The sequence below is a fragment of the Epargyreus clarus genome, unplaced genomic scaffold, assembly GCF_041222505.1.
Source record: "Epargyreus clarus isolate Ecla_fem2 unplaced genomic scaffold, WU_Ecla_fem_2.2 ptg000004l, whole genome shotgun sequence".
Lineage (NCBI taxonomy): Eukaryota > Metazoa > Arthropoda > Insecta > Lepidoptera > Hesperiidae > Epargyreus > Epargyreus clarus.
In genome coordinates this window covers 10,111,621-10,233,516 of record NW_027332212.1, presented here as the reverse complement: position 1 = coordinate 10,233,516, position 121,896 = coordinate 10,111,621, and the positions used below count along the sequence as shown (strand labels likewise).

General features: G+C 34.2%; 7 protein-coding genes and 2 long non-coding RNA genes across 18 annotated transcripts in view; 6 read left to right on the top strand and 3 right to left on the bottom strand.

Moving 5' to 3' along the window:
- Positions 1–556: 556 nt before the first annotated feature.
- Positions 557–7,633, top strand: Ppat-Dpck (Bifunctional Phosphopantetheine adenylyltransferase - Dephospho-CoA kinase). 2 transcript variants are annotated; one of them, XM_073093244.1, is made up of 10 exons: positions 557–743; positions 1,164–1,333; positions 1,799–1,979; positions 2,373–2,552; positions 2,900–3,048; positions 3,764–3,964; positions 4,337–4,425; positions 4,580–4,745; positions 5,122–5,304; positions 5,931–7,633. In XM_073093244.1, exons 2-10 carry the CDS (start codon positions 1,169–1,171, stop codon positions 6,126–6,128), a joined length of 1,512 nt encoding a protein of 503 aa, XP_072949345.1. In that variant the 5' UTR covers positions 557–743; positions 1,164–1,168; the 3' UTR covers positions 6,129–7,633. The 2 variants fall into 2 exon arrangements, with proteins under 2 accessions (XP_072949345.1, XP_072949343.1); XM_073093242.1 differs by having other exon boundaries at positions 557–1,053.
- A 563-nt stretch (positions 7,634–8,196) lies between these two features.
- Positions 8,197–10,818, top strand: LOC140757498 (uncharacterized). The gene is made up of 2 exons (XM_073093241.1): positions 8,197–8,676; positions 8,755–10,818. Exons 1-2 carry the CDS (start codon positions 8,533–8,535, stop codon positions 10,723–10,725), a joined length of 2,115 nt encoding a protein of 704 aa, XP_072949342.1. The 5' UTR covers positions 8,197–8,532; the 3' UTR covers positions 10,726–10,818.
- Positions 10,819–11,675: 857 nt separating this feature from the next.
- On the top strand, positions 11,676–88,494 carry S6KL (ribosomal protein S6 kinase like). 2 transcript variants are annotated; one of them, XM_073093238.1, is made up of 10 exons: positions 11,676–11,867; positions 12,083–12,195; positions 12,587–12,815; positions 18,155–18,278; positions 32,301–32,408; positions 33,411–33,569; positions 40,778–40,866; positions 83,552–83,649; positions 84,198–84,396; positions 87,886–88,494. In XM_073093238.1, exons 1-10 carry the CDS (start codon positions 11,778–11,780, stop codon positions 87,997–87,999), a joined length of 1,323 nt encoding a protein of 440 aa, XP_072949339.1. In that variant the 5' UTR covers positions 11,676–11,777; the 3' UTR covers positions 88,000–88,494. The 2 variants fall into 2 exon arrangements, with proteins under 2 accessions (XP_072949339.1, XP_072949340.1); XM_073093239.1 differs by lacking the exons at positions 40,778–40,866; positions 83,552–83,649; positions 84,198–84,396; positions 87,886–88,494 and adding an exon at positions 33,787–34,728 and having other exon boundaries at positions 33,411–33,573.
- Positions 34,761–38,548, top strand: LOC140757497 (uncharacterized). Its single transcript, XR_012103990.1, has 2 exons — positions 34,761–36,975; positions 37,039–38,548. It is a non-coding gene; the product is annotated as an uncharacterized LOC140757497 (long non-coding RNA).
- Positions 45,777–62,451, bottom strand: LOC140757495 (uncharacterized). The gene is made up of 2 exons (XM_073093240.1): positions 62,292–62,451; positions 45,777–47,302 (listed from the first exon to the last, which is right to left on the bottom strand). Exon 2 carries the CDS (start codon positions 47,299–47,301, stop codon positions 46,048–46,050), a length of 1,254 nt encoding a protein of 417 aa, XP_072949341.1. The 5' UTR covers position 47,302; positions 62,292–62,451; the 3' UTR covers positions 45,777–46,047.
- On the bottom strand, positions 85,765–87,508 carry LOC140757496 (uncharacterized). Its single transcript, XR_012103989.1, has 4 exons — positions 86,956–87,508; positions 86,458–86,629; positions 86,160–86,302; positions 85,765–85,868 (listed from the first exon to the last, which is right to left on the bottom strand). It is a non-coding gene; the product is annotated as an uncharacterized LOC140757496 (long non-coding RNA).
- A 1,431-nt stretch (positions 88,495–89,925) lies between the features above and the next one.
- Positions 89,926–91,631, top strand: LOC140757493 (cytochrome c oxidase subunit 6A1, mitochondrial). The gene is made up of 3 exons (XM_073093237.1): positions 89,926–90,115; positions 90,200–90,348; positions 91,471–91,631. Exons 1-3 carry the CDS (start codon positions 90,022–90,024, stop codon positions 91,552–91,554), a joined length of 327 nt encoding a protein of 108 aa, XP_072949338.1. The 5' UTR covers positions 89,926–90,021; the 3' UTR covers positions 91,555–91,631.
- Positions 91,632–92,511: 880 nt separating this feature from the next.
- Septin4 (septin 4) lies at positions 92,512–104,979 on the bottom strand. 4 transcript variants are annotated; one of them, XM_073093229.1, is made up of 8 exons: positions 104,254–104,979; positions 101,189–101,392; positions 100,839–101,097; positions 99,110–99,260; positions 97,789–97,954; positions 95,999–96,155; positions 95,478–95,562; positions 92,512–94,657 (listed from the first exon to the last, which is right to left on the bottom strand). In XM_073093229.1, the coding sequence occupies exons 1-8, from the start codon at positions 104,261–104,263 to the stop codon at positions 94,571–94,573; spliced, it is 1,119 nt and encodes a 372-aa protein (XP_072949330.1). In that variant the 5' UTR covers positions 104,264–104,979; the 3' UTR covers positions 92,512–94,570. The 4 variants fall into 4 exon arrangements, with proteins under 4 accessions (XP_072949330.1, XP_072949331.1, XP_072949328.1 ...); XM_073093230.1 differs by having other exon boundaries at positions 101,189–101,380; positions 104,254–104,978; XM_073093227.1 differs by lacking the exon at positions 104,254–104,979 and adding an exon at positions 102,724–103,238.
- An 11,175-nt stretch (positions 104,980–116,154) lies between these two features.
- The window catches only part of LOC140757486 (carboxypeptidase D), an 18,630-nt gene continuing 12,888 nt past the window's right edge, over positions 116,155–121,896 (top strand). For 4 of the 5 annotated variants that reach the window (XM_073093225.1, XM_073093222.1, XM_073093223.1 and 1 more), the window contains exons 1-3: positions 116,155–116,359; positions 119,516–119,609; positions 121,243–121,404. In XM_073093225.1, coding sequence (XP_072949326.1) covers positions 116,351–116,359; positions 119,516–119,609; positions 121,243–121,404 — 265 coding nt within the window. In that variant the 5' untranslated portion in view covers positions 116,155–116,350. The remainder of the gene's footprint in view (positions 116,360–119,515; positions 119,610–121,242; positions 121,405–121,896) is intronic. The other variant, XM_073093224.1, reaches the window with a different exon arrangement.

Genomic DNA, 121,896 nt, shown 5'->3' with positions numbered 1-121,896 from the left:
GTTTGTTTTTGCATTCCATTTAATAGAAGTTAATCATTGTAGGTTTGTTCAATACCTGTATAGTACAACATTATATGCAACCATATTTTAAATAATACCTCCTTATACAGTTTGCCGTTCTATACACTGATCACCCCAAAGATAAATATAATGATTTTATAATACCGAAATAAATGCCTTTTTAATGTGATTTTGTCTCTAAATAAATTAAATAGCTCAAATCGTTGTGTAGAACCCACATAGCTATTGTGAGAATACTATTAACTCCCAAAGTAATTTTGTAAATATACTTAATGCATAATGAACTTATTTCTGAAAACCCAGGTCAAAGCCAACCCCTGCCGAAAGCGGCTTTAATTTTTTTCTCGTCCATTACTTGAACATTGAAATTAACCACAACGTATTTTATTAAACACATTTAAATGACAATTTATAAAATATCACATTTTTTTATTTTTTGACTGTTAAATGTTTATAATCGTAGCTATTATTATTTTCCAATCACTGCCAATAAGTCTTCGACCTGTCTACTTAACTCTACTTGACAGTTGTCATATTATGTCACTTGACGTGTATGTGTATTCTAGTTGGTGAAGTTAGTTTTGTTGAATTGAATGAAAGTAAAGATAAGAAAATGATAAAACAATACCAACAACACGTACTATCTTATTTTGCAGGCAGTCTTTTTTTATAGCCGGACGGCAAATAGCATATAATTTTCTGAGATTGTCGAGTACATTTAGGTAATTCATTTTAAAATGTTAATACATTTTCGCATTTAGGAATCATGAAAGTAGTAGTTAATTATAACTTGTGGCGTACCGGGTATTTCCCGATGTAATATATACATGAATATGTAGATTTAGCTTGTATACATAGAACTGAAAACTTTATGAATGTAATGATTACATTCTGAAGTATTGTACACATAACCTTTGGACTTTAATCTTAAAATGCTTAGAATTGTGTTAGTGTCCTCCGCAGTGGTTGTGTTATCTGTAATTGTCTCATATGTGTTTGTGATGAATCATGATTCTAAGGCAAAAAAATCAGGTAGGTTATGTTTCTACAGGGGCCCTATATTACTAAATATTATTTGAGTATGTATATGTAAAAGAGTGTATATCATTGTAATATTTAGTGTCATTTTTTGTTATTTCCAGGGCAAATGGCAAATAATGGACTACTTTTTGTTTCCAATGCTGCTAAAGCACACATTTTATGTAACAAAGTTTCAAAGATAGTCCGAAGAGTTTTGTATATAAAGTTTAATAATGGACCAGAGAGCTCACTGCCTATTGTTAATAGAGAGATAAATAATATTTATTCAGGGGTAAGGCCAACATCTTTTCCCTAAGTGATTAAATAAGTAATGTACATAGTTATTTCTACTTTGATTAAAAGGCATGGTAAGGCATAAGAAGCTTATAATGTAATATATTTCTGACACCAGATCCAATGGTTAGTATAATCAGTATATAGGGTTGTGTATATAGGGTTCAGAGCTAGTATGTGATGATGGGGAGTTAATTACAAACATCTATATAAATTACATACAAGTATTGCTATGTCTTAATGAGTGATTGTTCATCTTCTTTCTAATCGTCTAACACCTATCTTACAACTATTATAAAGGTGAAAGTTTGTGAGGATAGATGGATATTTGTTACTCTTTCGTGCCAAATTTATGTCCTGGATTTACATATAGGATATTCTTATCCAGATAAATGAGGCCCATGTAGATGAAGTACAAGCCAAAGCTAGGTATTCACTAAGTAGATATTTCTTTGTTTTGCAGGGAATGCCATGTGGAGACTTAGATGTGAGACTCATGCTCAAACCTAGAGAAGCTGTTAAAAAAATCAAGACAAGTTACCCTATAGATATAATTATGTATGATAGTGAACTCTCAGAAGAAACGGACAATCTTAAACAATCTGTAGTAAATGTTCAAGATAAGTTTCATTTGCAAACTGTTGGTAAGCTTCCATCATTAATTATTTCACATTTTTCATTTTCTTTTCACATTGTCTTTTAATATCAGAGGTGCCTGGGATTTAAACCTCGGACCCTGCAATTGTGAGAGGCCAAACTAACTAGGTTATCACTGCTACTACTGCCTCTTTCATAGTCTCAATCATTGTCACAATTTATTGTAAGATCATAGGAATGTAATATACTGGATTCTTAAGACTGCTGGTGTCTAACCTTTTCATCCTGAAAGAAAAATATAAACATTTTTTAAAACTTCCTTTTACATACAGAATACTTATCTAGACATGTTATCATTATACAATTCCTTTTTATTTACTTAATTTAGTGATATTAGTAGTAGGTTAATTTTGTAACAAAACAATACATGATTGTCTTAGAATCTGAAGACATGGGGTATTGTGATGAAACTACGGAGCCAGTGAAAACCTATGAATATGTGGCACTCGGTGGCACATTCGACAAACTTCACAACGGCCACAAGATTCTTCTATCTCAAGCAGCGTTACGAGCCACGAAGCATGTCACGGTGGGGGTCACTGATGTAAATATGATTCAGAGTAAGGACCATCTCAACTCCTGCTTTTTTACTTCTAAATTAAGTCACATGTTAATTGAGACATCTCTACCATAAGGTAGAGATTGAACTATATATTGTATCAACAATATATAGCTAAGTAGACTAGAATAAAAATATTGGATGGAGTTCTTTTAAATAAATTAGATCACATATTAAGAAAGTCACCTCTATTTGATATAATATATAACTAACTACACAAAAAAATACTATTGAATTAAGATTAACTTAATTATACATAATGAGAAACAAAATCACATCATATATGTTATTTTTAATTTGTTAGTTCTATAAAATTGTTATAATTTACGGCACATAATGTTATTGCAGGCAAAATACTTTGGGAGTTAGTGGAACCAGTAGAAGACAGAATGAAGGCTGTGTATGAATTTTTAACAGACATAAATCCAGATTTAGAATACAACATTGTTCCATTACATGATATGTATGGACCCACAAAGGATGACCCTAGATTCCAGGTAGAGACTTCAATAACATTTTATTATATGTACATGTTATGTTTTCTAATAATAACCATGGACACATTTTGTATACAAACCCACATTTTGTATGTGTTGTTGGAAAGTTGTAGAACCCTTTGTGGTTCGAATCGACGGCACCAACGCCACACCTATTTCTGCCTTATAACAGCAGTGGTAGGCGCTGCTGTTTTCCGTTTTGAAGGGTGTGGTAAGGGAGACATACTTTTTCGAGGCGTTCCAGCTTAAGCCTCAGAGGTAGCGGCGCATCTGTGGCCGACCTCAGGTAGGAATATCTAAACCTATCTGGGGCCGATTACAGATGTCCATGGGCGGCAGTAGCCACTTACCATCAGGTGGACTGCATGCTCGTCTGCTACTCCCATATTATAAAAAAAAAACATAGTTGTAAAAACAGATAGGATAACGGATGGCCTGTAGTCACTATAGCCTGTAGACATTTACTTCACCAGAGGAGTTGCCAATGCATCTCTAGTTTTGAAGGAGAACTTGAACAACAGCTTAAAAGTTCACCTTTCTTGAAGAGCACTCATATTATGTACCACTGAACATGTCATACAGAACACTCTAGGCACACCTCAGAAGGAAGTTCATACCATATCTTGCACATTCATGCCAGAAATGGTGTTTAACTATTCTAAATTTTGTAATATAAAAAAATTCAAATTGTGTCTTTTTAATTTTTATTCTCTAGTTAATAATAGTGAGTGAAGAAACAATCCGTGGTGCTGAGAAGGTGAATGAAAAACGCAAAGAAAAAGGCCTCTCCGTATTAGATGTGCATGTTATTGGTCTTGCAACAGATCTACGTAAACAATGTGCGGAGGAAGAATCCAAAGTCAGTTCTAGCAATCAAAGGATGCGGTTGTTAGGCACTTTCTTAAAACCGCCTATGGTAAGAAGCATATTATAATTTCTTTTATAATGTATTGACATCATCATGCTAGAGTATCTCAGTGATGGTATCCAGTATAACTAATAATTAAAGTTGTGTGTAACATTGATTGGTGAAGGAAAACATCATGAGGTAACTTGCGTACCTGAGAGATTTATAAAAAAACAATCTCAAAGGTATGTGAAGTCTACCAACATGCACTTGGCCAGTGCAGTGCACTGTGGCCAAATCCTTCTCATTATGAGAGGAGACCCGTGCCCAGCAGTGGGACAGTAATAGGTTGATGATGATGATAACATTGATCAACTTTGGTGTATGTATAAGGTGTATTTCTTATCACTATACTATATATTGAAATTTCTTTGCTTGCAGCCGAACCCTAATATTCCAGACTGGCCTTATGTAATCGGACTAGCTGGTGGAATAGCAAGTGGCAAGACCAATATTACAGAAAGGTTAAGGTTAGTTATTAGTGAATATATTTCATTTGATTTGAATTTTTTTTTTAAGTCATAATAAGTACTTAAAGAAAAATGACTTAATTAATACATTTATATAAATACCTATATAAAAAACCTTTTTAAGATGTTAATTATATGCTCAAACTTTTTCCAGGTTAAAAGGAGCTGCGGTTGTGAACTGTGATATTATTGCACATGAGTTGTACAAACCAGGCCTTCCTCTGAATCACACCATATCTGAAGAATTTGGCAAACACGTTATTACAGAGACTGGAGAAGTGGACAGACGGAAATTAGGACAAATAGTATTTAGCGATAAGGTATTATAATAATTAATATAAGTGTATTGCATCTTATTAGTATCATTTGTATGACATAGATATATTTAAATAACTACGGAAGTTGGTTGTAAACTTCAACCTATTTCTAATTATTAGTCTTGTATCATTTAAATATTTTTGTGTGTAGTGTACACGAGAATATATAAGGTAACCAAATGGACTCTTAATGGCATAATTAATTTTGGTATAATTTAATAACATTGATTTTATTGTCAAATAAATTCTTTGGAATAAAAATAATTCTACTTGAAAATTTACAACAACATTTTATAGTATTGTAAATTACATGCATTACAAATATAAGCATTTTAGCACATTTATTTGCATTATGGAATATTATTACTATACTTTTTAGGCGCAGCTAGAAAAACTGAACCAAATCATATGGCCAGCTGTAATCGAAGAGGCACAGAAACGTATCCAAGCATTGGGTAAAGAAGGTTATAGGGTAGTAGTGATGGAGGCGGCTGTCATGGTGCGCGCCAAGTGGTACAAATACTGCCACCAACTGTGGTCAGTGATAATACCACCAACTGAAGTAAGTGTGCAGTATTCTCTTATATGTTTTAGATATTGAAAATTTTACATATCGATACCTTAAAACGCAAACCAGCCAACTTTTTATCAAAATGATTTTTTTTTTATTTATTTTGATTTCGTTTAACGCCATTTATTATCAAAATAAATAAAAAGAACATTTTGAAAAAAATTGGAGTTGGCTGGTTTGCGAATTAAGGTATCGATATATTATATATTTAATGATAACAAAGGCGGGCCGTCATTAACGCGAGCACCGTATTGCTTTCGTAGCCATCGCCATACGGCCTCCAAATATGGATTGAAATCGACGCATTTTTTAAATTTCTCATCAATAAAGCTTCTGTTAACCCATTTGCGCACTTTGTAACAAGCGTAAATGGCGACGTAAATAATTTTGTTATATTTTTGGAATCTTTGTATGTGTAACTATTATATAATTTAATATCATGGCGTAATAAAGTACGCGCGATTGTAGTTTTGAAGCCGTGCGACTAATCTAAAAGCGCCCTAAAACAAGAGACATCTTCTTCCAAAACTAAAGATTCTTACAGTCACATTTATTTTACATTACTTCTATTCATAATAAATTGCAACAATTAATTTTGTTATATCAATACAATTCAGGCAATAAAAAGACTGCAAACCCGCAACAATCTGACCGAAGAAGAAGCAAAGCTGCGAGTGGAGGCCCAACCGACAAATCTAGAGCAAATTGCCATGGCCAATGTTGTGTTCAGCCCGTACTGGAGCCACGAGTATACCGCAGGACAGGTAGACAAAGCCTGGGAGCAGCTTCAGGCTTACCTCAGCAATAGAAAATAAATTCTATGTTACAAAGATTCTGAACAGCATTAGACATTATAATCAAGATTACGTCGATTAAGCTACTGAACAAATATAAGCAATGCATTTTTGTAATTTTTTAATATGTTGAAGACATACTTAGCGCTTTATATTAAAGAAAGACAATAATATTTACGTATATTGTATAAAGGTTGATCTGTTTGTCATTATAGTATAATAATTAACATAAAGCTGTGTAATATAATTAAAATTAAGTATATATTGCTTTTTTATCATAACTAAAGCATTACATGAATCATCGAAACTGAATGAATGAGTGATGCTGATGAATGTACTATTCATAGATTAGTAAAGATATCTCACCACCTTGTAATTAAAGGAAGTCACAAATGGCAGACACATACGTAATTGCTGACGGTTTTCCCATTACGTCCCCGACTGTCATGGTGTAATTTACGCGAAACAATGACGACATGTGCAGTTAAGTGGTGCAAAAACAACACGAAATCGAAGAACAATCGCGGAGAACTATCGTTTCATTCGTAAATACTCTAAAAACTACTTTTTTTATATTTTTCAAACACGAAAATAGATGACAGTGACAATATCAATTGTCAAAATTGGTTACATTCTCTTGTTAGGAGTGAGTACTCTTTACTAATCTATGGTATTATCATTAAATGTAATTCAATGCTTTGTTTTAAGGAATACAAATTGACAGTAAGTATTCTGTAAAATGTTTTTGGGATGTAAAGAGCATGATTATGGGCTAAGTGCAGGGTATTTGGGCTTTAGATAAAAAATAATTCATGTTATGTATTAAATTAGGTAACAAACAGAAAAATCATGTATAAATAAAATGTATATTAACTTATTTTTTTGTACTGTGCGTGAAACTGAGTAATACTTACATACTACTTACATACTATTTGCGACTACAATAAAATAATCAAATAATTTATTTATTACGCACGGCCATATCAACTCAAAGATAGCGCTTCTTGCCCAAACCAATAAATAAAAAAGTAATGTATCTATCTGTTACGTCAATAGACATTTATCTGTATATCTAAATTCACTTGATGTGATCAAATTTTCACCTTCAGTAAAGTTTAGGAAAGCAGTTTTTTATGTGGTAAAAAATGAACGCATATGAAACTGATGTGGATGATAGTCATGTGCTTGATTGGAGTTTCAAACGACCGTGGGTAATTAGTTACAAGAGTTTGTGTGATAAAATTATTTTCATGTGTTTTTATAGATGTTAAAGTAAAAAGAACACCAATTATATATATAAGAATAATACTACTTATAAAGAGTTATAGTACTATAATACGAATGTGCTACTTAATATAAGTGTGTATTATTATTTATTTTCTGTTAGTCCTGTTATTATGTTTATAAATTGTTATAATAAGCTTGCTTGAATAGTTGTACCTATGTAACCAATTATTTTTGTTAGATGGTTTTGTTAATACACTTGTATGAATAAGAATGTTATTATAATAAAATATATTTTTAAATGAACTTGTTCAGTAATTTTATATTTTAAGTGTACTAGCTGTTCTATGTTCGTATGGAATGATGTAGTATGGCACCTCCCACAAATTGACAAGAGACAGCTCTGAATCACGCTATGAAAGTTTTCTAAATATCTTGTATGTATATGTATAATCTTCAGACCAAGGCCCCATTTAAATCTGCAGGCATTAAAAGGCGACACAAAATCATATATATATATTTATAATGTAAGAGTAGCAGACGAGCATGCAGTCCACCTGATGGTAAGTGGCTACTGCCGCCCATGGACATCTGTAATCAATCCCAGATAAGATAAGATATTCCTACCTGAGGTCGGCCACAGATGCGCCGCTACCCCTGAGGACTAAGCTGGAACGCCTCGGAAAAGTCTGTCTCCCTTATCACACCCTTCAAACCGGAACACAGCAGCTCCTAACACTGCTGTTATTAGGTGATGCTGTTATTAGAAATAGGTGTGGCGGTGGTGCCGCCGGAGTCGAACCACAAAGGGTTCTACCACCTTCAAATTCATAATCATCATTATTCATTTATTCATCAATCAAATTCATAATTTCTATACATTATTTTGGCAGTGTCTTTGTGCTCATGTGACTCGAATTAACCACTTAATATACCTACATAAGCATAGATACTTAAAATATCAAACATAATCGGAATTATGACCTTTTTACAAAATTAGTATGATTTACGAAATGGGCATGATATTAGACATGACATTAACTCTGATTGTGGTCTGATTTTAACGAAATTATAAAAGTGGTCATAACTACATTATCTAATGAGAAAAATAGTCATTATATGTCTACAGTTATCAATAATTTAGTCTAAATTGGATGAACATATTTACACACAGACATGATAAGTAGTTTCTAGATTTCCCATGAATCACTTCAATGGAGTGCCTGCTTTGAAAATGTATCCACTGAAGTTAATCCTAGTATATTTTTCCGTTTATCACACAGCTTGTGAAGCAATCATTCTGGAAAATGTTATAGATAAAGAGGAAAAGAGGCTAGACATGATTGTAAGTAAATATATAAGTACTTGTTAAACTGAATAAGAAATGAAATTTTATTAATTTCTATATTATTTTTCATTCCAGATTGATATTATTACTTTCAATTGGAAAAGTAATGGATGGACAAATTTATTTGCTGTAGGAAATTTCTCAAATTCGTTCTACAACAAAATAAAAATAAACCCCCATACCATCTCAAATATAGACTTTTTGAATAATCCTCATGAAATTAAACACGTCGTTCCATACCATTCGAACACAATTGTTATAAATTGCTTAGACTTCGACGAATTTGAAGCAGCTTTGACGAAAACTGTTAAGGTGCCATTTTTTCATCCGCTCTCAAATATTATTCTTTACTATCACAGCCCGGTAACGAAAGATATTGTGGCAAAAATGTTTTTCATCTTTTGGTACCACAGAGCCATAAATGTAATAATAGTACAGTATGACGATACTAAAGAAATGCTCTTTATATCTGAGTATAATCCATATACATGCGATTATATAAAGTTTCAAAATCTTTTTGGATGCTGGACAGCTAGAAAATTAAGCTTGCCGATTGATACATATGAAAAATCGTTTATTTGCGAAGATGGATGCGAAAACGTTCCCTTACAATCGAAACGCCGCGTTAATAATCTTGGTACATGTTTAGGATACGATACTTATGAAATTCCATATAATAATATGTCATTATTACACAATCTAAAACTTTTTGAAGATAAAGGCAAAAATTTGCATGGATGTGCACTAAGAGCATTTGCAGTTGAAGTATTACCATTTCTAGAGATGAGGGAAGAGGGTAATGGCACTTTTAGTTTGCATTCCCGAGATGGCATGCTATGGAACACTATGGCTGAGCGTATGAACTTTACAATAGACCTCTCTCTTTGTCAAGATATTATAAAAGGAAAATTTAACTTTGAGATAAATATTCAGCAAGTTTTTGCGTTTATTCAGAGAAAATCTGATCTACTGCTTTATCCATTGTATCAATTTGACATAGTCATTGCAGAAGTTGATAACACGGTCGCAATTAAGGAGAGTGGAGTATGTTTTGTGTCACATCGAGCCGGCTTCGAAACTATAGTGTTTGACGCAAAATTTTTGCAAAACAACGTCGATGTTATAATTCAATTTATTATATGTTTCTTTTGCACTTGGTTTGTTTTCTTCGTTTTTAATACAGAGCAAATTGGATACTTTAGTTTCGATCAAGCAGGAAAAGATTTGATTAACACTTTCAGAACAATACTGTCCATTAGTTTAGATAGTCCCCCAAAGAGAGGATCGTTTCGCATCTTTTTGTCCGTTGCCATTTGGAGTTTCTTTGTTATAAATTTTAGCACCCAAGCCGCTATAATATCTATATTCTCAGCATACAAGAGAGGTAAAGAGGTTGATACGTTTGAAGATGTTCTTGAGAAAGATTACCCCATAGAAGGCGTAGCCTCGCCGGACATAGTTCTTCCAGAAGATGAAGAGAGATTCCGGATGATCAATTCTCGAAGGGTGCCTATTCAAGAACTGTTCGGTTGTGTTAATTCAATGAAAAATGATAGTCGCAGGTTTTGTGTGGTCGACTGTGCTGTTGGTCGATATTTTGAAAGGAATATATTGAATGACAAAGGACAACAATTTCTTCATGTCGCGACTGGCGATAGGATTCATAGTCATTATTTAAACATGATCCTTCACAGACATTCAACTCTGACTGCGTCGTACAATAAGATAGCAAGAGCATTAGTGGAAGCTGGACTTATAAAGAAATGGGAACAGTACAGATTTAACGACATAAAAGAAGAAGCGCCAATAAATCCTTTAAATATGGAAGATGTAATAGGCATATTTAAATGCTACGGCATGCTCGCTGGAACAAGTATATTTATATTTTTTGTCGAAATAGGAATGGGTATGTATTTTTGGGTTAAAACACATGGTGTTGTAAAAATGAGAAAGTTTAAAGCATCGTTTGCTTTGAAAGTCCGAAAATTGAAAAGGAAAAAACTGAATGTAAAGAACGTAAATGATAGTTGGACTCAAACAATCTAAGTTTCTATAGTATGACAATGTAGCACTCTTGCACTTGTATGACTTGTTTTATTTTTAGCCATAGATTAGTATTTTTAGCTATTAAAATTATTTGAATCATATAATAATAAATCTACTATTAACTTGTTAATAAATAAATATACTTGATTTATGTTTTATTTGGTAATTTTGGAACCAAATGTCCACGAATCGTTAAATAATTTTGAACCTCATGCCCAAGTCCTCCCTAAATCTAAGAAGAGACCCGTACTCAGCAGTGGGACCCAGTAATGGATTGACGACAATACAAATTAAATAAAATATTAATATCATGAAGGCTTCGACACTAATCAATTAGCATTATTTCTTTAATCTATTGATTAATAATTAATGACGGATACCTGTGTATTCAATTCTTGCTTTTCTCTTCTATGGATGCTACTGATAGAGATACTGATTATAGATATTTTCTTAAATTCAAAATTGACTAGCAACTTGATGTTAAATTTCGCGCCATTTTTAATAAGATCTGGCAATACAGTATTTATAAGCTGAGGAAGAGCTGACAGATTTCTTGGCATAGACAATTAAAGTAATAATAAGTCCAGCGTAGTTCAAATACGTATTTAAATTATAAGGTACATACCGAATTAACACCTGCAATTAATAGCATTTTTCTTACGTATTAAAATTGATTATACACATATAATAAGCCATAAAATAAGTCATGGCTTCGAATATTGCAAATTATGTTAAATAGGTATAAATTTTACGCATTGTAACTATAATTTAGGTCCCCGGTACATTAATTTAAAGTCAGAAAATCAATTTATAAGTAAAAAATCATGTCTTTTTTAACTGTATGACGTAGGATGATTAGGATATTGTGATTTTTTATTTTTATCTGTGGTTATTTTGTTTGTTATCTGTCCATCTCACAGTTTTTTTTGTCTGTTAATTTCATAATTGTTTATGGGCGGGCTTATGGTTGAAAGGAACGATATTTGTGTTGTTAGTTTTTAAGTATTTGTAAAAAATAATAATTACAAGCAATAATAAAGTAACTTAATTTAATGGGAAATACTCATAATAAGAGCGTACAGCATAAGAATCAGAAACAATCCTCGCATTCCGCCCGAGACGGCCAAGCATATTCGAGTCAGGTAAAGTGCGATGAAATGAAAACTTGCTAATGTCATTCTCAGCTGAATATACGTAACGAAAAAAACGCTTTGTTGCTCTCGTAGGAGAGCTCTTGTCCTTACATTGTTCTTGGCTTTCGGAATATACTAGAAGTAGGTGCGGATGTGTATCATTAGCGTCATTTGTCGATCCTTTGTTACGTTTTCGTGCAAGTGATGTTTATTTTTGTGTGCAGTTCAGTTTGTCTCATTTCGTGGGTAACCTCAGTGGGCGCTCGTACGTTAGCGTAACAAGCAACCAGTCTGTATACAGCGCATCGCGGCCTTGGTCTCGAGTGTCCAGGCGAAGGTTAGTGTACATACATAATCTATTACAAAATTTACAAAACATAAACAAGAACTTAGATGATTCAACGCATAAATTTTGTCTCGTCGTAAATGTCAACATACGTTATTATACAACATTGTTTTTAAATAAATGACTAATTTATAATGAGATTGTTTACTTAAATCACAATTACAACTTTAAATCTACATAATGCATCAGATCTATAAATAGTATACAATTTTTGAATAAAAACATTTTCAAAGTTGAATAATAAGTAGTTATTTAATTAGTGATGCAGATACAAAATGTAAATTATCACTTGCCTATTCCAACACTATGACAGAACACTTGAATAAATGTACTCTTATAGGTTATTTTGGCTCATTGACCTTCAATTTTTTGTTGGTTTCAGGTGGAATGATTCAACACTAAAGAACCCACTTGAAGCAAGTAAAACAGCTTGGCCGGTCGCCCACAAGGAGTCCATATTCCTGCCAGAATTTCCCATTACCACTGACTTACTACATAAAGACTTCCAACTAGTTAAAAAAATCGCAAAAGGTGCTTACGGTGAGGTATACAAGGTGAAGAAACTTAGTGAGGACAAGGAGTATGCTCTGAAAGTGCTTAGGAAGTCACAGGTGAGTTTCTGCTTACTAGTAACACACTTAGTTCCAAATTATTAAACAGGCTACTTATACTAAGCTCATAATATACATGTTAAAATGGTAACTAACTGTATAATTATAAGTCTAACATCAGTTATTATCACGCAATAATCATAAAAAAAACTCTATGTTCAATAATTTTTATAATGACTGCAATTATTAACTTTTGCACTAATTTGATACAAACTAAGTTTGTTAATAGTTTTTGGAGATTAGGGTGAAATAATTGTACTGAACTGAAATGTATGGTATGAAAAATAGTTGATGTGTAAAGAACATTGACTTTTATATATTTATTTCTTCATTAATTATTTTGTTTTGAATCAAAAGGCAAAATTATAAACATTTCAATCCTTTCACATATCTCACAAAGAATAACATATTTTTAATATGGTTATGTGAGTCAAATCATGGAAATATGAAATATCATATCCAAAATCTTATTAGAAGAATTTTATCAACAATGATACAGATTTATCTATTAACCTAATTATAGTCTGGTACAAGTGATGAATATATTGCATCACATATCAATAAGTGACATAATTAATGACTATTTATAAAATTTATTCATTATTGTTTACATGTGCTACAATATTAATGATACCTTTATTATTTTCTGTAATTGCTTGACCTCCACTACTAGGGCATGATGATGTGATAGAATGGGTGTTACACTAGTCTTATTTGCAGTAAAATCTAGGTTCAATCCCCAGACTACAGATAGATTTAGATGATAAACTTAAGATTTTCTTCTGGTCTAGGTGTTTGTTACTGAAGATGTCTTTATGCCTTAATGATACCCACAATAGAATTACACTTTGTGTACTTTATAATCAAGTGTAGAAAATTTCAGAAATTATTCTGTACCTATAAATAATATTTCAAATAGAAATATCAGCAAAATTGTATGCACAATTTAAATGGTTAATATTATGCTAATATCATGGCTTATTAATAATTCTACAAATATGTTATTGTATGATGTATGGTATTTATTTGCAACATATATTTGGTGTTAGTGACGTGTGGCATGGTCATGACTGATGAGGTAACATTAAAGACAAATAATATTAATGTTTTGTAGGTAACTACATAAAGCAGCCAGCAAGCATCTTAGGGTTCCTATTACTAACTCTCTGCTCTCTCTTGAACCATAACAGATATACACTTTTTTCACAGTATATCTGTAATAGGGGCCATTGTACTTGTCCCTGTAGTTCCGGGACTAGAATAGGGCTACGGTAACCCCTGCCTGACGTAAGAGGCGACTAAAAGGGGGCTTCCGGGGTTGCGGGCGGCAAGAGTGGGAGCTCGAACGGTCCAGTAAGCGGTCCCGGGAAGGACGGCGGTATGTGCGGTAGCATACTGTCGTGAACACCAGATGGTGCGGGAGGAGTGTAAACTGCTCCCCTAGGGCAGAGCCCGATCGGAGGACTCTGGTTGTGTTCCAGCGGAGATCCCGGAGTTCTCCACCAAGCGCTGAGGACGGCCACCGGGGTGGTTTAGTGCGGTAAAAATCCCACCTAACCCGGCGTCGCTCCCACGTCGTCGGGTGTCTTTTGAAGGTTTCCCCTCGAAAACAAAAAAAAGCGGGTGGTGACCAACCCATTTTGGATGTTATTAAAAACGCCCGTAAAGCCTCTGACAAGGTTTTAGGTTCACTACCGAATATCTTAAACAGACTGCTAAACATGACCTCATAAGCACGGAAGGGTGCTTGTCACGTAGTCACTAATCACCCTAGGGGTCATTCATCTAACCAATATCATACACAGGGTTATGAGCGCACCTGGCAACTTTTGAATTTAGCTGTCTCTAGCTACTTCTTTCAAATACGACTATAATTTGTATTATGGTACATAATCCTCGCATCCGTATGATGACATTTCTTCCTGCCCAAACCCTAATGGCAAAATGCGCTAATCTGAACGCTGCACTCCTGGCAGTTGCTCCTCATGTTAGCCTAAGTACGAAGCTTCCGGGGTAATGAGCGGTAAGAGTGGGAGCTTGAACCGCCCGGCCAGCGACCCCGGAAAGGACGGCGGTATGTACCACAGGATGTGGCGAGCTTTTTCTCACCTGGGAGGAGCCCGATGGGGCTACGGTTGCGTTCCCTGGAGATCCCGGAGTCCTCAACGCAGCGCCGAGGATGGCTACCGGGGGGATTTTAGTGCGGTAAGAATCCCACATAACCCCGTGTCGCTCCCACGGCATAGAGTACCTTTTAAAGGTTTTCCCCTCGTAAACAAAAAAAAGGTACGAAGCTTTATCTAACTCCCGATCACGCCCGTCGTTTCCTATCTTTGTAGATGATGTTCATTCACGCTTATGCTATGCTTGCGAAAATTTCTTCTAGTTATAATTATAAAGATGTTATAACTTACAATTACAATCATTGTTAGTTGCAAGCTAAAAACTACTCTCTGTGTGATAGGATATTAATAGCATCGTCCTATGAGGAAACGGGCATAGCTCGTTGGCAGAATATCGAAAAAGAATTGTTAGGTTTTAATTGACTCGTATGTCATGTTTTATCATAGTGATCATTAGATTCCGCTATATCTAAAATAGTTCGACCGGGGAGGTGCCACCGCCCTACATATTTCTAGCGTCAAGTTCTGTGTTTCAGTGGATGGGTGAGGATGTCCGCTAACTTATATTATGTACTTACTGTATGTGTACACCCTACCTTCCTACGATCTCATATTTCTTTAACTCCATCCCAAAGGTTGCCTGGAAGAAATCGCTTCTAAGCGATAAGGCCGCCTTTTTGTACGCTATCTCATTTATAGTGTTATATGTATCTTATATGGTGTACAAATAAAGAGTATTTTTTGTTGTTGTTATATAAGGCGACCTTCTTAGTATATACTCTATACGATAGCTAAATCATTTGTAATCGATTGTAATCATTCAGAGGCGAGCATCTTAGTCCACTGGAGTGGTAATGCATTTGTGATCAAATGTGATGAACTCAGGGAGGTCTCGTGTTCTAAATGGATTTGGTAACATATGTCCAGGGGCGTGACTTCTTACGCTCAAGTGAACTGTCCATGCGTTTTCTACTCCTAGCTCATAAAAAAATCCATTTGATTGGTAGGTTTTAGGTTGACGCTATCTTTGCTGCTATTTCCCTTAACGCATTTCAAAGTATCAGTATTGTGTTTTGAAATAAAACACAGTTGTTATTTATTTCGCAATGTTCATATTTTTATGAATTTGGGCAACAAATTAAACAGTAATCTCTGCGGTGCAACGGCGGGATATCCCCACGCCTATTTTTACCTCGTAGCAGCTGTGTAGCGCTATTATGGATTAAACCCCAGGCCATGTAGACTTTTCTATTATGGCAATGCATCTTTGATCAACTTCTCGTTGTACTCCTATCTAGTTAGATTTGTCGACAGGTGCTCGTGAGCTATAGGACCTACTTAACATTTTGCATGCTTATTACCTCTTTCCATCACAAAAAGTGAACAAGAGTCCTATGATAAAGTATGAAAAGTAGAATAACAATGTTTTTTAACATTGCTTATCGGGCGGTCATTGGCTGTATTTTCATTCACACTATATGTTTATGCAAATATCATCAATAGATACTATTATAGATCTAACTATATCTTAAACACAATGTGATAACTGTATGTATAAATAGTATTTCAGACGTTTATACACAGAGGGAATAACTAAATAGACTGCTAAAAAATAATAATGGTTTCTGTCCAAATTTAACAGTATTAAGAGCGGATATGTTTTGGTTTTAAGGGCGTAGTAAGGAAGAGATACTTTTAAACGAGAAGTTCCTAGTTAGTCTTCAGGAGTAGTATACATCTGTGACCGTCCTCAGGTAGCACTCTAATCTTATCTGAAGTTAATTACTGTTGTCTATGAGCAACAGTAGACCCTTACCATCAAATTGACTGCATGCTTGCAACTCCCATAGTATAGAAAAACAAAAATTCATTGTTGTTTGTATTCTTTCGTATTCGTTACAGAGAACTTTACTCTGATTAGTCTGACAATACAAACAATATTCGTAGGCGTAATTTTAGTAAAGACACATTTGTCGTTTATTAGATATCTATTTTATTTCTTTGTCTACGTTTTTATAATCGGCAAATCAGCGAACTGGAGTCTCGAATGCGGCTGGCAACACACCTGCAATGTATTTAAATTTTAAACCACCCGCAAGACAAAGTATCCGTTTACCATTACACGTTCCTCCATACTCATTAAATAAAAACTCAAACAAAACCTGTCCAAAGACACGTGTTACCGACTGACCATAAATCCAGCTTAGAAAATTGCACTAAAGTAGGAAGAATATATTTCTACCCGTTGCCTTATAATAAATACATGTAGAATTGTAGATACGAGTATTTTATGTTTTGATAACGATACGGTGTTCAAGATGGTACAGTCAGTAGAGTTCGACCGGGGAGGTACCACCTTCACACCCATTTCTAGGGTGGTCCAATTCTACATTTGGGTAATATGACGTGGAAGTTAGCAGTGATAGCCTAGTGGTTAAGAAACTCGGCCTCTGGATCGAGGGGTTCGAGGTTCAAATCCCAGGCACGCACCTCTAATTTTTCGAAGTTATGTGCGTATTAGAAATTAATTATCACTTGCTAAACGGTGAAGGAAAACACCGTGAGGAAACCTGCATACCTATGAGATTTATAAAAAAAAAAAATCTCAAAGTTATGTGAAGTCTACCAATACGCACTTGGCCAGCGCGGTGGACTATGGCCTAATCCTTCTCATTCTGAGAGGAGATCCGTGCCCAGCAGTGGGACAGTAATGGGTTGATGATGACGTGGATGCTGACATACATAAGAGGCAACCATCTTAGTCCATAAGACTGGCAACGTCTTTGTCGGCTTCAGGTGGAATCTGTTTTATATGGATTTGGTCACAAATGACAGCAGCGACTACTTACCATAAGGTGGACTGCTTCCTTGTTTGCTAGCCCATTGTTATAAAAATAACAATTTCTGCCTTGTATGTTTAAAAAGTTTGGCAAAGAGCGGCTACTGCACTGACCAAAGAATAAGTGAATTTCACATACCTTTGATTTTTTTTTTTAATGAATGCTGAGGTGAGAAGATTTCCTCACGATGTTCCTTTACCGTTACAACAAGTGATAATTGATTACTAATACGCACATACCTTTGTAACATCAGAGGTGAGTTTGGGTTTGAACATCGGACCCCCCGATTGGGGGCCAAGTTTCAACTACTAGGCCACTGAAAGGTCGTCAAACTTAGATAATTATTATTAAATAGTAACATTTCATTCCCTTTCAGATAGTAAGCGAGAACGCGGTGAGTCAAGTTAAGGAGGAGGCCCGAATCCAAACAGCTTGTGGACACCATTCGTTCATCGCGGGCGCCGTGTCTCGCTGGCAAACCAAGAAAAGACTGTATATTGGTAAGTCATTTTGTATAAATCTAAATATATATAACTCAAAGGTGACTGACTGGCATAGTGATCTGTCAACGCACAGCCCAAACCACTGGACGGATCGGGCTGAAATTTTGCATGCAGGTAGATGTTATGACGTAGGCATCCGCTAAGAAAGGATTTTGATCAATTCTACCCCCAAGGGGATAAAATAGGGGATGAAAATATTACTTCGTAACGCGAGCGAAGCCGCGGGCAAAAGCTCGTTTTGTATAAAATTAAAGTAGAAAATGACTACGAGGGTGCGTTTTTAAGTCCGCGGAATGGCAGGGTTGGAGGGGGGATAGCGGGCTCGTTAAGGGCGGTACGTGTTAAGTGACTCATAAATAGTATAAATATAAAGTTTTATCACAATTGCATCATTAGTTTTAAAACTATCGACAATTAAACAACTCAATCCGGAAAAAAAATTAAAGTATGGAGAAAATCGAGCATCGCGCCGTTATAAAGTTCCTTACCAAGCAAGGAAAGTCTGTGCAAATCATAATGGAAAAGATGTCATCGGTTTACGGGGACTCTTGCCCTGGAAAAACGATGGTTTACAAGTGGAACAACCTTTTTAAGCTAGGCAGGGATTCACTTGAAGACGACCCACGACCCAGACGGTCTGTTGAGGTGACCACTCCGGAAACGATGGCGAAAGTCGAAAAATTAGTACTGGAAGATGCTCGGCTAAAGAAGGAACAGCTTGCAGAAATGGTTGGAGTATCGGAAACAAGCATTTTTAAATTTCTGCATGACCATCTTGGCATGACTAAGGTCAGCGCGCGGTGGGTGCCGAGAATGCTCACGCCGCCTCAAAAACAACAGCGCGTTGAATGTTCCCGTGCGTTTTTGGACCTCTGTGGAGAAGATAAAGATATTGTATTGAATCGAATTGTTACTTGAGATGAAACTTGGGTTCACCATTATGAACCTGAGTCTAAACAAGACTTCATGCAGTGGCATAAAAAGGGTACAGCACCTCCTAAAAGGTTTAAGGTGTCACAATCGGCCGGAAAATTCATGGCGACAGTCTTTTGGGATTCAGAAGGAATTTTGTTAATAGATTATAAAGATAAAGGTGTCTCTATAACCGGAGAATATTACGCAACTATCCTGGAGCGGTTAAAAGAAGCCATCAAAGAAAAAAGACGGGGAAAATCAACCAGAGGTGTCCTGCTGTTGCACGACAATGCGCCCGTACACAAAAGCCGTATTGCACTGGCTGCCCTGCATAAGGTGAGCTTTGATATTTTAAATCACCCACCCTATAGGCCAGACCTGGCTCCCAGCGATTATTATCTCTTTCCAAAAATGAAAAAAGAGCTTCGTGGAAATAAATTTTCTACAGACGAAGAAGTTAAGGACGCAATTTTTCCGACAAGGACGAAACATTTTTTTATGAGGGTTTAAATAAGTTAATACAAAGATCTGAAAAATGCATTCGTCTTGCAGGAGAATATGTAGAAAAAGAAAAATAATTTTGACATTTTATTTTCGCTCCTTGTCCCTCATTCCGCGAACTTAAAAACGTACCCTCGTATGTAGCACGACTAGATGGTAAGTGCACACTGCCACCCAGGACATATGTTACGAACTATAAAAGATGTACCCTTATAGAACAAAAGTTCTGAGGGCTAAGATACTCGCCTTGTCTCGCCATTTATAACACCTGTTATTGAAAATCAATCCATACAATGTTTTGACTACCAAAGATTGATTGGATTAGTTATTATTAATCGGCGTATTCTACACAATTTACGCACGTTTTTCCGATAGAACCTTTCGTGTATCGACTATTTACGATCGTACCATCGATACGATCGATCGATCGTTATAATATTGTTTAATCTGCTTTGTTTTATTTTATTGTCAGGTTAGGTTAGGTTAGCGTAATTGTGATCAAATGATCAAGAGATTAATTATATACTATCCATCTATCTAATTTCATTTTTTTTAGTTCGTATGTACGTCACTTAAAGGTGGTAGAACCCGTTGTGGTTCGACTCCGGTGGCACCACCGCCACACCTATTTCTACCTAATAACAGCAGTGTTAAGCGCTGCTGTGTTCCGGTTTGAAGGGTGTGGTAAGGGAGACAGACTTTTCCGAGGCGTTCCAGCTTAGTCCTCAGGGGTAGCAGCGCATCTGTGGCCGACCTTAGGTAGGAATATCTAATCCTATCTGGGGTTGATTACAGATGTCCATGGGCGGCAGTAGCCACTTACCATCAGGTGGACTGCATGCTCGTCTGCTACTCCTATATTATAAAAAAAAAAAAAAAACGTGTACGTGAGGGTCAAATCTTGCAAATGCATTTTAAGTTACCAGTTAACGACAAACGATTATATTAGTAACATCCTCCAATATGGCGGACCAATTACTTTTAAGCACCCCTATGATATCAAATGCAAGGATTTACTAACAAGAATACGAAACACAGCACGATATTACTAAAAAGCATATTTTAAAAACATTTTATTTTACATTTATTTTTCCTGACACATGCGAAACCCTGACAGATTTACAGATAATTGATATTAACCAGAAATTTTATATGTAATACAAGTAATCGCATTATAACCTCCGCGTTCCCGATACGAGCACGTCAGTTTCATTGATAGTTTAAAGTTTATTGCCGGCACACGGCTGGCCCGTGATAGTCACTCAAATGTTGGTGATCATGTTATCTTGCTCTATATTTAGTGTAGGGATACGCTTAAGTCAGGGCCGGTCGCTACTGCTGGCTATAAGTGCCACTTGGAATATAGAAATGTGCGGACCGTACGAATGTGTTCGATCTCTCTTGTGTTTGAGAAGTGTATGATTCTTTTATGTCTACGGACTTTGAATGTGTCAGGCACTGATAATATGTATATTTTTATACTATAGTGGTTAAGAAACTTGGCACTATTCGGGGGGTTTGAGATTCAAGCCCAGGCGCAAATTCGAAATTAATTTTCACTTGCTTAACCCATCTTTACCCATCGTTGCGTAAACGCAACATTTTATGTTTGATTTTTTTTGGTATTAAAAATAGGACAGTAATCTTTGACATCTAATCCAGTTTATAAAAGAAGAGCTAAAATACAGGTTATAATTATTTGGACACTTATTTTCGTGAAAAATATATTTGATTTTTAATTGTGAAATACGGCGAATTTAGTCTTCTCCAATTAGACAAATTCATAAATTCATAAAAAATATTAATTAAAATAAATCAGAACTTTTTACACTAAACAAACATTTAACAATACTTTATTTATGAGTTCAATAATTCTGTTGAAAAGGAAAACCTATATATATAGTTTGACTTAGACTTCCACAAAATGTTGCGTGTGCGCAACGTTGGGAGTATTATTGAATATTTGTTATTATAATGCCGCGATCTATTCATGCTAGGAATTTATAGTTAACAATGATTTCTTGGAGCTCAAGCGACACAAACGCTTTTGTTTCGTTAGTTAGTCAGTTGTTGAACTTCAAGCTCTCTGGTTTATGTAGTAAGCCACAAAACGAGTGCATTTTCTCTACGTAATAATGGCTTATAAAAACGCATTGTCTTCACAAGAAATTATGCGCTTGTTGGAAGAAGAGGAGGATTTACAAAATGCTAAACAAATTGTTGCTGTATACATCCCCCCACCGGTTAAAATGTTACCGACGAACAAGATCTAGATGATGCTACGTTGGGTGGTTTCGACAGCAATCTGCCCACTGATATCGTTGGAACGTATAAAATCTACACGGATTTACCCACTGAGTCTGAAAATATGCTAGATGAGCCCAGTACTTCAATTTCAAGAAAATAAAAAAGGTCAAAGAATGCACCAAAATGTGTTCCAGACCTGTTATACCTAATTGAAGAACCTTGCAAACATCGCGTATTTTTTGACATTTTTTTCATATAACAAATTTGATTTCAAATCTTACGTTGCTGAAAATGAAAGCGGCTACCTTGCATTGCAATTCTTTGAATGTTTCAAATACAAATACCAATGAAAAGACCACCCAAGAACGCATTGCCTACTAATATTCGCTATGATAATGTTGGTCATGTCACAGAAAAACATGAAAATAAACGTCGAAGAAGATGTCGACAATGTAGAAGTACAACAATTTACATGTGTAAAAAATGTCAGGTGCATCTTCATGCTGATTGTTTTAAAATGTTCCACTCCCGTTAGTACTTGAGTGTCCATCCATATAAGTAAGTTGAGAGTAGTTTTAAAGTTCACTTAGCCCAACGTTGCGTAAACGCAACATTTTGTGGAATTTAAACGGAATGATCAATATTTTTTCTGACTATGATTTTCTCCTTTTGAATGTATATGTACCTAATATAAATAATAAAATTAAAAAAAAACCTTTTATTTAACCCCTTGGGAATTAATGGGTTAAACGATGAAGGTAAATATTTCGAGGAAACCGGCACGCCTGACAGTTCGAAAAATGATCTCAAGGATGTGATAAGTCAATTAATTCGCACTTGCCTAGCGCGGTGGACTATGGCCTAAACTTTATGAGGAGAGACCGTCGACAACAACTTTCCAGCAGTGGGACAGTTGTCGTCGACGATACTATGCGTATCAACGTGTTAATATTCTATCGAAGCCGCAGACACCGATAGATAGATATTGTATAGAAAAATATTATTTACTCTGCCATGCCCCATGTCTGACAAGTTTAATGTATGTAGATATAAACAAATCTTTAGGAATGGAACCAAACATATGTAGGATTCCGATTCTATTTAGATTACGTTTATAAATGTACTTTTTTCATTTCAACCTTATTTTTTTTTATTGATTTCGCTTGATTTGCAACGGAAACTTCGACTGTTTTACCATTTAATGTTCTTATTTTGACTTGAGCGTAGCAAACTATAGTAAATATCTAAGATAATTATAATTTTAGGTTGTATTAAGTTAACAATTACTATTAATTTCACTAGTAAGAAGAACCCGACTGGTATGAATTATAGCTAAAGTTACTCCCACAATTGAGACGAATCCAATGAAATCTCATATGTTAAAGTCCTTCGAGTCGTTTAGACTGGAGGGCCTGACAAAGAATGTGACATACAAACAAACCTACATACTAGTAAAACATTGCATTCCTTAATCAGTTCGAAATATTAAGATATTGGTATACTAATCAATAAAGAACAATTTTTTTTATATGCTAGCTATTGATGAGCTTAATCAAGTGAAAAAAATATACTTAATGATTATGGTCAAATATCAATCAGAAGGCGACTAGTATACAAAAAACGCTAATCTTCATACAAGGATGATTTTAAATTATTGTCAGTATTATGCTGACGGTGTCAAAAGCCCGTACGTAGCACATGACTGACGACATGACGACCATGTCGTTGGTTTAATTAGGAGCTAGGGTTTTCAAGGCAAAGGCCAATGGGATTCTCGTAGTAGAGATAAATCCGCGGTTCGTCGCTAGGGGACCGACACGATAAGTCTCATATACTTATGATGTTCTTGTATTATAATAGGATTTAATTTTAGGCCCTTCGTTTTTTTAGTCGGTAGTAATATGTTGGATGTATAAATTTGTTACATAGTGATAGTAATAAAGATAAACGGGGATTAATTATTAATAATTAACGGTGTAATAAGCAAGGTTGTTAAAACATGTAATGATTCGAAATGTAAACATTAAACATATTTTATCGATATAAATTTGAAAAAATACTGTCTGTTTTTAAGACAATAATTATGTCGATTTTAAAGAAAGGTAATTGATTATATGATATGATCGGACCATTATGGTCCATGATTGCAAATTAAAAAAAACCCTAAAAATGTGTATTTGCGTGTTTTGTACAATTTAATATCCTAAATAATTCATGTCAGTACGTAATAATTACGATCTCAAAAGCCCGTAACAAGTGGTTGACGACATGACGACCATCTCGTTCTTTTATTTAATGTGGATCTGTGATTTTCAAGACAAGGTTTTGCACGGTAGTCAAATATGGACCACTTGCTTTTATCGAAATAAATATTTTAAACTATGTGATAGAACGTTATAATATGAATTGATATTGCTTATTAAGTGGCTACTTTTGAAACCTTAGTCGAGTCCTCTATGAATTTTATGTGATGAATTATATGTTTTATTTTTCAATTACTTCTGATTCGATGCACGGATAACTGAAATTTTGTCATATGAAGCTGAAAAGTAGCAAATTTGTAATGACTAACACACATGAAGCTTTATGTAGTGTAATTAAATACTTAAAAACGTAGCTCATTGAATATAAATAGTTGATTGCGCAGTTTAGTCTTACAATTGTAACTTACGGCATAGATTCTTAAAGATTACTCACTCCTAACAAGAAAATGTACCCAGTTCTGAGAATTGAAATAGTTGCGTAAAAAAGTTTTGCCACGTCTCCGTGCTAAAATGTCCCTAAAATATTTGAAATAATTATTTATCTATTATGTAAATTACGCAGTATTAGTTATTTATTCGTAAATATTCTCTAAAAATGTTTTTAATTGTCAAGAATTCAAAAAAAGAACTTACTATAATAAACCGTTTATGCCTTCATTCAATTTTAAGGCGGCGAAGTATCTTTACTAATCTATGACTTACGGTTAAAGAGTACAACTAAATACTATATACGTACTAATTTGGCGCGTAGTAATCGCGGAAGTCGTTTAACTGCGATCGGCTAGTTTGCACATGCTCAGTGATATGTAGGATTGTCAACATTTATTTGATGAATATATGTATTTTTTTAGACAATCCATGAAAGATATAGTACACTTCAAAAAGTATACTATTTTGGTGGCAAGGAAAAATACTAATATTATAAATTATATTCATTACGAATTTATTTTTATGAAAAGTACTTCTTACGTTCTTTTGGACTTCTAGCATCTTTAAATATTTTTTTGACAACATTAAAAATACATAATTATTTTTCTGTACTACATATATAGTTATTTATTTAAGTATGTTTCACATATATAACGTAAATCCGAATTATAGTACAGTAGTATATTATAGTACGGTTGGCAGCCCTTGTGATGTCCCAACCTTGAACAACTGGTAGACCTTCAGCCGCAAGGTCAGAAGTGTGACCGAACTGGAACTAAACTGCGCAAACGTTTGAAGGAATCTGCCATTGTTTGAAAATGTAATGCAAAAGAGCAAACCGGGAATATAATTGTACTAGTTTAAGCCCGCGGCTTCGCCCGCGTTTAAAAGAAAAATAATATAACATACTAACATACATAAAATTGAAAATTCGTACCTTCATTGGAATGACAGTGGCGACATCTGGCGAAAATTGGTCGTACCAACTCTGGAACCTTCGTGGGCTCATGGACAACAACTTTGCTAAAGATCATCACTTGATCAAATGCATAGTTTACGATTCAATTCTTACTAATATCGATTAAAATAATCGATTTTTTTGGTCCAAAAAATCGATTCTCCGATTAATCGATCTTAGATCGCCATCCCTAGTTCCCGTGGGATTTCCGGGATAAAAACTATCCTATGTCCTTTCTCGGGTCTCAGACTATCTTTGTACAAAATTTCATTAAAATCGGTTCAGTGGTTTAGGCGTGAAGAAGAGACAACCAGACAGACAGACAGAGTTACTTTCGGATTTATCATATTAGTAAGGATTCACCTACAAAAAACCTGTCAAATCGTTCGCTCACGACGGCGCCACTACCACGCGTATTACTATTTTTAACCGACTTCAAAAAAGGAGGAGGTTTCTCAATTCGACCGTATATATATATATATATTTTTATTCTTCGCGCTTCGTTCTAGGAGCGTAGTAGGAAAGACTTATACAGCCTTACTTTTAACTTAATTGTAATATTAGCTTCAGGCAGAGCACCTGTTTTGTTACTTAAACATTTTTATAGCTACGTACACATGTCCAATGTCCATAGACAGCAGTAACAACTTAAACGTTAGGGCACTTTCTGTCGCGCAAGCTTACGCCCGCATGCAAATCCATCCGCACGCATGACAAATGTAGGATGCATGGACGCTTTTCTTATAGCACATGTTAACGCTCGCATGTTTCTAGATTTTTATGTATAGAAAAACTATGTATCCAAAATCATTGACTGATTGACTAAAAGTCGTCACTACTAGTTAACAAAAGAAAGAACAGAAAATCAGTTGACAAGCAAAGAAGAAAATTATTTTGTCTCTGCCTATTTATTTATAGTAGGATATAGTCATGATTTATAGTTTGATAAAGCATTGAAAAGCCTTTCCTTAAAATAATATTCGCACATAGATGAGCACGCGTGTGTTAACCGTATTCAGTTGTTAAGGACCTTCAGTGACGAGGTCAATAGTGTCACCAAACTGGTATAATTAGTAGGTATTGAGTTAGCAACAATACTAGTATGCAAAACTTATGAAAAACTGTGTGCTATTGTTTACGGTTCGTAAAATACAAATATTTTATGTTAAGAAGCTTTTCATAAAGTTTTTATGACTATTGCTGTAAACTACCCAGAAAGGTTTAAAGTCCTAGCTGAGGTTCTGCCACCAATGCTTTGCTACCCCTGGGTACAAAGTTGGAACACCTCTTATGTCTCTCCCTCACCACGCCGTTAAACCAAAGTACAGCAGCGCTTGACACTTCTGTAGGACTCTTATCTAAAAAAGATAAAGTTATTAAATATTAAAAGCATGTCTTGGAGAATTATTCATATATCCGTTTCATGTCAGTTAAACTCAAGAAATATCTACTATTCTTATTTTATTTCATTTTATTACAATTAAATGACAATAGTGCAACTTTGGTTTATACCGCATGTGGTCGATTTATGTGTCACGGTTAATGTATTCGCTAAATACATTTATGTACTAGGAACTGTTGACATCAGAAATGAATAAAAAAAATACCACTTATTTTTGCTTGTCTGTTAGTTTTACTTGTTGATATATATTTTTTTATAATATTGGAGTAGCAGACGAGCATGCAGTCCACCTGATGGTAAGTGGCTACTGCCGCCCATGGACATCTGTAATCAACCCCAGATAGGATTAGATATTCCTACCTGAGGTCGGCCACAGATGCGCCGCTACCCCTGAGGACTAAGCTGGAACGCCTCGGAAAAGTATGTCTCCCTTACCACACCCTTCAAACCGGAACACAGCAGCGCCTAACACTGCTGTTATTAGGTAGAAATAGGTGTGGCGGTGGTGCCGCCGGAGTCGAACCACAAAGGGTTCTACCACCTTCAAAATAATGCATCTCTTATCATTTTGTAGAAGATAGTATCTAGTTCCTTTAGTTACAAATAACAATAACAAACTGACACTTCAATGGTATTATTCACTGACCCATTTACATCTACAGACAGTAAACGTGTCAGACACTGCCCGTAATAGACAAAACCATTTTTTCATACAATATTTTGACAGGTACGGCCCGTATGTCCTAGGCTATGTTGCGGTAGATATAAATCCATCAATACAAATTGTACAGGATAATAATTTAAATTATCAATTTTGTCTATCGCGGCACGCGTTTGCCATGCTCTCTATGCTTGTTCATGTAAATGAACTCTACAATTTTACGACGTAAAACGATTTATGTTGGGTTAGGTTGTGTAGGTTTGATAAAGTTGTTCTGAATTATTTTTTTGTAACATTAAGCTCGGGTCACAATGGGTTATCGATTATGCGATTATTTTAATGAACATTGGTTATGCTCAGATGCCTACGTACTAATTACGAAATGCATTTCGTAGAGTGTTAAAATAAATAATTACGTTATACTAGCTAAACGACTACCCTTCGTCGTGTATAAATTGCATTCAAAGGCACAACTTTTATATTAATATTATTCTTATTAAAACTTCGCGAAACTCTGATAAAAATGCTGTAAAAACACAATATTTTTCCTGTCACAAGGGGTTTACCTACAATCGCGCCGCACTCGAACGCGTGAATCAATCAGCTGTGAATTACTCAGACAGTTAATTCAGACAGAAACAGTATCTATGAAACGATAGGATGCAAGTGGTACATACTTATGCGGAATAGATACCGCACACGAATACAAACCTGCAAGAGAGGAAATAGGTCCCTAAACTATAAAAATGCAACAGTGACGTGAAAAAAAAACCTTGGCCGTTGTGAGATGCCATTGATAATTTATTTCAAATGGTGGTAGTTGTATTGAAATACAAAAAGTGCTCTGTAAAATACCTATTTTGAATAAAAAAAATTGATTTAATTTACAAATAAATGGGAAATATTCTTATGACCTGTAATAATGTAGGATTACTTTTCTTTATCAACATACTATGATATGATTTATTTATTAATAGATATTTTGTGACAAAACAATATATTCTTTTGGGATTTAAACAATTGTCTTCAGGGTATTAAATCTTCGTGTATAAAACTTTTAAAGTAGAATGAGCACATGTTTGCATGTGAAAAATATGTTTATCGTTTGTTTTTGTAAATTATATCAGGCCATTGACCCTATCAAAAAATATCCTGATTTGATTGTATTACTGTTTTATACGCCTAACTTTAAGTAGGGAACACTTTACGAATATAAAAAACAATGTTGCCACTCAGGATGTCTGACGACTGGTACGTTTTCATTTTTTCACAATACAGGCGGCGTCAGCCCTTTGAAGTATGTACCACGTTTTTTAACCGACGCAAAAAGAGGGCTGATACAAGTTTGACAACTGTGTGCGTGCATGTGTCTGTGTATCGAACACACGTAAGCCTTGACAAATGCTAATTGTATCGAAATTCGATTACGAGCAAATAAATAGGACATGATACGGAAAATAATCGAGACAACATTTTTGAAAATGTGCGGTGGACATTTTAAATATAGGTACGTAGTGTTATGTCATTATGTAGTAAATGGAAACATAACTAATATAGATCGAATGTATAACAAATTTTTTTAGTCACGTAATCAATTATTACGCAATTTTTGTTTTAATGAGTGAATTTTGTGCTTATTTCATGGCGCGACAATTTATTCGGCATCTTTTGTTTATTTTTAACAACGCTAAACAATATTTAATAACAAAATGTAAAACATGCTGTATTACATGCAATAGGAAATAACTTTCAATTCTTATTCTTATTGAATTGCTGGCGGCTGACCCACTAAGGAAGGTAGCTGCACCTTTATCGCGTTAGCTGTCAGCCTAGCCTAGACTCTTGTGTGGTTGAATGACAAATCTAGTTATAAATTAATTCAATGACATTACGTTTGAAATCCATTGTAGGTATTCCCCTCTTTACTTGATTATCTACTTATTTATAGTGTCCTAATGGTCTCAGAAATCTGCTTTAAACGCTGTGTTAAACAGTAAATTTATGATTACTTTTCTAAACAAATTCATAAAACTTTGACATTGTCAACAATTTACATTGTTTCAATTGATTTATTCGTTTACGTGTTTACTATCTTTTGTTTCTTCTTTCTTTTGTTCCGTCATTTTTTTTCTCTTTTTCAATAACATCTACTTATCTTTTTTGTACCGATTTCAATATTCTTTGCACATCCCTTAAATTTATTGGTATAAAAAAATAATTAAACAAAATTGCTTTTCGTGCCATTTTTATTGGTCAATAAGAAAATAAAATGGTTCAAGTAACACTTATAGGTCATAATAAATTAAAGGATATTGAAAGCTACCAGACCTTATTTACGAGGGGGAAACCTTCAAAAGATAACTGACAACGTGGAACCGACGCCGTGATATGTGGGATTTTTACCGCATTAGAACCCCCTCGGTGGTGGCCGTCCTCAACGCTTGTTGGAGAACTCCGGGACGGAACACAAGCGAAGTCCTCCAAACGCGATGCCCCGTTCGAACTCTGCCCTAGGGGAGCAGTTTTCGCTCCTCCCACTCCATGTAGTGTTTACGATGATACCGCCGTCCTTCCCGGGGTCGCTTACTGGACGGTTCGAGCTCTCACTCTTGCCGCCCGAAACCCCGGAAGCCCCCTTTTAGTCGCCTCTTACGACAGACAGGGCCGTAGCTCTATTCTAGTTCCGGAACTACTGAGACAAAAACGCTACGAGACCTGGTAATTTTTGTACACCATAACGTAATAAAGCAAGCTATTGACGAAGGTAATTGCTTTGTTATCTGTTCAGCTTTATCAGCTAGTTTCAGTGGAGACTTGGCGAAATGCCAGTGAGCTCGGACACACAATTAAACATGCACTGTGTCACCTGGAAGTGACGATGACGCAAAGTGATGTGGTTATGTTATATTATAATGATATAACTATACTTAACTAATTTTGCTCGGCAGTGTAGAGAAAATCACGTATTAACTTTAACAATTGTCACATACATATGCCATCATCATTAATATCGACCAATGTCCTACTGGACCGGGGTTTCCTCACTATCCTCCCAAAATGGCAAGGATGTAGGCCAAGGACCACCACGCTGGCCAAGTGACATTTACTAAATTTTATACACTGCATTTTGCAAATGCTTAGGTATCTGGTTTTTTTCACGGTTTGAAGCATGTAATAATTGATTTCTATACACCCGAAAAAAATTAAAGAGCGTAGGTACCTGAAATTTGAACCCTTGTTCAACGTGGGAGGTCGAAATTTATTAAGCAATGTAGTGTCACGGCTGCACATACTCATGTCTCTTTTTCCATATTTTGAATAGCTTTATACACAAATAAAGTAAAATCTCACGAGGGGAAAATATTTTCGAGTGCTATTATGTGGGGTGATAAGCGGTGACCCACTGACGGAGGTGCTTGCTCCATTATCGCGTTATCAGATATCAGTGTCTCGATAGAGCCTCGGCTAGACGCCTGTACATTCTGACAAAAAATGTACCCGTTGTTTTATATCGTGTCGTCTAAGATTTAGTATATTTTATATATAAAATATTATACGGGCTTCTATAGAAAGGGAGGGTTTACCGTCCTGACGCCCCTCTTAACCCATTAGCATTAACATATTAAGCCGAAAACGAAAAAGTCAAACAGGAGCATCTAATTGTTCGCCTACCTATTCATATCTACCTATACAATACATACAGTCTACCGAGTACAAACACACAGTATGCATCAATTGTAGCGTAATAAAGTACTTCAAAACTTAAACATTTTTCATTTCAAATATAGAGTAGTTAAAAATGTTATCGAATAACTTCGGGACAATAGGAAAAACTTTTCGTGTGTTAATCTTGTGTTGATAAGCGCTGACCCACTGACGGAGGTGCTTGCGCCGCTATCGTTGCTATCGGCGTCAGTCGGGCCGCGGCTACAAGCCCGCGTGCTCGAATAAACGAGACTCGTGTACGACATTCGGATGATAATTCGAAGAAAAAATATAAGCAATGCACTCCTTTATAAAGTAAAATAACCTATATTTGCTTTGTTTTCGTGTACATAAGATTTACAGACTAAACACATAGGTACATATTATAGTATGTGCCTATGCTATTTTAGTTATACCTCAGTAGAGTATTTCAAAACGATGCGCATTTTTCATTCCAAATATAAAATACCTACGAGTACTATCAAATAACTTGGGCAAAATAGGAAAAACTTTTCGTGTGTTAATCTTGTGTTGATAAGCGCTGACCCACTGATGGAGGTGCTTGCGCCGTTGCTATCAGCGTCAGTCGGGTCGCGGCTACAAGCCCGCGTGCTCGAATAAACGAGGTTACGTCCATTGTGTCATCGGCTATTTGATTATGATTGTTCCTGAATCGCTAATTTAAAGGTCATTGTCAAATTGCGGTCCATGACTTTTTTGTCCTATTGTTATTACGATTAGAGAATATGCCGCTGTAATAATAATATAATGACTGTTTTATTGTGTTATGTTTTTCACGATATATTCTTATAAACAAACAATAATATAATATTGGCGATATTTTATTGTATAAATCGGTTATATTATTATAAATGCTTAATAAGATTCCTATAGATAAGATATACTTATTATCTAATAAATAGTCATTTTTGTTTAGTTTCAGAATACATTCCTGGAGGGGAACTGCTAGCTTTAATAGATAAGTACGGGAAGTTACCAGAGGAGCTCGTGAAGATTTTTGTAGCCGAGATAGCCATTGCTATAGGTAAGGAATGGGTTTTGTTAAATTTCACAATGTTACTAAATATTTGTTATGAAATATGCACGCGCACATGCCTACATGCACGTAACAGACATACACATAGAATTCTGTACATACCTACACACTAATACTAGCCTAGTGGTTAAAACTCGACCTCTCGATCGAGTTGTTTGAGGTTCGAATCCATTCGTTCGTTTCATAATACTTCCCAGGCTACAGATTAACATCCGATTTTTAAAGTTGTGTGCGTATTAGAAAATAATTATCTCTTGCTTTTTAATGGTAAGGCAAAACATTGTGAGGTAGCCTACATACCTGAGAAATGAAAAAAATCTCGAAAGTATGTAAAGTCTACCAATACAATACGGACTTGACCGGCACGGTGGACTATCCCTTCTCACAACAGTCGGACAATAATAGGTTTACGACGAACTGATTTGAAAATGGAAAGGATTGATTGCATTTTGAGAATCGGATACTTAAATGGCTTTACGACCGGCTGGAAATCAGTCAGATCTCAATCTAGCAAGACGGCATGGCGACATGAGCTATAAAATTTAATTATTCTCATATGTGGCTAATCACTAACGATAAGATTGTAACAAAAATAATGATGTGGTATTTTTGAAAGAATTATGAATCATCCTATTAAGTCTTTTTCAGTCAGTCTGCGCTGATATCTTCTTGATAATAAATATTTATAATGAATTTTAACAATTTATCCTGTACGAATAGGTACTCAAATATAAATATTACTTTTATTTGAGTATAACATTGTATTAAAATGGAATAATTTAGTATTAAAATATATTTTTCCTTCCTTGATCTTTATTTAATAAATATATGTTTATTAATAGGTTCTAAGAAGTGTATCATAATGTATCTTTCATGTATTTGATGTAATTGATCCTTATAATGTATGATACATTAATTGCATTTTCCTTTTGACCAAAATAATAAATTTATAGTTAAATTTTATTTGATACCTCATTTATAAAATTTCAGATTTCCTCCACAACGCCGGTGTCATATACAGGGACCTGAAACCAGAGAACATTCTATTGGACTCCGACTTCCACATCCAGCTGATCGACTTTGGTCTCTCCAAGTGGCTATCGATAGGATCACGAACGACAACGCTCTGCGGCACGCTCAAGTACATGGGTGAGTTTAGATCCCCTCACATTCACTTGCACCTCACACGTAACAGAATAAGAACGGCAGAACTAAAACGGTCACTTTCCATTTCAGTGTGGGACTTGACTCGTTACGTATTTTAAACGTGCAATGGCTCTGTTCGTCGCTCACGTGGCTCGCGGTACTCCATCGGTACGCTCGGAACGTCTGTAAGCGAACTAGTCCCCGGTGATTATGTCAGTAGTGGGGGCTGCGCGCGCGACTTGCCACTGACCGGCGAGATGAACGCACGCAGCATCGCGTTCGAAATGTCCATGGAGGGCAGCCAGGTCGACGAGGTGGTCGCGAGCATATTCCACACGGTGCTCTTCCACCGCTCCAGCGGCAAGTTCACATACAACAACGAGGAGAGCTACTCGATCCGGACGGTCAGCTACGTGGACGTCGACTGCGACTTCATCGACTTCACGTACGTGTGCTGCGAGTCGGAGGCGCTCGGGCGGAACGTGAAGCGGGAGATATCGGACTTCTCGGAGCAGCTGCGCGCCGCGGACGGCTCGGCGCCCCGCGGCTCCATCAGCCTCGAGTTCTTCCAGAAGCGCAAGGCCCGCTGGCCCTTCAAGCCGGAGTGCGTGCCCTGGGAGGTGTGGACGGTGTGCTGCGAGCTCACCGAGTCTCGCAACGAGCACGACATGCAGACGAAGCACGAGGGCGTCGTGGAGATGCTGCAGGACAAGATCGTGTTCATAACGGAGATCATCAACCGGCACGAGTACGTGCCGAAGATGCCGAGCCGCTCGGACGCGGACCTGGTGTTCGACACGACGTACGCGGACATCCAGCCGTACCTGTTCAAGATCACGTACAACCTGTCGGGCGCGCCGCCGCCGTCCGTCGGTAACACCGTACGCAAGCTCATCGAGACTCTCTCCTTGTGATCTTTGCTTTCCCCGGCTCTCCTGGGGGCCTACCACCATCTTTTAAAAACAACATCATCAACATTATTTGTTTCGTACCACGACCTCCTTAAAACAGTTTTGTTTTATACCTGCCGAGTGATGTAAAATAACGAGTAATTTGTCTATTCCTTATCCAAGAGGAAACGAGACGTCGTAACTAGTGTCATCTCTTTCACAACACGGTCTTGATTGTTCCGTCGTACGCAATTAAACAAACTTAAACCCTTATTTTTACAACAAACAACTTAAACCTTTATTTTTTCGCTTATCCATTGCAAAAAACCATCTGAAATTGTCATATTTTGCTTAAAAAATTAAATTTCCTGCAAGAAAAAAAAGGAATAATTTCTACCGACATCATACAAAACTGCTTATTGTAATATTGTAAAAACAACCTTAGTTTAACGAGGTCGCGGTACGAAATTTCAATGTAGGATTAAAATAATATTGTTTTAAGAGATGGTATGGTAACCCTCCTGGGCGTCGTGTCCGCCGATGTGGACGATGTGTACAGATCTATGTATTCGATCGGGCTGCTGATATTAAAATTGTGTGATATTGCTTCGTATAAGATGTAATAATAGGTTATAAAATTAATTAACGAATGTTTTAGTCATTAACTCGTAGTGAGCGTTCGCCCGTGATCGAAGTTTGCAATATGTTGTGATGAAATGGAGTGTTACGTTGACTAAATAAATTTTAAAATATGAATAAGTGCAATTATACGACGGACGATAGGCGTGTAAATATTCTAAAAAGTATATTTTATTATTTGATGACAATTTAATTATATTGACTCTATTTATTTATATTAAAATTACAATATAACGTACTAACTATAATATTTCATGAATTTGTTGCAATTATTTTGCGTTTTGCTTCACTGAATGTATGTACTTATAATTAATTTTATAGATTTTTATGTTGTACTAAAGCTGTTTGCATAATCTCATGTTTCGTAGCGACCACAATCGACTTGTCTGTTTTATACAATCGTTTTGATATCGTACAATGAGATTTCGTTTGAGTTAACTAATCACTTTTGTAGATAACTGTGTAACAATGTGTCTGTTGTAACGTAAGTGTTAGATACTTTTAGTTGTAATGATTTCTGAGCTATGACTCGCAAGGCTGGTTGATGTGTCCACTCATTTATATGATTTAAGGTTTGACTCGGTCTGTCGCTTACGTACTTTTAAGTTTCATAACTTCAATATGTTTTAATAGAGATATGAACACTTAATATTGCACATATAGATTTTAAAGTAGTGATACAAGGATACTAGTATTTATAATGATAATATATTTTAATATGTACATATTGTTACAGTCATAGGCTTTTTATGTCATCAGTACAAGTCCAGATAATATAATTTTGTAGTTAATGTGTCGGTGGCATAAAATTTGTTCGATTGTATTTTTAGTAGATATTTAATATTCGATATAATGTTAAAGTCGATATAGTTTCGTTAAAATTAATATAATATCGGAGTGGCAGCGCGCTCAGAAATGTATAGTCATTTGACTATTACAAGTGTTTTTTATATTAAAATAAAATTGCTTTGTGATATTGCCTGCGACGATTTGCAAAGTATAGATACTGTAAAATATAGTTATTAACCATTTGATGATTGAATACGGTAGAATAGTTATGATTATTGAAAAGTAGATATTAAATGACGAAACGCATATTATATGACTGTAAATATGAACATTGTCGAGGTCAGACATTCTAGATTTTGTCATTAGGGGTCATAGAATACCATAAATTACGTTCCACAATTTTTATTTTTGAACCCCTCCCTCTTACATATTGTCACATTTTGTAATCCCATCCCACTTTGTCCGGTTGTGTAGTATTTCTTTTAATAAATTATTTTTTAATTTACTTAAAACGTTTTTTTAATGCCATGCCACAGTGTGGACGTAATGTATGGACGACCCGTTATAACTTTTAACAATATAATAATAAGTGTTTGGGATTTCGAGAGCTTTATCGACTAAATTAAGATATATCTCCGCTATCAGTGTCTGTATTATAAATAACATGCCTTCGACGTAATATTTATGCATCGGCCAGCTAGTGACGATGTTGTGAGAAAACCGTAGAGTAGACATGGTGCATGGAAGTGTAGCGTTTAAGGATACTTAGATATAGTGTCAAATTATAATCGCGTATGTTTACACATGGATAAAGTAACCAGACATTCTCCTTAGTAAATGTATGAATTATTCTTTTCTATGTATAGCTTTGTCTACTAATTTTATTGGTTAGTAAGCAAAGCTACTAGTAGCATGCATCTGAGGCAATCAGCGTGCACTCAGAGGGAATCAGCGTACAATCTGCGGCAATCAGCATGCATCCTGAGGCAATCAGCGTGCGATTTGCGGCAATCAGTATGCATCCTGAGGCAATTAAGGTGCACTCTGAGGCAGTCAGCGTGCAATCTGCGGCAATCAGTATGCATCCTGAGGCAATCAGTCTACAGTCTGCGGCAATCAGCCTACTGTCTGCGGCAATCACTATGCATCCTGAGGCAATCAGCGTGCACTTTGAGGCAATCAGTGTGTAAACTGTGGCAATCAGCGTGCAATATCAAGCAATAAATATGCATCATGATGCAATCAGATGACCTTTTGTCTGCTTAGTGTAAAATAACGATTTATTATGACTATTTGGTTACTTGATCTATGATCTCATTTACCTTTCTTCCGATTATCCTGTGACCTTATCTTCCTATTATAAAATTATGTTTACCTTAACGTGGTGTTCTCTAACATATTTGTTTAGTGATTATTTTCGATGACGTCCGTGGTTCTATTGCGGCAGATGCCTGTTGTACACCAGTATTGGTTTGGTTTGAAAGCAGTAGTAAGATATAATTCGAGTAATTTAAGAATGAAAAAGAAATACGTACTTGCATCTTGCTTCGATTGGTGTGACCAAAGGTAATTTGAAATAATGCAACCTAAAAAGTTATAAATGTATTCACTTATATGCTTCAAGTGAACACATTTTACACATTATCATTATCGTTACATATGTTAAAGAAGATTAAAACATTTATTTTAAGACATTTATCACATGACAAACATTTGTATTAGTAATTACAATATTACACATTTAAAGTAAACATAAGAATGTTCACCATCGTATAATTTAATTAAAATCTTTAATCTTATTTGACTCGAATTATACTTAAACGCAGCTTTCGTAAATGCTTAATGAAATATCGAATTCATGAATTACTTGTAATATGACTCCTGCTATATTGGGCTTATCAGGTGGACTGCATCTTTTTCTTACGTTTAATACAAGAAGAAAATTAAAAACCAACCAATGTACATGATATCAATATTGAATAAGGTCTTTCTTAATGAGAATAAAGTTTAAACCATAAGAAGGTCCAATAACGCTTTTTACCGGACGGTAAATCGAGTCCATCCATTATTGAACTTCTAATCATTTACTTTCCTACCTCATTATGTGACTAGCTTTAGTGTTTTACATCTCGATTGGAATGTAGTTTCCTATTTTGTACCTATATTTATCAGAATTACGTTTGTCACCAAAGATGAGGCTGTACGTTATATGCAGATGCAGTTTTATATACAATTTTGTGACAATATGTAACGTAATGTACCAATTCTAAAGCTGATTTTCACGAGATATGCGAGGTAGCAAGGCAATGGGCCAGGTCGTAGCTACGAAACTGATTGACAGTTTCACTAACTCCCGAGATTAATAATGTATCTATCCAATGTATTGCTTGCGAAAGATCGACATTGGTCATTTTTTAATATGGCTATTATTAAATAGCTATCTATCCAATGTTTTGCCAAAGATGGAGATTTGACCATTTCTTCATACAAAATATTGTCAAATGTCAATCTTTATTTAGTACATGTCGGATCTGGATACAAAATATGTGTCAAAAATGTGGTATCGGTATCATATATAGTTACGGATATTGCAATTATTACGGATTATCCGATAGTTTCGGTAACGCATATGAGATATTTAAGGAATTATAAAACTAAAGGACATATATTATGAATTATTTTTGTTTGTACAGCTTCAGCTTGGTCTTGCTGTCTTCTCATTTAGGCTCTGCCCTTATCCAAAATTACTAGAAACTGTTATAAAATACCGGATTACGGAGTGCCATAGCACGCCTACTCCATATACAAAACATAGCTCTGATGAACCGATCTCCAAGCTAAGCTATTCTACGCAATGAAAATGAAGCAATTGGTGGATTTGACACTTAGGATCCACAACTTCGCTTCCTCGCATATATGCGGAAAAACAGCGTGATGATCACCTACTTATGGTATACGTTTGATGGAATAAGACCGCCATACTTCTCTGATATAATGTTTAATATATTAACACATTATAATTTGTCTTTGACAGCGGATATAATTTTATATAACGTGTTCCGCAGTCTTCCGTAGCAATTATATTTTGACCAATCTCATATAGTTCTTCCATTCTATACTGATAATAATAATAAATAATAAATAAATTACCCGATTGCTACTAGTAATAACAAAAATTTAAATTTTCATATCAATAAGTACCTTATTCTTTCAACGGTAGTTTGTTTTATAAGTATGAAGCATTATAGTTGGTTGTATTGTAATAATATATTATGTGCCTCATTTTAATGTGTGTTTCATCGAGCAAAATGTAAATGATCATCGCACACGACTTGCTATGGCCTTATTTGAAAAATTATTTAGATATATGTATATTTTAATGTCTTAGTGTGTATGACTGTTGAATGTTAGAGTGTATGGAAACGAAAGATATATGTTGTGATGTATGAGTTCAAAAATAAACAGAATTCTTAGTCTTGTGATAATTTATATAAATATGTGAATAAAATAATGAAGTATTATGATTGTTTTGTTTTTTTTGTTTTTATATCCTTAGTTATGGTAATCCGATTTTTTTGACGTAAAGTCAAATTATACTAAATGCATTTGTTTAAAAAATAGAGCACGCACCACAGTCTACATACAGACACACAAAACTAAATTTATATAAAATTATAAAATAAAGGGGACATGTAGATTTTATAGTCTATTTTTTAAACTATGAACAGTTTTTTTTTTATTTTTGTAGTACAAAAAATCTGTAGGTATCTCATTCAATTACATAGAAGTTGATTAGAGCAGGCGTTGTACTGCCATAAAAAAACAAATTTCGTCGTATATTACATCCATCGGGTAAAAATCTAATTAGCCTAGCTACAATTTGTGTGTATTTGAGATTATTATATTAAGAGTGATGATCTTTAATAATATAATAATGTGCAACGAAGAGTAAATGCGATATTTTTTTGTGATTTAACAATACTCGGATTTACCTTGGTTTTATTTAAGTGGATGAATTCATCAAATAATAACTAATCCAATAAAAATCCAAAAAATAAAATTACGCATCCCTTATTTAAGTGCATACACGTAGTAATGAAATAGACTCCTAATACATATATCTGGTAACAGTAAAAGCTACAAGTATTGCCTGCTTCCAAGCAAATTATCTTGCAAGCGTCTCATATATGTAGGTACTCAATAAAAATACCAATAATATTTTAAAAATCGGAGTTTCCTTCTTTACTTATGTGTATGCAATATAAAAATACAGCTTTTAAATATCATTTCCTTGACGTTATCGAAAAGTGACATCTACTCGTGTGCTGCACGGCAAGAAGATTCTCCGCAACTGAAAGTAATTATTTATTATTTTTTTATTAGTTTTGAGTATGTTCAGTATGTATGGAGCAATGTGAGTTGCGTGGAGCACATGGAGTATGATTGAGTAATTTGTGTGGTTTGAACTTCGTTGATAGTGTAATGTAATGCCTTATCAATGATTACTATAATTTTGCTGTATGTAATATTGTTACATGTGTTTTTTCTATTACTTTTTTTTTCAGAAAATTCGGTCAAATAAATTCAACCGTCTCAGTGTTACACTGTGTATTTAGTGAAAGAGCTTATAAAACGGGTAATTATGGTGTCGTACAGAAAATGATTTTAATTATGTTTTAATCAGATTGACTACGGTGCCATTTGTCTAATTCAAAAGGCATACCCTCAATAATCAAATGAGCATGTGCGAAGATAGTGATACGCGATTTGGTAATATTCTGATTTTATAATAACCGTTTGCATTAAGGTTACAAAAGGCGTTACGTTACAATAACTATGCTTTATAAATAATATTATAGTACTGAATTATAAAATGATATGGTCTTGTTACAGCTCCTGAAGTGTTGAGCCGCGAGCCCTACGGCCACGCGGCGGACTGGTGGTCGCTAGGCGTGGTTCTATGCTACATGATGACTGGGGAGGTATGTGCACCATTTTTATTTTATACTAGTGTTTGCCCGCGGCTTCGCCCGCGTTTAATCAATCTTAGATCGCCATCCCTAGTTCCCGTGGGATATCCGGGATAAAAACTCTCCTATGTCCTTTTTCGGGTTTTAGACTATCTTTGTACAATATTTCAATAAAATCGGTTCAGTGGTTTAGGCGTGAAGAAGAGACAACCAGACAGACAGACAGAGTTACTTTCGGATTTATAATATTAGTAAGGATTAGTAAGAATACGTTTTGTGGGAGAAATACAGTACATTATTTTAAGTGATCGCGGCAACGTTCTATAAATGTCTTTGTGCATCTAGATGAAGCGCCATCTATGTATGTGTGGTAGAACTAGCGGTCTAATTTAATGGAGCTCATGGACATTTTATCCAACATCAAATAAGATGCGGTTGCTTTTTCCGTTGTTGAAAATTTAGACATAATATTAAGATTATCAAAGGAGATGTTTCAAAATGTATGGGCTCACGGCCACCTTTACTACACTATACTAAAAACTAAGAAAACATGCAAAGAACAATTCGTAGGCGTTCATTTTCTTCAAATCATGTCCGTTTTATTGTTTAAAAACAATAATTTACATTTAAACTTGCAACACAACAGTGGAAAATCATCATGGCGGTAGTGATTACCGTAATAATGTCATCTGTCATTCTATTTTAACTTACTATATCCATTATATACTTTTAAATATATTTTTACGCAAATGGGCGTAGATCTATAAATATTGTATTGTATGTATTGAGAAACAATACCTATATTTCATAAACATTTATATTTACTTTCATAACTCTTGACTTAAAACAAACATACCAAAATATGTACTTCAATAACAATTTATTTTAGTTAAAACATTTAAGTGTGTAAATAAAACAACTATCAGTACACATTTAGATAATATTTTATTTATTCTTCACTTAGATACGTTATTTATTCATTTTCAATATCTTCTCTTATAAATATTTTTATCCGATCATGTAGCAGGTTCTGTAATATCCTATGACGAGCTCAGCCCAAACATCAAACAATGGTCATAATGTGAGCGCAGCTACCTACTAGTACGGGTTGTTGCCCAACGATGCAGTTGCAATAATAACTGATTATTTTGTCATCCCAAGAATGTCCTTGTCTTGCTATTGTAATTATCTAAAAAAAAGAGAAATGTAAAAAGATTAGCTTCTCTAGTTTAAAATTATTAACGATTATTTCACGATTAATACAACTACTGATGTATATTTTACCTGATGATATTGAATCCTTGTCAACACAATCCACAGAGATCGCACGAAAATCACAAGAGTCCATAAAACATAAGCTGGGTAAACAAGTAAGGTAGAATCAGTCCAAAATCGTAAGCAGCACAGAGCAGAAACATATTCAGGATTGAAATGGAATCTTCTCATCAGTACATATTTATTCAACGTTTACATTGGATTCCACTATTATATAATATGTATATATCCACTTTTACACATATAAAATTGACAACTTCTTCTTTTTTTAATTTGACATGTCACTTACATCTATAAAACCTGATACTATTTAAAAGGAGGTTTTGTTATAATTATTATAAATAATTAATTAAATTCAGAAACAATGACGGGATACCCAAAACAAAAGTCAGGTTGTAAAGTACTAAGGTAACAATAACTTTACGACAAAAACAGCGAAATACAGAATTACCGACACCCAAAGAGTATAGTAACCTATGTGTGGGGTACACAAAGGTTCCCTGACCGACATCGACAGTTTTGAAAACTTGACATTGACAGTATTCCGCCACATTTAATATTTTAATGAGGAATGCTTATTTTAAATATTTTTAAACAGGAATACTTTACGTTATCAAAATATATGTGTATTTTTCTTCAATTATTCAAATTATTCGTGTTTTTTAGATATAGTGTACTAGTACAGGATCCCTAGTATAGTTTTCATCATTTATTAATAACAAGCTGATTTTTCGTGAGTAGCTTCGTTTCGACAAGACGCCCAACATTTTTCCTTACAGCAATGTTGGTAAATGGTAGCTTGATGGGGCAGCAAGGATAAAATATGTTGACCGGACGAATTCTAAAAATTTATTACTAACCAAATTTTTCTTTGTTAATTATCAAGATAATTATTTAAATAACGTGAAAAAATATTTGTCCTACAAAATATAAGGTTTTTATTAAGGCGTCCCCCCTCTCCAACATGTATCATAAACAAGGCCATGAAAAATAATTACTAACCAGCTGATTTTTTTTTTATTGGCTGTCTACCATTTACATAGTCTACCATGCACATTGTCCTACAAATTACATGGTATGTCATCTCGGACCTACACTTAAAAGTTGTAGTACTAATACTTAATGTAAAAATAATTAGTATCAAGCTGAGTGTTCCAGAATAGCTTCGTTTCAATGAGACGCCCAACAAATTCTCGTACGAAAGTTCTCGATTGTGGTTTATAACTAAAATAATAGGGATGAAATATGTTGATTTGACGAATCAAAAAAAAATATTACTAACCGAATTTTTTTTTATTAATTGTCGAGACAATTATCTAAATAACGTGAAAAAATATTTGTCCTACAAAATATAAGGTTTTTTTTAAGGCGTCCCCCCTCTCCAACATGTATCATAAACAAGGTCATGAAAAATAATTACTAACCAGCTGATTTTTTTTTTATTAGCTGTCTAACATTTACACAGCTTACTACCCACATTGTCCTACAAATTGCGAAGTACGTTATTCCAGTCCGCCAGTTTTATAGTTTATTTATATTATATTATAGTTAAATTACAAATCTTGTAGGATTAATAAAAGTTACCCTTTTTTTGTAGGACATTGTTTTATTTAGATAAAAATTATATTATCCTATCACGTGATACCTTTGTCCTACAGTTACTAATAAAAAAAATAATCCTGCGGAATTAACATCTTTTCAGCGTAGGTCCGAGATGACATACCATGCAATTTGTAGGACAATGTGCATGGTAGACTATGTAAATGGTAGACAGCCAATAAAAAAAAAATCAGCTGGTTAGTAATTATTTTTCATGGCCTTGTTTATGATACATGTTGGAGAGGGGGGACGCCTTAATAAAAACCTTATATTTTGTAGGACAAATATTTTTTCACGTTATTTAAATAATTATCTTGATAATTAACAAAGAAAAATTTGGTTAGTAATAAATTTTTAGAATTCGTCCGGTCAACATATTTAATCCTTGCTGCCCCATCAAGCTACCATTTACCAACATTGCTGTAAGGAAAAATGTTGGGCGTCTTGTCGAAACGAAGCTACTCACGAAAAATCAGCTTGTTATTAATAAATGATGAAAACTATACTAGGGATCCTGTACCATACATGAGATGGCCGAAAATGAAACATCTCCTTTCGACTTTTGTTAGGCAAAAATTTGGTTGTAATTGATTTTATTATTACCAGCAAAGGGAAATGAAATATTATGTTGTGTTAGTTTGTCTTTATAGTATTTACTTTTCTAGTACGACAATAGATGTCGCTGCATCACGTTTGCTTAACTTTCAATGCACCGAAAAATCAAATGAGTACCATTACATGAAGCAAACAAAATATACATTGAACACTCTTACCCTACATTAGATTACATACTACATTTTTTGAATAAAAATACAAACTCCTTAAACAGAAAAAATACAATCGGATGACAAAGAAAAAAAGGAAAATTTTCTGTTTGTCTTAGCCTATTTATAATAAATGTATATTATGTATTTGAAACACCCTTTGGTTTGATATCCATATCATAGGAATGCATAAAGATTATTGGTCCGCCATCTTTGTGCGACCGCCGTCTTCGATTAAGAATGATGACACTAAACTAAACGTGTATTTTATGAAGGCAAGTTGAGTCATGAATCACCTCAGGTATATCATTTACAAAGATAATAATCGAAGTGGTCCTAGATTAGTTCCTTGGCTGACGCCTGATCTAGTAAAATATTGGCTTTAATAAAATCCGCTACAGTCGACATACTGATGCCTGTCCCGCAAGTAGCTGGCGAAGAACGTAAGGGTATGGAACGTAAGGAACGTAAGGGTATGTGGTAACCCTGCGGTTAGCTAGCTATTTCAAACCAAACGTGTATGGAAATTTTCATATCAATCGGTTGGGGTTGACTGGTTTAAAATTCGGATTCAAGATTTAACCCTCACCTACGAACTAAAAAAGCAAATTAAATAAAAGCTTGTAATTATATTGATAGTATTGGATTAATTACCTATAGTGTGCTTGTTACCTAAACTGTGTGTGTGTGTGTGTGTGTGTGTGTGTGTGTGTGCGTGTGTGTTGTGCTTTTGGATTGTTATTTCAATTGTTCTATTTTGAACTTTTCATGTAGGTAAAGTTATTATGAGACAGAAATGGAATTGACATCTTTTTCTTGTACTACTGATAATTCCTTGGTTAGACGATCATCATAGCTAAGCGTTAAATAATGCCATGGACTTTGAGGTAAAACAATGCTTACTAAAGTGGATAGATCTGGCAAGATCTAAGTATGGCTATACTTTACTGACCTATGCTGTTTCTCGATAGACAGGTTTGGTACGTATGAAACAATAATGGGATTGATAATGATCATTAGATCATAACAATTGCTTTGTTAAGCAATTAAAATAATTTCATACTCGTAATTTGTTTAAAGTATGCGTGTAATGTGCAATACAACATTTTCATATCCTCTTTTAAATTGCATAAATATTATTATGTAATGTTTTACTATTGTCTAATTAGGCAAATGTTTATTAACATAAGTATTTATCGCATTGAACTATATAATATTATGTATTATTTATTTATTGCAATAATTACGGTAATTATTAAAACTTAATGGATAATAAAACGACAATTTTATTATAAAAAACGTATTTATTACTTATAGTACCGGAAATTCGATAATTTACTTCGAAATTAATAATTACAACGTAGCTTTTTCTTTTCCACTATTTAAATAAGTCTCTAGAACTAGTGAATAGTCGGGATATCGATTGAGGTCGGCTACCGCCGTCCACTCACTTGGGAATGCGTCACAAACACTTGCTGCGGGGGCCGCCCGGGCGGGGGGCGCGTGTCGAGGGCGCGTCGACACACGCCTGCCGCCATACGCTTACCTAACTAATCTAAGACTTGGAAACACTTCCCTTGTCGGATTTTTCTCCGCTCTCTTCTGACGAATCCTTCTCTGCGCTGTCTTCCTTCTTTTCGGTGCTCTCGCTGCTCTCTTCCGAGCTGTCTTTGGGCGCTGGTGCATCATTTACTGGCTGCTCCTCAGTCTTAATTTCGGGCTTGTCTTCGCTCGATTTGATTGCTTCGACGGGTTGAGAGGGTGCGATCAGTGCGGCTTTTGCGTCTTTTGTCTCTTTTACTTCTTTAACTTCATCGGACTCGACTGATTCGCTTGATTTAGCTTCCTTGTTAGATTGTTCCTTCTTATCACTCTCTGTTAAAGCAGCTTGGGGCGGAATAGGTTCAGCTGATTTAGCCTCTACTTTCGGCTCGGTCACTTTAACATCTTCCTTTGGTGACTCAGCAACTGCTTTCTTGTCATCAACAGTATCACGGACTACTCTAAGAGAATCATCAACAGGTGCTACACCCGCGTCAATTGATTTTACTGAGGCATCTGGGGCAGCTGCTGGAGAAACGGGAATTTCAGCTTGCTTTTCATCGGCTTTCGCCTCAACTGGTTTGCTTTCTTCGGGTTTGTCGGATTTAGTCGATGGGACTTCGGGTGCCGGTATCTCTACTTTCTTCTCCTCGGGCACAGGGCTTGCACTTTTTGCAGCAACGACAGGTTTGCTCTGTGATACAGGATTAATCGCAGCGGGGTCAACGACATCATCGGCTACCGCAGCTGGTGCTTTGACAGCACTTACAATATCAATGGCTTCGTCTAAGACAGAGGATTTCGCAGCTGGCTCGTTTTTGACTTCTTCAACTTTAGCTTGTGTTTCTTCCGGTTTTGGTTCTTCGACAGCTTTAGCTTCAGGCTTAGGATCTTCTTTCTTTTCTTCAGGCTTGGCTTCAACCTGTTGATTTGCTTCTGGCTTTGAGTCAGCGGTGACTGGAGCTGCAGATTTAACTTCAGGGATATCGTCTTTTTTCACTTCAGGTATCGCAGCAGGTTGAGGTTCAACCTGTTTATCCTCTACTGGAGCACTTTTTGCTTCTGGTTCTATAGGTTTATCGGATTTTACTTCAGGTGCTTGCTCAGGTTTCTTTTCTTCTACGGCAGCGGGTTGAGCGTCGGGTTTTGGGTCAGTTTTAAGAGCGGGCGCTGGTGCAGGTGCGGCAGGTACTTCAGGTTTGTCCTCAGCAACGGGCATCGCCAGACTCACAGCCGCAAAGGCCATGCAAAGTAGTAAGACCTTCATCCTGTAAAGACAACAATTACGTAATTAGCGGTTTGAATAATAACTGCAAAAATTATTCAAAATTTGAATGCACGTCTGCAAGTCGTGCGGTGGGTAAGGCCAATGTTACGCGCGGAGCCGGCCGGCTTCAACGATTCGCAGCAATTTTCCTATTAAGGCTGAATCATCTAAGGGCTTGATATGCTGGGGGCCGATATGACTATCTTCTAGTCACATTGATTTAAAGTTGTTATCATAAGTAGGATGTAAACTATTTGTGAAAGTGGGCTATGAAACACCGTGGTTTTTTTCTATTGGTAGTCAACGATCACGATAATTTAATATCCTGTTCGTATATGTTTTAAGTGTTTAAAATATTTTATTACGTTTAAACTAGTATGTCGTTTGCAAGGCTTATAATAGAAGATGTCTATTTTTATGCACCTCGTCGATGTGAATATTTTTTTCTATTTCTCGATAGTCCTTAAGGTCGTGGACCCCGACGGTGCCTATTTATATCCTGCGTCTAGTCGAAGGTAGGGCATTAAGTCGATATCCCAAGTCCTGTCGGAATGCGGTCTGGCGCCGCACTACAAATAGATTACAACCTCCGCCGGGAATATTTTTTAAAAATAAGCTGGTATTAACCTCTAGTTGGTAATCTATTATTATACGTTCAAAGAGTGTCTCGATTTTTTTATTAAAACGTAATTATTATTTATTGAAGGAATTTTTATACCGGATAGTAATTCATGTTTATTAGCTTGTTGGTATTCATTTTTTTAATGAGGCTTTTTTTAGGTTACTTCTTCATCGAAATACCGAAACGCATTAACTGCTTACTGTTCTAAACTTTGGAGAATCAAGAATTTTAATTAATAGGAATGTAATTTATCCTGATTAACATTGTAAATTAAAAGTCGTCGTTGTCAACCCATTATGGTCCCACTACTTGACAGAGGTCTCTTCAGACCACAATCCACCGAGTTGGCTTAATGGGGAGTTCATATATACCTCAGAAAACGTTTTTTTATAGAACTCTCGTGTTTGTTTCATCATGATGTTTTGAGCGAGTGATTACTAATTTCTAATACGCACATTACTTTGAAAATTCGGAGCCTCCTGCTATATTTCGAATCGGCTACCATTGCTACAAAATTAAAAGTAAGTAACAGTAGCATGATGGACACTTCCTAGCGTGTGCGCAGTTGGGCAGGATGCGAAACGCGCGTTAGTAATATGGATGATCCTGCCAGACGACACAACATTATCTGAATTTTAATTGGCTCATTGAATAGAATCGGCAAATAGAATGCAAACACGCCATTGTATGAATGGTTCATTGTTGTATGGTCACTGTCTTTCGTTTACTTCGTACATGGTCTGTTTAAAGTTTGAGATATTCTTTCATGAACGTGATTTATAAATTAGACAAATTATTTACGGAAAAAATTAAAATAAGTAATTGTTGAAACATAAAACTGCTATTGACAAATATGTATGTCTGGCATTTTTGCGTATTCTTTCATGAATGTAGACATATTTTGCTTCAAATTCAATAAAAAATAGAGAAGTTATCCATCTTATTATAGCTATGGAATCGTTTCACCTATAACATAATAAGTTTTCTTATTAGAAATAGTATGACAGAAAGGAACAAATTTTAAAATTGCTGAGATTATGAGTTATAATGAAAATATTTATTTCCATGCTTAAGACTTGCCAAGATTTATAGACAGGCAGTATAATCATTCTTAATTATATTTATTATGTCATGATGGTCAATTAGGTTTTTATTGCGCCAACGCAGTCATCTACTGGGTTCTACGCCCCAAGAAGTGCTTGGTCATATTTTACCGGCTTAATGCAAGCGGCATTATTCGTTTTTTACGTTCCTATCCGAACAATTTCAAGTTCAATACATAATGAGAGTTTCATAATTTGATCTCACCGGTTGCCTGTTATTACGCGCTGGACTCGTTCTTATATAGTAACTATAATCAACGTTCTTTTCGTTTTTTAATTTAATTCCACTCGTATCTACGATAGGGCTGATAAACTAGGAGCGAATAAAGCCTCCAGTGTAAAAATAAGTCTATAGGCATTCACTTATATTACCTGTAATATCAATGAAGCATTCACAATTCACATCCACTTAGTATTTGTACTACATGAACACGTAGTGAATATTGATTATTATTAGGTAGCTCTTTCAAATTGAATATCGCAAATTGTTAAAGATATTGGTATGTTCGCAATTGTATAAAGGCGCCAAAGAAAATGCTGTTTAGTTAAATTCCGATAGCAATTAATTAACAAAATGAAATTTAAACTAAGTGGCCAATAAATCGAACGGTATCGCCGCATCGAATCAGAAACAGCAGCCCTAAAGAAATTGAAAACAAGGAGATTAAAAAATAAAAGAGTTCATCAAGTTTGCAAAACTCGTTCCATCCATAGGAGATGAAGTACTGCGGCCATTGCCTCTGCACTCCATCCGTATCGAATCGCCGATTCGCGTCTGATTACGTTTAATTTATTAATGCTATCCTTCGGACAGTCGCGTCGAATATTCTAGAGAATATTTTCCACGTTAAAACATTTTCAACCAGTGTCGGCTACGTTGCATGAATACTGTGTAGGGGACGGATAATAAGTCATAATTTATGTGATTGTTGTCTGAGTTATTTTCTGGAAGGATATCCTCGGCGGCTGAGGGCAAGGATGGACGTCTTCCCACACGCCGGGGTAGCAATCTTCCAATTGAAGCCCAGCGCATGCGGGCTTATTGCGCCAATCAAAAAATATGCCGGCAACGACACGGTCCCCTGCACGTGACGCGTGAGGGCGGCCATATTCGTATCTGATGGTATATCGCATCAGATAACGGAATATATGAGCACACAAATTAATTGTAAATCACATTAAATTTGCTAGTAAAATATGCTAAAACTAGCAAAGATGTAATTATTTCATACACTTAAGGCTGATCACAAAATTGCAACTATCGCTGGAACAACTGGTAGGTTTAACCACAGGTTTAACAAATAAATTGTGATCAATGCGACTGTCCAAAGTTGCTCGGCGGCTATTTAGTAGTTTACGCATCTATAATGACGCGTAGAGTATCGACTGTTGGCAGATTTTTACAATTAAATCAAATATGTGCTACTCGTCGATCTCTCAAACAACTTGGACGCTCGGGTAATAGCGGGTTAAGCAACTTCTTAGTACCTTAAGCCACACGATGGTAGCATTGGTGACTACGCAACTATCGCTCAGGCAATAGTAGCCAATGAGTTATCACTCATTATAAACCTACTTCTATGAATGTCCACATAGTAGTGACTTTTGAAAACTAGAACGTAACAGAAATTATATAACGTTATTGATTATTGATAAGGGCGAAGGAGATAATTGTCATATCGATGACTGTCAGTAATTCCAGTGTTAATAAACGGACACATTTATGAGGCAAAGTTTATATTTAAATAATGCAGCTTTTTAAAAGTAAAACAATTATCTACGGTCCTTGATTTTTACCTCTGACATTTATATTTTTTATGTGGGCTTAAAATTACTTTAGTATTTTTAGTATTACCTTTAAATACATGTCGATTCACACAATATTAGCAATACGTATTCTCTTGAACAACGGTTGATACTCGCATGCTACATATTTGCATTACCTACGCGTTTAAATTAGAATTCGTATGACTTTTAAGAACCAACAGTATTGTCTGACAGTACGTAGAATACGGTCTCTATATTTATATAAATAGTATTATTAGGTACTACATAAAATTTACATATGAATGGTCGTTATGAGCATTTTAGACCTGATATTTTTTTGCACATGTTTTTGTCTTGTTATTTATATTGCAATGCGCAGTTTGTTTGGTTGACTCATTATTGAATGTAACTTCACACATTACAAGTACCTACATTTATTGTTCTGTTTGTTAGTACACGTAATTCGTTGATAGTAAAATCCCACTAATACATTCGAAGGTGTGAATTGCATTAAATATTTATTAAAAACTAAATAAATAGCTTTCATAAGGGATCGCGGAAACCAATGCACAACAACAAACAAAACGATTATAAGTATTTAAAGGTGGTAGAGTCCATCGTGATTGTACTCGGCATTCACAACTATTTCAGTCTAATAACACCAGTGTTATACGCTGTTATGTTCTTGTTTGAAGGGTGATAGTGATAGAAGCTTATCCATCATCATCATCATCATCAACCCATTACTGTCCCACTGCTGGGCACGAGTCTCCTCTCAGAATGAGAAGGATTAGGCCATAGTCCACCGCGCTGGCCAAGTGCGTATTGGTAGACTTCACATACCTTTAAGATATTTTTTTTTATATAAATCTCTCATGTATGCAGGTTTCCTCACGATGTTTTCCTTCACCGTTTAAGCAAGTGATAATTAATTTCTAATACGCACATAAATTTGAAAATCAGAGGTGCGTGCCTGGGATTTGAACCTCGGACCCCTCGATCGAGAGGCCGTGTTCCTTAACCACTAGGCTATCACTGCTTTTTGCACGAAGCAGCTTATCCGAGACGTTGAAACTTATACAAAGAAGTAGCAGCTTCTATAGCTGATCTATACTATATTCCTATCTGGGGTTTATTATAGATATCAAACACAACTATAAAAGTAGCGATATGAACTCTACGGGTTCAAGGACTGTAAAATATTAAAATCACGCAAAGTTCATACGAAGATCTCATATGATAAGAATGTTTCTCATCGTATTCATAATGATACTGTAATCAGCGTATCGTGGTATCGGTATCGTAGATCTACGTGGGCTGAGGTTTCGTCAAATCGTTACAAGGGCGTTATCTAGTAATGCACGTGTAATTATACCATGTTCATGGCTGCCAACACCATAGGCACCTTTCATTATGTAGAAACAATACTATTGTCTACGAGTACTTTCACATATCGATACCTTAATTCGCAAATCAGCCAACTCCACTTTTTGTCATAATGTATTTTTTATTTATTTTGATAGAAAATGACGTTGAACGAAATCAAAATAAATAAAAAAAACATTTTGACAAAAAGTGTAGTTGGCTGATTTGCGATATGTATTTGCTCCTTGAGACCTTAAGACAAGCACGTGGATAGCATTCCACTTTGTGGTGGTTACGGGTACCCATGGATATTTATAATCAACCCAGATAGGACTGAAGTCGTTCCTGGGGTCGACCACATTCATTGCTGCCCTGAGGATTAAGCTGGAACACCTCGTATAAGTCTCTCTCATTTACCAAACCCTTCAAACCAAAACATCCCAGCGTTTAACTCCAGTACGTGCTGTAGAGTCAAACCACGAGCAATTCTTTTAAAATTATTAAAAAAATAAATTATTCAAGAAATGGGTATTGACTATCCTACTACCAATTTCTGAGTAAATTCGACGGTCGGATGTAATCGACGGTAATCACTTACCACGTGTAGGTATAGATGGTCTGTAATTACAAATTCTAGTGTCCAACGCATCTATTTCCAATTTTGAGATCGCCCTGAATACCTTTAGTTATGTATAGTCTAGTCTAGTCTAACTGTGACGTAAAAGCAGTAAGCGGAAACGACTGTTTAACAAACATGAAAAATGACTGGTGGTCAATCACCCGAAGACTGCATTGCTTAATACATAAGCAGTATCGTACTACATAATCCAACCATACAACAATAACCCAGTTCAGGCGATCCACTTGCCACTTCTTACCACCATTTGACCTTTAGTTAAAGTTATGTCATTATAATAATGTGCAAGTAATCGCTTAACTTATATCATCGAGGATTGCACAGTAATGCGGTCAACACTCGCTTGATACTATGTGTATCTGTATATTCTGATTTAAATTCTGTAATGTAATAAATATACAGGGTGAATTTTTCAAATAGGCCTTCAGGCCCAAGTCTGAAACTGTAAGGATTAGCGAAAAATTCTGAAAGGAGTTACGAGGCCGATTTCGATAAAAACTAAAACTGCATCATTAATTTTTTAAAATATCTTTTTCCTTAGCCGGGATCGAACGAGTTCATGTTAAAAAAAATTACACCCTCTATATTATTCCACTATCTGATAGTGTCGCTTATAAGGATTAAATTCTGGGAAGTAATGTCATGTGACAAATTAAAGGAAAAGGAAAATTTTCAAGTTGAAAAATTTAATTTTCAAAACGATTCGCGTTTAAGGCGGCAGCATTCGGAATTTTATCCGATTGCCAACTTCTTATCCCAAACTCTCCTCTAGTTGTAGGTATAGACCCATTGTACCCAAGCGTGGGACACAAATAAGATTTCTAATGATACTAAATGGAAATAAACCAACAATGTATACCTGCTAATCTACATAAATGTAGTTATCAAAATTTGTTTACAATATGTAGTAACATATCTCGTATGAAGGCAATTTCACACACATAGAAGGTATAAAACGAAGAAAAAATAACATTAGAGAAAAACCAGCAATGATTTTTCCACTATGGTATATTTGTATCATTTTGCTTCAAACTACCGAGCCCCATTTACTAATATTATATTCCTTATTGATTGTATTTATAAATTACTATACAACGTAACCATTTGATCCTATTAAATTGGCATTCTTGTGTTATTAACTCGTTTTACTATTGACGATTAGCCGACAGACGAAATTACGTGTTATTCGAATCATTTCTATTGCTTTAGCTATTCTATCTGAAAGTGGTAATCTACATTCCTGTTCCACAGATTTTATGGAAAACTTAATCTTGAGTGGTCAGTGTCACCCATTACTCCAAATAGGACAAGAGACTCAGGTGAATTCGATCCAAGATGTGATACAGCTTACTAAAATATAACTTAGTTAATAACCTGCATCTAAACTGAAATACAGAAAACCTGAAGGTGGAATACTGCTATTGTAGGCGACACGTCCATAAGTATATTTTTCCATTGGAGAACACAGTTTCTAATCGAAAATGATATTGTCTTTGTAACTTCTTCGTCAATTAGATTGCTTAAATAACCTCTTCGACAATGCAATAAATCCTTAAAAGCTATGACAGGTAGCGTATATGACATACACGACATGACATACCGTATAAGTTTAGCAAAAACATATCCTCGTATAAAAAACACGTATTCTGAGACAATTTTTACATCTCCGTTATGTCTATTTTTATAGCTTTGTTAGTGGTTTTCTAGTAATAAATTATAATCTAGTTAGATTTTAGGGGCATTCCACCGCAATAAAAAGTAATTGGATTAGCTATTTGCGGTTCTGTCGTAAATTAACTTATAACAACTTTGTTAAAATAACTGTTAAATTAAAATAGGTAGATATAATTAGAGTTTTAAATGGAAGGTTTTTATTGATACTAAGATTACAGCAATTCAAGCTTAAAATGTATTTTTGGTGTGCAATTACAAGTAAATAATAGTTTTTTTTATGATTTTTAACTGACTTGGCAAATTAAAGAATGTTCTCGATTCGAACGTGTATATTTTTTATCTCAATATTTTTCGATCATAATTCCGCGAACACATACAATTTTGTCAGAAATCTATCTAGATTATGTATTTCTAGACAACTTGTCTGATTTAAGTTATATATGTGGACAATTTTATACGTATGTAATTATTCATTTATTTTGACATAAATCAATCATTTTACGTTTTGGTACAGAACCCACATATCGGCAGTTATTCGCACACTTGACATATTTTTAAACAACTACCACATTGTTATTGAGGAGATTTTATATAGTCATTATTTCTTTGGTATCTGGCACAAGAACCATAGTAATCAATAGGTTTGTGCTTTAACAATTGTCCTTGTGTTTGTATGAAATAGGCATGACTTTCTATTTCCAACCGGCTGGTTAACGCCTAGTACTGAAGTTATAATAGAAATAACATTACGCGTTTCATTCTATAGATTATAATATTAAATGCGAAAAACAAAGTCATGTTTATATGTTTTTCGATTCCGTAAATAAGAATGTTTCTTCAATCAAAAATAGTCAGAACGAAAGTTCTTGACGATTTGGTTTCAGATCCAAAGGAATTGACAATTTTATTGTAAAAAGTAACTATGTGCTTTCATGAATAATAATTACTAAATACATTGACAATTATTTTAATGATGGAACATTTAAATACATAATTGTCAGCTATGTGAAATACTCTTGACACAAATCTATCATGCGAGAAATGTCATTGTTTATATATTTTTGTGATAAAGTAAGAACCTATATACATATATGCACTTTGTACCTCAAGTACTAACTCTCGGCTGGAGCTAACCCTCGACTGCTCTGTGTAGTTTTCAACAAAGTATTGTTTATTAAAAACGGTGTTATTCCGATTTATGTACGCATATGAGCATGGTTTTCTTAGTAAGTGTATTTATAATAAAATATTTTATTTTTAAAAATAGGTATAAAAAGTAAAAGAAAACATGTTTGTTCTCGTCTTCAGTAAGAAAAAGCGAGTTAATTACTATTCTATCTGTACAGATTGTTGTCTTGTTAATAAAATAATAAAATGTCAATTTTAGACAGAAGTACACTCTAAATCAAATTTAATAACTCTACGAACACAAATAACTAAAAGGCTACGTAGTAGTATAAATAACTTGTTATTACTAGTAACTTAAAAGCAAATAATAGGTCATTTATGTAAATTTATGTCAATGATATAAAACCTCCAAGGGAGTTCTGTGTATATAATTCGACATATTAGAGCCTACTGGTTGCTACTTGCATTATTATGACCGTAAACAAGAATTTATTATGCATAGATTAAATCTAGCACAGATAACTATTGAAGTTCACTGGAACTCATGTTGTTTTCTAAGCGCGTGTCTCGATCTGTGACCCAGACTTGGCTTTTTTTTCACGATCTCTAACCAAGTTTTCTAGTTTTCTACAAAAACATTTGTGAAACGGTCCAATTCTCTATTTGAAACCACTTTCTAGAACGTGATTCTGTATTGAATATTGATATTTTTTGTTATGCTAATTTTAATAAGCTAGACAGCCGGTCGGGTCAAATGTTGTTGTTTTTACATTTTTGTAAAGTTACAGAAAGTCATCTAATATAATTTGCCATTTTTATGCTTGATCATTAATTTAGAATGAATATTTAACATAATATGCAAATTTATAGAGGTATTCATTCACCGTTACAGACCTATTAAACCGGTCAAATAGGTAAGTCAGTTATTTTATATTGAGAAAGTAATTAAAATAACGAAAGATATTAATTATGTTACAAACTATGATAATACACTATTATTATCTTGGTTTGTCGCAAGAAACACCTTTCTTGGTACTTTACTTATTTATTTAAAGAAATCATACCGAAGTTACAAATATGACATTAGAAACAAGTTGGTATCGATTTTTTTTAATAAAACTTCAGTCATTCTTCATATGAATACAACTAAACATTCACTTGTTAATCAAATATATAACAAGTCCTAACAAATCAACATTCATGGACATACAATACCATTCAAATTTCAAAACCAGTGCACCGTAATTGTCTCCTGCAAATTACATGTTCGTAGGTAGGCAGTGCCCATCAAATCGGATAAAAGGTACCGGTCGATCATTTGCCCGCCGGTAAGTAGATTATGGCATTGTTGGTACAGATTATGAAGTGCGTCAGTGTCGAAACCCTCCACTCCATGATTGTGCAATGATCGACCCACAGTTCATTGTCGGCGTTGGGACAACAGATCGATCCTATTATCACGACGAAATAAATCAGAGTCAGCCATGACAGGTAGCCATGTAGGTAAAGCCTTTCCAAAATATGAGGTTATTTTTGTTTGCACATAATATATTGGAATTTAGATGTATAAAGAAGATTTTTAAGTACATAAATAATTTAAAAGATCTGTGACGGAACGTTGACATTAAATTATACTGTGTAACAGGTTGGGTTGGAATAGGTTAGAACGACGCACCTCGGAAGAATGCGCACCCGTAGTGCCGACATAAGGAGTTCAGAGGAACGCCACGCAGTTTCCTCGCATAGAAAAGGTTAGGTTGACACAGATCATAAAGTTCATTTGATCGAAACTTTCCACTCTGATTGTGAAATGATCTACCCACAGTTCATTGTCAGCTCAATGGAACACACAGACCTTATTATAAATCGATGTCAACCATGTCAAAGGGTTTTCATACATCTTTTTGTATTTTGAAGAGTTCGGTATGTATTGCTGATGCAATAAATCTTTATTTTTACGTCTAGCTAAACTTAACACCACATTAACGATCAATCCATGAGGAACTAAGTCCAATAAGAATGTAGTATAACTAATCCCTTCGTAGTTAAATGTCCGAGGCCAACCAGATTAGAACTAGAATATGATCATGGCTACACATCCTAATGCTTTGCCTCACAAAGCGTGTAATTTATAAGTTCTTACTGTAGTGTACATTCAGAGGATAGAGAGGTAGATAAGTGTCCTTCGCCTTAAGACTATGCTAAACTTCTGCATCCTGAAGTGATAGATAGACCTGATTGCTATCGTAACTGTAAAGTGCTATATATGAATATACAAACTTAGCTTTGACTTTAAGTATCGTAGTGGAATTAATTATGAAGACCTGTTAGAAATATAATCACGTGCAGCGAACGAAATTCTATCAAGAGTGCAACGGTAAAATGCAATAAGATGTAAACTGGTTGATGTACGACTTAAGTTGCTTAGGTCAATGCCAGCGGAAGAGTGGACTAGGGTTATCACTTTATTATTTTACGTGAATAATAAAATATAGAGAATATTTTTATGGAAATCAAATATGTAAAGAAAGTAAAAGTGTATTTATTCGGCATTTTTATGTATTTAGTGAAATATAAAAAGCTTTCATAAGTATGAGTTTCCTTTCAAATAGAAATAAAAAAGATACAGAAGAAAAAAGAAGGTTTATTTAGAATTTACTTAGTAATTTTAAATATTGCACTCGTTCGAAAATATTATATTTATTATTTAGTGATTATATCCTGGCAACCCTACCCAAACCTCTCGAATCCAGTGTAACGGGCTTGGGCAAGTGTGAAATGTCAACAAATGTAGGTACCCATTGCTAGTTGCATGACGGGCTCACACTTATATAAGAATTCGAACTGGCATTTGCTTATTAAATAATGTTTGCTCTGTAAGTTCAGTTTGTGAGAGGAAGTATGACTTTATTTCATAATTATCCACTCATCATTATATTATGCCTATATATTAAAGGGCGTACGCAGGTTTTTACTTCCGACCAGATAAAAAAATCCTTTTATTTAAATATCATGTGCACCTTTAAATAAACTCTCTATATTAATAGTTTTGATCTTTATAGACAGTCAATATATATCTTTTTTATCGTTAAAATTCAAAGGTAATAATTTTAACTATACATTTGGTATTATTGTTTTGAATGTTTGCTATTTTGTACCGACCTTGCTCGACGGTAAAGATTTCCATTCATTATGTACATTTTAAGTTTAGGTCTTTGTTTTGTGTGTAACAGAATATCCGTGGCGCGTGAAAATGCTTATTATCATCTAAGAACAGTTGATGTAACCAATTACCTTGAGTGGCATTCCTTATTTCAAACTTTATGCAGATATCTGTAGACAAGTACTTTTTGTATACAATTCCGTAACATCCGTAACTAACATTGAAATATTAAAATATATAGCAAAGTATTTTAATGGAATATTTTGAATATTTATTTTAAAATGCAAATTAATTGTTTATTATTGCTTATATTACCTGAAAAAGGTAGATTATACTTTTTACACGATCTCTGACAAGAATACGGTCTGTATCACGGAAATGTACTGCGCAAATCTATTGCGCATGCGTCACAAATCGTTGACAGGAACATATGCGCCATGACTTATTTATGCGGTCCTCAAATTATGGCGTAAATATCCTTTTCCTAAGAAATCCTACCTGTCTTTCTCTAACTCGTATTACTAAATTTTTATGTAAAAAGATAACAAATTATGCAGCGTAATTAGCTACACAAAAAAAAGTCGAAAAAAATAATGCCTTTTTTTATTAATAAAAAAATCTTGCAAACAGTCCCTAACTTATTAACCAAACCTGCGTTAAATAATTAAAAAATACGTTTAAATATCTTCTCAATATTTATTTAAAATGTACTTAAAGAGTCATCAATTCTTTGAGACGAGTTTCCTTATCTCATTTAAGCGCCACCTTGCATTTTTGTTTTTATCGTGATCTAAATTAGATGGCTTAGGGCTGAGTCACGAGCAGATTGGCTTTTGTCGGCACGTGTTTTCGCAGTATAAAAATATATTCTCAGTAGTTCCATTTAATCCACGACGCCAGACAGCGCAAAAAGTTTATGCAAGGTACTTCTTATATAGTTTTCTTGTATTATAATCATCTGATTTTTTTTATTTTAATTTAACAAATAGGTACACAACGAATAGATAATCTCTTATCTTTGGGATGTCGGTTAAAATCCACAATATAAAAAAGTAATTATATTTTGTACTTAGTAAATATAATGTAGTATTTAGTATTGCGTGCGTTCCCAGAATTTAATAACGTATTTAACTTCTTATAGGATAAGACTAAAACTTTGTTAAATTTAAAATTATTTATTAGGCTTATATAGAGTGTCGTTGACTCTTATAATGTTAGATACAACAACTAAAGTACTTTTTGCACGTGAAAATATTATTTTTAACTAAACTAGTGGATTTACTCTAAAGCCATTTGACGTACTTAAGTTGATTATAAAGGTGTGCGTACCTCTACATGATTTAATTAGAGTAGTTTTATGGCTTCGTACCACTGAGCATTAGTTTTCTGTGACCGAAGGCTTGATTAGCGCCTTTTTTATCGTACTTTTGTTTCGCTTCAGTCAGTTAGCGGGGCCATTCGTACAGTGTAGCTAATTACAGATATTAGCAGTACATTCAATGTAAATTTTCATTAGGCTAATGATTTCGACTACATCCTAATCGAAATGAAAGTAATTAGTAACGATTCAGTAAACAACCTTGTATATCGATTTATGCGCTTCTACGTAAATATGCGTATCTTCACACATTATTAAATGTTCGTAATTATTTATTAAATGTTCGTAATTATTTACAAGTGAATATTATAAACTAAGTATCGATTATTAATTATATTTACTATGTAATTTTCCTTATTCATTAATATAGCTTATAGCTATAACGTTTACTTTTGTTACAATCTAACAATCTGCTATTTAAAAAGGTAGGCTGTACTAAAATCAGTGATAATAACATCGTATTTTTGTACCGTTTATCCTTATTCTCATTAACCAGTTATTTATCTAAAACCATTAAGTTACTTGGATTAAAATAGGCACAGGAAAACACATAAATACATAGTAATGCGTAAAATAAAAATACGGCGTATCTTTAATTGCCGTAGTTAAATAACATAAGCTGTGCGTCGTGCTTTGTGACACGGCAAATCGTAAAGCTCGTAGTCTACATTCAGTTTTTATTATCTAAGATTGTATCTATTAATTCCACAAAATATTATACCCACGTTAAGCTTTAAAGCTGTGTTTATAAATAACAATGGTTTTCTATTTTTGAATTTATCGATTGTTTAACATTTTATTTTTTTATTATTAAGTGTCAATTAAGTTTTTACTATTTTTTAAGATTTAGCTCTTTAATTGATATAAATAGAGGTAAAAATATAACCACAATTTTATCAGCAGGTATAATTTGAATGGAAGCTATTAATTAACTCTTGTCCTAATGGATCCTACGTTTTGGTATTAATTTATTAGTATCTTATTTAAGCGGTTAGATAGATCATGAATTATTAAAAAATACATCAACTACTCGTATATGCCTATAAGTTTTAACCACTTTTAAATATCTGACATATTTTAGTTTAGAATAATGTAATTTTCGATATTTTAAGGGAAATAATTTCGACGCTGTGGCAATTAAAGCAAAGGATAATTTTATAGAATTGTCTTATCACCATAATGTCTGTTTGATATGAAATGAGAGTATAATTAGCGGATATAAGATTAAGTAAATAATGATTCCTACTTGAACAGACGACTCAAGAAAAGAAAAAATAAGGATGTAATAAGGATATCCCGTTTACTTGATCAACTCAGATACGCCGCGGAATTGTATGCTTACGAAGTTATTCGTGACTGAATATACGTGTTACTGACTCGTTATTACATTCAGTTTAAGGTAAAGTAAAATAAAGACCGTAAGATGGCCCTGAATATAAAATCTTATTTAAACACGGTCTATTGAATAACTAAAAGTTTACAAAGCGAAGCAAAATATTCTGTAAGGTTTTTTGTTCGGTTGTCGTAATAAATATAGATTGTAATCGTAATTGGTAATCATCAATCGGTTTTATAATCTGTTTGGATATTTATTCGTTTACCGTGGGCGTTATCTGTGGATCATTTCAACAGATCAAAATGATTATTTCGTATTCTAGTTACATATATATCAATATAATTATTTTTTGTTCCACGTTTATATTGCAATCAGTAAAGTAACTATGTCATTATTTTCAATAATGTTCCTTTTATTTGTCTTGTGGTTGCATTATTCTTATGATTATTCTTTCTCAACTTTTAGGTCTGCGGCTTTTTATAACTATCTGCAAATACTCAATATAGGCTGTTCAAAATGGTATTTTAAATTAATTCTATTTTTCAGCCACAATATTTTAATTCAGTAAATAAAAAAATGTTTCATAATTTAATACTTAAATTAAAATCGTTTAAAATTTAACTGCATAATTTAAACCACTGTTTGTTAACAAATTAAATGGGACAATAAAAAGAAAATATTTGCACATACACGCAAGATATATGTAATTTTAAGACAAAGTAAGGAAATTATTTTGTTGAGAAATTTTGTTACTATGTTCACGTTTCTTGCGACTTTTTTACTGAAATATTTTTTTAATCGTTAATATGTAACTTACCTGATTTATTTGATCCGGCAACTAAGATGCGCTCAAGATGCAACCACTGTCACAGATTAAAAAGACTTGAGTATTTTTTTTTAAATCACCGAGCGCTAAGACGGCCGGCAATGTATTGGTGCTGGTTTGATAGTGCCGGTGTTTATATAGCAGTGGCTTTGGAGGCGCGTTGACACCGCTGCAAGTGGCGTGAACCATCTACGGATGCTTCGTCCAAGAATCAGATGCATCTCCTCGCTACGCTATTGTTGTTTAATAAACATTTATTGAATAACGCCGTTGTTATTGAAATTGATCCAGTATTGTCGTTGCATGTTTATTCGTTACAAATTTCTATCGATTGCGACCGGACGAATTAGACGTCCCTACGTGAAATATTTACGTTTTAATAAAGAATAGATGAATAATTTATTTTCTATGTAGTACATTATTTTGTTGTGGCTACGATGTTTTTACTGTTTGTTTGTTTATTTACCTGCAGAAAATATCGCTTAATGTCCTAATTGTAAAATTAATTTCGATCGAAAAATAATCAAATTTGGAATTAAATCTTAGAAGAATGGTATTTCAAAACATGTTTTGTCCATATGTTTATTGCACAAAATAGGTTCTATTTAAGATTACCAAGATTAGTTTCATGTACCTGAATGTACTATTTATTATGTTCAAATAGATTATTAAGTAGATCGCTTATAAAAGAGCTTTTTACGAAAGAACGCCGAGACATCGATATTATTATTGATAATGGACATTCATGGGTCTTTACTATCTTCTACTCATAAGTTAGTAGGTAATAAATACTATTGGTAATAATAATATACGGTAATAATAATATTGATTGTACTGGTATAGTTATTATTTGCGTAGCATTAGATGTAACGGCAGTACCTATAATAAAGTAAAAAAAACAATATGCATACATGTGCAAATGTTTAGGGTGCTAAAATCTAGTTTAGTTATTATTTCTTAACTAGTTTACCTACCAATTAAAAATAATTAAGTCACTTTTTTATGTATGCTACGAAAACCTAAAAAGCTTGTTTAATTTCGTCTGCGTGTATCTTGAACACTACTAATCTTTCTTAAGTATTTCAAGAAAAGATAATTTTCCATCGTTTTTAACAACGAAAAATTATCTTGACAAAGTTACAAAAGCTGTATAGCATGGAGGCCTGCGGGCCTGCGAGGCCTTCATATGCGCGACATACCTGCTGGAGCTTTAAAGCCCAAAAGAACCGCTCTACACCGAAAACATAAACTTTATAGAATAATTAGAAATTATAAACCTAAAATTATATTTAGATAAGTTATAACAAGAATCCAAGTTTTACTTAAAGTAATTAACTTAACAGGCGTTTAGATAAAACTAAACGTAAAAAATAGTACTTATGAGTTAAATGTTATAACTTGCTAGAAACGCGTCAAAGGATAACTTTATGATATTTGTTTTCCCCATTTATGTGATTTTCTTGTAAAATCACATTAACGCAATTATTTTTAAACCGATTTTTCCTTCAATGATACAGATACGAGTAGTAGCTATTTAATAGTTCGTATAAACTTTCAATAATAATGATAGCAACGGCATACCTACCTATACCAACTCTTCCATACTTCTTCCATACAGGACGATATTAGAAAACATATATATGTACTGAATAAGAATGAAATCGTGTATATATATTAGACTTAGATTCTATATTTGGTTACAGAAGGTTCTAGTGGACACGTAAAATTATCTCTTCTAATATAAGTAGGTTCTATTATACTCTCACTCACTCTACCAACATATTTCTCTCCCATGCTTAAGAGATGTAGAACTACTTTCTCAAAAGCATACCCGAAGCACTAATTAATGTTAAGAATTCAACTGTTAAAAAAACTTATCTTGTTAGAACCATATTACAAGAGTATCACGAAAGGCCGGTCAAAATTTAAGCCGCACTTCGGCTTATGCCACAGGTATATCTTTCCTTTTTCCTACTTCCGTTTGATAGATAAATAGCCAAAGACAAAACAGTTCTTATATTTGTCAAAGGGTTGTCTTGTTCTTTTTGTTTTGATAATTCCAAGCTTTATTGTTATTACTGAAAATATCCTCAAAATTTAAATAATTGTTATAGATTAGTAAAGATACTTCGCCGCCTTGAAATTGAATGAAGCCGCAAATGGCTTATTATAGTAAGTTCTTTTTTTGAATTCTTGACAAATAAAAACATTTTTAGAGAAAATTTACGAATAAATAACTAATACTGCGTAATTTTCATGATAATTAAATAATTTATAATAATAATTTCAAATATTTTCGGGACATTATAGCACGGAGACGTGGCAAATTTTTTTACGCAACTGTTTCAATTCTCAAAACTGGGTACATTTTCTTGTTAGAAGTGAGTAATCTTTACTAATCTATGATAATTGTGCGCGAAATCGCCTACTAGGCGAACACTAGTTAAAAGTGATCAATGTGTAATTTTTGCCTGAATACAATATACAGACAAGTTAATATTACGCTTTACCTGTATAATTAAGCACGGATGTATTTTTGTCCATTGATTAACGTTACAAATTATACATAATTAGTTTCATAATTCCCAAGGGCAATTCGAATACTTAGTAACGATAAGTTCTCGGTATTCCATCCATTACGAGAAAGTTACTTAAAATATTTAGAAATCTCAATAGTTTATCACTAAGTGGTAATGGCATTACTAGTTTTATTATCACGTGGACCATAAAACATCACCCACGTTGGTCGGAGGGTCAAGACATTCAAATAGATTTTCTTGAGGTCTCTTATTACTTTTAATGTTTATTTTTATCTGTGCCGCTTAAGTTTATTGATCCTTGTTGTATAAGATAGTATCTGTGGTCATGGACAGTGATTCGCTAAAGTGCAAGTGTTTTGCTAAATAACAAGAAGCCACATAAAAGTACCTACCTTTAGTAATACTTTGTCTTGTAGACTATGCCTAAGATGTTCATAAAAAGTTAAATCAATGGACGGGCAGGCTATTAAAACATAGTAATTGAAAGTATGAAAAACGGCTTTAATAAATATATATTTTTGTAAAATTGCACAAATTTATCGCTGTTTCGTAAAGATAATAAGATTCGTTATTTCTCATGAAGATTATTATAAACTCAATTTCAATATTAAGTTAAAAGATTAAGTAGTTACACATAGCATGAGAATTTTAGACTTCAAACAAAGAAGTCCAAAAACTAGACCTCCTGCACCACCCTCGGCGCTGGTATAACCAAATATTCTACTAAATATTATGTGAATTTGATCTTCTTTTAAAGAGTTTAAGATGGTATAAACCTTTGTGATGTAAAATGTATAAAAATAAAAATAAGGAGAGTCCCTTTACAAGAAACCTGTATTATTCGGGGTTTCATGGTGATATGGAACCCGGGGAGTGCAATTTCTACCGGCACTGGGCCAATTTTTGGTATTTGTTTGCCACTTAATTTTGCAAAATGGCTTGGCGGGCCCATATGCCGTGGCTTGGACATCCCTGGGTTATGCTAAGTTTGTAACTTAATCCTTATATATTTTTTCTAGTATTATAGATGTTTTCCATAACACTTATCTGACAACTTAGATAATAAATATACTGATTAGTGTTACTGACCTATCCTTTCTCGCAACAAGTGGAAAACTAAGCTTAACTTAACATGCAACACTAATATAGATTGATGGTGAAATATAGATTTATTTTTTACACTTGACTCATAACTTTATAAGAAAGCATTGTTATCGTTACTTAAAAATAAATGCTGATAGTAATGTACACTAAATATCGGCTATTATTACTATTATTTCCACTCATTTTGCACGTTCATTATAACCACGTACGTGCGATATGTAGAATGAACTTTCTTCTATGGCATTCTCTACATGTTATGAAATGTGCATTTCTTTTGGTCATTATTTCGGCCAAAAAACGAAGCAAATATTGCCCGGAACGCTATAACGCCGTCGAAGGAAACCTTTAAAGAAAATGCATTGAAATCCTGATCAAAGTCAATAGATTCTATACCTATGGCATAGTTAAGTATAGATATCTCACCGCCTTGTTATTTTTTTTTTTTTATATGTTTGAGCCTAACGATAAAGCAGACGTGCTACCTGATGGAAAGTAGTCAACGTCGCCTATGAACATTTGCAACACCAGAGGAGTCGCCAATGCATCGCCGGCTTTGAAGGAGAGCTCTTTTTGCACCTTTTTTGAAGAGCCCCATGTCATAGCGCTCTGGGAATACCTCAGGAGGAAGTTCATTCCACATCTTGCACGATTGCAATTGAAGGAAGCCATTAAATGACTTAAACGGCTGACAGAATTGTCAGCCGTTTTATGGTTTTCATGGAAGAAATATCGTTTCATTCGTAAATGATCTAAAAACTACAATTTTTTAATATTTTTCAAACACGAAAATAGATGAGAATGACAATTGTCAAAAGGTTACTTTTTATTGTTAGGAGCGAGTAATCTTTACTAATCTATGACCTTTGGATAAATAAGCAAAGACAAAACAATTCAGTACCTTTTACTATTTTGATTCTCAACCATTAATTTTTTTTCACAACTTTTTATTGTTATCATGTTATTAATAAAAAAAATGGAAACATACATAATATAGAGCTAAGAGATACATAGACTGGTACCTAGGCACTTATTATTATTTTCATTCTCAATCAATGCTACGTTGAATGCAATTCATAAATACTTTACCCTGATCTGTTTATATTCACGAGTTTGAGTTCAAGTTTGTTGATTTATTGTTATAATTATTATTATGTTTATAAATAAAAATGGGACTAAAGTGACCTAGTCTGAATTAGCTGAATGTATAGCTCTACTATAACATACTACAGCAGTTTCAATAATTCGTTTTCGTTTCTGGTGGTGGAAAGTTAACCGTAATATTGATTGAGGATTTGAGAATAAAAATCATTAATAGCTACTACACTAAAAAAGGAAATTCTTCGACAAAAGCAAGATAAAAAGGTACTGAACTGTTTTGTTTTTACCGATTTATTAAATAACTAGCTGACCCGGGCTAACTTTGTGCCGCCTCAAAATCTATTTATCAAATATATTTCATATAGCCTATGTTACTCGTGGATAATGTAGCTTTCGAATGGTGAAAGAATTTTTAAAATCGGTCCAGTAGTTTTTGAGTCCATTACAATCAAACAAACAAACAAAGTTTTCCTCTTTATAATATTTGTATAGATAGATTATTAAAAATGTTTACATTTTCTATTTCAAATATAGAACAACTAGCTGACCCGACAAACGCTGTGTTGCCATATAAATAAAAAAACATAGGGGTATGAAAAATAGATAGTAGCGGATTCTCACACCTACTGAATATGCATATTAAATTTGGTGAAACTCGGTAAAGCCGTTTCGGAGGAGTACGGTAACTAACATTGTGACACGAGAATTTTATATATAAGATTTTATAGGTAATAATAAAAAAGAAATATATACAGATTTATTATACGTTATCTTAATGAAGAAATGGGTCGTATCTTAATTGATGTACGAAGGTGTGCAATTCGGATTAGTAATGTCCCCACTGATCGTGCCTGCTGATAATTTAAAAACTTTGAAAAGGATTATGTTAGGTTGTACGTATATTTTTTCACGTAATATATATCACACAACATTCTCATAAGATTAAATCTGCCTGGCCTCGACCTTTTTCAATACTCGATAGGGCTAGGTACCAGCATTAAGATGGTTCGATCAGTGAATCATACGGGTCAAGAGAATACACAGATTGAGTAACTATTGATAATAATGAAAATATTTTATCGGTAGCCATTCACTAAGTACTGACAGTACTTTTCATTATTAAATGTTATAAGTTTACCAACATAATTAATTATGCGTATGCCATAAAATAAACTTCTAGCAAGAACCAATTCTTCTGTTTCAGTTAAATGATATTGGATGATATCGGCATGTTTACTATAAGTCATAATAATCTTAGTTCTCATAAGTAACAACACTGCGTCCGTGATGGTCTTCAGAGAGAACCCCTCTTGTAGGTAGAACCCTTTGTGGTTCGACTCCGGCGGCACCACCGCCACACCTATTTCTGCCTAATAATAGCAGTGTTAGGCGCTGCTGTGTTCCGTTTTGAAGGGTGTGGTAAGGGAGACATACTTTTTCGAGGCGTTCCAGCTTAGTCCTCAGGGGTAGCAGCGCATCTGTGGCCGACCTCAGGTAGGAATATCTATTCCTATCTGGGGTTGATTACAGATGTCCATGGGCGGCACTAGCCACTTACCATCAGGTGGACTGCATGCTCGTCTGCTACTCCTATATTATAAAAAAGGTAGGTATATGAAGTTTGTTACAGATGTTCATGAGCGGCAGTAACCACTTACCTACAGATGACCTGCATGCTCTTATGTTCGTTGAATGCAATAACAAAATATAGGACAATAATGCATGAGGCAGGTATATCCTATGTTTGTAATGTTTGAACAAATACCACTTGTTTCAATTTTGGTATGTGATGTTTTGACCTTATCGCAAACACTTGGCTCCTATCAGTTTCACATCTTTTGTGCTATGTAGGTAAGTATGTTTTGTTGTCTACTGCTTTTGTAAAACAACAAAAGCTCAAATTTCAAAATAGATGAGGCTTAGATAACACGCTAAATGTATGATATTTCAAATAAAGCCTACATTGTATAGACATAGTCATAAGGACGGTTAAAGAACGATAAACAATTACGTCACATTTTGGCGTAGAGCTGGTTATGTAGTCATTTGTTACCCTTTTATTTTTGTCAAAAGTCTAATAAATACTTTTTAATATGTTACAAAGATGCAAATTACCCAAATTATATAATTATACCTATAAAAGACTAGAATACAAGAACTACTAGACTACAAGAATTTTCTTTGAATCTCACCGCCTGTTTGTTATAAATGGTCATTTTGAAGATAATCTATTGGTAACGATGGCTTATGTTAATCTCATAGTAATTTTGCATTCGATACATTTTGTTTTATCCCTGTTATTGTCGTTATTATTAATTTGAGTTTAATTGAATCTACATAACTATCAGTATTAATAGCATTGTAATAATCTTTAAAGTCAAACACACTACGTATGTACAGTACCAACATAATCTATCTGCTTTTTTAACTATTTTTCTATAGCAAAGGTGTTCACATAAAATATTATGTTTATTTCAATATTTATATTTTACCGAATAGCTATATAGTTTGTCACCGGTTTATTTAAAAGTTAAATTATTTATACAATGGCATACGTTATTACGAATTATATTCATTTGCATGTTAATCTGTTTCCCTATCTCTGAAAAGATCTGTACATCGTATGTTTATTGCTCAGACTCATTGCAAAAAAACGTGATGTTGTGGAAGTTCAAATGACAGCGGAAGTTGGAACATCGTCATTGAAATCAAAGTTAAAAGAAAAAACCGGCCAAGTGTGAGTCGGATTAGCACACCGTAAGTTACATCAAAAATAAATTAATAACTGCAACGGCGGAAAGGAATAGGTTTGTAATAGTAAATTAAGTTTCTTTGTTATTAAACTACGTCTAGTTCTCACATTTTTACTTTCCTTGTACTACAAGAATTTGTTTTTTGTCAAATATAATGATTGTAGATCATCGGAAAGTACTCCATAGGTGTAGATTTTCTTATGAAATCGGACAATATGCTATATAAGCCGTATTCGATCGCGGTGAGAGGGACAGTAGACCTGAGTATACTTGATAACTCTATGCGTTCTTGAGGAAAAGATTCTTGACAGACAGACAGACATCAAAATGATTCTATAAGAATTATATTTACCTTTTGAGGTGCGGAACCCTAAAAATGTACTTATTTAATTATAACGATATATATTTACATAATTTAGGCATCCACTAGGTATATAAAATTAATGTAGGTATGCGGGGATTAACATTATGTATTTCTTCTAAATAGTGCTACTGTTGTGTTATTTTCCACTATTTAAATCTTTTTACGTATATAGCGGATATATATTCCACAAAACCCAATATTTATCTAGTCAATACGATCAATGACAAATACAATATTGATGATTATACATACTATGTACATGTATTTCGTAGAGATGGAAAAAATAGATACTTGACCTAAATTAATTAGAGGTAGTTTTAAGAAACAAAAAAATACTATAACTAATTCAAGCTTGTTAAAAGACAGTTGTGACACTAGAGATTACACGTGGAATAGCTCTCCTTATTAATATAATATAAAATGGGGAATTCTATCCCTGTTTTTAGAACTAATTTAGCTAGTAATTTATATACCTAGATCATATTTTATAAATATTTCATTTAAAACTATGACATAAATTATTCAAAATATCAATACGTTGTGTTGAAATGTGTTTATATAGAACTATTTAGTACGTTTTACTTTTCTTGATAATTCACACGTGTTTACACACAGATTGTCTTTCGACGTACGCATATCTTACTAAAGGCAGACTAAAAATTACGTGCAATACGTTGGAATTTGGAATGCTACAGTTGCATTGTTTGTTATGGTGCGCTGATAACATATTTCTAATTAAAATAATTGGTTGAATTCTGTAAAAGTCAACATATCCGATCACTGTATTAATAGCTAACTTTGGTACCATACTTGTAATCTATGAAACTTGGAATTCATCACGGATAGAAATAGATGATTGTACCTATGTTATGACATGATGGTGTATTCACCGAAAAATATGTAAGTACCTACCTCCCCCTTTTTCAAAGTCTTTTTGCTACATATTTATTACTCGTAATACATTACTATACCAACAACCCTCATAATATCTGTCACCACTTTCGGTGACATGAGACACTGCGCTGTTTTCTGCGAAATTATTCTTTCAAATAACTTTGGTTCTTAATTTTTTGAGTGTATTGTTCTAATGGGTATGGGTTATTAAATAAGCAACGTCAAACGTTCTTATTTTTTATTTTATAGAATAAGATTAATCGTGTGAATCTTGAATTAAGAATACCATCCATGGAATTGTACTGTGACAAGTCATATGACAACTTGATTCATACTATCGCACAAGAGAATTAAACTTATGATTCCCAAATTACCTGACGTCAACAAGATGATCCATCGTCATTGTTCTTTCGAGGGCACTTATGGTATTTCCAGAATAAATTAACTAGTGGCACTTTTTGTAATGGAATGGGTGGAAATTTTAATATGACTGGCGTCCTTCGTTTATGGTAGAGTATTGTTATATACCCTAAATAAAACCAGTTCTCTTTTTGGTTCATCATTGATGTGTTGCTGTCAACTTCATGAAAAATAATTTGGAAGAAATGTTAACAGTAGATTAGTTATATACGTCCTTTGTCTTACCAGACACTTCAAAACGGAACATAGCTTTACATCGATGTTATAAGTCAGAAATAAGTGTAGTTCCTCGCAGTAGCGCTCTGAAAGCGAACAAGTTAAGTTAGATAAGTTCAACGATCTTTTAATTTTTTCCGAAAACAAAATCAATTCTAGCGTCTCATCCAATAGAATTTAAATATACTTATGTATTGCCTAAATATCTTACTTTATGTATAAGACTAATAAGTATAATTAAGTTATGGGTATTATTTAATTTCAATGTTTACCTAAAACCTAAAAATAATATTTGTTTTACAAAAATCTGATTTTGCACTTGAATAACACGGTTGACTTCTCTTTGACATTTGTTTGTATATGCTTGTCTTAAATAATTTTGTATGAACGTATGAATTATTTTTAAAATTTGCAGCGATTACAAATTACAATACTCGATTTGTTACGGTTAGGCGTTTGCGAAATAACCGAATGATATCTTCGGTCGACCTTCGACTCAAATGTTTTGTGCAGTCTTATTTCAGACACAGTATTTCCGTTATAATGTCAAAGCACTGCCTAGATTCAAGAGACAGCTAAAATACCTATCATTACCTCATAATTTGAAGCAATCTATAATTGGTAGTATTTTAAAATTATGTTGTCAAAATCGATTTTGCGTACAGATATTAGGTATAGTCCGCGCCAAACTGCTAGTCCGTTCTGAATATAGAAACGAGTCGCGTCGTAGCACATTGTAGATATTAGACGAAGACAGCGCGGGACCCTTCCCGGCACCCGTCCGCTGCCCGCTCTCGCCCTCGCCCGTCTCGTACATAGCTGCGTTAGTATACTCTTACCTTGCTACGAAATGTGCTTGTAGTTGTGCGCAAATAACTTAAGAGCGGACTGGCAGTTTGGCGCGGTCTATACATGTCTGTGGTTTTGCGGGATTTTTAGCCATCTGTACCTTTAATATGAGTTTTTACAAAAATGACTGTTCTTGTATTTGTTTACGTATTTCCCATACATTTCCAATCAGTTCCGAAGCAGACCGCTAGGGGCAAATACGTAAACGAATACAAAAACAGTAATTTTGTAAAAACGTAAAAACTCATACTAAGGGTACTGGATAGATCTGTTTCGAAAATTGTAGAGTTATTCAAATTTCTTCACATGAGATTCCACTAATTGACAATACTTATTTACAATACTTACATACAATTGAATAACAGGTTGATTACAGGATTTATTACTTTATCATGTTAGTATAAATAATAATTATATTATTATATTTTAAGTGCATACATGTATTCGTGATGAATTTTGAATTATTGATGTAAATTACACTTAAATGATGCGATTATGCATTTTTATTCCTTATACACTCATAATAATATATAATCAACTACAAAAAAGCTGTGACTAAGAAGTTAGTATGAATCGTAATTTATAAGAAAAAGATAATGGTAATGGAAAAATGTGCATTTTTTCAAAGAGTAATGTTTTATATTACCTTATATGTTCGAAAAAGCTCTATCGATGAACATAAAACATTATGAATCGCTAGTACAATAATCCTTTTTTACATGTAGGCGGTTCGCGCAATAATGTTTCCTTTTACGGTATTGGTACTACACTTATTAGTTATGTATTTACAAAATAAACATAACATATCTATGTATATATATTTTTAAGCCCCATTGTGGCGAAGTTGACAATGGCACATGAAGTTAGCATTAAAGTATGTATGTGGCGGAAAAGGTCATACTTGCCGTGAGGAAACGGCGGGTATCATTACTTTTACCCGTAATGACCGAAGACTTGGTAAGGACTAAATATACCCTAACTTAAAACGTATTGTCATACTTGAAGCTTATCATCTACTAGGTTTTATTCGCTACATCGCTCCCGCGTATTTGAATATTTGATTGCAAATATAGGTATACGAAGTATTTTCTTCATAGATTTAAAAAAAAAAGTTTCATTTAATCTTTTTATTTATTTACACCTGTCGAAGTAAGATTATCTGTTACTAAAGTAACTATACTAATGCCTACGTAGAGAGCATCATTTAATGGAAGTATTTCAAATTTGCTCTCACGTTTGTATGTTTATTCCAGTTCGTCAATGAAAATAGTTTTAGTATAAAATGCTATAAGTATCACTTTTTACCTGACTGCACAAGATAATGTTTTCGAATGCATATATGTATCTGATTTTTGGCAGGCTCTACAGCTTAAACAGTTGGGCGGATTTTAACATACGTGGTGTTCAATGGTTTTTTTCCGGGGCACCAGGATGAAGAACGAGATCTCGTCCGAAAAGGAACGTATGGCACGTTATATGTAGTCTTGATCAATTAATTCCATAGTACTTCTAGAGATGTTTTATTCGAATATTAATATGCAGAAATAGTGGAATAATCCGTTATTTATGTGCAAACAGCTTGCAACTTTAAAGGTGAATTGATATTTATTATCAGTAGTAACCTTAGACCGCGACAACCGTGTTAAATTGCAAGAATGCAAAGATTTTCTTGGTCTTATACCTTACCGATGGTCTCAAGAAAAGTTGAAAAAAAAATCTGACTATGGACTGGCATTATTACTTTTACCGTAGTTACGTACACTCAGTTTCATCACAAGCATATAATAAAAACAAAAACAGATTATGTAATATCAGGATAAACAAAAATAAGAGGAAGTGGAAATCCGGATACGTCTCATAAATCCTAAGTGCAGTCATCAAAGCGCCAACAATTTGGCCGTTCGTGACATTGCAGTTAATATTTCGGTTAGCTCACAGGAAATCTAGATTACCGTACCTAAAAAGTAGTACAAGTAGCGATCGCGTGGAAAATAAAGTTGAGAGCGTCGGATATACCTACCCACGTAAGGAACAAGTTTAGCTTAAAAACTTAAAATTATCGTTTTAAGCGATTACTTAGTAAGTTCGTTCATAAATGAAATAATTACTTTCAACCATTTTTCAACCAACCAAAAAGGAGGAATAAAACAATAATCACTATAAATAAAACAAACCACTTTCTTGTACTTTATTTGTGAAAAATATCTTCAGTTTATTAGACCTTCACGACTGATTAGTCTTCCGCCCGTGACAATGTCAGCGTGTATGAGGTAAAACGAGCGTAGCAAAATACTTTAAGTTCATGGGAAAAACTATACAAAATGATTATAAAAATAGCTAATACCAGTTGGACAAAGACATATAAGTACTCGTAATATACAGTAACTTGTTGTTCCAGTATTTATCAATTTTCCTCCTACCATCAGCCGTCGCACTTGAACGGCATGTGAGTACAATCAATTAGTTGATTATCCATGAATGTAAAATAATTAATTTGATAATACGATGTAGACAGCTGTTTTGCATAAAATATGCTCCTGTAAGGCTGCGAGGCAGTCGTCTCGATCGGCGCCGCTTGTCTTACCGATAGTCATCAATTCTGACTGATGATAAGTTCTCAGCAAACTCTAATATAGGGTTTCGATTCTTTAACCTTAAATACGGGATAAAACTTTTATAGTTAAATCTAATGATATGGTAATTACCTATATGATGTTATCAAAAATAGTCTTTTTTATAATATAGGAGTAGCAGACGAGCATGCAGTCCACCTGATGGTAAGTGGCTACTGCCGTCCATGGACATCTGTAATCAATACCAGATAGGAATAGATATACCTACCTGAGGTCGGCCACAGATGCGCCGCTACCCCTGAGGACTGTAACTTACCACACCCCACACAAAACGGAACACAGCAGCACCTAACACTGCTTTTATTAGGCAGAAATAGGTGTGGCGGTGGTGCCGCCGCACCACAAGTCAAACCACAAAGGGTTCTACCACATTCAGTCATGGGATATCTTATTCTCTTTACGTAGTCTATAACTTTATACATAGGTCATAGATCAGTAATGACATCGGTAGATAATTGTGTCAGTAATCATCGAAATAAGCCTGTTATTAGAAGGATCCTAAAAATTTAATGATCTTATAAAATCGTTTCTTAGGGCGAAAAATAGAAATGACCTGTCCTACCAAAGTCTTGGTATTTCTAGGAACTTGTCCCCAGTGCACGACGAGGGCCGACACACCAGTTTTACCACAAAGTACATATGGTTTATAAATAAACAGAAATAAGTAGGAGCCGTCTGCTCCTCACTCATTATGACTAATCGTTCTGTGACTTAACAATTCGTAATAACGGGAAGGTCATTTCCGCGTCGTTAAAACTAAATATTTCTTACAAATTTAGTCTTTTAATTTGTTTTTATTTTTCTCTTGGTTCAAAACAGAGTTATGTAAATAGTATGTTTACTTTTTGGGGTGCTTGGTGAGCTTTTCAGATAAAAAGGTATTAGGTACATAGATAGATATATACCTGTAGGTATATTTAAAATAATTCAAGTTAAAACGAGATAAAAAATCTAAATATAAAATTTAGCAGACTGGTGTGAATCACCAGTGTAAAATACTGAAAATATGTAATAGCCGTAACACTTATCGCTCTAAAAGTCAACCTAAACCCATCCATGGTACTTTAATGAGCTGAATGATGATGTACGAGTCTTGTAATAACTGTCATTATCAATTTTATATAAACATAAATGTAGGCATTCATTCGCGGAAATCCATACTGTAACATTAAGGATAAAAATATTACGACACTTCTTTCCCCTTTTTATAGTTATTTTTTCCGTCAGTACTTACCTACTATTAGCTGCGAAATAGTTTTGCTCCAAATTTTATATTATCACTGATATACTTAATTAATTAACTTAATTAAGTAGATATAACTCAAAAGTACAAAATACGAGTACAAAATGACGTGATTTGACTCTCCTGCCAAATTATTTAAAAAATATTAAATGATTCCAAAATTCTACTATGGCGGACGTAAAAAATACCGTAGAACTAAAAATATATTGTTTGGTGTTAAAGAAAAAATATGAAATACAAATTACTGTTTTTGTTGCCGATAAAATGTTCGCCCCAACTACGGAAGTACGTATGGTTTCGGAACCGTATTCGCCACGCACACAATAAATAATCACGAGTAAATAAAAACGAATTCCAATCTTGGAATGTATAAAAATGAAAGAATATAATTATCATATATTATACAAATCATACAATGTCAAGGCCATTGACCGCTGACCTCGGTAAACTTGTTGCAGCATAGGTAAGTAGGTATAGGTACATTTTCCTACAAAGTTGTTTATGCCAAATTTACCCATTTAACATAATATATAATAACATTTTTTTTTTAATTATTTTTGGACATCATTACCTCCCCTGCACTTCGTAAGATATCCTGTGCAATCAATTTGAAATTCAAAGTAGTGGTTCTCTTAGTACCTAAACGTAGATACGTAAGGAATTACGCAGGATACTAGGTAAATGAGCCAGAACAAAATATTTGGTTAAAATATTTTAACGTGTGACACGTAAAAATATGTTAATAATATTTATTACTGTTAGTATTTACAAGTTGTTATAAAATACTTATTCTCAAGTATGTTTATTAATGAATATTATAAATGAATAAATACTAATATTATAAGAGAAATAATTACAAAAGTAATTGCTTAACGATGCTGTCAACAAATATACTCATTGTATTATATACAACCGATCTTTAGATAAAGATGTATATTCAAAGATAATTAGTAATTATTCCAGTCAATAAGTATTTACTTTAACATAACGATGTAAAACAATTTAATTATGTATATTAGGTTACTCATCAACATTACTTATAGTCAATGTAAATGACATACACGTAAATCAAACGTTGGTAGCAAATTTTCCATCTTATTCATAGTGGAAAAGTTATAATAGTTGTAAGTACGAAAACATTATGGCATTTTTTTATATTGGATTAAAACTAAAGAGGATGTGTTCTGTAAAAACAGTACCTACCCATAATTAGTTACTATGTTAGTTTATTGTGGTGATTAAGGAATTTTGGATACACATAATTGAAGATTCTACATCTAATTAATAACTAATCTCTAGATCTAATATTAACTAATCTAATCTTATTATTGAAAACCCTTGCGAAAAAGAAAGTTACAGTAAACAAATAGTTTTGGCTATATTTCAATTGGTAACTTTAAAAAAACATCTATAAATATTATTATAAATATTTAAATGTTACTTATATATATTTAAAAGGTACCTTTTAAATAATTCTGTTCACACGTGGGATTTAATATGGAATACACAATAACATCACTGAATAAAGAAAATCAAACTGCCAACTGAGTACCCGCCTATAACAACAAATTCATTATTTTCAAAGAGAAACCGTTATTCATTTGAAGATTTCGACCCTTTTACGTCTACATTCACAGGTGCAAGATTACGGCCATAACTGATAAATTAATCGCTCTAAAACCAGAACCAGTCTTTATTGTGTGTGCATAGAATCTCTATGTGTCATTGACTTTTCGGGATGTTCATGGAAAGGTGTGCACACATGCAGACTACTTGTTCTCAGTTCTGGTTGAACGGATACGAACCTGTCCTAGTCTTATACGACATTCTTAATGTGATGAATATAAGAATATAAAATTAAAATATTCTTAATAACTTTGATAAGGGAATTGATTATTTTAGAACGTCAATAAACTACCGTTTTCTAAAGATTTTTCGTTTTGGAGAACAAGCTAAATACAGTTTTCATAAATCACATACAATAAATCATCATTTAATATACTAATATGCATCATTTATGTCACTTCTCAATCTATAAATCAAATACAAACAAAATTTTATTTTTATAGGTACAATGTTCTGGTCTTTGTACTAAAATTTTATCAAACATTTTTTCTTGTATAGGAAATGAAATTCTAGATATTTATAATGAAATGTGTTGTCCTAAGACGTGACCATGTGATTTATAGCTATTTGTTAACTGTTAACAGTAATGCAACTTATAAGTACTAAATAAACTTAACTCGAGTGGTGTAAATATTTTGTAATTTAACCTACCTAGTTAGATTCTGTTCATTTTGTAATGTTTGCGCAACTGTAAAATAAGTTTCGCTTAACATATTTAGTCCAAAATAATTTAAAGGCTTAGGTAATTTCAAGGTTAATACAGATTTTATTTTCACGTAAACTCTAATAAATCTCAATCGTAAAGTAAACCTAATTCCCCTATTTGTCTTATTAATTAAATTTTGATTTGCGTCCATAGCAGCTACTTACACAATTAATACAAATGTCTGTGCGGTCATCGATCACCAGTCAAGGTCGGGAGATGAGACGGACGTACACGAAATATCTATAAAAGTGATTGTCACACAATCAGACACGCAACCACACGTTAAATAGGAATGTAATTAACTGCCGTTGAAGTTGCTACACGGTTAATTAGATTTTTTGTTGTCGCTGAGAAAAATATTGTACCCACTATGTATCATGGTATTTTGAAGATTCAAGGTATATTTCATATAAAATACCAGATAAATTCAAGTTACATAGCTTGTATTTTAGTCACAAGCACTATTTTAAGTTGTTGATGTAAAAGCGTATCCATTAGAAATATAGCATCAGCAAGTCAAGTAATATTTTCTGCAAAAATATTTTACCGGGTTTTACCTGTGGTTAAAAGCGATAAATACTATTTTAGTCTTAATAATATTTTATTAATAAACATCAAATAATATATATTCTACTAAAATAATACTGTACATCTATCATGTCATTAGACGCATCGTATCATTAGACGCACTCTAATATGCAGTGAAACGCATAAGTAATAAAACGTGAAATATTCAGAATTTACATAAATTTATCATGATATTTATAGTGGCTCATAGAAATAACATTTTCATACAGACAACATACGGTGCCACCATATCACGATAAAGTCCAGAAAGGATGCTGCGGAGATACTTACTTAATTACGCTAGTTCACATAAGTACTACGTAGAAACTGGGCTATTAAAACTGATATCGGCAATTCTCCCATAACTCGTGCATATGCGGTTATGTTAGCCGATAAAAGATAACTTTGCCAACGGACCTGAGATAAGACAAACGTGCATAATTAAGACTCATAAAACTGTTTTTTTACTTGTTATGTATGCGTAATGGTAACAACAAGCGACCCCATTAAAGTTAATGCAAAAGTTTTATTGTTTAATGGTACTATTAGATATGTTCTCTGATTATTCAAAGTATGTGAAGGACTGAACGTTTAAAATATATTTTACTTATATACAGTTATGAAATAAAATTAGGTACAAATTTTAGGTATTGCTAGAAAAATTTAAGGAAAAACAAAAATAAAATTAAGAGTCTAGTGCTTATGTTAAGCTTCTGACTATGCATAAAAGTTTGTGTTGTATTGTTATTTTAAGGTTTAGCTTTAATATATATTAGTTAAATTCGATATTGTTTCAATCTAAAATGAAAATATCTCTACAATCCTAAGAAAAAATGCTGTTACAAAATTAATCTTACAAGGTTATATAGGTTTAGATCTTTACTTAAACATCCTGCCATTTGGAATTCCGTTATATTTCCGTTAGGTTAGTAAGGTGAACGATTATGGACAGACTTCGTTAGTTTCTAAACAATAAACATAAACAACATAACAGTTGCCTTCATAGTATGAATTATTAGTCGTAAATTGGCTCACAGTAATCTTCAAGCTGAACTGTCATTTATTTACTAAAAGCACAGACTATTTCCTTCTTCAAACATGTTTATCTACCGTAAAATGAGTATCTTGTGTACCAAGCAATGTATGTAATGTGTATAACTTATTTTATTTCCGTTAATTATTGAAATTTACGATTATGCTGAAAGTAATGAGTGAATAAAAGATAAAATAAAGTTTCCTAATCTACCCATGATACCTACTTTTATAAGTTTTACTATGTTAGTATAAATTCATCCTATGTTTTAAAAAAAACCCTCTTATGGCACGTCTCACATTTTTTTGGGATTATGTATTCCTAAAAAATAATACACGTTAATTAAATAATTGACCTTTAAATTTTACGGACAAGATTATGTTGTATTGTGAATTTAATTATTTTGTTGCCTTTTTACTAACATTGCCTTGAAGACGAATGCAATGAGGTAAAACTATGCCAACCTTCGTCCTGTCTATTTAAAATATGATAAGATCCGGTAATTTGTTTACGCATAGGTTTATACTACCGACAACCTTAAATAGGAAATCTTCACATATTATACTAATAATACTAATGCTTAACATAAAGTATTAAATGATGTGTAGGAAATGTAATCTCCACTTTGTGTTGTGTCTAGTATCAAATTCCGCGATTTCGTCTGGTTATTGATGTCATTATAATTAGTATATGATTATATAAAATTGAAGATTAAATATGTCGAAATTTGTTAAAAAGTTACATTCATAAATAAATCATTCACTGACAAAATTTTAAGATCTTTGAAATAACGACTCTATTTTAGACTCATATTCATATTATCGGTTCATAACATTGTAATTCAAGTAATTCCTTCAACATTAAAAACGGCATAAAATAATAATTTATAGTGAAATTGACTACAATTTTTGTTATTTTTGTATATTTTGTATATGTTATTTACAATGTTTATTATATGTTAGGACAATTGTTTCATCTACATGCTGCGGCTCCCAGCTTCACCTACCCGTATCTCCTACCACGTTGCTGCGTACTAGACATTTGCACTTTATTGTAAGGGTATCTATCTTGGAACTGCCTTTGTTGAGATTTTCACGAAAAGATAATACACATTGTAACTTTTACCTTGGTAGTACCGGGTGGAGGCACCAAAGTATAATCGCTAGCGGAATCAGAAGCATTAAGCACATAAAATATTAATGCTCTAATAATTCTTATTGCCATTGGAAAGTTCTACTTCATTGGTATTATAAAACAATACAATAATAAACCACAATATTTTAAATGCATGCCGGGTTTGAATACACCATGACATACACCATTCTCTTGGCAGCAGGTAGCAAAAGTAATGGAATACTTATAACCTAAGCTCACTTCTTATTCACAAATGCGGCCGAATCGTGACCAGTTCAAAATGTAAACATTCATTGTAGCATTGGTCACTTTGATAAAGATAAGAATTGATTAGTAGTCAGAGCGCTAATTCTAACGGTTCCTTGTTCTTAATTTATCTGTACTTACCGTGACAGCGGCTGTGAGCTAAGTGCCCACTTGTAAGCCAAACTGCCATTGAAGTACATCCAGTGTGTACCTAAGTAGGCGGCAAAAACGTATAAATTGCAGATTTTATTGTTCTGGGACAAAAAATATAATGAGGTAGAAAAATTTCACATCACATTTCCGATTGTTTGCATAAAATGACCGCAAACAAAAAAGCTTCCATTCATTAAAGTATTATCTAAACTATATATACTTGTACTAACCGGCGTCCCAGACAGAATCGTGCTAGATTCAAATGTTTTTGCTTTAAATTCACTATGGATAGATGAGCGGCGTACGTGAGATGGTTTCACCTCTTTTTGTACATATTTACGGGTTTATTTTAATGTGTTAAACTAACTACCATCACAATCTTTGCGAACCATTACCCCGCCCTCGCGTTAAGGTGCATTTATCTCGATGAACTCACAATCGTTAAAACGTGCTGTAAATTCCAAGTGTGCAATTAAGGGGCAGGCTCCCTATTTTTAGCCTGACGAGTAAAGTTGGACTTTTTTCTCCGCTCGGCCAAAGCTGGCAGACGGGTTGCGGAGTCTTGTCCTGTATGACATGCATGCATGACGCAAAACCAACCCGGCGTTTTAAACGTATCAGATAAACGACAGGAGTAAGAAATCTCTCTAAGAAATTACGATGATATCGCATATATATTGAGTCTATACTTTATTTGATGTGCCATGTTGGTTATATACTGAGCGTTTTTAAACAGCGCGTTCGTACCGCCACATGTGCATTTAAAATGCATTAAGGGTGCTTCACACATTAGTATGTGTACTGCGACTGTACAAGCCTGTATGAGTGTAAATTAAATCGCCCGTATGCGTGTGTGCAGGTGATTAAGTTGGGTGCTTATGTTTATTTTATTTCGTGCGCGGATGGCCAATGTTGTGAATCTTATTACATCGTATATAACTGCACATAATATATGTCTGATGTAGCGGTGTCGTACCTTAGGGTGCCACATTATCAAGGATTTATATCTAGCCCATTATTTAAGTACTGAATTGATGATGCTACTTTAAATTTCCTTCTGCAAATTACGAAATATCTGATTCTCTTATTGGATAATTGCGTGTGAATAAACTGTGACCGACTTATTAACCTTTTTTGATTTATAACATTTTCTGTGCATTTAAATAGGTATTATAATTATAATGCGCAGTTTACATAATTATGGCATATGTAATTATGACATGTTTGTGTATGTATAAGATATATTGCTCAATATACATTATGTAAAATACAAATTATGAAAAAAATATTTATACAACCACTACAAACTGCCCTTAGCCACCGATAAGGTTTAATGTCCTCCGAAGAACGGAAATGCTCGTTAAAGCCTATAGAACAAAGAACTGATAACATACCTTCTGATATTTTTGGAATCTTGTTCGGTTATCAATACCTATCTATACTATATTTTAGGCACGTTATATTTAAGGCACGAAAACCAATAGTTCTCGGAAAGACACATTTTGGTATATTTATTTCAAATGGAATAAATTAAGAGAAGGTTCATAACACAGTATATCTCCCGGTACATTTTAACTGAGGTTTGATGTTACTATGAAGTTAATTGATAATATATTTTAAACAATACATGAAAATATATATGCATGTATAATTTGTATTGGTTTAATTTCAGTTTCCAGCGCCTGCTATAGGAGCAACAGCAATAAACGAGCTAAAATACAACGAAGATAATAACTCATCCGCTACAAAAGAACATCTTGCGACTGACAAGTAAATATGCATTTCAATTACTTACCAATATCCAAGACATCGATATGCCTACACCGCCTGTAAAAAGTGATTTGTCCCACTCATTGTTGATTAAGGTTTACTTCTAGAAAAGCAATTATTTATATATAAACCATGGTTTGCATATTATAAACACTACTATATTTCATATATGCAAAATGCCGTACGTGGCATTGAAAAGTATTTCTATTTATGTACCTAGTTATTTATATGAATTTAATCTAAGTATTTATGTGTTATTAGAAATAAATGGTGTTTTTAATATGTTATCTCAAATATTTTCCTTTTAGTTCTAATTAGGTCGGTGCCTAGAAATCCTTCTAAGACAATTAACTTTATTAAACATTTTTATTAAAAACCCCATTGGTTTCCGTTATTGAAGTGCAACGAAGATGAATTTTATTAATAATCTACGCAAATTATTATTTAAATAATTCGTTCAATAAATATTCGCGAAGGGAAAAATGTAAATAAAATTAAGAGAAGAATCTTTTATATCGCCACTCCTGAACTAATTCTTCATTTTTCAGTGAGCATGGTGGAGCACGCAGTGGCCAGCCTAGACCTGGCACTTTACCAGAATGTGCGAGTGAATTGTCGAATGCGGCCCGTTCCTTGCTAAACCGCTTATTGGATACAGATCCTAAAGTGCGAATGAAGAATATTCGGCAGCTACAACAGACCGCGTTTTATATGGGGTTTAACTTCGAACATGTCAAAGCTAAGAAGGTAATTTACTATGCTCCCTATAGGTTCATACTCTTAATAAACACATAACACATAATACAACGCAAAGTAACATAACATAATTAATAAAAAACTAGAACCACTTACTTATGGATGCGAATAGAAGTAAAAAGAAATAAACACATCAATAAACGATTCAAGATTAAAATAACTCGATGCTATCAAAAAGATCTCACTGAGAAGGAAAAAATGTTATTTATTTTCGTAATTTTAAATAAAAAGCTGGAATATAGTTTACCTAATGTTAATTGGTGGCTATTACATCTGTAAGCAACTTCTAAGTACTTTAAGGGCCGTATTAATAAACCGATCTCAAGTTTGAGATCTAACTCAAGTGCGATCTTAAGTTCGTTATCGTATTAATAAACAAAACTTAAGTGTCTAACATTAAACGCGCTCTCACTTGAGATCTGTCATCGCATTCGCTAATTAATAAATCAAACTCACTCTCAAGTAGCCTCTTGAGATGCGTTCTGAGATGGTATTAGCTGAGTGTAGTCGGACCTTGACTTGAGACGACATTTACGTATAGCCGCGAAATGGATTTCGAAAATATTTTCGACGAAGTCGATTATTACGATTATTATGAATGATTACGATAATATTGATGATAGCTTTAGTTCTCGGTTACCGAAAATTTATTTAAGGGACGCTCAAAATCCTTTTTAAATGCCTATAAATAAATTTCAAAAAAGGTATAGATTCTATTTACACTTCTCTTTCACAGTATCACTAATTTTTATATTAATTTATATCTTGATTCAACTTCATAATTTAGCTATTAGGATTTAAATTTTTATGTTGTATTTTTTTAATTGAATGGATTTTTTTTAATTAATTGTAATGAAATTATTTCATTTTTTATTCTTTCTCACGTTTTATCCAGGATTGGTTGATTTAATTAAGATTGCAATTGTAATTAATATATTTTTTTTATAATATAAGAGTAGCAGACGAGCATGCAGTCCACCTGATGGTAAGTGGCTACTGCCGCCCATGGACATCTGTAATCAACCCCAGATAGGTTTAAATATTCCTACCTGCGGTCGGGCACAGATGCGCCGCTACCCCTGAGAACTAAGCTGGAACGCCTCGAAAAAGTCTGTCTCCCTTACCACACCCTTCAAACAGGAACACAGCGCCTAACACCGCTGTTATTAGGTAGACATAGGGGTGGCGGTGGTGCCGCCTGAGTCGAACCACAAAGGGTTCTACCACCTTCAAAATATATTTAAACTCTTAGAGTATACTTCTGTAATGTATTTTTTTGTATATCTTATTATTCAATACATACAAAGTTTAACTAAATGTGTAAGGTAAGGCTGGTATGTGTCAAAAATAATACAAATATAATTTTATAAACAATATATTACACAAAACTGTTTCTAGTATTACAATTATAAAAAATAGTTCCTTTTCAAAGTAGATTTAAATTTTAAATTACTCAGCTTTACCTGAAAGAGAAAAACCAGAAATGCTTTATAATATAACCTAATTATATAAAATAGGAAACTTATTAAATTCTATTATTCCAAATGTAGCTTTAATTCATAATATAGTTCTAAAAAAAATAAAATGAAATTCCTTATAATATAATCTTTTATATTAAATAGGAGATTTATTATTACTTAAAATGTAACTCTAAATTATAATACCAAATATAGGTTTTAAAATATATACCTATTGAATCTTCTCTGTTTTTATTGAAAATAATAATAATGTTATAAGTAAATTACAGCTAATACCTAATAAAATCAAAAGCTTTTCTTTTTTTTCTAACATTGAGGCAGCAGGCGGATGCAAAGAAAGTGAACAGGGTGGAGTGCTAGGCTTGATTATAACTTTCTCCTTTTCTTGTGTATCATTAGGCGCGGCATAACAGTCATTTCTAAATTAAAAAATAATATTAGTAATGCAGTCAGAAATATTACTAATTATTGTATAACATTAACTAACGCATAGCTAAGATATGTAGATATGTAGATGCAGTACTTCAAATAGTTAGATATGTAGAGTAACTTTTAAAACATTTTAAATACATACCTGATACAGTGTCGGAATCATCATCAGCACTAACAAGGAGCCCTGGAGTCAGCTACGATACATCTGGATTCATTTCTGCGTCACTGGTAGAAGGGCCGCCTCCATTTGACAATGTTTTCACATTGTTGTTGCTTTAGGTCATCCACAACCGCAATAGTTGTTTACTCGTATCCTACAACATTATCATAAATATAAAATCATGCCATTTTTATCAAATACAAGTCATTTGTATATGTTGTTTCTGTAGTATTTGTATTGTAAGTTTCTGTTCATTCTAAATTAATAATATAAGAGAGTATAGCAGCTCTGTAAGAAAGTTAACCTATACTACAGGTTTTTTACCCAATTTAGGCAGCTGACGATACTGAATTAAAATAAACGATTATTATAAAGACTACTCTGAGAAGATTGCAATTGTACTGATGCTTCATGAAATAAAGAATTTTTATTATTTGGTTTAAGGTTATTGATAAACATGAAAAATAGATGAGTACTTACTTGACGGGGTATGTGGGAGCTGGCATTATATTCACTAGCAATTTTATACCATGCAGAGTTCTTCTGTTGCGAATAATATCCGTCAATTTTAATACACTCCACTACACTATTATATGAAAACGTTGTTTCCACTTCCCTGAATATGTGTTTCTTATTCATTTCCATAATAAAACAGTCCAACTAATGTAAATACAGCTAAATAATTCGCACTTCACAACCAACTCATAACAAATAACAATGGAATAAAAGTAAACAAACTAATGACGCGACGCGTTTTGTTCACAGTAACAGTGTCTGAAATCGAACTCGTAATACTTTTTTCCGAAAAATATTGCACGTGAAATCATTTACTTTTTATTTAGTATACGATTTAAACAGGATTTGTCATTTTTATAAATATATTTAATGAGATATTTCACTACATTAAACATTTTATTGCATTAGCAAAGGAGCGGAACCGAAACGCTGCATGACGTGATTGTAATGTTCTACTCTCATTCATTCATAGCTGTCATTTTAAAAAATATTTTTAATCTGTTCTACTGTTTCGAATGAGATGCTTCTCTTGAGACGGTATCAAATGATACGCACTTGATACTCATTTATTAATTAGCGACGCTCTCAAGTCGCTGATCGCAACTTAAGAGCGACTCAGTTGATACGAACTTAAGATTGATATTGAGATCCATCTATTAATACGGCCCTAAGAATCCGTTGCCATTGCCAATTTTTCTTTGCACAATATGTGGATACGTATGTACGTATCCACATATTGTGCAAAGAAAAATGAGTAATGTTACTCACACTCAGTGTTTTGTTAAAAAAATCGAGATAATTCTGCTTTATTTCAACTTTTTCTAAGCTGTGTGGATTGTGAAACATTTAAAAATTATCTTAGGCAATAAATAACTTGTTATTTTTTCTTCACAGATGTCACCCAAAACCATATTTGAACGACATTTTCCAGACTACAAAGAACCTAATCTGCCTACTGCAAATGAACAAGAATTCGCATCATTCGATCACGAATTTCTTCCATTATAATGTTACGTAATTGTTTTTTAGTATTTTCTTTAGCAACTAGAACTGATTATTTAGTTATAGTTTGGTCTAATAAAGGCTGTAATCTAAAATGGTAGTATTTCTATTTGTTTCTCATTCGTTATCTATAATTTGGTAGCGAAAACTATAATATAAAGGCGGTATTGCATTACAATCTCTATTGAACCAAGCTGAACGTTATTGTTTAATAATAAGATAATGTTTCAGGTGCCATTGTTTTAACTTATAATAATAAGTAATAACCAATGAAGTTAATCGGAATGAATAGCATCAAGCATTTTAACGGGTAAAATTACCAAAAAAATGTAGTCGCCATGTTTATTTTGTTTCTTTGTTTTTTCAACCGATGTGCTTTATTATAGTTTGGCAACTATGATTATGGTCGAATTTCGACCAATAGGCTCGATAATAGGCTAATACTAATTTAGATAATACTAGTTTTAATTACGCAGCTTACAAAGCTTAGCTTAAAATATCATGCATTTAGCATAGATTAGTAAAGATTACTCACTCCTAACAAGAAAATGTACCCAGTTTTGAGAATTGAAATAGTTGCGTAAAAAAGTTTTGCGACTTCTCCGTGCTAAAATGTCCCTAAAATATTTGAAATAATTATTAATTTATTATGTAAATTACGCAGTTTTAGTTATTTATTCGTAAATTTTCTCTAAAAATGTTTTTATTTGTCAAGAATTCAAAAAAAGAACTTACTAATAAGCCGTTTGTGGCTTCATTCAATTTCAAGGCGGCGAAGTATCTTTACTAATCTATGGCATTTAGTATAATATTTTAACGGACTTATTTGTATTCCAAATGTTATATGATTATTATAGTATGCTTAATTATGGTGATCTGATATTGGGCTTGGATACCCATTTTGACTTCTCAGTGTTATTCGAATCCTTTGTTTATAGTTTGTTATACAAAAATACTGCAAAATATATATATTTTTTACTTGTAACAAAATAACATGTGGCAGTGATGTTGGTAACATTCCATTATTATAATATTTTGTTTAATTGAAATTACGGTCATCTATAATTATAACTATAATATTAATAGGTAATTAGGTAATACTTAAAAAATAAATAAATTAATTTTATTGTATGACATGATAATTGATCATTGTATTATTTAATTGTAGATATTACATTTAAATAAATAAATTGATTACAACAAAGACTATATTTATTCCTATTAAATTAACGCGCTTACTTATACTTCCTAATACACACTACACACTAATAGCACACACTCTAATATAATATCACTCTAAAATAAATTAATGTTAGAATTTAAATAAATAGCATCTCTCTGGGTAAACTATGTTCCTCATAGTGTCTCAATCCCCAAATAATAAACAAATGGATTAAAAGTATAATATTGTTTGCTAATCGCCGAAATACTAAAACTAATATCTGCTTTTTCTATAGTAAAAACCAAGTGCCTGATTACGTACTTAAGTATTAATTACTTATATTATGCACTTACCTACTTCATGTATTATTTGCTTCGTAATTAATGGGTTAAACATTATTTTTACGATTTTATAATAATAAATATTGAGAAACTAGTGAAATAAAACATGAAATTAGTGAAATAAAACCGAAGATAGTAACTGTGAAGCTACTGAAAGAATTTAAATTCCCGCCAAAAACATTTACCTTATCTGTGCTAGCTTTCTAACTATATAACGCAGCCTATTCATGGGCTATCAAAACACGCAGTAATCTTATAGAATAAAAAAACACATACGATATAAATATTATGTCTTATAATTTACATAAGTATTTTAATAGTGAAAAATAGTATAAGTTTAATAGTAAAAAATACTATTAAAGAAAACGAAATATTTAAAAACAAAGTGTCTATGGTTGAAGAACCATGAAGCATAGACATATATCGATATTGATTTTCGGTGACGTTTGTCAAAATTGAGTTGATAATAGTTTGACAAGAAATTGGATTGGATTTGTTCGTACAAATTTTCCGCATTACTGAAAAATGGCTTCAATCATGCAGCGGGCCGCCACCTTATACTTGAGGAACCAAATGCGCGCTATGTCTTCACATTCTGCCACCGCTGGAGGACACGGAGGTTAGTCTGTTTAGATGTCAATTATGTAATTACATAACCTGGATTGTCTTATCAATAGTGTTGCTACAAAGTTTCTCTGTCCAGGTGGCCACAAGCTGTGGAAGAACCTGTCGTTCTTCGTGGCGTTCCCAGCAGTGGGCTTGGGTATGCTGAATGCGTACCTAGCTCACCAGGAGGGGGGCCACGAGCGCCCAGAGTTCATCGCTTATGACTACCTGCGTATCCGCACCAAGGTAAAGGATAGCAATACATGCTAGTGTTATAAATATTAATACTTTATGTCTATTTACTAATAACCTGCATTGCACCATGGTCAAGTATCAACCATGTAAATGTTTCCTCATTGTATCAACATTCAAGCGGTCAACAATAAAAAGATATAGATACTTTTTATGAATGTTAAAATCCTGATGTTCTGACTCTCAAATGTAATCTTAGATACCATTTTTTTAATGTCTTAAATCTTACCAAATATTCACTATTTTTTTGGTATTCATATAACTCATTAATTTAGAGATTGGATATGGGCTACCTATTAAAAGTTTTTACCCATATTTTCAGCTGTTAAGGAAGACATGGGCCATATATCTACAACGAATTGGCAATAACTTGTATCTCAATTTTTTACGAAAAAGCGATTTTTGCATATTCGGACTTAAAATGACGTATCACAGGGCGTCCTGAAGACACCAGGTCCTTGGTTCAAAATTGAGCAAAATATTAAAATGTGGCAATACGTTCTGTCTTTTTAAAGTAGTGTTTCTTCTTATTTAAAGTAGCGTTTCTCCTTATGTAAAGTAGCATTTTTTGAGTTACGAGTTATTGCCAATTTGTCGTCGATGTAGTACAATTTATGTAGTTGCAATGGTGTAGTAAAAGAGGAAGACAGCGTACAATATAATTATGCCGCTGATGGTCCGTGTCTATTACAGAAGATATAAACATTTTCTTGCATATTGTATAGCTTGATGTCTCATCTGCCTCATCTGTCTCATGGCCCTTGTCTGACACATTAAATGTCTGTATAGTAACGGGACCAGAAACATGCCACCCTGAACATAAGTAAAATTTTGCCCTTTAGGAAATAAGTTGCCAAAAAATATTATAAATTACAATTTGTAAATTAAAAATTGTAATTTTTTGCCATAATTTACACATTTAATTTTAAAACGACTTGGTACACCTTATTGTTATTTATGAGTTTTTCGTCCAGTGGTTGAAATTCAAAGATGATTATAAATTTTACAATGTCTTTAAGAATAAAACTTATGCTAACCAACAACTTCAAATTGGCATATTCTGTACATTGCATGTATTGGAGGTTTCTCATAAATATTTTATTTATTATTTTTCAGCGCTTCCCATGGGGTGATGGACAGAAATCGCTCTTCCACAACCCTCATGTCAACGCCCTGCCAACAGGCTTCGAAGATCACTAGTATCGCCTTAATTTTAGTTCAATGCGCTGTATTTAGAAAACAAATTTTGTTTATTATAAGTGATTAAAAACTACGAACTTATCTTTTGTTTAAGTGGGTAGTTACTACCTACTGTTACTGAATAAATAATACCAGTTTTCAATTAGAAAGGATATAGAAGCACAAATAAATAACGGCTTTCTAAGAGGTTATGTGATTTTATTTTTATATTCTAAAGCAATAAATATATTTCAAAGACATCTTTATAAAGCAAAGGAGTAGTATAAGAAAAATGAAAAAAAAATTCTTAAACAGTCAATAAGATTGTTGGGGTATAAAATATAATCAGATAGAATTTTTAATTAAAAGTCATGTCAATGGTTTGTTTTATAAGCGTGCAAAGAAGAAATTTTTAAGCATCATGTAGAATAGAATAACCAAAGAGGTATGTTTGGACATTTTAAGCCGTTTATGGTCCTCAGTGCTACTCAAATATGACCCAAAGTAGTAGAACCCTGTGTAGTTCGACTCCTAGGGCACCACAGCCATACCTGTTTCTGCCTAATAGCAATGTCAAACACTGCTATGTTCAACTATGAAAGGTAGGACACATGAGGCATCTCAACTTAATCATCAGGGATAACAATGCATCGGTAGATACCTCACAGAGTACTTCAATCAATTCTGGATTTAATTACAGCTGTCCAGGGACGATAGTGACCACTTTTATCATCAGGTACAACTAGCCTACTGAAACACCGACACTAACCTCGAAAAATAGGAATTTAAAAATATAGCCGCCTAATAGATAACTTTGGGAATTCTATTAATAAGAAGAGTATTAAATAAAGTAATAAGTAAAAATCGTTATTAAATATTATTTTAGATGTTTATTCGATCACCGGTTTACTGGGCTAAGATATACAGTGGTAGAGTTAAATATTTTTAGGTTCATCCATATAAATGAAAACTCACAAAAATATATAAAGTATCAATTTACTAAATATCAATACAAAATTTACATAGTAAAAACTTTGGTATTATCTTTTGTGTAGAATTTATGTGAAAATAATCAGTCAATAATAACATTTACAATTATAATCGTTTTAAATTAATGTTACTTATTTTTGGTATCTACGAACTGCCAACATAACATGCCGTAATAAATAAAATACTTAATACATAAAATACCTTATAAATTATATTGTGTAACTAATGTTTGCGGAGACTATTTTCGTTACCTCTATACCTAATTACATGCGAAAAATTTGGTAAATGTCGTTTCGTCTTCTTGTTATACTTGAAATATGAGATGTATGAATAAAAATTAGCTCCGATGTGACAAATTTGAATGTAATGTAATATAATAAAATAGAACATTCCTATATCAATTTGTTTAAAGCTTACAGCACGTAATACATTATTATTATTATTATTTATCATTATGTTCTGTAGTCGGCTTGTATTTGATGTTTTTATGGGCTTAGTAAGAAATAACGAAGAAAACATTCTTACTTTTTATTACCTACATTATTATATCTAACTTATCCCGCTAGGCTCTAAATCAACTCTAAAAATGAATTAATAGATAAATTAAAATTGTAAAGTTTAATGCTTTGTAATAATTATTGTTCTTTAACGATTTGAGCTATTACTGATACTCATCAGTTAACAAATACTTTTTCATCGGATTCAACAACAGTACCTAATTGTTATTTAAAGTTATTAAAATCTAAATTTCCATAATTAAAAGTCTTACCACTAACTATGTCACCTGACACGTTCATGTAGAAACGACAAATTTTAAATGATGTCTTTAGCATTGCTAAGCTGAATTTCTGACGTATTTGTACTTTGAGAAATATTGGAACTCATAGCGCGTATCGATATCTTTCCATTGCAGTCGTATGTGATACAATTTGACAAAGAGCCTGGCCCAGGACGTCGAAGTCACAAGGGACCATGGGATTACTTATCTACGTGCTATAATAATTTAATTATAATTTACACCAGCCAAGAGGCTATTCGAGCTCCATAAGACTGCTACAGAATAGAAAACTAGATGGCGCTGGGTACTATCAAAAGCAAAAATACGTGGTTCATGTGGCTGCCGCTTGCGTTAATAAACGATACAGTCTGATCTATTTAAAAAACGCACCAAAAATTAGGTCCAATAGTAATCATAAATTATTACATTTTCCGGGAGCTACGAATCATTGTAAGCTTTTTCTGAAATGTCTGTTAATCCTTCTAGCCATTTCTAACATTAAACTGACCAAACATTGAAATGCAATACTCATTTCAGTTTTTCAAGTTTGGATTTTATGTTTTGGTATCCTATAACACTATGAGCAATCAAAAATGGCAGTTATTTTAAAATCACAGTCAAACAATTAAATTTTGTGGAACCGACTGACACTTTATCACCGTTTGCAGTGCAGTATTTACTACAATTTGCTAGGGATGCAGTTCGTTTAAACTATTCTAATCATTACACCATTGTTTGTGCTAGTAACTCTTCTAGTTCTTCTACCAGTACGACATTGTGTCTAAACGTGACGGCACCTTAATATTAAGTCGATGGTATAGCTATTATATTTTATGACATCTCAAAATTATAATATACATATAGTACCTAGAACAACGATAGGCCCAAATACTTATCTTCGTAATAAATATGCCGTTTTTTCATTTATGCTAGTGCTTCCTCATGCCAACAGTGTTTTGATTTGTAGAGACGTGTGAATTGTAATTTCACCTAACATACATTGATCTTAGGATAAGATTGCTTGTCTTTAATAAACATTTTTTTATGAAAGTTATTTTGGTATACGTATATTAATTTAATTTAAAATATTAACACCTATTTGAGTTCAGTTCTTTCTCCGGGGAAACAATTGATAGCTAATATAATATGTAACAAACTACCTATGTATTAAAATTCTAAATTCTTTCAATTTTTCTAAAGAGGTTTTATATTTTTTATTGAAACTTAATGAGGGAATGTAACGCTACGCCATACATTACAACCTATTTTCTACACATCAATAATACTGTCGTGTTTCTTGTCGGAAGCCTTCAGTTTTTCCTGCATTTGAGTCAACATGTCCTGCATGCGACGAATCTGAAATTAAATAAAAATAATTTAATTAAAATTTCAATTATATTATTCGGGACTTTAAATATGTCCTATACCTTATAACAATCTTAACTGTACGCAAAAAAGGATAAAAATGAAGTATAAATTTTAAGTAATCGGAATTAACTTTGTAAGTCGAAGGTTAATCAAGAAATAATCTATTAAAGTACATACATTAATGATCGCTACAAGCTTTATTTATTACTTAAGGAACTGCGCGAAAGCGTCGTACCTACAGCTTAGTATGTCTAAATATAAATTACGTCACTTAATTTTGCTTCACTTCCGTTACATAACGCCATATCCTGAAAATTTTACTCTCAATTCTCGTCCACTTATCCATTCTCGAATCGCTACTTTGAAGTTTCAAAAGCAACTTGTTCAGATTTTGTTTTTGTGTAGGTATACCTACTTTTTACATAGTAACTCGTAGTGTCCATGCTACAACTAACCGTAGCTAGTCTAATATGCAATTACTCCTAATTTGAGCACTTGACCGGTGAGGGGATCTAACCTTTTAGTCATCTCATCTGATACGACGTGGGAATAAAGCTAAATCAATGTAGGCGACCAGACATGGGATGCCGCTTTAGTTTCGTAACTAAATAACCAGTAGGTATTCTATAAAATCTAGTAGGTACAGTAAATAGCGTATATTTGCTGTACCTACAGGCTTTAATTGTATTTCTATGGTTTCTTCAAGATATGATAATGTTACCAGGTTCCTAAAACTTTGTAGCATTCCTAGCAAAAGGCAGCTGAAGACTCATAGATTCCTGCTTAAAAAGAAAATGTAAAACGCTACCTCTTCGTCCTTCTGCAGCAGTAATCGATCCGTGTCAGTTATAACTACTTCGTTGTTGTTTCCCATTGAATCCCTCTTCAGTTTCCTGGAAAATATGGTAAATTTTAAACCGGGATTACATCTAATAGACATGCAAGAATAATAAGTAACATAAGAATCATAAGTAATAGATATGCATATATACCTATTATTCCGTACAAAATTATCTAATCAATAAGCATTATATGTCGTCAGATGGTACCTGTCAGTGATATCCTACGTCATCTGTCTTATTAAGAAACGTTGGGAATTTCGAATTTCAAATCCTTAAAAGAAAAGGAACCAGAAAAATAATTAAAGGTGAAAAACCCTAGGTGGTTCTACTCTGGAGGTACCATAGCCACATCTATAATAGGTACGAGGAATTCAAGTCATCTGTGGCTGATCTACCTGGAGTTGATTACTTTTGTCCACGAGTGCTAGAGACCACTTACAGACAGGCGAACTGTACGTTTGTCTATCATATTATAAAATAATGTTACCCTCGTTCCCGCATCGCATGTTGCGATATTTGCGAGATGCACTGCGCGCGGAAGTTCTCGTAGTGGACGTCTTGAGTAACGTCCTTCAGGTCCTGCATGTGCGTCGAGATGAGCATCGTCCGCAGCTTCGTGAAGTCTGAGTGCCTGGGGTTTTCCACTGAGGAAACATTACCTCGTTACAATGAAATCTTCGTATGTACTATGAATCATTTCTTATTTTTTCCACAATGATCATTGCCTAAACCTATCCGGGATCTTGCGCTACCTAGCCGGGCAGACAATTAGTTATACCGATTTAAAATCCGTATAACTAATTCTAGTTCCATTTTAGTTTCTAAATTTTATTGTTTGTCCAGCTTGCCTTGCCTGAATAAAATATCAAATTGATGCCTATTTACCCGACTATTTATATTATTTAGCATATCTATCACAACTATTACGAATAGGCTTACTTCATCGAAGAAGATTAATCCATCGGGGTAACTATTGGTGGTAAAGGGTTTTTTTACTATATACATTAGGTTATGGGTGCTGCTTATTGGAGTCATTAAAAATGTAGGTATTTTCCACCTGTCCCTGTAGTTCCGGGACTAGAATAGGGCTACGGTATCCCCTGCCTGTCGTAGGAGGCGAAAATAAGGGGGCTTCCGGGGGTGCGGGCGGCAAGAGTGGGAGCTCGAACCGTCCAGCAAGCGACCCCCGGGAAGGACGGCGGTATGTGTGGTCGCATGCCGTCGTAAACACTACATGGTGTGGGAGGAGCGAAAACTGTTCCCCCAGGGTAGAGCCCGTTTGGCATCGCGCTTGTAGGGCTCCGGTTGTGTTCCGTTGGAGATCCCGGAGTTCTCCAACAAGCGTTGAGGACGGCCACCGGGGGGGTTTTAGTGCGGTAAAAATCCCACATAACCCGGCGTCGCTCCCACGTCGTCGGGTACCTTTTGAAGGTTTCCCCCTCGAGAAAAAAAAAAGGTATTTTCCACCAGCAGCTTCACAGATGATGAAAATACCTTAACAGCGGGTCCTAAATGGGTTGCAAAGTATAAACATTCTTCGTATAAAACCATTCTAACCCACTATTCCTTACGCAAACTCGTTCAGTTTTAAAAATAATGACAGTGCTACTATACCATTTCCCACGGTTTGCCTGTGTCAGCGTTTTGCATTCTTACTCGTAAAACTTACTCATGTTTTCTTTTAAGTACGTGTCATAAGTACCTTTGCTTATTTTCACTTTAACGGATTTCACGGTAGATTTATGTTGTTATGCGTAGTGTACCTACTATGGTATTATACTATGTAGGTAATTATGCTTGGTATAAATATTAATGTACCTAGAAATTACTTTGTTTGCATTGCATTGCATAGGGTTAAAATTTATTTATTGTTAATTGACTGAAATATATCTCTACACGTTGAGAAGCTAATTTATCCTAATAATTTAATTATCTACTCCATAACGCTTCCTCCCAACCTCGTACTTTTTTAAACTGCCTCCTTTGCAGCAAATACTTACTAAAGATATGGGTGTGTATAGTTCTCAGTTCTCACAGTAAAATTTACGGGTAAAATACATTTTGACTCTACGACCGTATTTGCGATTACCGGAGATCGCTACTTGCGCAATTACTTTAGTAACAGCCAAAACTGTGTTTTTTATTTATATGAGCGTCTATTTTCTGGTGTACACGTAAAGGAATTTGGAAACGCTGTCCATGCTTTTTGATAGATTATATTTGAATTCACACACATAATTTTTCTAGTGTCCTTATCTATGGCTAGTAGCTACTGACCGTCAACGATGCCCCAGGGGTATTGCCGGCCGCGCACGCGCTTGCCGCCCACCTCGAGGACCGTGTCGGCCGCGACCACCGCGAATGGTGCTGCTGCCTTCAGCTCACGGTCTTGCTGCTTGAACTCCTCGTCCTCGTCGCTGTCGCACTCCGGGAATTGATAAACCTAAACAAAGCGTTGGTTTGTGTAAATTATACAGGTAAAATAGGTAGGTACATAATCAGTTCTCTTTGAAAAGTCGGTTAAACGATGAATAAAAAGATTGGCCAGCATCATTATAGATAGATGTATAGAAACTAAAATTATTTAAGTATTTTTAGGTAATATTATGTTTTATTAAACATATTGTGTAATGAGACGGAACCTTATTTTAAAGCCCGTCATATACGGCTGATTTTTCCTCAGTGCGGAGTCCGACTCGCGCTTGACATATCGCGCGACTTTTAACTCTATTTGTTGTTGTAAATTACCAACAATTTCCAACAATTCAGTTTATAAGTTATGGAATCAATACAAAATTATAAGCTATTCGTTGACCTAATTCACGATGGACGTAAAAAATAATCCATTAAGCATATTAAAAAAACGGAACCCGACAGAACCGTTGCAAAACGTTGTCATGTTGATCTTTCACCTTTCAAATTGAGCCGGCTTTGATAAGAAATATTGAGGCCACACTAATTTATGACACGCTCTAGATGAGTTCAAACAACTGTGACAATTTTAGAAGCGGACAGTTCATCAACTGTTATTATACTGGCTACCGACACTTCCCCGGAAATGTTCGTAAATGTTAACGTTACATTCTGTCTATGGATAGCACATCCAAATAACACTCGTGCCGGACGTAACGCGTCTATTTTAAGTCCTCCAGACTGTTGTTTTAGCATGATAACTATCACAATATTAAGTATACAATGCAACTAATAACTTAATATTATATACTAATAATAGTTAATTGTTGTATGTACTTTGTGGTAGGAAAGTAGGTAGTAAGTACGTTACTTAAAGTTCTGTTATACAAGAAGAGTCCATAAAGTTGATAAAAGTATACCTACTACTCACTACTTAAAAACATACATATGTTCACAAGTAGATGGAAATATATACTTAATTGAAACGACAATTTAAAAATGAGTATAAGTAGGTTACAATACTATGCTGTAGATAAATGAAATCGTAAGTACCTACTTACTTATACATGAGTAGTTTTGTATATTAGTTCAGAAACTATGACGAATAAGTATTGACGATACTTTCTTATAATTTATTTTATTATTAAAGAATAGGTAAAATTGAAATAAGAAAAGAACTACGAACTTGTATCTGATGTTCTTCCAGGTCACTAAGTATGCGCATTTTGAGTCTCTTCACCTCCAATGCAGTGAGCGAGTCCGCCTTAGCTATAACTACTACTATATTTACTTTACGGTGCAACCTCTTCATCATCTCCAAGTCCACTTGTCGCAAGCTGAAAATGTAAAAATATTTTAAAATTTATACTACACGTGCCAAGAGGCTGTTTAAGAAAGATGCAGTATGAGCTCATTGTCAGAACCTTAGTTGAATTGACGGCTGCTCTAGTGTTGCAAATGTCCTTAGGCGAAAGTACTTTCCATGTGATACTTGCCTTATTGCTAGGTTTGTAGTTTTGATATATTTTACCATATAGATAGGTAGATTATTATGTACACATCCAATTTCATGCAATATTATACTGTAGTTATTGAATCAACACATCTTTGTATTCGTCAAAACATTATAAGATAACGACCACGTCTCAACGACTCCCAACAAATCAATACTCGTACGAACATTGATACTTTATGATCAACACCGATGTTTTCACATACCATTACTATCAATCAAACTATATGTGTCGGCTTTAATACAATTGCTATAGAAACTATTAACACAATGAGATTTTATTGACCATTATTGTAATGGTAGTAAAATAAATAATAATATTGTTCCATAAGGAATGCAGACTAATGCCATTCTCATTGATAATAATGATTTATATAGATTACGCTTACGCGATTTTGTAGTTTAAGATTTTTTCTGTTGGCATGATTGAAATTAGGTATCCTTTATTGAATTAATTTTATGTTTGTTTACGTATCCTTTATTCCGTGGTTACTGGTTTTTAGATGCATATTTATGTACGATTCAGGTTAATATGCCTGTTATTATCTTTATAAATGTACATAAAAAATCCATGACATACACTATAGCATAAAAATATACAATAAAAATAGAAAACTAACTATACCTACTATAAAACTGAATGAACGTAGCTGATTTTATAACAGCAAATATACTTTTTATATACAACTGTATTGTAGTGCAGTTTTAACGAGCCTTGTGATGATAGAAGATGAGACAGTATCACTGATTGTTATATTGCTAGGCATCACACGTGCGTTTCCGCGACATTGCTCCCTATCGTGCGTGCTATCAAAAACCTTGATCCGAATCTACTGTCCATCTGTCACGATCTATCTACTTATATTTGTCTCATAGTCATTTGAACAGTACTTTAGTGTCTATTTGGAATTAACTGAATGATATTGATCGGCATACAAAAACTATTCATTTAGTTTTTACTGAATGTATTGGGAAACTTCCTGTTCTGAAACTTCCACCGGTTGTGAGGCAATTATACACGATTTCTCTAAAGCTAGTCCTTCAAAGTTTTTTAAACATTCAATTATATGTTAGGTACCATATTAGAGATTTCCTAATATGCTGAATATCAAAGCGTTTTCAAATATAATGATAGAGCAGACATTGTTTTTGAGTAGACTACACCGTTGTCTCCTCAAAATTGTCTTAATGGAGTAGATTTTATTAATTATAAAAGTAATAAAAAATCTTGTCAAATGTTAATACTAGATATACCTACAGGAGTTACCTATTATTTATTAGGTGTAAGATGGGCGTGTGTGAATTATTACCACTGAGAGCTAATTTTGCATGTCTCATTACGGCTACATTTATCAATTTTTCACACCAGACTTAATTATACGGTTTATAAAATAATATTTACCTATGTGCCCAAGGTGGTACAAAGTACAGACAGCAGTGGACTCTATTGTCCTGCATGTGTCTTCGGTTGAGGCCACTCTCGTCAGTGAAGTACTGCCGAAACTGTTCGTCCACGTACGCTGAGCAGACTCTCCAGGAGTCCTCACAATTTATTGCATCTCCGAAGCCAGGCGTGTCCACTATCGTCAGACGCAGTTTCACTCCTCTCTCTTCTATTTCCATTGTTTTCTTTTCAATTGTCGTAGTCTTTTCGATTCTATCTGTAACACACAAAAATATTTATTTTTGTTGACATTTCAAAGTGACAGTTTAAGCTGATTTGTTCAGAACCGTAAGATTTAGTGCGCTTACCTTGGACATCAGGTATTTTTCGGTTTCTGTAAAGATCTCCTAAAAACAAGCTGTTGATGAGTGTAGACTTGCCGAGGCCGGACTCCCCGACCACCATCAGTGTGAAGTCGAACCCCCTTTTCACTGATTTCCGATGCACTTGCTCGGGGAGAGTCGCGAATCCTATGTAGTCTCGTTCCCCGCGATCTCGTTCTGATGACAATACTTATTCATTTATATTACACCTGTTTTATGTCCACCTTTATACGATAAAATTACTATTATACGATAAAATACGACAGAATGCAGGTTATGTAAAGAGTGGAAAGATGTGTACAACTACACAATTATTCTTTGAGTACAATAATAAGTATTATTCAATGAAGGATATAGAGGAAATTTTATGATACATGTGAATGTATTGATATAATACCAGAAATGTACTAATATAGTAGTAGTAGAAATGTAGTAGTACAGTAAGTAGTACTAATATATTACCATAAATGTACATTTATCCAAAACTGTCACAATGGTGTTTCCTGTAGGAAAATTAGACAATCATATGCCATATTTGTACCTCTGTAACTGTTATGTTCATTGAAATCATCAAGTAAAAGAAAGTTAGCAAAATGTCTGGGTTATTTGCATGGAAGGAAATATATGGTTTTCCTTTTGTAAAGGGGCAGTCTCTGTAAATGCCATTGCAATGCGCGCAGCGGCGTGGAACATGACAGGTTCCCTCGGTACCGGCTGCCCAGGGACGGCGGCGCGTGCGCATTCAATATTGAGGACAACTAGCGGAAGCAACAAACGTGCTCATCACTGCTAACACAATTTTATATTGACGCTATATTTAGGGATTACATGCATACGCGTTACCACTTTCGTTAACGCATACATTCGAAGGTGGTAGGATTTTTTGTGGGTTGATTCTGGAGGCACCACAAAGGGTCCGAGTTTCTACCTGACGACAACAGTGTTCAGCGCTGCTATGTTAGGCTTGGAAGGGTGTCATAATGAAGACATACTAGTCTGAGGCGTTCCAACTTAGTCCTCAGTATACCACCGCATCCTTGACCAACCTCATGTAAGCCTCTAATGTCACCTGGAATTGATTACAAATGTCGAAAGGCGGCGGCAGCCGCGTACCATCGTAATGACTGCATAATGCATATACATAAACATTTTACCACATACGTAGTTTAATAGTAAAACAGTGCGGGTAGTTTGATGTGAAGTAAACTACTCATAAAAAGTAAACAACATCGTGAACAGCAATTTTCTCATACCTTAATGCTTTTCTCACGGTCTAACTCAATGCGTTTGTAATAACAAGGTTTCTTTCATTTTTTTGCGATTTCTATAAATGTATAAAACAATGCTATTTCCACCAAAGAAATCTTTAATTTAAAAACATATTCTCAATAATTCTTTTTGTAAGTTATTGTCTTAATAAGGTCAATGAATCCTTTCTCACTAAATTGATATAATTAAAGTAACATTAAAAGAACATTAAAAGATCAATTTTCTAAGACCATTCAAAAGAATCAACTTACGAATTTTAATAACGGTTGTAAACGGCGACTTATTCTTTTTGCCTTCATTGCTTATATCTGATTCGGAGCTGGTGCTTTTCATGTCCTTGTCACTTAGGTTTATATCTACAATTGCGTATGTATCACTTTTCTCCATTTTTTATGTTCAATTCAAAAATTTCGTCACTTCGTTACCAATCGTAATGTTAAACAAAAACGCGGGAACTGGAGTAGCGTTACGCTTGGAAGGATTTTGTGTTAAAGTGGTAATCTAACAGGTAGTGTAACACGTGAGATATAATACGCGAATGGTGTATGAAGCTGCGCCGGCACAGTCGGCGGGCGCGGTCTGCGCGCTCTACCGGCGCCACGCTCGCACCACAACTGTCCACCCGCACTCATTGTCGAACAACTTGTTGCTTTACGTATACATTACGTCATATCGAATTAAACAGATAAAATTAGTTAACTATGAATTGACCTGGCACTGCTCTTTTACCTACAACCTACCCAGACATCTAATTAGGCTCTTCCAAAAAGACCTACACGTTAAATGAAGCAGAGCAGTAAATTGTTTTCATGAGAAGTATTCTAAATAAGTGACAAACGTTACGCTAAAGTGTAAATATTTTTGTGTCTTTAATAGACATAATAATAATGATTAATATCAATTATTATTTTATTTCTTCCAAAGATTTTCTAAACTTGTTAGTTTCCTAAGTTCTTTCATTCTGAAAGAAAGAAAAGCTTTGAAAAGCACAATATTTTCTTAACTTAATAAATAAGAAAAACCGCCATTAAAGTTAGTACAAAGTTTGATCAACTAATATAAAGGACTCGGGATAAAACGGAATCCGCCCAGCGATCGAGCGTTGGGCGGTTTTATGGCCAAGAAAGAGTGCGTAGCATCTTCGATCTAAAAAAAAATAACAAATATACAAAATAAAATTTTTATGTAATGATTGCAATGTTGAATGAATTTGCAACACAACATTTGAGACAAAAACCTAGGTCATATTCACCTAGGTCCTAGGTAATATAAGTTAGAAGTCGCCATACGAGTAAAACTCTATCAATTATGGCCTCTACCTATTGTATGAAATTAGCGGTGCCGCGCCTATGCGCTCCTTCGTTTTCTTTGCCAATTGTAGAGTCAATCACGGCACAACAGGCTTCCTGTTTATTATCGTTTTTGCATACGTACAAAACATCTACGTTATTACGTGCAACTTTACATAGTATTGTTGGTTGTCAACATTGCTTGACGCGCAATGATACTGCAACATTTACCTATGTAAATAAAGTTATTTATATCACACCTAAGTAGGTAACAAAATTTAGGTACTATTTTAATTAGTGACACTTCGTTGCTTTTTAGTTTTTTTTAATTAAGATTTGCAGGGGAAAGGGGGGAGACTCGGACTGCTAATAAGACCCCATACCCTGACTACGTCTATTTACTATGATTATAAAGAAAATTATTTCTAATATACATCTATGATATAATACAATCAAGTATGATTAAGTGAGTAAATAAAAAAGATAACTTACCAGTCGTCATTTTTCTTGAATCTTGTTTACCCGCCAAAGATATAAACCAATGAAAATTTGTATTAAATTTTCATTTTATTAGATTGGGTAATCATTTTCTTCCTTTTGTTAAAACTTTCTGATCCGGGTGAACGTTATAAATGAAATCATCAACAATAAAAACAATCGTAGACCAAACTAACAAAAATGGCTAAATTTATTAGAATTTTGTAAATGTATAAATCTTATTTAGAAAACTTTAAATGTTATTGCGCAATAGTTTCACTTAAAATTACTTTACTTAAGAATATCACTGCAGCTTCGAATAGAATAGATTACACTACACACCAAAAACGTTGATTGAAAATAAAAATAGTCGCGCGACACCTAGAAAATATCACGATACTAATCCTAAAAAACTGTATAATCAAAAACGGTAGAAAAATCGAAGAAAATAATAAAATCACATTGTTTGTGCGCCGTCCTGTGCGTGTTGCGTTACGTAATGCGAGGGTCCGGGAGCGGCCGAGGCGCGCGCACCGCCCCTGACGCCGCGAGAACCCGCGATCGATACTGCTCCCCGCTGCACCTAACCCGGCCTTCACCCTTCCCGCGCACTAATTTGCTTCTTCATTTCTTCGCTGCCCCAGATTAAGCACGTTCTAGCAATTCAAGGTTACAATACCTTACATATATGACATCAAATCGAGATAATGACTTGTATTTTTATCACGTCACCTACGTTTTGCACGTTCCAAGTGCCATACACAACTAAACATAAAGATGACTTGGAGCGTACCTCTTCAACATTTCTGAAGTGCTGTTTGGATTTCTTCACTCTATATTTAGATGGTTCATAATTGTATTCCTGCCTCAGTCATCTTAACCTCCCTATGTACCTACACTGGCTTGGTTGGCAACGCTAAGGGGTGAAAAACTGCTCTACGTTTTCTTCATTAACAGACTTGATGAATTTTAATTGCGGTTTTGTAAGCTTTAAAAGAATTTCTTGTACAGTTCTTGAACAGGTAACACTTTTAGAACAGGTAGAATCGTAAAAGATCTTCCAAATTTGGCCACAGTAGGAAAATTAATTTAGACGCTAGAAGCTAGATGCTTTAATATTTTCCCTAATGCTTTCGTTTTCTACATTCAGTTACGTAAATGCAAATAAAAAACATTAAAAGTTTGCTAATGGTATTATAGATTTGAACCGACGTGTACAAATATGCACCAATAATAATAATAATAATGTTGAGGGAATTAAGCGATAATACATATCATCAGAGTTCGCAAGTCTATCTAAAATGGAAACAGATTTCAGAAATAGCTAATGGCACACAATACCAGGCTCTTTATATAAAAATAAATAATTACGGATAAGATCGTGATCAGTCGGCTTCTAAGTTAGCGGATGGTAAGATGGAGCTCGAACCGCCCGGAAATCGACTCCGAGTAGGACGCATCAGATGATGTGGCGAGCTTTATGATCACCACGGTGGAGCCTCACGGGCAACGCGCTTAGAGCCGCGTTTCCCAACCTGTAGTCCGCGGACCCCTGGGGGTGCGCGAGTATATGTATGGGGCCATGTGGGGGTCCGCGGTGTCATCTCTGGACCATACATAAATCGCTCATTAAATGCAAAAGGGCCGCTTTACTGCTTTTTTCAACCACATACCTTTGTGAAAAGGCATTCTCTACTTTAACAGATTACAAGTAGAATCTGATTTGAGATTACAGCTTAGTAGCAACATCAACCCGAATATGAATTTTTTATTCATGATCCCTGATTTAGTTGAAAAAAACAAACACCAATCTTCACATTATTTTTTTTCATATTTTTCATAATAAACAGTTATAATTTGTACCTAAAACCTTCGTGTGTAAAACCTTCTGTATTTGTTTTTTTTTTGTATCTGTTTATTTATTAAGGGGGTCCGTGAAAACTGCGCTTGATTTCCTAAGGATCCGTGGACTGAAAAAGGCTGGGAAACTCTGGCTTAGAGGACTCCGGTTGCGTTCCTTTGAAGATCCCGGAGTTCTCATCGCAGCATCGAGGACGGTCACCGAGGGGGTTTTAATGCGGTAAGAATCCCACATAACCCCGTGTCGCTCCCACGGCACTGGGTAACTTTTGAAGGTATCCCCCCTCATCAACAAAAAAAAGTATGTAATAACTATACTTTATCAAAGTTAAATAAAATTAAAATGAGCAACATTTTTATTAATTTAATATATAATATATGGTAAGCCAGCCCGCTTTCCATTTAAATTGTTACATGATACAATCAACCTTCAAGTTGATGATCGTATCGGCTATGAGAAGGGTTTTAAACTTTTCAATTTTATTAATCGGGGAAGTTAATTATTAGACGTATATAAGTATAGTTAATTTTTAGGGGTCCGTACCCAATGGGTAAAAACCATAGATATACCACCGTCTTTATTAGTAGTATATCTATTATATGGTAAAAACGGAATCCTATTACCAAGCATCCGCTGTCTGTCCGTCTGTCACAGGGCTCTATCTCGTGAACCGTAAAAGGTACCTTCCAGAGTACGTATAATGTGACCACTATAACAACAAATACAAAAAATGTAAAAGAGCTCAAAAATAAATGGGGGAAACCGCTATTTTCGGCGCTTTATCTATTGAACCTAATAGGTAGACAGTTCAAACTTTCACAATACCTTTACTTCTATGAACATTTGGAGAGATGAAACCCTTTGTGTGCGAATTCATCTTGCACTTGGCCAATTATTTAGATTATGTTTTAGACATTAGATATCTTTAAAAGATTACACTGATTACATAGTACCATTAGTACCAGTATGAATTTATCCTTTAGTTGTTGTTAAAATTACGTTTAGGCTTGAAAAGTAACATGCAAATGTATACTATGTGAACTGGATAATTTATTATACATAAAGCAAAAGCATACTAACTTAGGCCTTGTCTATTCCCCGTATAACTTAAATATATATAATAAGTACTTTACTTATATAAGTATTGGACCGTCAGGGGTAATTTTTGTGTTGTGGATAATCTTGTAATTCTACGATAATAAGCAACAAGTAAGTTGAATAGATCTGTGGTGCACAATTACATCAATGGAGTAACATTGGTTATAATGTCTTTCACCGTCACATATTATCTCAAATTGCACTGCTTTCCATTGCACTGGACCGTGAATCCATTACTGAACCGGCGCCACTCTCCGTGGGAAAGCTATGCATAGTAAAACAATTCAAAATATTCATATCATGTTTATGGTATGAATAACGTTCATTTTGGTGTTCCGTAAACTGGAGGCGAAACTATTTTCTTTCTGATTTCTGTAGAATTTAGCACATTGAATGAGCATTCAATATAAGTTTTTTTTAGTAGAGTAGCAGATAAGCATGCAGTCCGCCTGATGGTAAGTGGCTACTGCTGCCCATGGAAATCTGTAAACAACCCCAGACATGATTAGATATTTCTACCTGAGGTCGGCCACAGATGCGCCGCTAGCCCTGAGGACTAAGCTGGAATGCCTCGGAAAAGTATGTCTCCCTTACCACACTCTTCAAACCAGAACACAGCAGCGTTTAACACTGCTGTTATGAGGCAGAAATAGGTAAGGCGGTCGTGCCGCCTAAGTCTACCCACAAAGGGTTCAACCTACCTTCAAAAGTAATTAAATTGTAGTTCAATAAAGGATAAGTAGGGAGTTTTAATTTGAACCCAACATCAATATTTTTTAAAACTTGACCCTTGCTTCAAATAACGTTAATGTTTAATTAAAATATAAGTTTCTTTTAGGCGCGTTGGGGAAACGTTGACATGGAAATGTTGACACACGTCACAAGAAAACGATAGGTTTAATGACCTTAGAACTACTTGCCTCTAAAGGCTTATTCACCGCAGCGTTCCTACAACTTCCAGCTGTAGCTTCATGCACTCACCATATCCATATGTTCCATATACATTATCAAAATGTAAAGGAATCATGAAAAAAATAGGGCTATTTTTATATATATTTTTTTACTATTTTCCTTAACTTTCATATTCATGGTTCCTTTACATCTTTTAACCAATTTATATTTCAATATATTAGACCAGCTATCTGATAGTATTTAACAGAAAAAATAAACACTGCATCATCAAATTTGTACACGCAGTTACGTACGCAGAAAGAAGATGACGAGGGCTGAATTTTTCAAAAAATATAAAACAATCGATACTTAATGCAAAAACGGTGACACTTTTACTAAGGTATTTTTTTTCTCTGAGAGGTCAGACCCTAACCTTTGTTCTACCCAAATTTTTCGTGGTACTTACGGGACACCCTGTATATGTATAGCATAAATTATTATTTAGCATTTAAAAGTGATAAAACTAAAATATTTGTATACAAAATAATCACTTTGTAATAGTTTTATTTTTATAAACAAAGCCAACAACATTTTCTCTACTCCGTCATTTTGTAATGATGGCACCAAACATACACCGAGCCGTACGCGATGCGTTACCGCAGTGTCTGCGCTGCTTTTACGTTTAACAGCCTACGCTGTAAAAACGCTAGTGTGAAGGAGCCTTAAGAACTAACTTTGCAGACCATCAGAACGTAATTTTTAAATTAGGAATGTCATAAGTGATTCATAAAAAAATCACTTCCAAAATATCTGCTATATGTATCTCTTTTCTGTCGTTGAAATTAAAACAGATAGTTCTAATTCTAAATGTTGCAATCAAATGTTTTGTGCGTGTTTTTAAATAGACGAATGCACAGTAGAAATATTTGTACTTTGACGAATGATAAATCTACAAAATGACTCATTACTTTCAGAAATTACTAATATTTAACTTATGGGTAATTATAACTATAGTGAACTCTTCATATTAATATAACCACGTAGCTGCAAACCAGTAAACCTGAAATTCGATCCTGGATTTGTTAAATAGCAGACTAAATTCCATGCTAAGCTACCCTAAGAATTTATAATGGTGGTAAAATTTACAGCCGTTTTCGTTTTAAGTGATAACTGTTTTGATTCGCTGTTTTCTTTTTATTCGATGTAAGAGCAAAATATTTGGATGACAAACAGCTGTTTCAAATTTAATACTGTCTTACATTTGGACACTGCTCCTCTGAGCGTGCGATGAGTATAGGCTAGGTGCGAAGTAGGAGAAAACATTTTCAAATAACTTCGAGGCATGTGAGTTTCCTGGTGATGTTTTTCTTGACCGCTTAAGCAACTAATAAATAATTTCTAAGCAATAAAACTCAAAGGTTGCGTGCCTAGGATTCGAACCACGAACCCTAATATCTAACCGAAAGGTTATCGCCGATCACTGCTATTAACTAGATGTTTGATGATGATGTGACGAGGTATTGAATCCGTAACAGCCCTTAGCAATACACTAATTAAATTTTTGTTATCCAATTTAGTTCCGTTACTAAAATCGATTGGTATCTCGATACTCTCGATTGTAATCAGCGTTCCTACTACCCGATAAAATACCCGACCACATCTTCACTATTGCAGAAAAAAAGTTTAAATTTGTCATTAAACAAACGCTATGTAAAAAAGGCTGAGTGATTATTTGACTGATTTTCATTGTATGAAACATTTATTTTTTCAAAAGATTTGTGTTATGGAGTTTCTTTCGCCGCTTCTTCACGAAACACCTTGTGGTAGTTGTATTGACTTTCAAAAAGTGCTCTGTAAAGAACCTATTTTGAATAAAAAAAATGATTTGACTTGATTCCCATAATTTACGTTTATAATGACGAATAATTAAAGATATATTAGATATAGATAAAGAAGTGAATTAATAAATCAGTAACAAGAATAATTTGTCATCTGATACAAGCGCTATTTCTGGTAAGCATGAGCTTAATATTACGTACATAATGTCTCCCTAGAGAAGTAATAACGTACCGAACCTAGCGTATTCGTTAACCAAAATTTATTACTATCTAGATACTTAGTATGATCAATGTACTTATCGCAATAAATCTTAATTTCAGAAATAGAAACATTATAAAAAATAAATGATGTATAGGATTTATATTTGTATCTATTTATAGGAATTATACCTATGGGTAAAATATGTCATGAAAAATGCGTGCAAAATAAATCTTTCAGGAATATAGTACTTAAAAAATAATGTGTGAAATAATAACATATTGTATTATATTATATCAAAATTTAATATCAAAATGTATTTATTTTATTTTAGTGTGTTATAGAAGTATTTTCGCCGGCAGATGAAAAATTCTTAATTGTTCCAATCTGGATTGTTGCAAACTTGTTGGTGATTGTTGTTGGTCATTAATCCGACTCTACATTACCCGAATAAAAACCTTATTTATTTTGACAACTTGTTTCCTACACATGGAATTTTTCATAGAAAAGCTTTTAGTTTAATTATTTACATAAATACAAGCTCTTTACATAAGATCTAACGAAGCAGGGTCTTCCCCAGTGATTACGTATCCTGGCGTGAGATCGTCCTTTGTTCAATAGGCGACGTGTATTTTATCATTACAGAGTAGACTGATTCCGGTAAACGTTCTCCTTTGCTACTATGCTATATTTTCTGCTAGTTTAGTGTTAGCCTAGTGGCTAAGAAACTCGGCCTCTCGATCGAGGGGTCCAGGGTTTAAATCAAAAATTAAAGTTATGTGCGTATTAGAAATTATTTATCACTTGCTAAACGGTGAAGGAAAACATCGTGAGAAAACCTGCATACCTGCAGTAATGGGTTATGATGATTACCTCATCGTTTTAAGTCATTAGGCCTTATAACTAAGTTAATAATCTGTTTGTAAATAGTCGAATATATTATTATTTTTAGGTGGTAGAACCCTTTGTGGTTCGACTCTGGCGGTACCACCGCCACACCTATTTCTACCTAATAACAACAGTATTAGGCGCTGCTGGCGTTCCAGCTTAGTCCTCAGGGGTAGCGGCGCATCTGTGGCCGACCTCAGGTACGAATATCTAATCCTATCTGGGGTTGACTACAGATGTCCATGGGCGGCAGTAGCCACTTACCATCAGGTGGACTGTATGCTCTTCCGCTACTCCTATATTATAAAAAAAAAAATCTGCCACAGACCAATACGTTTCGACACCATACATATTTCTAGAGTGAAATAATCTTACATGTATTTAGATTGTGGATACCAGCTAACTTACATAACCCCAGTTCTATATGAAGTTGGTTACCAATAATACCAATGTCGTTCGTTCGTTCGTTGCTCATTTGGTACTCAAATTACAAAAAATAAAGCTTACATAAAGCAAATCTAGATATTTAATACTTGTATATGTCGTATAGTATATATAAAATAGGTATACGAGTACTTAAATTCAAATATCTCTGTATTAGTAGACGATAGATAATAGTATGCTCTATTAATCTACTATATTTATCGTGCCCTGATTTACCCTACCTTCATTTTTAAAATAAGTTACGTTACGAGGCTATTACAGTTAATATTTGTAAAAATAACTTTATCTTATTAATAATCACCCTAGAAATCAATATAACAAACAGACCGTGTAGACAGTTTGTATGAACATAGTTGTATGTGATTCTGACCTTCTACGAATCTTCTAAATATACCGTTCTGAGGGAAAATAGTTATTTGAGATTTCTAATCATTAAATATAGCCCTCGGTGGCACTACCCGTATAGGGAAGCTCCGAGATCTCAGACAATCGCCCTGATCGCCCACTTGTCTAACTGCATTTAATTTTTTGATGATTTAAGTAAGTGGTCAGTTAGTTTGTAGTGGTCTTAGACGGCCATAAAGTAAAATACCCACGGTAGCGGACCTTCTTATGCAGCGAGATTAAGGCCTTTTATATGTATAATGTTATATACGTTTCCGCTACCCATAAATATTTGAAAATAAATGATCTTTAACCACACTATTATCTTTATATATATATATTTCTTATGTGCGTGTGTATGTCACTGAACTCCTCCTAAACGACTGGACTGATTTTGATGAAATTTGTTGTGGTGTTCAAGGGGACTTGCGAATGGTTTAGATTCACAATTTAGTCCGTGGGAAAAGGTTTTTGACGTGACAACGTCTTAAATTAGGTTGCGGCTGGGAGTCACTTATGAAAAAGTGTAACGCCCGGTAACGTTACGATGAGTCACCGAACGAGAGAGAGGCCCGCCGAATGCCTTGCGTCTCTCTCCCACTCAACTATGATCGGTCTGCCGCGCGCGCAGCACTAGAGAATTAGGCGCATTGAATCGGCGCATGCTTGTGTCTCTGTCTTTGTCTTTCTCGAACGTTCTTGGCGTTGGAAAAACAAGAAAGCGTCACAATACAAGTTCACACGTGTGGTTAAAGTATCGTCAGCTGTGTCTGTAGTGAAAATATGGAGTGCTTAGATTCGTCATTTATCATTTACAACAACTACAACAATAAAGGTAAATAATTGTACACTGATATTTCATTATCGTAAACTATGATTGATTGATTAATTGTTAGATTGACACAAAAGTTGAGAAACTGAGTTTATAGGTTATGTCATACTATTGATAAATGTTGATAGTGTTAAGTAAATTATTAGTTTAAAATTAATTAATTAATTAATTATTATTTTACAAATTTCTTTTGAAAAATGCAACCATTCCATCAGTATTTTCATATGACGTTGTCACGTTCAACTATCGTCAGTAAACCGACTTTACAGACAACCGATATTTTTTAATTAATTTTTAATTCGTAAGTAGTTATAGAATCGGAAACTATGCATTTGATCAAGTGATGATCTTTAGCAAAGTTGTTGTCCTTGGACATCTTACCAACTCCCAAACCCTCTTGGGCTCAAGAGCCCAACCAATTTTCGACAGATGGCACCACTGTCATTCCAATGCAGGTACACATTTTCCGTTTTATGTATGTCATATTATTTCTTTAAAATGCGGGCGAAGCCGCGGGCACCACTAGTATTATAATAAAGTATAAACCATAGAGGATTTATAGGTAAGGGATTCGTAATGAATTTCAAGAATTTTTAGAAGAGTAAAATTTTGGTGATCGCTATTTATATCCGACTGCCAAGGAAGGGTTATGTTTTTCGCGCGTATCTTGTTTATTATGGCTTATGGCTCACTGGGACCAAACCCTTAGACCTTAACCCACATACGTGAGAAATTAATTTCTGTTTAAATTGCGGTACGTTTAATTCTAAAATGTAAAAGCAAGATGAATAGGTGGTATTTCTAAAGAAATCTATCATAGAAGTGGAGTTCTTGTCTTATTCTTAGTCTACTCTTTTTTTAATTAACGACCTTCAGCACACAGTTCCACTTGTCTCTAATATTATACAGGGTGCCCCGTAAGTACCACGACAAACTTGGAGAGAACATAGCTAAGGGTCTGACCTCTCTGGGAAAAAAAAATTTACCTTATTAAAAGTGTCTTTTCTTCAACTTTAAATAGTAAGTGGTACCTTCTTGAAATCTCTATTAACTGAACATATTTTTTTGCGCAATGTACACTTATAGTCCAGTACATTTTTTTTCGCCGCGACGAGTCAAAGTTGAGGGAAAAATAGTAAAAAAATTAAAATCTAAAAATATCCCTATTTTTTTCATGGTTCCTTTCCATCTTTTAACCAATTTACATTTCAGTATGATAGACCAACTATCTGATAGTATTTACCAACCACCACCAAATTTGTATACGCAGTTAACGAAATAAGATGAAGAGGGCTGAATTTCTCAAATAATCTAAAACAATTGATAGTGCAAAAACGGTGACACTTTTAATTAAATAAGATATGATGAAATAAGGTATTTTTTTTTCCCAGAGAGGTCAAACCCTCACCTATGTTCTCCCCATGTTTGTCGTGGTACTTACGGGACACCCTGTATAAGTCTAATATTACATATTTTAGTAGTGCACCCCCAACCTCCTGGATTAAGATCAGTCTATAAGCTGCAAAAAGACATTCACTTTAACCATGTTAAGTGGTCATTATCTCAATCTTTTTGTAATCTAAAGATGAATAAGATCATACTTTAATCAAGATTGTGTTATTGTTATACAAACTAATCAAAAAAATCGATCACTGGACATGCTCGAGCGCGGTCAATTTTCTATTTTAATACAAAAACACATCATAATCTGCCGATTACCACACGTCGAAGTAGTGAAAAAATAGTCATCTTGTAAAAAAAAACCTGTATTATTATGCTATCTGATAGTGTCACTTATTAGCATGAATCCCAGGGAAGTAATGATGTATCACAAACTAAAAGAAAGGGCTAATTTTTAGGAAAATACATTATTCTTTATAGGTACATCACACTATTTTTTTTTTAAATCGTCGGATAAAAAAACCCCCGCTGATTCGAAAAATATCATATAACCTTTTCTTCATTCTAAGGCCTAACCTACACAACCGTATAGGTCCCAATGACGCTCGAGTTAGTACACATTTTAGCATCGTAACCTGTGTACTACCATCTTAACACAATATTATTTTAATCACACTTTTACTTTTTTTACAGGAAATTTAACTTTTTAAACTAAATATGACAATTTCAGTTGGTTTAATACAATGGATAAGCGAAAAATTAGTAAGCGTTTAAGTTTGTTCAACCGTGTATGACGGAATATTTTACTATTTTAAAGAGGAAATAAATCTTTCCTGAAGTATGATGGTTTTTAAAAGATGGTGGTCGGCCCCCTGAGGATCATAGTAGGGGTACTATTACAAGTGCTATGATTTAAACTGTCTACTTAGATACAACGCACCTAATCTTATCTTATCGTAAGTCACAGCGAGGAAATTAATTATACTGTATGCTTACCTATGTAAATTATAGTTTCATGTGGTCAAACCCTACACACTTTTACTGCTAAATACCAAGAGTAGTATCTAGGAAAAAATTAGTATTTAAAAAAAAAACTCTTTCTAAACTCATAGCCCCACACTAGGATTCCCTGTATCGTGGGTGCTATAGACACACACATAGACAAATACACAAACACCCAAACCCAGAAACAGAAATCTAAATTCATCATTTAGAAATCTGTCTGGCCGGGGATCGAACCCGGGACCCTCTGCGCGTCAGACCGGCATGGTGACCGCTCCACCACGCGGGTCGTCAACTATAAAGACATGCATGTGCGAACGACAACTTATGTTCGTTAATAATATAGAATATTAACCAGTTTTGCCTACCAATTATTAATTGTCCAATTTCGAGTTCGCGTTTGTACATGTTTTTGCTTACAAGAATTAAAATTGAATATTACTAACGGGCGTTAGTGTTCAGGGTTAGCAACAAATCTGGGGATGATCTCAGGTAGAAATCCAATCCTATTTGGGCTTGATTACATGTGTTCATGGGCGACAATAACCATTTACCTTCAGCTGAGCTCCACGCTACGTTAACTTAAAAACAAAACAACACAGTTATTACGAAATGAGTAAGGTCCTTTGTTTGTAAGTTATTCTTTAATTCAAAAGTGACCAAATTTATTTGTTTTGTATAAAGAGTATTTTTATGAAAGGTTTGAATGATAAACTATCAATTTTCAGAAATATTCTGTAACAATGAAGTTTAATTATTACGTTTCCTAAGATACTAATTTCTCATATTAAATATCAGATAGGTAGTTGGAAAAGAAACTATCCGCGGGAAAAGTGCCAGAGACAGGCGGGAACGCTACGTCATTGCAAGGAACGTGTCACAAAACTCCGAAAGTAACCCGTATAGCTAGAGTTGCAGAGAAGAAAATGCGCTACAGCCACATTTTCTCATTGAAAATCAAAGAATTAAACCTTATTCCGCGGAATTAAAAGCAGTTTTAGCGGGGAGACCGCGAGAGAAAGTACTTTACAGTCGTGTGTCGGATTGAATGACGCAGATGATACCAATGCTCATGGTTAACACCAGCGGCTGCACGGCGCTGTGGCCAGTACAGTCTCGCCCGCCCGTTCGAAAGGACTTCTGATTGTCCTCGTTTATACCTCAGTTCCGAAGTTACGACGCTCGCGATCATTTACAACGAATTAAAACTAATGTGACCATCCCAAATGACAACTTTAAGTTTAATTTATATTTAGCATTGGATACGCGCCTTCATGTTTATGGTAAGTTTGTGTTATTATTTGAGGCAAAAAAACCCGGCATCAATTTAAAATTTTATTGTGGCCTTAAACTTGTATATCTAGAACCGGTAACCGCCTTTGTAACTGTCTTAAAAATATCTTCTCGTTTACTTACTTAAAATTTAAATGTCATCTCATTGATGATAGAGGGGCTATTTTAATAAAAAAATACTAAGTCAGTGTATAGTGTTATATTTGTTATGAATAATATACATGTAAAAGAAGCTGCTTTATTACACGTGTCACTGTGATTGCCCACTGTAAAATTAGCCATTGTCACTAAGTTCACCGTCATTTTTCTGCCGTGCTCTCAATAACTTTCTTGATTCGTATTATGCTTAGCACTCTATAATGACACTTTAATAGGAGCACACATAATAGTAATTATTCTTTGTTAGTTGACTATCTTTTATTATAAGTTATGTCTTTTATATGTAATGAGAGTAGCAAACATAATTGGGGCAACAGATAATAAGTGATGCTTACGGCCTTAAAAGTCTGCAACAGCACCCAAAATTGGATGCACTGACAGGCCCTCAACGAAAAGGTCAATCATAAGTCCTTTGCCTGATAACAAGGCTCGAATACCTTAAATACAAATCTATAATTATACCTGTCTTATACTATTTTATAAGATTGAAGTAGCAAACAAGCAGTCCGTCTGATGGTGGGTGGTCACTGCCGCCCATGGACATATCTGACTAACTTTATATAGAGAGGACCTACCTGAAGCCTGAAGCGTTATCACTCCAAAGGACTAAGATGCTCATTGTATATGAGCATTGAGCATTGAGCACCTAATTATAAGCTAAGATGCTCAATGCTCATATACAATGGGCATCTTAGCTTATAATTAGCTGGCATCCACACCTTTCCGAAACCCAGCTTCACAATAGAGATCGGTGAGGCGATGATACCTCCCTGGTCAAACCATAAGGGTTCTGTCATATTTTAAGAACGTTAACACAAAGCAACATACTCTGCTTTCAGACAAGAGTGGAGATATCAACAGTCCTGAGAGCTGTACATTAAAAATAAACTGTAATTTACATTTTAATAACGGCCCATGAAATAAAAAGTATCATTATTATTCTTATCAAGTTACACACACCTTCTTATTCAAATCACAGTGAAACTTTCACGAAACAAAAAGTGTGCTGCATTGTTTGTTCATTGAACACTCGGATGTTTTATGTGCCATGCAACAATGTCGACTCTAGCTGATTCTTAATTTATTTTATGAATGAAACTTATAAGTCATTTAGGAATTTAGACCTAGTGCAACAATTGAAATTATCGAAGCCGAAAAATATTTATATACACATTTTATTTTTTAGGTGTAATAAGTAATTGCATATTTAAAATACTGCTACAAAATTCGTTTTGGAAGTATGCATTTACACAACTATAATATGTCCAGGTACGGTTTCGCCGTAGGTGCAGTAGCTTTAGATATGAGGATGGCTAAATATAAATTATTATAAGTCGTTTCTCACAACAACTCAACGCGTCAGTCTAAAACAAACACGTATGTTTGGACGATACGCTCATCTTATACATATAGCATCTCTAAATTGCGTTTATTTCGGTAATTTGAAAACGAAAGTTGTAAAGATTTAGCGGGACCATGGCAATAAGGTCAATGTGCCAATGTTAAACAGCGGAAGGAAAGTTAAAACAAACCGCTACTACAAGACCTGCACAAAATCGGTCTCGATCCACCAACATTTCACTTTTCATAGAAAGAAACGATACTTATCCGAATAAACGCCATATGATACGATAGACAATTAACATACTTGGCTCCTACAGTTTCATTTCTCGCTTTAAAGTGCGCTTTAAGCTATTAAAAAAGTTACTGCTGTAAAAAATATTCTTTGTACCAAACTCTACAAAAAGTACAAAAAGTGTGATTAGATTATACTAGTGCGTTTAGATTATACTATTTTTGTAGATTTGTACTCATAGATACTATAGCAAAATCAGGGTTATATTTGCCGGAATCCCATCATATCATTCTCCCTAGGAATAAGCCAGTACCTAGCAACAGTATCACTAAAACATGATTATCACACACATTAACACATAGGTATTATTAACAATAACTGTTACAACACATTATTTTGGTCGGGAACACGTGCAGTGGCCCACGGGATGGTCCACTGACCCAGTGACCTTCACAATGGGACCGGTTATGGTCCGGCATTTCCGAACAAATCCGTAACTTTAAACAGCCCAAATACAACTACAACGTAGTGACAAAAGGGTTATGTGCAAAGTACTAAACTGGTTATAAATGTTATAACTAGCAAATCATCTCTCCTAGTCCATGTATGTACTAATGATGCATAACCCCTGTATTAAAAGCTGTCTATTTGATCATCACATAAAGGCCGAAATTTATTCTTAAAAAGAGATACTTTTGTTCATACGCGCCATAACATTTTGTTTTACGCTTTAAAAAGACGTTATTCAGTTATGCCCATGTGTGAAGCTATAGCTTATTATATTATTATTATTTTATTTCACTAAGTTTAGTCCTAAAGCAGTGACAATCAGCGAAAATTTTACCGGCGATAAGCTAAGGAGGCCCTGTCCGGAATTTTCAGTTTCGAAAAAATATCCTCCTGTTTGAATATTTTTTTGTTTGTCGCTTATGCCAAATGGGGGATCCGTATCTCCAAAATCCCCCTTCCTCCATAATATTGCCTAAAGTCAGGTACTTACTAACGAGCTGTAACTGTTACACTCACTTTAGTTGACCAAAAACGAAAGTGTTTTTGGTTACTGTAACAATTACAGTTTCAACTCGCCAATGAGTTTTTATACATGGTTTAATGCGGTGTCCGATTTTGGCAACCACACAGACAAAATCGCAGACATAAGCTAGTTATTTATAAATGCGTAGTAACCATTTACAAGCCTTTACGAGAAGATATACATATTATGACTACACTTGATTGAGGAAAATAAAGCATTAAACCGCTTTGAAAAACCCAAACACCAGGAGTAGGTACATCATGACGTTTTTGTGAATGCTATCAACAACATAGTTCAAATACATTGTGAAACAAATTCTCAGAGAGCACTCATGGTTTTGTTTATACTACATCATTGAATAAAATAAAATATTTACAGATGTGGCGGAAAGTCAACAGCAGAATGTTGGTGCTGCTCCTCCTGGTCGCCGGTGCTGCGTGTCAGTCACAGTCAGACACCAGATTTTTATCAGGTACGCTAGGATACAAGCTTTTTTCCCTGTACTCCTGTTCCGGGACCAGAATAGGGCTACGGTATCCCCTGCCTGTCGTAAGAGGCAACTAAAAGGGGGCTTCCGGGGTTGCGGGTGGCAAGAGTTGGAGCTCGGACCACCCGCCCAGCGACCACGGGAAGGACGGCGGTATGTATGGTCGCGTACCGTCGTGTACACCAGACGATATGGCGAGCGTCATGCTCACCTGGGCGGAGCCCGACGGGGCAACGCGCTAAGAGGACTCCGGTTGCGTTCCTTTGGAGATCCAGGAGTCCTTTACACAGCGCCGAAGACGGCCACAGGGGGGGGGGGTTTAGTCCGGTAAGAATCCCACATAACTCTGTGTCGCTCTCACGGCACCGGGTACCTTTAGAAGGTTTCCCCCTCAATAACAAAAAAAAAAGGATGTAAGCTTTACATTTATGATTTTCATCTAGCATACGAGTATACAGTACACCTATTGCCGCATATGAACATCTGTAATAGAACCTAGATATAATTAAAGTCTTCCCTGTGGTCTCTTCATTAGTCATATGTTTCTACCTTCCCCTTCAAATCAGAACACAGCAGCGCTGTACACTGTGGTTATAATGCAAAAATTGGTGTGGCGATGGTGATAAGGGGTTCAACCACTATCAAATGGGTCAAATCCAAAATAATATTATCATTACACATTACCATGTCCATTATATTTATTGTTATGCTTACACGGTTCGAAATTATTAGTGTATGACGATCCGCGTCGCGCAACGACCATGGACAGCCATACTGGGTCTGGGTTTGTTCCTTGTCGGGTATCGGTACGTTCCTATATATACATTTTAAGTAATATAATCTAATATATTTACGGTTAGAGATTGTGCTTGTCAATACTAGAAGAAGAGCTATAATATAACTAGAAAGCACTTAGAAGCATATCTCCCCTTAAATTAAAATTTATGATATAATATTTTTGTAATGAGAAAATGAAATATTATTTATTTAAATGAAAAATTTATAATAATTGTAGGAAATACTACTTATATATATATATTTTTTTATAATATAAGAGTAGCAGACGAGCATGCAGTCCACCTGATGGTAAGTGGCTACTGCCGCCCATGGACATCTGTAATCAACCCCAGATAGGATTAGATATTCCTACCTGAGGTCGGCCACAGATGCGCCGCTACCCCTGAGGACTAAGCTGGAACGCCTCGGAAAAGTCTGTCTCCCTTACCACACCCTTCAAACCGGAACACAGCAGCGCCTAACACTGCTGTTATTAGGTAGAAATAGGTGTGGCGGTGGTGCCGCCGGAGTCGAACCACAAAGGGTTCTACCACCTTTAAAACAGGGTTTATATAAAATATACCAGGCCCTGTGAGCTTCAACATGGAATAAAATAGCATAATATGGCACACAGCGTGTATCGTACCTGTTTTGTAATGAATTGCGATTACTGATGACTTTACTAATGTAATTATCCATAACTTATATCTTTATAACATTATAATAGTAGCCTACGGTACAAACAAATGTCATATACGTATCTATGTATGTAGGTGCATATATTGTTCTTGTGTCGGGTTCGTATGAATTTATTTGTAAGCTCTGAGTATTTTCTCCGCAGGAGAGGAAGTATCGACAAACATAAGCGAGTTAGAGTCACGAGACAGTCCCGAGTTGGAGTTCCAGTACCATGACCACGATCAGATGACGAGGTACCTCCGCGCGGTGTCTGCGCGCTACCCCGCACTCACTGCGCTCTACTCTATCGGGAAATCTGTACAAGGTACTATGCAACTTCTACGTTCTACTTTATTGGAAAATGTGTTACATATTTGTTTGCACAATTTAAACTATATAAAACCTAATCTACCCAGTACCTACCTAATAACATAATATAATGTATCTGTAAATAGCTTAATTTGCTATAAGTTGTTTATTTGATATTGTTCTTTCGTTTGCCTGTCTGTGCTGTGAATTTTACATGAAGTGTAGAGCCAAGTATTGCACGCTAAGTAATGTAATTTTGATCACTTAATAATGCTTATCTTGTTTAGAATAAAATAAAATAATTGTTTAGAATCATAAGATACCAATGGATTAATTATAATCTTATGACGAGCCTCCTGTCAGATGAGAAGCATTATAAATAAAATCCCCGTTTACTAAGTTACACTTTATAAAGCTTTGATAACATCACGACTTCTTAGTAATAAGTTCTTCTTAGTAATTGTAATAAGTTTCCTCTCGAATTTTTCCATCGCCGTTAAAGTATGTG

Bases quoted from the DNA above. Each gene is read 5' to 3' on its own strand.
- Ppat-Dpck (XM_073093242.1), top strand. From the start codon at position 954: ATGCTTAGAATTGTGTTAGTGTCCTCCGCAGTGGTTGTGTTATCTGTA. The intron at 2,553-2,899 runs GTAAGGACCATC...ATGTTATTGCAG, and splicing joins TGATGTAAATATGATTCAGA to GCAAAATACTTTGGGAGTTA. The intron at 4,426-4,579 runs GTTAGTTATTAG...AACTTTTTCCAG, and splicing joins AATATTACAGAAAGGTTAAG to GTTAAAAGGAGCTGCGGTTG.
- LOC140757498 (XM_073093241.1), top strand. From the start codon at position 8,533: ATGAATCACTTCAATGGAGTGCCTGCTTTGAAAATGTATCCACTGAAG. The intron at 8,677-8,754 runs GTAAGTAAATAT...TTTTCATTCCAG, and splicing joins AAAAGAGGCTAGACATGATT to ATTGATATTATTACTTTCAA.
- S6KL (XM_073093239.1), top strand. From the start codon at position 11,778: ATGGGAAATACTCATAATAAGAGCGTACAGCATAAGAATCAGAAACAA. The intron at 32,409-33,410 runs GTAAGGAATGGG...ATAAAATTTCAG, and splicing joins CGAGATAGCCATTGCTATAG to ATTTCCTCCACAACGCCGGT. The intron at 33,574-33,786 runs GTTTAGATCCCC...TTATGTCAGTAG, and splicing joins ACGCTCAAGTACATGGGTGA to TGGGGGCTGCGCGCGCGACT.
- LOC140757495 (XM_073093240.1), bottom strand. From the start codon at position 47,301: ATGAAGGTCTTACTACTTTGCATGGCCTTTGCGGCTGTGAGTCTGGCG.
- LOC140757493 (XM_073093237.1), top strand. From the start codon at position 90,022: ATGGCTTCAATCATGCAGCGGGCCGCCACCTTATACTTGAGGAACCAA. The intron at 90,116-90,199 runs GTTAGTCTGTTT...TTCTCTGTCCAG, and splicing joins CACCGCTGGAGGACACGGAG to GTGGCCACAAGCTGTGGAAG. The intron at 90,349-91,470 runs GTAAAGGATAGC...ATTATTTTTCAG, and splicing joins ACCTGCGTATCCGCACCAAG to CGCTTCCCATGGGGTGATGG.
- Septin4 (XM_073093227.1), bottom strand. From the start codon at position 102,859: ATGGAGAAAAGTGATACATACGCAATTGTAGATATAAACCTAAGTGAC. The intron at 101,098-101,188 runs GTAAGCGCACTA...TGTGTGTTACAG, and splicing joins AAAAATACCTGATGTCCAAG to ATAGAATCGAAAAGACTACG. The intron at 95,563-95,998 runs GTAACATTATTT...CATATTTTCCAG, and splicing joins CATGCGATGCGGGAACGAGG to GAAACTGAAGAGGGATTCAA.